Source organism: Electrophorus electricus, chromosome 18, assembly GCF_041902795.1.
Source record: "Electrophorus electricus isolate QZ-2024a chromosome 18, ASM4190279v1, whole genome shotgun sequence".
Classification (NCBI taxonomy): domain Eukaryota; kingdom Metazoa; phylum Chordata; class Actinopteri; order Gymnotiformes; family Gymnotidae; genus Electrophorus; species Electrophorus electricus.
In genome coordinates, this window is record NC_137514.1 from 14,863,250 (window position 1) to 14,985,145 (window position 121,896).

The 121,896-nt window shown below is 41.0% G+C and overlaps 5 protein-coding genes, 1 long non-coding RNA gene and 1 pseudogene across 16 annotated transcripts in view; 3 read left to right on the plus strand and 4 right to left on the minus strand.

Annotated features, from left to right (window-relative positions):
- Positions 1-16,504, minus strand: part of prkcba (protein kinase C, beta a) — a 29,193-nt gene extending 12,689 nt beyond the window's left edge. Inside the window, exons 1-12 of one of the 4 annotated variants that reach the window (XM_081700948.1) lie at positions 16,182-16,504; positions 15,460-15,491; positions 9,200-9,282; positions 7,815-7,926; positions 7,320-7,448; positions 4,064-4,220; positions 3,831-3,965; positions 3,623-3,719; positions 3,174-3,320; positions 2,610-2,783; positions 2,360-2,451; positions 2,088-2,150 (exon numbers count right to left, since the gene is read on the minus strand). In XM_081700948.1, the coding sequence (XP_081557074.1) occupies positions 2,088-2,150; positions 2,360-2,451; positions 2,610-2,783; positions 3,174-3,320; positions 3,623-3,719; positions 3,831-3,965; positions 4,064-4,220; positions 7,320-7,448; positions 7,815-7,926; positions 9,200-9,282; positions 15,460-15,491; positions 16,182-16,351 (1,391 nt within the window). In that variant the 5' untranslated portion in view covers positions 16,352-16,504. Of the gene's footprint in view, positions 1-2,087; positions 2,151-2,359; positions 2,452-2,609; positions 2,784-3,173; positions 3,321-3,622; positions 3,720-3,830; positions 3,966-4,063; positions 4,221-7,319; positions 7,449-7,814; positions 7,927-8,045; positions 8,176-9,199; positions 9,283-15,459; positions 15,492-16,181 lie in introns of those variants that run through there. The other 3 variants (XM_027015737.3, XM_081700949.1, XM_081700950.1) reach the window with 3 other exon arrangements.
- A 1,370-nt stretch (positions 16,505-17,874) lies between these two features.
- Positions 17,875-19,706, minus strand: LOC113580918 (toll-like receptor 2 type-2). Its single transcript, XM_035534996.2, is given in 1 exon segment — positions 17,875-19,706. A coding segment is annotated over 1 exon segment (624 nt). The 5' UTR covers positions 19,075-19,706; the 3' UTR covers positions 17,875-18,450.
- A 28-nt stretch (positions 19,707-19,734) lies between these two features.
- LOC145652133 (toll-like receptor 2 type-2) lies at positions 19,735-21,315 on the minus strand (annotated as a pseudogene).
- Positions 21,316-25,773: 4,458 nt separating this feature from the next.
- socs1b (suppressor of cytokine signaling 1b) lies at positions 25,774-44,756 on the plus strand. 6 transcript variants are annotated; one of them, XM_081701509.1, is made up of 4 exons: positions 42,098-42,765; positions 43,078-43,158; positions 43,329-43,386; positions 43,644-44,755. In XM_081701509.1, the coding sequence occupies exon 4, from the start codon at positions 43,713-43,715 to the stop codon at positions 44,280-44,282; it is 570 nt and encodes a 189-aa protein (XP_081557635.1). In that variant the 5' UTR covers positions 42,098-42,765; positions 43,078-43,158; positions 43,329-43,386; positions 43,644-43,712; the 3' UTR covers positions 44,283-44,755. The 6 variants fall into 6 exon arrangements, with proteins under 6 accessions (XP_081557639.1, XP_081557637.1, XP_026871576.3 ...); XM_081701510.1 differs by having other exon boundaries at positions 42,098-42,656; XM_081701511.1 differs by lacking the exons at positions 42,098-42,765; positions 43,078-43,158 and adding an exon at positions 25,840-25,871.
- A 160-nt stretch (positions 44,757-44,916) lies between these two features.
- LOC145652086 (uncharacterized) lies at positions 44,917-45,969 on the minus strand. The gene is made up of 3 exons (XR_014118291.1): positions 45,877-45,969; positions 45,756-45,788; positions 44,917-45,366 (listed from the first exon to the last, which is right to left on the minus strand). It is a non-coding gene; the product is annotated as an uncharacterized LOC145652086 (long non-coding RNA).
- LOC113580932 (Golgi apparatus membrane protein TVP23 homolog A) lies at positions 45,907-49,517 on the plus strand. The gene is made up of 7 exons (XM_027015771.3): positions 45,907-46,057; positions 46,199-46,278; positions 47,730-47,874; positions 48,262-48,351; positions 48,672-48,794; positions 48,988-49,119; positions 49,295-49,517. Exons 1-7 carry the CDS (start codon positions 46,049-46,051, stop codon positions 49,319-49,321), a joined length of 606 nt encoding a protein of 201 aa, XP_026871572.2. The 5' UTR covers positions 45,907-46,048; the 3' UTR covers positions 49,322-49,517.
- Positions 49,518-59,971: 10,454 nt separating this feature from the next.
- On the plus strand, positions 59,972-118,070 carry grin2ab (glutamate receptor, ionotropic, N-methyl D-aspartate 2A, b). 3 transcript variants are annotated; one of them, XM_081701688.1, is made up of 15 exons: positions 59,972-60,758; positions 61,356-61,538; positions 64,685-64,758; positions 65,277-65,675; positions 100,857-101,452; positions 109,518-109,632; positions 110,867-111,069; positions 111,376-111,541; positions 111,708-111,861; positions 111,998-112,123; positions 112,276-112,505; positions 112,756-112,916; positions 113,166-113,353; positions 113,592-113,830; positions 113,992-118,070. In XM_081701688.1, exons 4-15 carry the CDS (start codon positions 65,295-65,297, stop codon positions 115,798-115,800), a joined length of 4,368 nt encoding a protein of 1,455 aa, XP_081557814.1. In that variant the 5' UTR covers positions 59,972-60,758; positions 61,356-61,538; positions 64,685-64,758; positions 65,277-65,294; the 3' UTR covers positions 115,801-118,070. The 3 variants fall into 3 exon arrangements, with proteins under 3 accessions (XP_081557814.1, XP_026871566.2, XP_026871567.2); XM_027015765.3 differs by lacking the exon at positions 64,685-64,758; XM_027015766.3 differs by lacking the exons at positions 59,972-60,758; positions 61,356-61,538; positions 64,685-64,758 and adding an exon at positions 95,430-95,553 and having other exon boundaries at positions 65,537-65,675.
- The last annotated feature ends 3,826 nt before the right edge of the window (positions 118,071-121,896 follow it).

A 121,896-nucleotide genomic window follows, 5' to 3' on the forward strand; every position in this document is an offset into this window, starting at 1 on the left:
GTGCTCACTGTTGGGGACATTCACTGGCAGAGAGGGCGAAGCCAACATGGTTAGCGGCAGCCATGAGTATAGCGGGCCAATTTCAAAGAACAAAAAGGTACCGCTGCAAGTTTGCAGCTTTCTGGATTTGTTCCAAAGAAAGATAGAAACCCATCAAACCTTAATGAACAAGCAACATTTGCCTAAAACAGGCACAGCCAAAGATGGAAACGTGAAACATGCATTTAAAGGGTGCTTAATTTTTAGATGCAAATGCTTCACAAATGCCATTGACTTCAAAAAGGTATATGGTTATTGCTGGAAAAGCCACAACGCCATTGTCACAACAAATACCAACAGGTGCTTTCATCGAATCCACAAAATGCACAATGGATGAAGGCATTAGTGGTTGCAAAATATCTCGCTAAAGAAATGGTGTTGTTCTGCATGGTCGAAATACCTTCATTTAATTCCATGATCCAAACACTTGATTGCCAATATGAACTACATAGAAGGAAATAAATATTCTAAAACAGTCATTCCAGACTTGCTACTGTTGACTGCAGACGGATATTCATTGACGACGTCCATTTTATCATACCCAACCAGAAATTACAGTCAAAAGGTCTTGAAACAACCTCCCTGAATGCCACACAGCTGGCAACATTGCTGAGGCGCTAGATGATGTACGCCAAGAATGGCAACTTGTTGAGAATAAACTCTCGGCTATAACTACGGATAAAGGAGCCAACTCAGGAGGCACCATCAAGCTTCTGCATTGGCCATTGTTAAACTGTTTTGGTCTCAATTTGGCAGGATCAAGAGGACTGCAAGTCCAAAGCCAAAAAATAGATCATGCTTTTGGAGTTTCTCGTGCCATCACTGTGGCCTTCTCCCACAGCTGGCATCAGAAACGAGAATCAAAAGAGAAGCAAAAGGCCTTGGGGCTTTCTCAACACAGTCTGACCTTGGTAACCATCATCTTATTTTCCACAAGCCTAATCTGTGCTTTTGTAGTAGCCTACAGCGCTAATGTATATTCTATATTAATAAGAATAATAAGAATAATATTATTATTATTATTATTATTATAGGCCTATCTGCAAAGAAAAACATTTTACTAGGCTGTTTTTGATGATTGCTTTTGTGTTTCATATATTGTTGTAAGTAAATAAATGAAGAAATCAAACAATCAAGAAATAAACGGACAAACAATAAATAATTTAATAAACAAATGAACTAATTGGTGGAAAAGGAATGACATGCCCTTCTCAGTGATGTCTACATTAACTAGAACACCACCATCAGAGCAGTTGTTCAGCATAGTAGACAATATTGTTAGCCCTGTTAGCCCCTTTCAAGCCTGAGAGTAAATCTTAAAATCTTTTGTTTAGGGTATTTTACATTTGCTACTAAAACAGCATGTTTCTATTGAATTCTTGTGTTTATGCCATAAATGTTTTGTTTTATTCATTGTTAAAGCCTGTAGTTTCTGGGGGGTTCTTTGCTTCTGTTTTATGTAGACAGTGTTCACTGAGAGATTAAACCCATCGACACTAAAGACTAAATAGCTGTAAGGTTTGAATATATTTATTATTTTTGCCATATTTTGATGCGCAAGCAAAGAAAATGAGTAATATTCTGATACATTTTTCTAATAAAAATTGAAAATTCAGTTTCAAAAGGCAATACCACCTAACCCCAATTTACAACTTGTTGGATACTTCACCAGTATGACCTTCACTCCTGCCACACAATTCACTACTGACCCAAGTCTTTAAACAACGTTCTGCAAGCACATGTGACCACCTGAGGCAGGCATGAGGAGCTGAACCTAATATCTCACCATCACCTGAATAACTCTTCTTTGGCCCATTTAAGGGATGTACTGGTTCAAGAAGTTGACACACTTACACAACAGTATCTGTTATATCAGTCCCGCTGCCATTCTTCCCAAGTTGGGACTGGAATTCCACGCCGTATTTTACCAGCGGTGAATATAAGTTGGAACCTTGACTATAACCCATTCAACATGTCCCAAACATAAAAAAAAACCCAAAACAAAACAAAAAACACACATCTCTGCAAATACAGACTCACTCACTCACCTGTAGATAATGCCTTTTGAATGGAGAAAAAACAGACCAATAGCAATCTCTGCGGCATAAAATCTATATACACACACACACACACACACAAACAAACAAACAAACAAACAAAGATTGATTTGATACGCTTCCCCCTTTTAATAAAGCAGGGGACTGAGGTTCAACATAAGGGTTTACTTCATATGCTATATATGCTTTAAATGCCCTACATGTAAATCCATATTAAACATCCACAACACATTTCACGTGTCAAAATGTGTGAAATCACTTACACTGCGTGGGGTTCCTTAAATTTTCCCACTTGCTGTATTTGGTACATCAGGTCTCCACCATTAATATACTCCATGACAAAATAGAGACGGTCCTATACTCACACACCCACACACACGCACGCACACAAAGTCCAATGAACAAGGAGAAATACTGAAGAGAAATGAAACGCAGATGTGAATAAAGGAATGCATGTGCATTTGCAAAATGCAGCGTGATCTGAAAGAAAACAGTGTGGTGTGTGTGTGGTACCATAGTCTGAAAGCAGGAGTGCAGCTGGGTGAGGAATGGAGGCTTGCCAGAGAGAGCGAGCACTCTCTTCTCCACCATAGTACACTCAACATCGTCATCCTGGATCACCACGTCCTTTTTCAGGATCTTCACAGCATACAGCTCATCTGTTCCCTTCCTCTCTGCCAGCATCACCTAGATGGATGCCCACAGCACACATGTCAAGACATGACGACCAATCCATAACCCACCGTGCAGGGAAGTTACCGAATAACAAGTGCTGTGTTTTGTAAGTCGGTCTGTACAGAAACAGATAGCAATCGCTTGTAGTCAAAGGGAAGGCATTTAACTATGGGAGTGAATGAAACGTCCGTGTATCGTCTGAGTACGTGTATGCTATTAGTACAGCGTGTGTTTGCGGGGCGTGCGCTGTTGGTGTGGGAGCGTGTTCACGTGCTGTTGAGGTGTGTCAGTGTATTTTACTGGTGTGAGCAGTTGTGTGTGTGTTGATGCATGCGTGAGTGTGCACCGTTGGGGGCATGTGTCAGCAGGTGTGCATGCTGCTGGTGTGCGCATGCCTGTTACCTTGCCAAAACTGCCTTTGCCTAGCACCATGACAAAGTTGAAGTCGGAGAGTTTCACACGATCCTGGTTGCCATTGGCGTCATATTTGGAGATGTCATTGGATGACGAGCTGTCGGTATTCTTATTGCCAGGACCAATCCGAGCTCTCTGAAACGAGCAAGAGAGGAGAATCAAAAGGAAAGCAAACACTAGGATGGAGGAGTAAATCAATCACCACCACAATGGGACAAATGAAGTTGTGTCAGTAAAAGTTATAATATATGAAGACAAAAAGGAGTATTTACTGAATGTACTTTGACTACTGAGTCATTTACTGTCATTTATGTAACATGTAAATGTCTGCAATTGCTCAGACTCTCATCATACCTGGCAATTAAAATCGTTTCGAATAAAATGTGAGAAAAGTAATATAAAGGGTACGAAAAAACAAGCAGTGACTGAGTGCTGACCTCAAATTTCTGCCGCAGTTCTTCATTGCCTTCCTCGCAATCTGGGTGGACTGGAACATTGAAGTATTCTCCTTCTTCTTGGCCTAACAACTTATACCTATCTCACACACACATGCCACACAAAAGGTTGTATTCCATATGTCCTAAAAAAAAAAAAAAAACAAGCTTCTATGACTTCAGCATAACCGATACTAATTATGTCCCTCACCAACCACTGACTCCTTGTTTCTGAAGCTCAGAGATCCCAAAGGAGAGAGATCCCATGAAGTCATTCCTGCTGGTCAAATCCCAATCCCACACCTCTATGGACAGACGCCTGTCTTTGTCTGCCTCCCGCAGGTTGCTACACACACACACACACACACACACACACACAATCATTGCAGAGAATAGACAAACATATACATTTTTCAAAGACTTCAATCTTATTTTGTGACATACAAGGTGAAGGTTTCATTCCAGGTGGGGTTGAGGGAGCACTTGATTGTTTTGGTCTTCTGCTTGCTCTCGTTCTTGGGGTCTGGAATAAGTTTCAGCTTCACATATGGATCTGACAAGCCATTAGGGTCCATGGGCACTAGGTTACGAGCTTCCTTGACTGTTCCATGAAAGGTAATGTAGAAACAAACAGAAAGAGAAACTTCAGAAGCTATTTTTAGAAACAGAAGGTAGAATTAAAATGAGTGAAATGTGATAAAAAGGGACTTTTACTTTATAAATCTCTAACTTTTCCTCCCTAGACAAAATATTAGTGTCCACATAGAATTTCTTGCCAACTGAAATTCTTTGTGAAACTTCTGTACCTCCTAACTTGGAATCAGCAGCAACATTGCTGATATCATGCCAAGTAATGATAACAAGGTGCTGGATGCTGCAAAGTCTTAAACCACGTGCTGCTGTGATCCTCTAGGATCTCTCAAGACCTCAGTATTATTGAGAACAGCGTGCTCTAACGCGTTTATGACATGGTCCGTAGCGAAGGGCTGCTGACGCGCCATCACTGACATGGTCAAACTCAGTCCCGGCTCCGTGCAGGGTGTGGTCCTTGTCTCTGGAGAAGCACTCCACCGCAGCCAGTACAATTCCAGGAAAGAGGCTGAAGGAAAGGCTGTCGGCGGCATCGCACCCAGTTTGGCATCTGCGTAATAATCTGCTCTTCGGGGAAGCAAGGACACTGAGCCACGATAACGTCTTCCGATTTCATCGTGGCAAACAGGAAACCCCACCCGATAGGAATCAAGTTTAACTCCCCGCAACGCTCGATTTGAAGCAGGTAATTTGGTCCACACCCTTTCTCAAGCCATTGGCTCTCAAATATGTGCTTTCTAATAACTCAACATCTGTTTGATGTACTGCCCGAGCAGGACCGCATATTTAAGCATGGTTTTAGGAGAATGCCATGTATGCAGATGCATCACGCGATCATGCCAACACTTGAATCTGGCTGCTGTCGGGAACCTAATGGATGGAGAAGGGTCTTTCTTCAGACTACTGACTGGATGGCCATCTCCGAATGTAACTGATGGGCGGTGCTTGAGTCCAAATATGAAATCTGACCCTTACCCCAACTGTCTGTATATCAAGTAATAGATACACCTATGCCAATTTATGAACACAGACACGCCCGTGCACTCCAAGAACATGGCTTGCCTACAGTGGACTCAGACACGCCCACTTGTATTCAAAAGACATGTCCACAGGTCTGTAGACACACGTTTTTGACTGAATGTCTGGGGTAAATCCATCATCAAAACCCACAGGTCTAAGACTCGTTCAGCTCTCACCAGGAGTTTTGCGGCTTTTTAAGTCTGAAACTGTACAGAGTTCTAATTTTTATGAGGTAAAGGAACAGGCTTTATATTGGACACGTTCCTATTTAGTTGAAAATATTGTGGCTAAGTAATCACCGTGATCTCACAATTCTGCTGTGTTAGCTTTATTTTAAATTCAGCAGTGACCGAGTATGGTTTTGGTGTAGCTCTATTGCCAGTGAATATGTATGAAGAAACTAGCCTACGCTGACGTAAGTATAAAATGAGCAGCCGACTGCTTGGTGTGTGTGTGGGTGTGAGAGGGGGTTGGGAAAGAGGAAGATGAGAAGGAGAAAGAAGGATGTGAGCCAATTGTTGGCTAATTGATTTTCATGATATTATTTTAGAAGAGACCGTTTCTGCCTCAAGGCCTGTAGAGCACACACCCTCACACACAGCATTCACACTCCTATTACTTTCTGCATTTAAATGTTTTAAGCCATTTTTTATTTTATTTTATGGGTTTCATGTACCTTAATTCTTGCAGTTTCGAAAAAGAAAAGCAAAAACAGTGTATTGGAACATTGTATTAAATTAGAAAATCTGAATGAGGAAATCTGATTAGATTTCAGCTACTGTTCATATAAGTCCAATCACTTCGGATGACAAATGTTAAAATCTGCGATGAAAAGCCAAAATGGAGACTATTACTTCATACAGTAAGCAAGGACACCATTTAACAAAACACGTTTAACATGTAAAGATCAGTGTGGTACATAACTGTTATAATTATGTGTAATTTTGAACAGATCACATAGGCAAAGCGTGCCAGTGGCTAGGGTTTTGTATTTCGTCAGGAAAACGCTTCTGAGCTGGAGCGTTCCTAGTCTGACCTCAGCGTGGTGGCTGGGGACGACGACGACCCAATCACAGAGTGCGGTGAGCTTCCTGCTTCTAACCAATGCTAGTGTTATTAACAGCTACTATTGAGCAAAGCACTTAATCCCCGAGCTGTGTGAGCGCATTCCAGTATGGCACTGTCCCCTCTCAAGTTTGCTCTACTTTAGTATGCCAGCCATGGGAAGAGAAGAGAAAACGAAGGAAAAAAAAAAGGGGCCCCTACGAAAGACAAAGGAAATGTGGGGTTCCACGGGTAAGAGATGTGCTCGGGTGTGCTAGGGGGCAGTGGTAGCTCAGTGTTTAAGGTACTTGACTTGTTATCAGATGGTTGCTGGTTCAAGCCCCACCACTGCCAGGTTTCCACTGTTGGGCCCTTAACCCTCAAATTGTACTCAATCATAATTGTAAGTCGCTTTGGATAAAAGCGTCAGCTAAATTCCATAAATGTAAATGCTCGGGCACCAGAACTGGCCAGACCTGCTCAAGATCCATCACCTTCCCAGAAGCTAGGAACCATTTTTAAGGGTATCTGTGCTAGGGGAAAGCAAGACTAGTTTCACCCAATCGGCACAGAGGTCATGACTTTTCAGCACAAGTGTCAATGGATAAACAGGGTGAAGCCGAACACACTCTTAGAAAAACACCAAAAATCAAAAATAATCATCACTACATGGCCAATATAAGACAGCACACTGTAAAATGTCAGTGCCATCTTTCTACCCAAAACTAGTCCAGACTAGCTAACGTTAAAGAAGGCCAGTCATTGTGTGCCTATATCAGGCAACTCCAGTGTGTGGTTGGACAATACCAGCCATGTAGGGCAGGTCTCAGTGCTGCAGCATGGCCCATACCACAGCAAAAACTGTGACGTGGCATTATGCGGATTCATTGGCAATGCACCTTGCTTTGGAAAATAAACTAATAATCTGAGATTAAGGATCAACTACAAATTCAGAGCTTTGATGCCAACCATTAGCCAGCAAATAATCAACGTGAATGACATTGTAATATTACAAACGTGTGTGTAAGTAATGTGGGTCACTCACTGGTTACTGTAAGTGTGCTGTCTTTAATATCAGCGCTGATATGCAGTCGTCCTCGCCTTTCTGTATGATCCGTCCCACAGAGACTTGGAACGTTGGTCACACACCGCTTATGAATATTCATCATGCAGTCTGCATAAACACATACATATATTAAAATGCATAGTAATATATAACATTATTTTTTTTTAAATACCCTCTCTCTCTCCCTCGCTCTCTCGCTCTGATTTTGTGGTTAAACTGCAGTATGCCCTATTTATCTGTGAAGTACATACATTTTCATTCAAGTACATCAGTAAATGTAAAATATGACCTACTGTACTGGCAGTGCTTTTATTGAAAGAACAGGAAATCAGCCACTAGAGAGCACTGCATACAGACTTTGCAATTAGTGCTGTGTGTTTGCATATACATGTGTATGAAAAAGTACGGGACAGTGTGTGTGTGTGTGTGTGTGTGTGTGTGTGTGTGTGTGTGTGTGTGTGTGTGTATACTCACTGTCACATTTCATCCCTTGGTGTATAAGTCCATAAAGCAGAGATCCACAGTGGTCACAGAACGTGGGACTGGAGTATGTGTGCACCTTAAACCTGTGTTTACTACGGGGATCCTGTAACACATGCACACATGCTGATGTGCTGCAGTTTCAGATAGATCTTGCTGTACTACTCAAGCTCGGCGAATTAGTGTACACATACCCAAGTTCACCGTGCAAAACCTTTTACATACATGAATGATCATGCAGACTCAGGTCAGCAGTCAAAGTTCAGATGTTCTGCAGTCTCACTCAGCAACTTCATTAACCCCATTAATGGGGATTCTTTGTGCCTTTGAACCCACCGGTTCAGAAGGTCAAGGGCTGACGTGCCATGATCAGAAACAAAGTGAGAGAGTTCATATAGGCGTCAAAAGGAGAACGCTGTGGAAACCTGCTGCAATCGCACAGCCAATCAGAATCTCCTGCAGCGCTTCCCTGATGACCTGTTACCACGCAGGAACTGGTTATGCAAATGAAACACTGCAGCTGGTTTTAAGAACTACATGTTTGTAGACTCAGGAATTCAGACGCTGAGAATACCGTCATGAACACAAATGCATGGTAAAGATTGTACGTTTGTGTCGTGCATGTGCACGCTTAAACATGCATGTGCACGTTTAAACGACCGACTGCCTCGTAAAGATAGAGCCGAGCGCAGGAAGCATTTCTTTTCTTTTTTAATGCGAGTGTGTGTACACTTTCATGTTGGGAGGAAACCAAGTTATAAATAGACATTAGAGAAAAAAAAAAAAAGAAAGCTCCCCCCCCCCCCATGTGTGAGTGTGGGTGTGCATGCTGAATGTGTGTATCTATTGCAAGGATATATACAATATACACAATGAGACACTATAATGACAGCTTTAACAGAATATGTATTAGAAGGAACCTTTAACCAGCACTTAATCAGCAGACAGAGGATACATATTTAAACTGCTTACTAAGCAAGTCCTTGCATTTTTGTATGTATATAACATGATGTGCCCCTTTGTGGACACCAAGTGTCCTTGTACTAGTAAGCAGAACATTCAGATATTGCAGGAACATTTCTTTTGCACAAACTGCAACTTTTATTCTGAAAAAACTATTTGGGTCATTGTTCCCCTTTAACGGGTTTAGGCCGTATACACAAGCTTAGCTCTAGCAATACTTAGCTAAAGTAGTTTGACAGGAAAATGCTCGTGAAGTCATAAAAAAGGGGCAGAGAGAGAAAAAAAAAGTGTGTGTTTGTTGCTTGGTCAGGAGGAGATGACTTTCTTTTTAAATCTGCAGAGGAAGTGTGTTTGAAGAAGAAGAGAGAGAGAGAGAGAGAGAGAGGTAGCTGGGATTGTGGGGCTGGGAGACTTACATCTGATGCAGGGCCCTTGTCTGCTCCAGGACAGGAGAAAGTGACAAACTCATGGCAGCGTTTATGTACCACAAAGCAGCACACTAGAGAGAGAGAGAGAGAGAGAGAGAGAGAGATCCATCCATAAATAAACATGCGCAAAAGTTTCATGTCATTTGTGCCCTTCAGACTTTGTAGACACCAGTTACAAGCTGAGAATTGAGAACCATTCTGTCTAAAGGGTAAAGATATATGTATCTGCGGAGGACAGTTGACACAGAGTCAATCTGCAGAAGCTTAGCATGCAACAAACATCTAGACATTTCCACATAAATCCTGTCAGACACCGTGGGTGGTTAACTGTAAGCACTGATTGGCCTGTATTAGACATTTACTTTCTCTTTGTTCCTGACCTCCGAGTTAATTAAGGGGTGTTTACAGTTTCCTCTTTTCTCAGCCCTCAGAGTGGAATATTTATATGGAATATTTATATTACAAGACCGCCTAGGGGGATTCAAAAACAAACAAAGGTTTATAATAAGAACAGCTCAAATCTTTCAATGAGATCCTTTAAACATTACATTCAAAGCTGTAGAAGGAACAAAAACAAACAAACAAAAACAAAACCCAAATCATTAACACACAACACCTCTTCAGGTATTCATGCAATCAATATCTGCCATCGAGCCCATCGATGGCAGAACATTTGAAATGCCATTTCAGGGACAGCCCAACAGAAAACTGTAATATCAAAACTGGCTAAGTGCATCTCATACAAAAGGCAGCCTTGGACTCGCTGCGTGTTCTTAATATAAAATTCTTGTACAGAGACAAAGATACCTAAAGTTAATGCAGACCTCCATGAGGTGATTGTGAAATAAGCAGGAAATGAGCTCGTATCTCACAAAGACAGAAGGACAAATTATTGCATCATGGAGGGAACTTCTCTCTTATGAATAACTGGAGTGACACTGCAGTATTCCACCGAGAGAGCAGGACTCCCTTCATGATGAGATGCATAGGCAGAGTCAGAGAGTGTGTGTGTGTGGGGGGGACCAGACATAAAAATGGACCTCATGCCAGACATTTAGTGACTAGAGGCATGTGAATTACAGGGAAACTCCTGTACTAATAATTTCATCTAAATATGTATTGTTCAAGCAAATTACTCATGGCTTTGACAGCTCTGCAGCAAGTGAACAAATCTGTGAATTTATAGGGAAGTGCGTTTTGTGTTAACTCCAACACATGCGTGTGCAAACAAGTTGGGTTCTGCTGAAAACCTTGCAAAACCTGAGAGACCAGTAAAAAGAAGCACAGGAGACTGCTCACGATACACACAGCACTTGCCGCTTTTCACACACGCGCACACATTTAGTACCCATACCGAAATGCACTGCAACATATATGTAGGTTGATCCGGTAACAATTAGAAGCATTATTTGGGCAAACAATCTTTTTTGTGTACGAGTACCGCCCACCCCCTTCCCATCTTCCATTCCAAGAGATTTCCATAGCAATCTGTCAGTTGTTGCCTAGCAACAAAACCTAAGGGTTAAATAGGGTGTAACCACCCACTTCTCTAAATGACAAGTCTAACATCCAGTCTCAGACGCACATATGCGCTTCCATGCAGTGGTGGGCACATTATGGCTTTAAGCCGGGCAGCTCTGCCTCTGTGAGATCGTCAGTACACGAAGACAGAAGGGATCAACAGTCATTCTCAGACCAAAATCTGAAGCAGGCCTGCTTAGATTGGTCTGTCTACACTTACAAATATGTATTTATAGTCATTATTTATAGACATTCTGTACACACACCCCCACACATACATAGGACACAGCAAATAGATGTGTAGGTGCACGCACGCACACACACACACACACACACACACACACACACACCTCCTGACATTTATTAATTATAAATGAATTATAATGGGGATAAATGAATAGATTTATCCCCATTAATAGACATTTCTGACAAACAAACATGTTAAAAGAAATAAAATGTCTGCAAATTACTTGGTGACCATTGCTTAAATCACAAACATTAAAAGGTGTCCTAGTCAATGCAGGTGTACTCACTCCCTACAGCTTAGGACTGGTGGTAAATGTAAAGATGCTCCCCATGACCCTACCAACTAAGCACAATAAAAGTTCCTGACTCTGGGCAACCCGTTTAGCCGCCCTACATCCACATTTAGTCACCTGCACCTCTGAAACACAGTCCAGACTAATTAGAACCAAGACCTTAATTAAAAAGCTTACTGGCGCTGTTGGATTTTGATTACAGTTGCAAGATGGCATATGTGGGGAGAGAGGAAAGCCCCAATGGAGGGAAGTCCCAGACAGATCAGCCCCTGTCCCGCATGAGCTCATACAGCCTACGAGGGCACAGCCCATGAGGCACAGATGTGCCTGGAGAACAGGCCTCTGAAGGTACAGGACACCAAACCCCACAAGACACCCAACACCTACCACACACAGAGGCAGAAACCTAAACCTCTAAAGATTTGAGAAAATGAATAAGAGTAATGAATATGTCCTTCATTATATAAGAGACTAAGGAAGAGTAGGAAATCAAAAGTTCAAGTCAACATTTAACACATGTTAAAGAAATGGACAAAACTATATAGGTTTCTTGGTAGTGACAGTATCATAGCCATCAACCTCTAGAAATCTTTACATTTAAAGCTTCCAAACTGCATAAATTCACTGATGCCCTTTACCTTTCAAAATCATTGCCACATATTTATCCAGTTTTACATTCCTTCAGTGTAAACATCTCTAGTAATCACGATGACTTCATACAGAAATGGAAAATCTATTTCTAACATCAAAACAGATAAATGACCAAGGATTGCAGTGACCCATACTAGCATATGAATTCCCATATGCCAGTCTTACACAGAGGAGGGACTTTTATACAGACAAAACTGTATTAGTATTAATAACAGTGCTTATGTCTGAGCAGAGATGGGGTCCTGGAAATGTGTATATAGTAATGATTCAATCGTAACTCATGTGCTTTTCAAGAGATTTTTATATTCAAATGAGGAACTGGACAATCCCAGCAGACCAGAAGGAATTCTTCAAGTAGGAAACGTATTACAACAATCCTACAAATGCTAATGTGGCGCACATGCGGCTATACTTTATCCGTTTCAATGACAATGATGAACAATTAGACCGGTCGTCCGTGGTGATGCTGTCTAGTCCAAGTCTGAAAATAGACGCGCTATACAGATAATTGCTCCAAATACTACAGATGATGCAACAGGCTACAACGAACTGCCACTCAAACAAAGCCCGAACTGATTGGTTCAAAACTTCAACTGCCTACTCTCTACACCCAACGTGCAGCACGGCTGTCAGAATGGCACTGACATTCTCTCCCGATAAGAACACTGCTGCAATGATTATGCCACGTGGTCACTATGGTTTCTTCTGTAACCAGATTCATTGCAGCGGTCCTCCTGGCACCCTAAACCGGGCTGGGAGGTGGTCGCCGACACGACACCTAGGTGTCTTCTCTGAGACAATAGCAGAGTGTGAGTTTTTAGGCTGCCCAGTCCTATGGAGGTCAGCTTCTCTCTCAGTCCTTTGGCAAGTTGTCACGATTCTAAACACAGAATAGCAAACTATTTGGCTTACTTTGTAACACATATCTATCTTCTTGAGATCCACCACAATCTAACAATTTAAAATTCCTCGCTTGACAATATTCTAGCCTTCCCAACATCAGGATCAAAACACTGAGCTTTAAATCATTAGTTCAAGTACAAAATTATTACACATCTGATGCCCATTAAAAACCCTTTACTTCATATTATGGACAAAGAAATACAGAATAGAAGGTATTATAGAATTTTTGAAGCGCAATAAAACTAAAGACAAATAATAATAAATCATGACAAATAGTGCCAAGAGTGACAAAGACCCAGATCACAGTCCCATTGTTCTGTGGTTGTTTGGGTCATAAGTCCAGTTCTTACATGCACCTTGTTAGCATTACTGGAATTCCAATGTTCCCTCGGTGAAGCTAGAGGTGGTCACGCAATCAGGAATCTGGAACACATTCCAAGTATTCAAAAATAACCTGCTAAATAGGATCCATTGGATGTGCTCCTTCTTGCATAAAACAACACCCCCCCCCCCCAAAAAAAAACCCCTTAGAGGTATTACTAAAAAAACCAAATAACTGCTTTTTGGATGCGTTTTCACATTGCTGCGTGCAAGCATCCATGACGCTTCCCTACCCAAATCCCTGCACCTCACACTTCCTTTTCCCTCCACCCACTCTTTCTCCATGATTTAGGCCTGCGCCACGGTGCCACTCCACATGCAGGAGGGACGGAGCAGATTCCCTGATATAGCCGTGGGCTGGATTTATATCGTTAATATTGTAATCGGTTTTGGCATTGTTGACACTCAAAGTGCTTCAAGTATTATGTTGGAACAGAAGTAAGAGAGAAAAAACCTGGCAAGTTGCCCAGTGATGCAACCGATTCCCAAGCAGACCTTGCCTAGACATTTGCCAGTTAAATGAAATGGTAAAAAACTGTCATAGGTATACAAGCATGCCAAGTAACCTGACTGAGGCTAAAGTAGCCCTTATATCACACTGTCCCATTCACACAGGACTACCGCAGACACGCAGCTATGCAAGATGGCAGTTAGGCAGCTGCATACACATACGCACGTGTGCGCATGTGTATTCCCAGGCATAGTAAATGATCAACCTTGTGTTGTGTGTTAGCACAGTGTCCCCAAGAACGGCCCTGCTAATGAAGCATACTTGAGATTTAACACTTACACACCAAAACAGGACTGTCCTTAAGATTGACGATCAATATCACACACAAATATCCAGACAATTTTTGGAGGCCTCCAGTTGTAGCAGTGGTATCTCAGCTGGTTTACAAGGTTCACGTTTCAGTAGGCTCAAATGATACCCTTTTTTGATATTAACACTCCATACTACAAGTAATATTTCTTCTGCCAGACACCAACTGGCCAACATCAAAGCTGAGACATTCCGCCATATTTCATGCACAAAAAGGAACTTCAGTTTAGTGGTTTTATAAATGTACAGTCCCTCACTTGAGACACCAAAGATGATGGTACCTGCAAATTAAAGTCTCCAAGCCTGGTGCTTTAAGGCCTAGAGCAGGTCAGATCTCCCCTGGTTATCTAGGTGTGAGACAGATAACACAGAGTATTCAAACGTGTTGATTTGGTGACGGCCTGTTTGTGAGGAAACGACGAGATGACAAACAAAAATCCATCATTTTTGGAAGAATGCTCTGCATAATCTTGCCTTCAAACAAAAGCATTATGCAAAAGGAGAACAGCAGGTAGGCCTTAACAAGCAGCTCAAATTCTACTGCAACTGGAAGAGGTTTTAATATGGTTTTTCGTTTTAGTAATTATCTTACAGGATAAATTGTATTCCTGATCTGAAAGGTTGTCTGCTGCCAACTGCGGGTTTATGTTCTATTCTATACATCATCTGAAAACAAAATGCTTAAGTGAAAGCTATCGGTTTTAATTAAATTTAGCTAAAATGAATTAAACTGGACAGAGGTTAACCTGGGACAATTGTGATTTCGTCCATTCCTTATTAGGACTTGAAACACTAATCACGTGACTAATGTTTTCTAACAGGTTTGTGCAATACAGTTACATTAACCACAAGACAGCTGATTCTGCTATAGAATAAAACACCGAGATAATTCTAGACGCGAGTTGAAACGAAATGAAAGTAAACCGAAAGATGTTTGAAGAATACGATGTTAATCATTTAAACTCCTTGAGTAAAAGCATATGTTTAAAAGAGAGGGGATAAACAAACCAGGGGGAGGTTGTCCAACCTAAAGGCTTCATTTTTCGATTCATGCCCCTCGCTTGTTAACATGTGCAGATACAGGATGAGAGCTGTTTTTTTCAGATTGTGAAATAGTGTGTGTGTGTGTGTGTGTGTGTGTGCGCCTGCGCCGTCTCCGAATGTGCGCCTAGCAGCAAGACGACCCCGTTTTGGGTTTTTTCCCCAGCAAACACATAACCAGAAAACCCGCAGCCCCCCTTCACTTCTCATTCGCAAGCGTTTGGCGGACTGCGGAACTGCCCTCAAAGGAAAATCAGGGCGACAGGAGAGTTTTGCGCCATAAATATGGCCTCGCACCAAGACACGGGAACGCTCACATTCCACCCACATACGGTGATTCATTATTTTAATCGTCCGTGCGCTGTTATTGTCTGCCGGGGCCGAAGTCTTACCTTGGCACTGGAATCCTTGCTTGCCGAAACCCCTGCAAAAGAGGCGAGAGGCGATATGAGATTACGATAAGCAGGCACATTCCTCCACATTGGTCCTTCCGCAAGCATACACGCGCAAGCCATGTTTTTGTTTTGGGTTTTTTTTTTGCTGTTGTTGTTAAGGCTGTGCGCAAGATCACAGCAAAAAAAACCCCAAAAAACACACAAACATTCACCCTAGCTACAGGTCGCTCTGAACGGGAGATTTTGTGCAGCGAGTGAATAGAGACCTACAATGAACTTGTCCAATGTTAAAAATGCTAAACGCATAGGTCACATTTCAGTGCTTTCAGCGTCGCCCGTCATTTCACCATTAAGATGATTTTTTTATAGTGGCGTAGACCGCAATGCATCGCACGTGATCATACTGGCTGGACACGCGTCAGTTTCTCCATTATTTTACGTATGCGTGCGAGCTTTGGAGAAAAGACTGCAACTGCAGATGTGACCTTGTGCATCCGTGTGTTTGTGTGCTAGTGCGTTTGACCACAAGGTTTTACTATCAAGAGCATCAAGTGAGTCACCTGTGCCTCTAGCAAGAATGTAGTAGCCAATGCTACGGCATACCAGGTACCAAACCACGACCAGCCCGCCCACAACCCAACCCAACACAACACACACACACACACACACACACACACAGAGTGAGAGTGAGTGTGAGTGTGTGTCGCTAACACGCTCACCAAATGAAGTCGGTGCAGTGACTGCAGAACGTCGGCTGCTTGAAGAAGCGAGCGATGAACTTGTGGTCCTTCACTTCGTGCACGTTCTTCTGCCTCAGCGCGCCCTGCCTGGCGAAGCCTCGCGTTCCCCCTGCGCCCTCCGCACCGGCGGGCGCCGCTGGGTCAGCCATGTCGGAGGCTGAAGTGTTAAATCTGCGCGACGGTTCGATGTAGCTGGTAAAAAAAAATCTCCGGTATTTTGCCTTTCTGACGCGCAGCCTACTTCTCGATTTTGCGCTTCGCTTCCCGGTTGGTCCGCGCAAACGGCTGCCTCCTCCTCCTCCTCCTCCCTCAGCTGCCTGCGCTTGCGGCGCGCCGAGAAACGGGGGAACTCCGCCCCCTTCCATACGGCCGCCCTGTACACCAAACCCGCCTTAAAGCAATGCAGGGGAGGGCTGTTGTCATTTCTTTTTAAAGACAATAGACATTAATATGCATTCCAGACTTGTTGAAGTGATGGCGTATATCTCTTTCATTCTCTCTCTCTCTCTCTCTCTCTCTCTCTCTCTCTCTCTCTCTCTCTCTCTCTCTCTCTCTCACACACACACACACACACACATACACACACATACACACACACTTCAAAACAAATTATTTTGCTGCCTTTATCTGTAAAAACAAAACCTAACCCCTTAGCAAAACAGATGGTCAGTTTGGTCGGTATTTGAACTTTTGTAAGTGATTACACAACACAGTGATTTGACAGGGAACTATATGGCCTGCACAGATACATATACCATAATGATTTTCAGGAAAGGGTTTTTGGAAGTATGTTTTGAATACAAGTCAAATAACAGCAGAAACAAGATAAAGTATTTAGCCTTCCTCATAAGTAAGCAATTGGAAACATTCAATTTAGTTGCACAGTGAATCACTCTAGAAGCAGATTATGGAATGACTGTTACCTACAATGTGAAAAAAAACCAAATGTGATTTTATTGGCACCCCAAGTAAATCTGAAAAAAAATGTGTTCATCTAATTCCTTTGAAACTTCAAAACTATAAATGCCTCTATTGTCTAATTTTTAAAATTTCTTTTTACAGTTGTTTTGTAGTTGAACACAAATATGAATTCAATCAAACATAGAATAGTGTTTATCAATCTAGTAGATTTGATCATATAACTATAGGCCCATATTTATTCAATCAAATCTTAAATAATTGCCAGTGCACTCATACGATGGTCCCTTGTTATGTGAATATTCAAATCCATACAGTTCTATTCAAAGTACAGTTTACTTCTTACAGACAAAGTGACCAAGATAACCAAAATACAAGTGCACAGGACACACCACATACTCTCTCTCTCTCTCTCTCTCTCTCTCTCTCTCTCTCTCTCTCTCTCTCTCTCTCTCTCTCTCTCTCACACACACACTCAGTTTACATTTTATATGTATTTCAGTGAGTTCCAAAATAATAATTGATTAATGTAACTTCACTAACTTACTGAAATCTGTTATTTTTTAATAACAAATTGGATTTGCAGATCCATGTTGAGATAGAACATAATCAACAGCATTATTACGTGTTGGTGTATGAGTGTGTTGGTGTGTTTGTGTATGAGTGTGTTGGTATGTTTGTGTGTGTGTGATGGAGAGAAAAAAATAGGGAGAGAATAATATTGTTAGCAATTCTAGTAATATTATGCATTAATTATTTTTTTTATTAGATCAAAGGAAACAAAACACTGACTTACAATGACATTTACCAGTCATACAAACATTTCATGTGACATTTAAAACAAATGACAATTTCCTTTGTTAAAGCTAAGGTTCCATACTCTTAAAATTATTAGAATTTGATGTGTTAAAGATACAGATTAGATCTCAAAATATGATAAATTGGTAAGAAAGCAATTGTTTGGACCATAAACCTTAAAGCTTCATTAAAGAAATATCTTCTGTAACAAATTCTACAAGCATCAGGAAGAAAAGTCAAACTGCAAAGTAGATATATTAATATTTCCAAATATGTACATTTTGCCATGTATGTCAGAAATTACACATTTCAGTTAGTTTTATGGCCTGCCCATTCTGGATTTTATTAAAATTTTAAAATAATTTGTATAAAATATGATAGCCAAGAAAAATGTCAAATCTGGTTTGGACAGGAAGTGACACAAGGGGGCTCAGTATCACACTTTTGTCATGCAAAATGTCCCAAACATGCCAGACTCTTTCAATAATGTATTAACAGCGGGAGGCAGAAGGCAGGCCAGATGTTTTTGAGCTTAATAAATGCAATTGATGTAAAAAACAAAACAAAACACCTGAACACTATTCAGTATGATGGCAATAAATAAGAAATTAAAAGAGCTACGGCTCTTCTCGGTGGACTCAATGATACTGTCAGCATCCCACCAGCCAGGACAGAAGTCTCGTTTGTGTAGACAGAGGGCGAATGGAGGCAGACAATTCTCCGGTGCTGGAACAGGTATGTCCTCAACCCACTCAGCACCTCATTGACTATATGACACAAAAGCATCATAGCAAAAGTTCACACCTGCTCTGTGTATTGCAGGTTTTTGTTTCATGCGTAAACATGCAATGGTCATTTGTAGATACCATATAATATGCAGCTTGTGACAAGCTACACTAACAAGGACTAGGGAAAGTATGATTAGAGTGCAGAGGATAGAGATTGCACAGGTCATGTGACATTCAAAGACTGACAACTGAGCACCTTTGACTGTATGACCGCTTAAAGTAAATGGAGAGTCACACACATAGCTATGGTAACCATCCCCTAGGGTGACCAAGTGGTCAACTTTACTCCTAAAGAATCTTACAAGCTCACAGGTACATATGAAATTGTTTTGACCAGCTTCCAAATATTGCAGGTTTTTGAACCCCATTAGGTCACTCCTGTTGAGTATATTCAAGTTGGGTTTTTTTTTTGTATGAGCAATACCTCCAGGCTGGGAAACCTTCCCCCCACAGGGAATCGAATAAACCTGTTGCCTGAAAGGTGAAGATGCTTGAGATTGGGAAGGTCATGGTGGAAAAATGTCAAGTCATTTTTACTGAGATCAAGAACTGTGAGGCTGCCAGGTAGGCATGGTGTTACCCTTTGAAGCTTTGTGGCAGACAAATTTAAAAATATTAGATTTGCAGGCCAAGTCCATTTCTGCAGCATTGTCATAAAGTTATTGTAACTCATGTCTAGAAATGTCAGTCTTGCAAGAGGCACCACAAGAGGCAACCTGGGACCTCAAGAGATGTTAATGAGTTGTGGCTCATATTGAGTGTGATGAGATTATGAACTACACCTTGACCCTTACATAAGGTTTCCTGCACAGTTAGATCTGATAAAAGATTTTGGCTCAAATCCAAGAACAGAGGTGGTACATGGCATAACAAAAACTGTGCTATTGATTACGGACACCTCAAAGGGACACTTCAGAAGAAACCCTCAATTCAACATGCTACTGAAAGTAAAGAAGCCTTGGATTTGAGTATTACAAATAAAGATGGTGTGCAGGCTTTCATAATGTGTCTAGTTTGCTTTTTCCCCACTAGCCTGTACCTCTAAGCTTTATGTTCTCAAGCCCAACATAAGACAGTGGAGAACCATTCATAATTTCCAGTAAGCAGGTGATTGTCTCATCTGTTGTGCTCATATTATTCATAGTTAACCTTGTGGTGCCCCCTTTTCTAACATCTTTAAAAGGTTGCAAAGAATATTTAATGTCCAATATAACATCTCTGAGAGTAAGAGATGTCTCAGGGTGGAAAATGTCTCGAAGAATCTTTGAGACAAGGACTGAGTCTTCCTCAAATAGATCTTGGATGCTTAGGGAAACTGTTCTGATGGATGGGCTTTCTTGAAGCTACCTGTCTCATAAAACTTCAGGTTAGTGCCAACAAACATCATCTCATCCAGATGCATAAGGTTATTTACGACATTCTTTTTCACTTCCTTTAATGAAAGGTTACCAAATTTTAGAGATCCCATATTTTCTGCAAACTGGAAGAGGGGAACAGATCTTAATGTTGTGTATAGATTTCCCAAAAGGTTAAGGTGCTTTGGAGATTTAAAATGATGAAACCAGGATGAAGAAATGTTTTCCAGTTTATTGAAAGAGGTCAAGGATTTCCAGGTTGTGCCGTGAATCAAATGCTTCTGTGTGGATGATCCTAAGTTTGTTCTTTTGCAGATTTAACATTTTCAGTTCAGTGTATGTACTGAGATCATTCTGCTCAACCGACACAATGTCATTAAATGACAAATCAAGGGCAAGAACATTTGTAGGGACTACAGGGACTTGCATGAAATTTTTTGCAGCACAGTTACAGGAATGATTCTGGTCACATTCATAACAGTTTGGTCTTGAGCCGGTCAAAATGTAAACCCATGTGACACTAAACAATGTTTCCATCCTGTATATATATATTATATATATATAAACACACACACACACACACACACACACACACACACACACACACACACACACACACACACACACACACACACACATATCTCTAAAACAGAAAAAAAATCTGTGGCATGTTTTCTCTATCATGGGAAGTTACATAAGATGAAAACCCCTGATTCTCATTACCCAAGTCCTGCATTTCTGACAAACCACTCATTCCTTAAAAAATTAATTTCAGAACACAGGCTGATAATCCCACAGCATTCAACTGTAACACATTAACACTTTTCTTGGACTCAGATATCTGGTATTGGCTATTTCATTTATTTATTATTGCCAAGATCTTATTACTATGGAGCAGGACAGGATGGCATTTACTAGTATGAATTCAGACAGCCAACTGCATGCATCAGACAAGTGCGTCATCAAAACAGTGTTTATCAATAAAGAAAAACACAATTTCCTTCCCCATATTCTTATCAAAGGTATACCAATATCACAAGGATAGTTAATAAGTAAATATTCTGAGTCACTGTATTAATCACCCACCTGATGACTTGTTAACTATCATTTCAACATTTTTTATCTTGTGTGACAATATCCCTAACTAAAATGTAACCCTTTAAAGTCTACCTATATGCATGTTGTTATTATTTTTAAACATTATTATTTATTATTATTATTATTATTATTATTATTATTATTATTATTTTCAAAGAGTTCATTCAGTTACCTGTTTGCCGTTGTTGCTGTTCTAATAAATGAGCTGCAGTCTGGCAAAAAGTTGAAGCACAGGCAAATGTATGATTACGTTTCAGGAAATACCCCAAACCTCAGAACATTAAAAATACCATTTGTCATTATCCATACCTCACGATATCTCCTGAGGGAGCGCACATTGACTTTGTAATCAGTTCTTTAGAAATCTTTAGAAACTAACCAAATCTTAAGATGCACTAGTATTCTGCTACTAAAACACCCCCAAAAAAAGTCTGTTATTAGAATACTGATAGAAGTTGTCTGTAAATTATATCTTCTGCAGCATCATAAACAATAAATCTGGGAACTCTCAATTTCATTGACAATACATTTCACTGAAACAATGTTTTACATATCTAAAGTTATCTTTTACTGTAAATGTGATTTTCTTGTTTTTAAAAGTATGAAAAATGCTTTTATCTTGGGAAGTTTTGCTCCAATGATCTATGCTTTAAATTTGAGGATTTGAAAAGAGGAAGTTGGCCATATGCAAATCTTTGTACCTTGGCAGTAAAAAAAAATCAATTATTTTCTGTGACTATTCTAATATCATTTTAGTCAACATGCAGTGGTGACTAAAATATTAGAACCTAACATTTCAAAATGTTTTATTGAAAATTCATTATACCAGCTGAGGAAAGTGTTTGAATGTCACTATATATTTTTAAAGCTTTTTAAATGATACTAGTCTAACCTCTTTCATTAGGCATCTAAAGCATTCAGACAGACAACTACTATTTTCAATAAGGAACTCATGCTTAATACTTGGTTCCATAACTTTTGCATATACTCATGTCCAAATGTTGGTGATGGATAGAACTCAAGAGATGTTTGACAGCTCCAAGGGCTACCTTCAGTAGGGGTCTAGACCCCACTCTTGGGATTCATTTGAATCTGTTGAACATGGACACACACTCATTTAAGAGGTATTAATAGGTGCCCACCAGACAAATCCTAGTTTGCATCAGTTTTCAGGAAAAAATATCATTGTGGCATCACTCTCTTAAATTTGTCTTTTGGTTTTTGTGTTTTCCACACAAAGCTAATTTCTGCTTGGGTAAGCAAGTCAAACGTTTTAGAACTGTCCTTGCTGAAGCATCTGTATTCCTCTTCCATGAAATTCCCATATCGTTCCATAATTCCTCTCTGCTTTATTTCTGGCTTGTTTGTCATTACCAGGAAATCCTGCCACATACTGACCCGCAATCTGCCGTTGTACCAAAACAACAGATGAATAGATTCTTACCAAGAGCTTATAGAGATTCATCAGAAGAAGTCTGGACCATAAACTAAAGTCAAAGAGGACCCGAGCTTTGGTGTTCTGAGTAAAGATGGTGAGCCTTGGATGATCCTCTATGTTGTGTTCCCCTTCAATAGCATAATCTATTTATGTTTATTGATGTCTCAGGAAATTTAACTGAACTAAATTACAACGTTTTACATTCCATCCCCAGTACCGTACTATTGTGTTGCATGGCAAAGATGTGCTAAAGATGTGCTGTGTATTTGTTTTCTATAAAATGCACCTGTAGGATAGGGGTGCCTTTTAATGTGGCCAGCTAGTGTTGGTGAAAGATAGATGGGGGAGGGTGCATTGACAGAATTATATGAAGTCTCCCCACCCTCCATGCATGCCCCCTGAAGTGCACATTAAAAAAAAAAAAAATCCTACAGCTATTGTTATAACTAACAATTTCCAAGTGAAATACAGACTTATATTTTAGCACACTCTATGCAGGAGATTAGCTGGCTCTGGGAACCAAGGCATTTTTCTCAGCAGTAAGACACAGAATTCTGTTTCCTTCAGAGATTTTCAAGAGATTTAGATATACAGTTGACAACTGCATGAAAAATGCTATCCAGTTATTAACAGTGCACTCAATATGTTAATCACCACATTCCATAATTTCCCAGTAGTAGACATTTACAGTTTACAACTTACAATTTCTAGTATGTTACAGAGATAGGCAAATGTAGCATTAGGAGACTCACCCTTATTGGTATAACATAGAGCCTAGGTGGGGTTTAAACCCAAGTTCCCCAGAGGAGATGTAGTGTTTTACCTGCTACTTTATAACAACCACAGGATACTGTCACAACCTCCAGGAACCATGCTCTTCACACCCACATCTCTGATTTGGTTTGCCAGAGTACTAATTACACACCTGAAGGCACACACTCCTCATTATTATCCTCCTATTTAAGCTCCTCTCACTCGCACTCTTCTTGTGGAGTCCTGTTGCATACCGAGCCTTCCATGTATGTGCTTGTCATCCTGGTTTCTGAATCCTTCCTGTGTTACAGACCTCGTCTCCTGCCTGACCCTTGGATGCCTTTTGGACTCTGCCTCATGTTTTCTACCTTGGACTGACCTGACCACGATTACCCACCTAAATCCTTTTACCTAACTGGGAAAACTCCAAGTCCTACTAATCCTCCCTATGGTTCCTACCTGCCCCAAAACTTAATAAAACCTATAGCAGTTGTATCCTCTCCCCACGTGGGTGTGCCTTCATTACAAAGGCGATTCCCTTTCCCTTTAATCTATTTGCTCAGAATTCAGCCGCCTTTGACCAGTTCTGGGTGGAGCGAGGCAGCTGAAAGCTTCTGTTCCCATTCTGCTCTCCTCTCTTGTACTCCCGGAAACCGAGCCGCTTCTAATTCCTAGAGCTGAAAGGCAGGGTGGCCTGTGCCTCTTCTGTGGCGCTCCGAAGGGTGGCTCTAGTGGGTTCCTCGATAGCCTCCTGTTTAACACAATGCATCAGCAACACCAAGGTCATGGGTTTGATTCCCAGGGACATCACATGTTTTCATGCTGATAATTGTCTTCTCTGGGGTTTATATATCCTCTGCTTATGCTTGTAAATCATTACAAAATAGTAGTATGAAGCAATAGTGAGATACCGAGACAAACCACAGCTAAAACCTGATTTTGCAAAACTTAAACATAAAACTCCTCATGACCCAGTGGCCTATTCTCAACTGAATCAGGTCAGAACATTTTATACATGTTAACTGCCGTGTTTTGACTGAGTGAAAGTAAATAATGGGGAACATGATCATGACTAAGACTTTGAGTGTGCTCATAAAGGGAAAGGGAGAAATTTAATTAGCTCAGAAGTACTTTGAATATGTTCAGCTAGTATAACAAGTGGCACTCACAGCCTCGATAACTCGATACTCAGTGCTTTTACCTAAATAACAGCACCATTATTTGTTTACACCTTTGTCGTGTAAACCTGCTTTAAGATCCTTAGCATTATTGACAGCAAGTATAATTTTAAAGGGGCTGCATCAGAGGAAAAGTTGAACCAGTGAAAGTGAAAAACAGCAGACAACTCAAAGTTTCCCTATTTGTGGACAAGTCAGTACAAGCAATGGGTGCCTTAACTTTATGCCGGAGTCATTCTCATACAGCATGTTTACTAAAATACGCTGGTCTGTTTTCTAAAAGGTTAGAGGGCTTCCATTCTGTGATTGAACTAACTTTTTAACAGAAAAGATACATGTCAGGCAACATTGAGGGACCTCAGAAACAGGGACATTTTGTCTCAGTATTACTATTGCCAACTTACTACTATTTTGTAATGATTCACAGGTATAAGTATAGCATATGCAAGTCAAGACACTCTTTCAGATCAGCTCCTTCCCATTCGACAAATTGCCACAGCAGATCCAACGTGCCTGAATTCTAATTATTCACACCTGATCCTTATTCTGCCTGCAACTTCTTATACTGTACCTCTCTGCCCTCCCGCCTTGATGTGAAGTATTATCATTCTTGTGAAGCATACTGTGTGCACTCAGTTTCTCTTTGTTCTCCTAGTTTTTGATCGCTAACCCATTTGTACACTAAGATTGCCACCTGGCCCTCCTGTATCTTCTAGACTCTTCTTGTGTTGCCCCTGGACTGGATAGACATTAGTTTGGATTATGTTCTCCCAGGACCAAGAAGGGCTTGCTCAGCATTTAATGTTCTGGGCTCTTGTAGCCTGCTCTGTGCGATTATTAAAACATCTCGCAATTGGATTCTCTGCTTCCTGAGTGTTGACTATCATTACAAAAGGCTTACTCCTTCAGAGGTAGTGAGCTGTTCCTTTTGATACTTGTAACAACATAAACAGGTGCCTGCACCAACAATTCTATATTCACAAAAGCTTTGCTGGATCAGGTTACAGAAAATGAGCCAGAAATGCAGCTTTGAGCACTTTTAGAACACAAAGTTCCTGGACAAATTCAAAGGTTTGAACCAGAAAAAAACACCTGTTGAGTGTGAGATGACACGTGGCTCAGTCTTTAATGATATATTTTCAGTCCATAGTTAACTGCACAGCCTGCACTTTTGATGAACAATGATTGATTCAGGCACACACATGACACACTGTTAACTATATGTGATTTCACAGCAGGGAACCTCTCCTGTCTCCTGCTGTAAACCATCAGAGATGTTTTCACACATTTCAGCACTGGACTATTGATGAGTTGGGGGGAAAGGTTCCATTCATCGGTTAAGGGTGAGTTGCCTCTGTTGGGCCCCTGAGGAAGCCCTGTAACTCTCAGTTGTTCAAATTGTGCTTTGGATAAAAGCGTCTGCTCCAGCTGCAGTGCCTCAGATTAAGAATGTAGCATAAAAATGGATGCTTTATGGATCCCTTGTTCATAACTCCAGTAATAGGCTTATAGGGTTCTCAGTTGGCATACACTGGGTCCATTAATACCTGTATATCAACATTGTAATGCCATAATACCATCATGTGTTCATCCATTCATGGTCAGCATGTACCCTCAAGGGGTTGGATATTTTTGACGATGTAACACTTGCTGTCTAGTTGAATGAATCAGCTGGGATCAGTGAAGAATCAGTGGTTTGGGGAACATTCAGGTGAAATAATGTCAGTTTTCTGGCCATTGCAGTCCCCTGATATCAATCCCACTGAATATGTATTTCCAAGCACCTGTGAGTGTCAACCCCAGGACACACATTACATGTTTTCTCTTGGAATACATAAGTATAATGCAATACAAATGGTATTATAATTTATCTTTTCCTTCACCTGTGGCAAGTTATTGTGAATATTATTATCTACACCAGGAAATGCACGTTTTCTTTTTTCTAAGGAAAATGTCTTTGTAGTGATTCATATAAAAACATGATACTTGTTGTAAAAACTGGATTTGAAAAGAGGAAGCCTATCACTCATGTATGTTTTTGTGGTCATATAGTTGGATGAGAAAAACTGTCCCATAGCCTTCACTGATTCTTCTTCCATGCCAGCACAGGTCACATGACTTTTGAACACTTCACTGTCTGCCATGTTACTATTCTACAGAACCCTCAAATCTTTCTGTCAACCAATATGTGTGATGGACCATGTTGTTTCTTCTTTTATTTTACTCCCAAATATACAACTTAAGGAAACCTTTTCACTCTACCTTTGTCTTGTTTTGTATCTCGTCTGGAGTCTTGTCCTTCCGGTCCTTGTGTGATATATATGTCCTCCCTCTATATAGGTAAACCATACTAAATTGTTAAATTTGAAATATAACTAACAAAGTCTAAATAGTCCCCCAAAAAGGGAGTGGTGGCAAGCCAAAAAATTTTGATAATTATATTGAGTTATGATATGTAATGATGCATTAATACTCAGTACTTACATAATGTAAAATATGTACATAGAGAATGTTATAAACAAATTTCCATTCTGTAAGTACATGTATTATTAGTGCAATGTTACACATAGTTACCAAATATATTTTATTGTTACCTACCTTATTTCACTGTAATGATGATACAGTTTCACAGTAATAGTGCTGTAATGTAAAATCTTACCATAAGAATGAATGTATGCTAAAAAGTGCTATCAGTTGAACAAAACTTGTTTGTTATCTAAGGAACACCGCACAACACTTTAAGAAATATATGATGTTAGTTCCTGTTGGGTGGAAGTGATGGACAATCTGTAGATTGTGTACATATATACCCAACCATATACATTGTACATTGTGTATATAATCATAATATACATATATTGTACATACATTGTTAATATATTTTTGTACATACATAGAATATATATATTTATCTGTATATATATCTTTTTCTCTATGCACCCCTGGTTCTCTTCCTCAGTTTGGACAGAGCACTCTCCACCATTTCACTGCGTGTTGTACTGTGTATGACTATGTATGTGACGAATAAACCGAACTTGAACTTGAACTTGAAAATGTGGAGAATAAGTTGTAAAACTGAACAATGGCCATTAAGTGAGTATTAAAAGATTAGCTGCCTCTGTGAGCATCATTTCAGGAGTGCCACAGCAGCAGTTCAAACAGAGAGTGATCTTCACAGTCAGATGAAGTTGTTGTTTGGTCTTCACAGTCAGATGAAGGGTGTTGTTTGGTCTTCACAGTCAGATGAAGGGTGTTGTTTGGTCTTCACAATCAGATGAAGGTGTTGTTCGGTCTTCACAGTCAGATGAAGGTGTTTGGTCTTCACCCTCAGATGAAGGTGTTTGTTCTTCACCCTCAGTGAAATAGCTCATGCTATGTGCTGTGTTCATTTGGTGCATGTGTTCCACTGCCAGGATTTCCACCCTGTTTGAGACTCCACCCCGTTCCTTGCAGGGTTTTCAAGCCAACTGTGTCAGCTATTTAATGGCCCCTCCCAGAAGAGAGAGAGAGAGAGAGAGAGAGAGAGAGAGAGAGAGAGAGAGAAAGAAAGAAAGAAAGAAAAGAAAGGGAAAGGAGATTGTTAGTTTTGAGTTTGTTTGGCTGTGATTGAAAATGTGTATGACATTTTGTGTATGACCTTGTTTTTCCCCATATATACATATATATATATATACATATATAGATTTTTTAAAGCGCATAAAAATTGTTTGTTTGGTACTTTGGTCTTGGACACTGGTGGTAGGGAGTGACTGCCATTTTTGTTGGCTGTGGGTTTTGTCTCTGTTTATGTGTTAGGGAGTTAGGAAAATCTGTTGTACGTTTCTTGTGTTGTTGGGATTAGTTAGTGTGCAGTTGTATTCCATTAGTGTGGGTTTTGGTTATTATTTTGGTCTGGGTCACTCACGAAAGAATTTGCACTAGTACGATTATTTGTAAACCTTCCACTTGTGTTTCAGTTTATTTTGTTGCTGTCCTTTTTTCCAACTTACATTCCGTTAGCCGTTCACATTTTTCTTTTTCCTTGTTATGGCCTCACAGCCTAGACGGGATCGTAACACTCATCTCTCCTAAAACTGCAGGTTCTCCCTTCTGGCCTTTCTCAGGTTACGCTTGTCAACTCACAGCACAGAGACCACACACAGTCGTCACCCATAGATCACAGACAGACAAATGGACACACATATAGATATAGGGCTACAAAATGTATTGATTGATAACTGTTATCAAAATATTGGCTAAGTAACAGGAATATCACAAAAGATGGCAATATGCAAATGAACCCACTACTGTGACCAATTGCAGAAGTCTCTGCTGTGCCTTCTTTACCAGTGTTGTGGTGTTTACACTCCAGGTCAGGTCCTCCTCTATTTGCATGTCCAAGTACTGGAAGACCAAGACCCTCTACACACATTGCCCGCTAATTAGGAGCTGAATGTCTATTTTGTTCCTCTTCTTGTATATTATCAGCTCCTGGGTTTTGGTGGTGTTAAGGACTAGGATGTTGTCCATGCACTACACAGACAGCCGCTCCTCTTCGTCCCGATAAGCAGACTCATCCCCCCAGCGATGTGTCCGACTGCAGTGGTGTCATCTGCAAATGTAATGATGCTATTGCTGGTATAGGTGGGACTGGATGCACAGGGTGTGGGGTAGGGGGCTCAGCACACAGCCCTGTGGAGAGACAGTGATAAGGCTGAGGACTGATGAGATCTACTCTCACCCTCTGGAAGCGATTTGGCACGAAGCCCTTTTTTGAGAGGCAGATTGAGTAGGATAGCCGCAGATTTACCAGTTTGGTCACCAGTCTATGGGAGAGAATGGTACCGAATGCAGAGCTAAAGCCTACAAAAAGCTTCACAAGATGCTCAAGATTGGTCCGGGCAGCATGGAGAATGGTGTGCTCTGTAAGCTCTGCAAGTGAACTTATCTGCCACTGGTGGCTCCACCTAGAGGCGGGCAAGGAAGTCGTTCGGTTCCTCTGCCAGTGAAGCATCACCATCCATATCTTAGAGGTTGCTGGATTTGTAGCAGGTAATGTGCTCTATCCTGCAGCTGCCGAGAGGCACCATTGGGCCACATATTAACAGTCTTAGATATATTGAGAGAACGTTTCCTGAGGTGGGTGTATGCTGTGATTAAAAGCAGCGACGTATGATCACCCTGACTCAGGTGTTGTAGTTGTTTATCCCATGTACCCCTCTGTGGTGTAGACTTTATCCAATGTGTAGTAGCCCACCTTACATGCTGATGGAATTTAGAGAACAATGCTTTTATAATACATGCTCTGTTGACTGCTAAGGGTGTTTTACTTCTCTCAGGAAAAGTCCTAAGGGTGTTATCTAAATGACCATGAGCCAAGTTAGCGCTGTAATTGGAGGGAACAACCGTTTTACACTTCTTACAGGCAAAGGTACCACAATGCATAGCAGTTTTCTATGGCACATATTAGTGCTATGTTTAGTAGTATAACAGCAAGTACTGCATTTAGCCAGTAAAACAGACATGTTCACTGGTTCAGTAACTCTGTTCCAAGTGAGCCCATAAATAATTGTCACAGACTGTTGATGTAAGGTGAGCCAGAATAAATGAAGCTTGTTCTCAAGAAATAAACATTACAGTATTTCACTCAATAGTTTGTATTGTTAAAATGGGAACATGGGCATAGCTGTGAGGTTAATATAGTGTTATAGGGCATTCTGAATATTACAACACATTTGAAGCTGTAAAACATTGCTAAACTGTCTTACTTCAGTGTTTTGTAGTTGTACCACTAGTCTACTTATTGTGAATGTACTGGATAGTTGATGTGACAGAAGGTCACATATTTCCAGTGGTATTTTTTAAGACCTCACATACAGTACAAAGTGCAGACAATTAAATACAGCAGTTATACACCATAAGAAGATATACTAATATACGTACACGTATGTAAAACATAAAGGAAAAAACATTTAATGTTGTCCTTGTCTGTATTATTTCAGACCACAGCATGTCTCATCGGCCACTACCTTGTATGAAAATCAAGCGGTGTTCCAACCAAGTACATTTCCACGTTTAACTATCACAGCTCAGGCAGCAGCCAGCCAGAAGGAACCCCCCCCCCCCTCACTCTCAAACACACACACACACACACACACACACACACACACACACACACACACACACACACACACACAAAGCCAGTTCTCAACTACTCCCCCAGTCCTAATCACCTGCTTATTGATCATCACGCTCCCTTGTTCCTTGTTAGTTTTGTTTATCGACGCCACAGGTGCACCTTGCCAGTGCTTTGCGCTGAGCCTTTCAAGCTTCCTCGACACCGTGAGAAACTGCTCTTCTCCCAGTTTTACTAGTGTGGGTTTTTACTTCTTTTTTTTTGCGCATTCTGTGAGCTGTAGCAAAGTTGCTCTGTCGCACTTGAACTTTGCGCCCCTTTATTAAGTGTCTCATTACCATGCAAATGTGTCCTTTAGTTGCTGGTGTTGGATTATCTATGATATTATTGTACGTGTATTAGTATGATATCAATATTTCAATTTTTGAAATATTGCAGTTATCATCAGTACTAGTATATCGCAGCACCCCTATATCATGCCATACAATCTTAGCATAGAATTAATAAACATGAACTCTTCCAAACAGCATCCAGGAAATGTATTCCAATTTCATATCACTGTAATTGCATCAACTACAGTATGAGTCAAGATAACAGTACAATAAAACAGTACAACAGTCAAGATAACAATACAATAATTGTTTTAAAATATGCATATATAATAGCCTATAGGGAAAGTAACAATAGCAATGTATACAATAGCAAGGGGTGTGTGCAACATGCAGTGGTTATCCTCCGCTGATTAATGATAGTGTTCCTGTAGGGACAGTGTTGGGCAATCGCCCTTGTCATCACTACAGTTTTGCTCTTGACTGTGCACTTTTATAATGAGGTAAGCAGTGCTGCCTATTCTGTGTTATACTGCACAGATTTGTAGTCAATTAAAGGCAAAGGTAGAGTTTGTTGTATGAATTAATGTACAAAACGAACTGAGCTGAAAGCAAAAGTCAATGATTAGGTTTGCTTAAAGTAACTGGACCAAGTAATTGTTAATAACTGGGAATGTGGTTTTACACATTTTATACATTACAAAAAAATTCAAAAGGGCCGGATCCCTTAACACCAGTGGGAAAAAGGCCCCACTGAAGGGATTATACTCCACTCTCAGTGCAAGCTACTACTCAGAATCTGATGGCCGTACTGATGATTTCATGATGGCTACCACGCCATCGTTCAAAAACCGTATCATGCTGCCTCTCGGCTTTGCAGCTCCAGACTCCATTTCCCATCATCCCATATCCCGACAGGTTTAGAACACACCACCTGTCTGCACCAATTGGCTAAAACTGCCTATATCATCATTCCCAGACTTCTAAATGTTTCCACCTGTTGTCAGTAACACTAAGTGTATTTATTTCCTTCTTGCTCATGTATTCTTTGCAAAATATTGCCACAGTTTTCTCTGAGTATACAAACTGTTTTCCTGTACCTGTTATGACCCTGCCTTCTCTATACTGTGTTTTTGGCCTTGACCTTTTTACCTGCTTTTCTGGTTTTGACCTATCTCTGGACTCCTAGATCTTCGAGATGTTTTATAGATGTTTCTTATATGTTCTCCTACATGTTCGATCACTTTTTCCTGGTTTTGACCTCCACCTGTTTTTTTTTACTAGCTGTTTGGACTGCCCTTACACAAGTCAAGTGTTGTATTTCATCCACAAGTGTCTGCCTGATTTTGTCCCATTACATAAAGGAATTAAGATAAATCATCTTTCACCTGACATTTTACCCTTCACCAACCATTTGATAAATATACCCAATAGGTACATTTTATTAGTGTAAAACTACAAACCACCTTTTGGCATACCCCTTTGTCCAGAATCCTTGATGGTTGGTGAGTGTAGATAGTTGAGCCTTTGTTTGATTTTCTAGGGTACTCAAAGTAATCATAAGATATTCCAGGTCATCTAAAAAAATATTCACATAGTCCTGTGGAATAGGAAGGCTCTGTCCTCAGAAAATGGAAGAGGAAAAATTGTGAAATGTATCCTAACACCTAATGCATGATCCTTTCTTATGGTGAACTACATGCCTAAATACTTCAACCGATCTTCAGTTATGCTTTCATGTAGGCTGGGCATAAGTAATCATCAACAACACTGTCTTACATTAACTCTGTGTGCAGTCATTTCAGGATCACTGTTAGATGTATTTCTTTTTCGTGGTTTTGCCAGAGCACATTCAATTCAGCGTTAAGTAAAATATTTGTTGACAAACTTTGAACTTAAAGCTGCCCCACACGGTGTGTCCCTTCATAGTCTGGAGCTGAAAAATATTGATTGCAATATTGCAACATTTCATTGCAGCAGGACTATGTGTCTGCTTGGCTGTGGGTTATAGTCCTGCAGCTGAAAAGCAGCATAGGTGTCAAACTGGATTCTTAGAGGTAAACAAGACTCCCAACTTTTCGAGTCCCTCCCTGCCTTAACGCACGCACTTTATCTGAGCCTTGAAGCGTTTTTCCTCCCCTTTGTGAGTCTAACCAGGTGCGTTGAAGCCATGACATCGCAGAGACACTGCATGGATTGCGTCACCGGGACACACAGCTAGATCCAGTCGCAGCTTTGGTGCGATGAATGTTATACAAGAGTCCAGTGTCAAAAATAGCCTGGTACGCTGAAGCCGCAGAGTAGTAGCTAAAACAAGGCTGTTAAATCCAGGTCAGAAAATAAAACGGCAAACAGATATATTCAGGGTCTGGAAGATGTGTCAAAAACAAGGTCAGTCATATGCAGAATGTCAGAAATTGCAGTTCAGAAAAAAAATACAAACAAAAGGCAAGATTTGACAAGGAATGGATGGCAACTGTAAGTAGGATACGTCTTTAAGGAAAGGAAGCGTCAACTAGGAGTGACCTTTAAGTAGGAACTCTGGTGATGTTGCTTGGTTGAGGAATTAGCTGGTGTTTGATATACATCTGCAGTGCTGTTGGCTATGCAGGGGTCTAGATTACTGTAATCATGTTGAGCAGTTAACACAAACAAAAAAAGAAAAATTAGTATTTGGATAAAAAATAGTGGTTGTTGGTAATGGTATTGCCTGCAATGCAAATTAGTCCCAAATTATTTAGAAATGGTGGCACTTTTGAAATGCGTTCTCATTTCTACATTGATTTAGACTTTTATAAATGACTGCTCATCCTGTGTTACTCAGAATCAGACATGTAGTCTAATGAATTAAGGTGGACTCAGCAAGACACCAGGATGCAGTTGTGACTTGAACACCAGATGCTGGTCAAATAGCATAGACATTTATTTTTACACTGTAACAATGCAAAAAAATTAAAGGCATTTCACAGTGTGGCTGAATAAGCAAACATTAGTGCACAGATACATGGTATGTTACACCGCAGAAAATGGGCATTCTTATTTATTTGTTTAATTAGTTTTTGCAGTGACTGATAAGTCCCATTTGAAATTCACATTTATTTTTGGGCACTTTAAGTTTTGCATGTGTAGGAAATTTTCCCCAGTATGATGTTCATTGCCTCATCTCTGGCAGCACTGAATTCATATTCCTTGATGTGCCCTGTGTGGACTTTTTTTCTTCGTGACTGGAAGAATCATTCTGTCACACAGTCCAGCAGTCTTCTGTCAGCTCCGTGCGGTTGCTAAGCTCGCCTGTATCATGATACAATAGTAGTGGTTTGTCAGCATAATGCTGGCTTCTAGCATCACGTTGCCACGTACCACCGACAAAATCCTGAAACAGATCCCACCATTAAGGGCTTACACACAAGGCAGTGCTTTTACTCCAGTGGTCAATATAACATTTCACATCTTGCTGTAATAGAGAGGTAGAACAACCCACAGTGTCTGTCAGTGCATGTTTTTTTTATTCTAAAATGTTCTCTTTTGGTTCCCAGTAACCCCACCACCACTGCAGGACACCTACAATTTCTTGGCTTTATTTCATTGCAGCTGTCCATATAAATCAACAAATAACAAATGCCAGGCAACCTACTGCTCAAAACTATCCTTTTATCAAGCTGTTGTGTGTCCTTTCCATAAGTAAATTGCAGTAAATTATTAATGAGTTTATCTGTATGCTATGTAGCTCAGTTTTATTGGCGCGATGACAGACATAGCGACATTGTCCTGTCTTTCCATTATCCTCACAGAAACATGCATCTGCGTGTTAATCAGAAGAGAACAGCAGGTGACATTTGCTCTCTATTGAGGAATGAATCTGGTGAATCGCATAAATCTGCGCAAAAAAAATTGTGGATATTGCAGGGCAGTGAGTAGAGATATAAGAGCTATTTTTATTTTCAAATTTGATTGGTGCACTGATGAATTCTGAAGCAAATCAGATTCCCCATCCCCTTCCACTGCAAAACAATATTAAGAATAAAAATCACAAAGCATTGTGAGGTCCATACAGTATTGATGCTGTACCAGCAGGGGGCAGTGCAGCCAGCGATTTCAAGTCTTGTTTCAGAAAAGCGAAAAGAACGAAAAGTTCTTCCTAATTGCTGACTTTAGTTTGAACATCTAGGTTTAGAAAACACCACTTTATATGATAATAACAAGTCATTTTAATTAAACATCTAAATGAATCGTTCAACAACTCAGACTCCTATGAGAAAACCTATTAAAACATATGGCAGCATATTGCATCTTGAAAAACGATTCATGGTGTACAATGTACAACGTTGCACTGTTTAAATAAGACTGGATGATGTTTCGTTTCCTTTTCAACGTTGATCTAGGCGACTTTAAGTAAAGGCCATGTGAAATTTACAGTTGTTCGGTAAACATGCAGTTTTCTCTGTAGGAGTGAGGAAGTTGTGATGCCTCTCCCGCAGTTTCACAGGCGGCTGCTGCTGCAGCTTTCGCTGTAACGAATGGCCGCTCGTAGGAGAATTAATTGACGAAGTTGACAAAAACGAATGTCAGCGAAACGGCATCACCATGTATCCCGGTAGTGACGGGACAGGACGTTACTGTAATGTATATTGTTCCATTTTTTTCATGGTTTCAAAATGATACTTGGTACACGGGACATCATTTAGAAAGTGAAGCTATGCTTAGATTGTTCAATCTCATAGCTTTCTTGAAAGACTCCATTATTACAAAGGAATGGAGAAGTACTCCAGTACAAAGTAAATGGTATGTGGTGGGAAAGGTGGTTTTTTTTTTTGGTTTTTTTTTTTGGTTTTTTTAATATATACAAGATTGTTCATAGTTAGAAAACACACAGAGGTTCTAGAATTCCAGAAGTTCTTAAAGTACGAAGTTCAAAAGTAGGTTGGTGTTCTGAACAGTGGTGACATTCCCACAGGGAGATGCTGTCTGTACAGCTATCAGCAATCTGCAACAGGGAAGGAAAGTGATATTTTAATCACCATAACAGATGATAATTGCAGCGTTACATGCCCAGAACCACAAACGACTCACATCTATGCTCTACTTGGTCACTAAAAGTCGAAGCCAAACCTATCACCACAGAGCACAGAGACTGTAAGAAAGCCATTTCTAAAGCTTCTCACTTCGTGTCTGACCTCAACCAATCAAAGCCCACTTCACTTTCATTTTAGTACATTTGGATCATATTTATGAAATCTACTCTATAATATGCAATCTACACTAGATTTTGAGCATATTTATGTAATCTACATTATATTATGTAATATACACTAGATTTGGATCATATTTATGTAATCTACACTATATTATGTAATATACATTAGATTTGGATCATATTTATGTAATCTACATTAGATTTCTAACTCACAAGGACTGCTGATGTTTGGCAAGAAATTTTGATGACGTGTTAGTTTTGAGCACCATGTGCTCAAAAGTAAAAGTATTTCTAGTCTACCCTTTCACAAAGTAAATGTTAGAAAAGTAAAAAGAAAATTTTGTTTGAATAATAGTCAGTTTCTCCATATCTGTAAACTGGCAATAGGCTTCTCCACTGAGTTTATCATCAGTAATAAATGTGTTAAACTGCATTAAAAGAAAATTCTGTGATTATTTAATACTTGGGGTAAATTATATTGTTGGGAATATTATCTGGATATATTAATAAAGCAGATTTACAGATCAAATAGGATTGCAATTATGGGTCAGATTGCATCATGGCTTACAGAAGGCTGAAAGCAAGCATGCCATAAGAAGTCTGTTGCTTTAAGAAAACAAAGGACTCCTGAATCGGGTGTGTTTGTGGAAAAAAACCTGCAGGCTCACAATCACCCAGACTCTCCTACTCCTGACATCCTGTCATCTTGATGTCCTGACATAAGCAGGTTGTTTAGCATGCATATCTGCACTGTTTTGCCCAATCTCAGAGTAATTCTATAATTAATTCATAGCACTACTCATATTTGAAATCAACGTTATATCACTTGAGTTAATGTATTAAACACCAGCGACTTGTTGCTCTGAAAATATTTAACTGATGATGGCATGTTAGTTCACCACATTTTCACCAACAGTTCTCTGATCAGAACTCTGTGCTAGCAACTAAAAAATAAGCATGTGATTCACTTCAGAGAGAAAAATGTGCCAATGTTTATCTGATTCATTGCCTCATTTATCTGATTCATAAGCAAAGTTCATTTTAGCATAATTTTCCTGATTAGTGTTTACAGACATATTGGCTTATTTTGGGTCTGTGGGCTTAAATAAGAAGGAGAAAATCCAAAGAAACTGCAGTTACTCACTTGGAATTAATTCCAGTATTTCAGTATTCCAAGTGAGTAACTGCAGTAATTCCAGTACTCCAGTGTTCCAAGTGAATAACTGCAGTAATATGCAATAATAAAGCTGCAGAGATATATGTGGTCAAAATTCCAGTGAAGTACATTAGGTTTCAGAGAAACAGGATGATTCAGACAGAGGTCTTTCATCCGCTGTTCAAGCAAAGTGCTTCTGAACTAATAGTAGGAGGGGCCAGTTTATATGTGAAAAGGTAGATGTTTAAATCATAACATTCATTCCATGGGCTTCTAAAGTTCCAAGAGTGTAGATCAGTTCTTTTTCTTTGAGTTTCCTAATGTAACTGGCATTGCAAGCAGATATATCATTAGTGCAGTGTCCATTAGTATTAAAATGCCTTGCCACTGGAAACGACATATCCTTAATTCTGATGGTCTGAACATGTTCAAGAAACCGATCTTTTTGTGTCAGTTATTTTATTGTCTGTGTTAATAAATTTACACGTAGCACATCTAGAGCGATTGCAGGCTACAGTACCACAGCCATTATTTGAATGATCATTTATTTAATTCCTGACAACCATGTCTTTTTGTCTCATTGGTAGGAGATTAGTGGAGGATCCATGAAAAGGGATGCAGTTTCTGCAACATACTGGAGGATTCTGAGGTGTTTATCTATAATATCAGCCACTGTTTTATTTATAGGATGATAAGTCAGCACCAAAGGAATGATTGTTGCCTTAACATGTGATTGTTTATAGGTCAGTGCGTCCACTCTGAACAGGTGAAACACGAGCAAAGGCATCATCTAAGGCCTCATGCAGAGTTTTTGTACTTCACTACAATTTTGAATCTCTCTCTTTTGTTCAGTCTGGTGTTTTGAACTGTATTATATTGCACTGGAATTCATTATCATGCTGAAATATTCTGGCAAAGAGAGGATATTGCATGGCAAGAACCAAAACAAAAACAAGATATTGCAAGAACCACACCTTTGTTCTCCTAGCCATCACACAATATTTTGTGCAAAACACAAAAAATCTAAACGTTTTTATTGTTAACTTGTTAACATTAACATTGCTTTATTTGTAGCGGTTTTAACACTTTAATAAATTGTCAGTCACAGTTGATAAAGTTAACTGGAGCACCACCCTGATGAAACAGAGAAAATGTATTTATTTTAAGTAATTTATTAATGATTTAATAATTCAGTCTCAACTCATGAAAATCACCAATTCGATATGTGATTATTTCTCTTCTACACAGAATATCACTATTGACTCACAAATGTAATAACTTAAGTTTATTGAGTAAACGGAGATAGGAAAACATGTAAAAATCATTGACTAAGCTTCTACTAATGACCAGAGGTATGGAGATCACTAGAATAACTATAGTTAACAGGCATAACAATATAACCAACCACAATTACCCCAAATGGTTTGTGTTGGACCAAAGTAGCTAACTAGGCCAAAAACAGAAAGAGAAAAAAGATTAATGAAAACCTGCAGAATGACTAACTGGGCAGTCTAGGCTTGGCTTCAAGTCTCATGCAAGACAAACACTGAGTGTATTCTCTGTCCTGGCTCCTAGATGGTGGAATGAACTTAGGGCACTTATCATTGTCTACTTTTGTATTTTGTACTTCTAGGCATCAGCATTGATCCCTGTATTTCTACAGTAGTCTAGATCATTGGTATATTGGACTCTAACCTACTGTATTGGCTAGGATGTATTCTATTAGTAAATGACAAAGCACTTTTGTAAGTAGGTCTGGATAAGAGCGTCTGCTATATGCTGTAAATGTAAATGTAACTATCTACAGATCAACCAAACAAAGAAAACGTATTAAACAAACAAAATTTGTATGAAAAGCGTAGCTCGGGAAGACTTGGCAGGATGCGAGCCGTGTGGCACATAATGACGTTTAATGATTAACATGAAAGACAACGTAGCGCTTAGGCTATCGTTAAACACAGACACCTCCACAATTAAACGAGACACTTATATACACGCACATTGACAATGCAAAAGGAGACTGTGTGACACAAGGGGAGGGCGTGGCCATACGGACGAACGAACACACACACGCACACAAACACACACGCATGCGGGCACGCACACACACACACACACGCACGCACACGCACACACACACGCACACACACCCTGGGAGACATTTGGGGAGGAGGGGCCGTACCGTGACAGAAAGAACACGACTAAAGGTATAACATTAAGACTGGAGAAAAGGGGAAACTGTTTTGGGAGAACTAACTATAGAACTGAGGAGGCTGAATCACAAATGATCTAATTTTAATATATATAAACAGTAGTGCTGCTTTTTACACCAACTGGTAATGTAAAACTGAAAATGCCTGTTTTAGAACTCGCAGGCTCAACCATGTGAGACCATCTGGGTGGTACTGAGGGAGAGTGTCCGTTGTCCCCGGTGTTGTTGGCTCAAAAGTGCACAGTGAAGGCCAATGACAGTGAAATGACCAGACTTCCTGGGCCGAGGGATCAGATCTTCAGAGCCGGCTCAGTTTGAAAGTCATAGGCCTATGTGGGCAGGCCTTTCTGAAGCAGGGGTTTTGCATTAATGGCTGGCTGCACAATGGAACTTCAGCCTTAATCAACATACCCAGGTGAATTTGCTTGATATAAGCTGTGATGAGCAAATTCCCATGAACACAAAATAATAAGAAGTTACCAAACCAACAAAGTAAAAATGAAAAAATTAAATAAACTAAGATAACATGAGATTCGAGTCATTCTAATCTAATCACTTAGTGAGAGGCTATTGACTTAGATTTGAAAGAAAAGTTAAAGTCTGGATCTACCATCACAGACTTGGGGGGGGGGGGGACCCCTTCATCTGTGGGTCTTCCTCTGATTCACACCTCGTACTAGACTGTGAAGAGGTCGAACTTTCCAGGTATATGTTGGGGATAGGGCGTGGCTTGGTTTATGTTTATTCAAAAGCCTTTGTTTTCACAATGGGTGAAAATAATTCCTGTAGGACAATCTTGCAAAACAAAGCATCAAACCCTGCGATGGATCGAGCAATTGGATAATCGACTTTAATTACTTTCCTATTTCCTAGAAGTTACAAACTGCTGACTTTAATATAGTTTGTCTAATTGGTTCATATAAGATTTCAAGTAAACACAACTAGGAGTGCTTAACAGTTGTTTACAATAATCAAGATAAGCAACATCCAAATTAATTGATCAGGATTAATAATGCAAATTAATAAGGGGCAAGTAATGAAAAGAAAAATGGACACTTATCTAATAATAGAAGCAAATATCACAATTTAAAGAGTATATTAAAATAGCCATATGTTACTGGCTGACTACACTCCCAGGGGTTTTTGACCCCTGAGAGGAGCGCGAAGGGGCAGCGAGCCAGGCCAGCGTGTTACTCTCAGCTGGGCTGTTTATGGCTTTGTTGCTCAGCTTCACAGCCAGAGGGGTCCCGGGTCCTGGCCGTGGCCTGGGGTGAGCAAAAGCCCACCCTGATCAGCTTAAAGTTTCATAAGAGGGATCATTTGGAGTCTATCTTCACCACATACTGTAACAGCGTTTTATTATCTTACTGCTTATTTGTGGGCTACGTTATTTTAGACTCCAGAAGTAGTCTTACTGCAGAATCAAAAATCAGCTGTTTACACAGCAAACAGACGTCTGACTGAATGCGTGATGCAGCGTAAATTTTTGGACAGTGAGTGAAAATTTTGGGACAGTGAGTCAAGCTTTGAGTCAGTGAGTTAAAATCTTTCTCTCAAGAAAATCTTATTAAATGTGTCCCTGAGTGTATTTAAAGTGTCCAGTTTTTCTGGGAACATAATATATGGCACAGTGTCCTATGCTGCTTGGCCACAAGCCATGTCAGTATGACCATCTCGAGACAAACTAACAATAGACAGAAGAGACAGGAGACATTTGGACAGACTGGGACCTGAAGAGGAATATAAACTGCTAGACTGACAAGATACAAATGAATGCAATAGGCATTACACTGATTTGATAATAGCCTCACACACCTCGTTATAATACTAGGCCTACTCAATGCATGTTACAGGAAAAATTAAACAGAAGGAAAAATTATTTAGAAAAAATAACATTTTTATTTTAAAAAATGGCTCTACCATGATGCTGCAGTGGGCATGTTCTGGATTTTGAAAATGTTGTTTATTCATTCAGAAGCTGGTTCTGTTCACATCACGGTTTGGATGTTACACTTCAGTATGAGTTCAGTACAACAGGAAAAAAGCAACGAGACCCATTTTCTTTTTATTTATTTCATTTCATTTAACAGACAGTAGTGCAAATTGCAATTTGTTCCACATAGTGTCGTATAGTCGTGGTCCTCGTTTGATTCCACGTTACATTCATCAGTGTGTGTGTGTGTGTGTGTGTGTGTGTGTGTGTGTGTGTGTGTGTGTGTATATATATATATATATATATATATATATATATATATATATATATATATATATATATATTACACCATTACACGCCTTCTAGCTAATGTTCTCACAGCAGGTTCAGTTCTGTAGATTGTGTTGTTAAGACTGTTAAATTTGTTACATTTAAATGAAAGACAGTTTGAACTGATCTGTGCTATCACACACCTGTGTAATTTATACTGTAAATTTAACAGCCTCAACTACAGTATGCCTGTTTCATAGAGGCGTGTTTCCTTTTTGTTCCTAAATGTTTTGAGTGTGTGTGGTATATTGGCTTATTTATTTATTTGCTTATTTAGGAATCCGCTGCTCATTTATTTACACAGTGTGTGGTTGAGTGCCACTGATCTAAACTTTAACATCGCCTTGCTATTAACCGCTAGTTGAAGATCACGTGATTTAGAGTAACTCCGGTGGATGATAGTAAAAGCGTTGTGCATGCGCGCATGCGCGCGTGTTTCTGCGAGATTGAGCAGATAAGTATTTTGAAACACTTTGTTTCCTTTTTAACAGCTAGTTTCCAGTTGGACAGGGTTTTAATGCGTGTGTTCAAATGACGTAATATAGTTGATCTTACAATTCATAGCCTCCCGCTGATCACAACCCAACCCTCTTAAAGCCTGACCGCTTTATTATTCCATCTTTTAATGGCAAGACGCTGCCTTTGAAAATCGGACTGTATGGTCTTAAGACATTAGTGAAAATACCATAAAACTCTAATACGCTGCTTTCCAAGTAAGAACGCTGAAGAAATCGTGGACCCATTACTTGTATTTCTTTATCATTTTATTTCTTTTATTGTTTAAGATAGAGCTTATAGGTATTTTGTACTTTTAGGTATCAGCATTCATCCCTGTATTCTACAGTATTCTAGTTCATTGGTATGTTGGACTCTGACCTACTGCACTGTTCTAGGATATATTCTATGAGTAAACGACAAAACACTCTGTAAATCGCACTGGATAAGAGCGTCTGCTAAATACCGTAAATGTAAATTTCTTACTATTACATAACTTTGAAAAATTAAGTCCGCGAGCGCTTTAGCGTATGATGCACAGCATAAAATACTGCAGTATTTGCAAATCGAGTCAAGCTGTTATTTTTTAAGACATGCTGTCTTAAGTCTATTATCCGAGACATTAATACGGACTGGTTAGCCTACTATTTACCGCACGAAAACACAACGTTAAAAGAAAACCAGTCTATAGATTAATGAACTTCATCTGTAGGTCAAGTAACCGATCCAGGATTCCTTATAGGCGATTCAAATCGGTGGCTTTCACTTTCATTTTCTCTACAAAGATTTACAAAGGCGACATGCTCTGATGGATCTTTGCGAGATGTAATAACGCAGAGGGAATTCTTACATTTTAAAGGCTTCAGGTTTGTCAAAATTATATTACATTCGGAAACTAAGAGGAACAGCGATAAACCAGATAACAACGGGAGTTGCGCTGGTTCAGCACGGATCGCTCTGAAGTTGATGGCGAAGTTGATCACTCAATATCGTCTTGAATTTGAAAATTCTTATGTGACAACGTTTATGTTCACAGCAGTTCAAATATTACAGAACTCTTCTTAGGCGGCGTCCGACTGGCAGTGTGCGCCTGGGTAAGATACCCTATTTTTTATTGCTATAAAAAGGTATTATAATAATTGGTCCGTACTAACTGGTACATAAATGCCACTGACTGTCCAGTAGCTCTTTTATGCATGATTTATTATGCTATTTTTTCTTACAAATGAAGAAAAACATACAAAAAAGTGTATGTTGCCTTATACACAAAGTGATGTGTTTAGACATGAGCAAACCCCTCCTCCGCAGTAGACTGGGTTCATTTTCTTTGTCTTCTCTCTCTCTACTTTAGTCTTGCTGACCGCACTGCCTGCATGAGCTGGAGCTATGGGAGCGCTGCACAGCTGGGCCCCGCACTAGAATGGTCCAGCACAATGGCCCGGACCGCGCAGCTGTGCCACGGGACACTCTGAACCCAACCGACATTCCGGCCACGCAGCCCTCCCCGCCGACTCACTTTCGCCCCTTCCGCCGGCAGCAGGAGTGCTCGGTGGTGGCACAAGCCATGAAGTACCTGGAGAACAGTGGCTTCTACTATGGCCCACTGGAGGTGGACGAGGCACACACCCGCCTGGCCCACCTCCCCTTGGGCACCTTCCTCATCCGCGATAGCACACAGACCGATGTCTTCTTCACGTTGAGCTACCAGGCCCCCGAGGGCCCCACCAGTGTACGAGTGCTGCTTGGCGACGAGGGGTTCGCGTTGGACGGTAGCAAGCACGCCTTCCCCTGCCTTTTCGCCCTGCTGGAGTTCTACATTGCGTCACCTAAGAGAAGCCTCAGGAACCCGTACCGTGGGACGTCATCCCAGACGCTCCAGGAGATTGCGCGGCGGGCTGTGGTGCGCGTGTATGGGCGTGACGGCCTGGAAGCACTGCCCGTGAGCGCCACAGTCAGGAGCTATCTGCAGCTGTATCCTTTTGGCATATGAGAGGACCAGGAGTGGGCGGTGAGTTACGCGCCTCTCCTCGTGTGCCCACACATGGGTTAACTTAATAACATGCTGGTACTGAAAGCACTACCACAGGACTTGCTCCTGGCTTCATTCGCCTGCCATGCAGACAGAATATGTTTCATTTCAGTTAGTCGTCAGTACAAAACAGAAACAAATATTTTGTCTGGAACTTAGTAAATGTTGTTTATGCCACATTTGACAATTAGGCTGTAGCATATAATGGTTTCTTTTGAGAATGACAAAGTACTGTAAAAACTAGAACAACTGCTGTATTTTAAATATTTGTACTAATTTATATGTAGTGTTTCTTTATATTTACCAATAAAGCAATGTGGTAATAACAAATATTGTTCAAAGCACATCTTAGCAGATCTGATATGTATGTGTTTGGACATTCTTGCATAGATAAAAAAAAGCATTATTTGCTACCACTGTTATGTTTCAATCTTATTAAAGCAATTTTTGTAAAACTATAAAGCCTCGCTTTGATACACATGCCAATAAATCATATGATCATTGCCCCATTTAAGAGAAAAAGAAAGAGAAACTAGTTCTGCATTAAGACAACTTGCATGTAATATGATCATCCTGTTTTTATTGATTCAACAACCACCTCAGATTTATCTGACACTTTCATCCAAAGCAACTTACATTTATGACTGAGTACAATTTAAGCAATTTAGGGTTAAGGTTCTTGCACAGGGGCCCAGCAGTGGCAACTTAACAGTGGCTTGAACCAGCAACCTTCTGATTATAGGTCAAACACCTTAACCACTGAGCTACCAATGCCTATGGTATTGCTATTTTTATTAAAGTGAGCTCAGACTCAGTCTATTCAGCTTCAGTTAACTTCCTGGGTTAGCAGATGCATTAGTGATGTGAGGTCACCAAGCTCAGCCGGAGTCCAGTGCTAGTGGTTTGGGCCAATAGAAGCTTCCATCTGTAGATGAAAATTGTAATCTGCAGACAAAATGTTGTTGTGTGTTCTTTTCTGGCAAGTAAATGGCCCCATCTGGTGGACAGGAGTATTCCTACAGCAGCTCGAGCAGGTTTTTGTTTGCTGCAATAAAATAACGTATGTCACATCTATTGAATTCTAATTAATAATATTAGTTGGAGACAGCAACAGAGATTTTGCTGAGTGACATTCACAGGTAAAAATAGCAGTATAAATCACTTTAGGTGTGGAAAGAATAAAACGCTGAAAATAAAACCAGCACATACATTTATATTTACACTGATATTTGTGTGTATGTTTACATTTAATGATATTAATGGGTACGTCCGTAGCATACACAGATAGCTCCCATCCCACTTTGAAAAGCTTAAGTAGCCCAGAGCTTTGGTTCCTCAGTAGCAGAACTGAAACATAACGAGATAAATATGGAGGGCGGCATCAAAAAGGTTTGCCCGGGGTAGACAACAAAACCAGGCTTTGTGAAGACATACCCTATCGTCTCACTCCTATTAAACCGGCAATGCCTGTTGAAAAAAAAACCTCACAATAAATCTTTTGTATTTTCAGCGACATCATGTTCCTGAAAACAGTTAATAAAAACCTATTCATTACGTAGCCTAATTATGCAGAAGCGGGGTTCGTCGACGTTTCCACCTTGGAGCCATTTCTCTGTCCATGCTCTAAGCCTACTGTTAGCAGGGTGCTGGAAAAAAACAAACATTTTATTTTATTTTATTTTTGCAAGATACAATTTGAACAAGAACAGGTGGAAAACATACAAAGTATGACTGAGGTACGATGCAGCCTATACCGTGGGCGTATTTGGGATATTTTAACGGACGATGCGTTACACTCCTGTGCGTATTATCCGTGTACCATATGTGCTTATATGTTTGCATTTTTGAATGGATTTTGTTACCTCCCCCGTTCACAGTCACTCTCGGAGGAAATCGAGGATGTGTCGCTTGATTTCGGGACGGAAGAGGAACGTGCGCGGCAAACAGCCAAAATACGGTTAACGACCTTTGTCCTTTCTCTCCTGTCTTTGAGGTGACACCTATAACAGTCTAGTGAGATCAGACTGAGCTGCCCAGAGCTGCCTTTTCATTCCTTCTTTGATATGACTTTAGTGAGTTTTAGATGTTCGGGTAAAGCAGAATTGGTAAGCAGAATTGGCACCAGCAAGCCGAACTGGCAAGTATTTTAATAGTTCTGCTCGTGTGATTTCACTTCATCGTGGGGACACAGTCCTAAAAAAAATCGCAAACTGGAACCACCCGTATCTCGGTCAGTATTGTATTTATATAGTATTGTTTGTCAATTAGTCCTGATTTTATAGCTGTACTAGAGCCGAACAATCTTGAATATTTACTGACTATATTGCTACATATTACAATGTCAGTATGCTCTGCAGCATAAACACACTGGTGAACCCTTTATGTGGGTTCTGTGACATTGCACATCACTGGTATCCCCCAGAACCGTAAAGCAATCAATGCAGAGAATGGAGAATAGATGGATAAAAATCCCTGGGCTGGAAGCCTGTGGTTCCATTAGAGGGGCCTGTTCATTAATACCTTTCTGAGTGATTGTTCTACAATTAATCTGTATTAATGTTCTATATAATTTAACATTTTTATGTATTTATGATATGTTAGAATACATAGAATACATGTTAGAATAAAGCCCTATTGACACAAAGATTTTTTTCTAACAATAAAATGGATTTTTAACATATTGGAATGTTCACTCAAGTTTGATGCACTTTTAAAAACACGTTTATATTCTTTTATTCCACTTATTTTTCATAAATGTGTAGTGGATATTATGCCATGTGATTTTTAACACTGTGAACTAAACAAACCAAACATAGTCAGAGAAAAAGAACCATGCAGACATTTCATTAAGCATTGGAAGCTAAATTAATTAACAAACAAACAAACAAACAAAAACTATAAACAGTGGCTATGTGTAACAAAGGTGCTAGTCACCATGCTATGGTCTCCGTGTCTTTTTATTTAAATTTCTATATCTTTTTATAGCCTGTCTGCTTTAAATAGTACTGAATGCAGACACTGGAATGGTAGCGCTAGACTGTGGGCTAGAAAAAAAAGATTACAAACGTATATATCTAATCGAGGGGACAGTTCACTGTGTGTCATGAGTCAAAACATACTTTCCAGGCTGTGTGAATCTACAGCTTGGGCCTACATCAATCAGCCTATTTTAGCCAATTTAGATTTTTTCTTCTAAACCTTAGGCGGTGTTATTGTTCTTCGGTCTACGGAAGTCCAAAATAATCTGCTTCAAGCACAGCTGTGCGTCAGCCATTGTGAGAGACTGTGTCGAGTGTTTAAAGACATAGCGAAAGGACAGTATTTTGTGCTCTGTTTTGTATGGCTGGTGTGCTCTGTTGTTGGTCTGTCATATGCACTACTTTGAGTTACTCTGAGTAACTTCTCCAGACACCCTCTGGCCACTTTCCTTCATCTGTTCTTCCGCATCGGCGCCGTCATCGCCTACCTGTGCAGCGACTGGTTCAGCAGGAGTTTCGCCACTTGCTTCGTCCTGGTCTTGACCTTGCTCTCATGTGACTTCTGGTCTGTGAAGGTAAACAGAAAAAAAAGGTGTGGGATGGAAGAAAGAGAGAGTTACATTTACCTGATGCTTTTATCCAAAGCAGCTTGCAATTCTGACAGAGTACAACTTTAGGGTTAAGGGTCTTGCTCAGGGACCCAACAATGGAAACCTGACAGTGGTGAAGTTAGAACCAGCAACCTTCTGATTGCAACTCAAGTACTTTAACCAGTGAGCTATTGCTGCCACTGTTTTCAAATGTCAAATAGATCTATGGTGATCACGAGGGTGGTGCTGCTTCAAAAGAAGCAAGTGAGCTTAGTGAGTAGACAATGGAGCAGCGCATAGCCTTTCCTCTGCAGTTCTTTAAAGATGGTTTTTCCTCATATCACCCACCCTGTTCCTGTGGTTGGTTCTCAGAATGTGAGTGGCAGGCTGCTGGTTGGCCTACGCTGGTGGAATCAGATTGATGAAGATGGGCAGAGCCACTGGGTTTTTGAGGCTAAGAAGGTAAGCGAGGGAACCTTCAGAAGGTCCTCCTGTCTTGTCTTTTTCACCAAATGATCACACACTCATTGTCTTAATTATCTCTTAGTTATTATAAATAAAACTTAAGGACCTAAGCTGTTGGCCACTAGAAGTTGCTCCTGGATTCATATGCAAATTGACCCATTGCAAATTCTCATGTTTTTTTCTCAGTCTGATTATTGATGTGTGTGTGTGTGTGTGTGTGGTTGTGTGTGTGTGTGTGTGTGTGTGTGTGTGTGTGTGTGTGTGTGTGTGTGTGTGTGTGTGTGTGTGTGTGTGTGTGTGTGTGTGTGTGTGTACAGAACCATGACAATAGTGGTACGGAAGCTGAAATGCAGATTTTCTGGTTGGGGCTGATCATCTGCCCTCTCATTTGGACTGCTTTCTTCTTTACAACACTCTTCTCCCTCAAGATGAAATGGCTGGTAAAGCTGTCTTAGACACACACACACACACACACACACACACACACACACACACACACACACACACACACATACATACATACATGGATATAAGCATACATCTGACAAAAACATAAACAACAGACACACACACACACATACAGGCACACACAAATGCAAATCCAAAGATTCATGGATGTCCTTCTGTCTTCAGGTTCTGGTAGTGGTGGGTATCTCTCTCCAGGCCACTAATCTTTATGGTTACTTGCGCTGTAAGGCTGGGGAACAGGAGACCATGCCCAAAGTAGCATCCCAGTACCTGGGGCAGCAGTTCATTATTCAACGGGTACAATGCACGCACACACACAAGCACTCAAACCGCATCCACAGCTGAACATAATTCATCACTTGGAACCATTGTCTTTCACAGTTGAAAACTCATATACATTCAAACAGTTATGCTGGAGTTTCAATCATGCCTCAAATGAATTTTGTATTTTTGTATCTGTCATTTCTCTCAGCCTGATATCATATTTGGAATACTGTAACCGAAGAGGAATGCTGCAGCTTCAAGTGTGTGTGTGTGTGTGGGGGGGGGGGGGTGCTTATAGAAAAGCAGGAGACACATGTGTACTGCCCAACTAAGATATGTTGAATAAATGCAACCCTGATATCTTGTTTGTAGTCATGTCTTGTTAGACAGACAAACACTTGTATGTATAATCCATAAAGTAATTCTGTTAATTGCTCACGTGTGGATATTTAAGATGTTGCATGGTTTATAGGTTTTACAGGCATCGCTCGCTGAAAATTCTATTTTGCGAAGCATTTAGGCTGCAGAAGTATTTTTTAATGGTTATTCTCCTAAGATTCCACTAGATGTCACCATTTGCTGCAAGATCTCCGCACTGTTAAAAAAGAGGGTCCGTAGAAAGCTGAAAGCTGAGTGGACCTTTTCTGTTTAGGTTATGTCCTCTGCTTTCAGCCTTCTACTTCGGAATGTAACAGTATTTTGGAAAGGTAAAAGCTTTCCATGAATAATGTGCATCATGGGATATTTTGTTTGGTGATATTCTGGGTCATTTGGGCTGTGTAACTTAGCTTTGGGAGCCAAATATTACTTGGTTTTAGTAACATAACCAGAATGTTCAGCTTTATATCCATTTTTTTGGCCACTGGAAGGTTGGGGGTCTTGAATCATTCACATTTTGCTTTAGCAGGGCTTGGATTTTTTAAATCATATATGCTGGTTTGTAAAAGTATCTGCAATTGAACATTTCTTCCTCAACTTCAGTACCTGGAGCTGATAAAATGTCAGGTGCTTGATAATTCTGCAGATTTGATTGGAACACCCAGCCCAGGCAGGCTACATGCCTCAAACTTTTAAACCAATGACTGACTGCAAAGCCTTCTTCAGTGCAAAATTCTCATCAGGATGCATCACTGAGTCTTTGATTAAGGACAGAATTTAGTGTCAGCTTGTGTAAGCTACTGTGTTTTGGCGAGTAGGAGGGGTGTATCTGGCTCTCTGTCTTTCACACACACACACACACACACACACACACACACACACACACACTGTGGATGAGCTGTGTAGTCTGTGCAGCTCCGATTCTGAGACATTCTGGCTTTCGTGACGAGAGTCTACACAGCCTATAGCCTACGTGTTTCGAGTAGTCTCAGAGATCATTCAGCCAGGGGGTGAAATGGCTAGTGCGCTGTTTTCTGCAATGAATCATTTCCCAAAATGTAAACACTTTTTGCTGACCAAAAGTTCTGCCTTTTTTTTTTTTTTGTAAAAACAATACATCTTTCTCAACGCAAAGCTCCCAAGGTCGCACTTAAAGCGTACTAGCATATTACCCACTTTTAGTAGACTATATCATATTGGGCGTGGTCTTGAATCCGTTTCGTTAGGTTTAATAATTTTTTAAATAATCAATGAAGATGCTTGGTCAAAACATGCAGCGAACCGAATAATGCATGTACCGAAATACGTTATAACGTCGCCGACACAAGCCAAATCAAGCGCTATGATGTCTTACATCCCTGCAGGTGTTCACGCCTTGCCTCCGAGTGCACGAGCCACCGCGGGCGTCGCTCTGTCACGAGCTCCGACGTAGTAACGAAAAGTTAAAACCCAACAACCGTCGCAATTCCTATCTATCTATCTATCTATCTATCTATCTATCTATCTATCTATCTATCTATCTATCTATCTATCTATCTATCTATCTATCTATCTATCTATCTATCTCTCTCTCTCTCTCTCTCTCTCTCTCTCTCTCTCTCTCTCTCTCTCTCTCTCTCTATATATATATATATATATGTATGTTTAAAGACTTTTTCGTCGTCGTTTGGTCAGATGACCCTGGAGTGGGAAATATCCAGGTCAAAACGATGACCCGACGGTTTCCTGTTTCCAAGTCTCTCTCTCTCTCTCTCTCTCTCTCTCTCTCTCTCTCTCTCTCTTTTAACGTACCCTCTCCATCACTAACTGAAATGTATTTTTGTTTGTGCTGTCAGGTTTCAGTGACTAGAGTCAGAAACAAAGTCATATATAGTCAGAAACAAAGTCAGTTTCACACAGTAATCTTTATTAGAGATATTAAGATATATTTTGGTAAATCACTTTAAACATTTTCAGTTTATGCCACCATCTGAGGACTTTTATGCTGTTGTTTTATGCTGTTATTTTGAATAAAAGCTGCCTACAGGTAATTTGTTTTATGAGAGATTCCGAGCTGGAACTTTTTAAAAGCTGATTTGTAATCTGAACGTCATCAAAAAAAAAACCCCAAAAAAACAACAAAAAAAACAAAAACAAGGCAGAACTCTACTGCCATCTAGTGATGCGTCTATTCCCACTTGGTGATATACTACTCTTAAGAATATTTTTGCCACAATTTTTATAATCATGTAAGGCAAGATGGAAATTCTCATACAGAAAAAGGACATCTGTGTTTAGGTAACATCTGAAGGTATGAATGGTATACTGCTGTTGTAATGTTTTATTGATTCCCCCCTGTTTTTGTTTACATTTTGTTGAAGTATTGCATCCAGAGTTAGCTAATAAGAATTCAGTTTATGAGAGAAACATACTTGATGAGGTGGAAGGGCTTAATGGTTGTTTGCAAATAACCAGTGATTGATTCATGTGGTAAATTACTGTGATGATTGTAGTTATTTATATTAATTAGTATTCAAAACGCATACGTCACAGAGTCAGCAAGAGCCAGGAATATCTCTAAATTACAGATAATGATCATTTGATCATCTGTGATGAATGAGTTATGTGTGTGTGTGTGTATAAATGCATACTTTACATGTGTGAAACTATTGCAAAATCTTTTAGTCATCATTCCTTTTTTAACTGTGCTTGCGTGCGTGTGTGCGTGTGTGCGTGTGTGTGTCTTTTAACAGGAATAACAGGAGTGCAACTAACCTCTAAGCAGTAAACCTTCCAAATCGATGAGATTTGGAAGCCGAGTCTTTACAACACAAGCACCTGTCTCCTCTACTGTCCAGGCCGAGGTGGTCTTGTTTGTCAACAATCTGTATGTGTGTGTCTGATTGGGCACTAAGATTGAATGAAGAATAGAATAAAAGTAACTGCCAAGAGTCCCCCCCCCCCCCACCACCACATCCATCTTTTCGATTCGCCTGTCTGTCAGCCCTCTGAACGTTGAATACCCTCTGACTGCCAGCTAGTCTCCTCCCTCCTGCTCTGTCCTCACTGTGCCTTGGAACGCAGGAAAGGAGCTTCTACAGAGCAGTGTGCGTGCGCGTGTGCATGTGTATGCGAGCGAATGTGCATGTGTGTGTGTGTGCGTGTGCCAGAGGAGTAGGAGTTGTCTTTGGAGGAGGCCATAGGGCAAAAATGGGTGCAGTGCTGCTAGGAGTTCATCAACTGCATCTCTCAGACTACTCGCTCCAAAAACAGACTTCAGTCAAAGCTCTCTGGAGTGTGTGTGTGTGTGTGTGTGTGTGTGTGTGTGTGTGTGTGTGTATTGTAGGGATAATTTGCATCATGTCTGTTTGTGTCTACTATGCAGGGATGCACTTTGTGCATAGGGATTTTGTAGATGGGGCTCCTGCCCGTCAGCTCGTGAATGCGAGAATTCGATTTGTGTGTATGTGCTGCTGGTGGTCAAGCATGTCTCTGCTTGTCTTCGTCACTCAGACGTCGAGAAAAGCGCGAGACAGAGAAAGGGCTGTCGCTCAGCTGGAGTTGGCACTCCAGGAGCAGCAGACCCTGCTGTGTCAGTGTGTGTGTGTGTGTGTGTGTGTGTGTGTGTGTGTGTGTGTATGTTTGTGTGCGTGTGAATGAGCTGCCAGAGTGAGCCAAGAGACCCGCTACACACCGGGTAGAGAGCTCACATTCACTGCCCATATGCGTACTGGAACTCGTCTAGTTTTCCTTACACACAGATACGACCATCCATATGTATGTTGGGAGAGTGAGACCTGTGCAGTTTGTGTGTGTGTGTGTGTGCGTGTGCGTGTGCGTGTGTGTGTGTGTGTGTGTGTGTGTGTAAAAGTATAACCCTAACTGCTACACATACCACTGAGCCTGATTCAAATTGGGACATAAATGGGAACCGATGTCCTGGCAAAAATGAACACCCAAGATTTAAAAAAGGTTTAAAAAGCACATTATTAACTGAGGATCAACCTCATTTATTGGACTTTTCCACACAGCGACAGGCAAAAATATGCACACACACACACCAAATATGAAAGTGAAATGGCTTTGTAATTGTTAAGCTTTGTGTATGTGCTGATCTTTCTGTGTTTTTGTGTGCATAAATTATTTTCATCTGCAACTAGCCTGTGTGTATCCAGGACACTGTGTGTGTGTGTGTGTGTGTGTGTGTGTGTGCGCGCGTGTTGTGTCAGCGCATGTGTGAGGCCCACGCGGCAGCTCAGAGAGAGCTCACCCAGTGCCAGATCTGCACTGCTGAGCTCATGCGTTCCGCCCAGACCCGTAGTGCTGCGTAGACCTGTTGTGTAGACCTGCCCGAGGTGCCCCGCTGCTGTTCCCAGACCACGCTTTGCTTAACCTACACAGAGGCGGCGCGTGCTAACCACTTCGCATGTTTGTGTGCGTGACCGCACCGGACTCGCACACCTATCAGATAATAAATCACCGGCTGACAGAACATTGTCTGGGGCTAATCTTAATGAACGGACTGACTGTTACAAATGCCCCCACCCCAGCCTCCTTTTCATGGTGAATTTCGGAGGCTGTAAATCATTCAGGCCGACGTCCTCACACCTCGGTGGCTCAGTCTAAGGGGCCGATTTAACGAGCCTTTCGTGAGCCTTGTGAGTAGCCCAGAGCTGTCAGCCTCTTCCTTATTTATCAAGGGAGTAGTGCAGCTGAAGTGCACATGGTGAACTTCGGGAAGTGTGGCTTTTATTATGGCAGTCACAGGACCTCGGGCCATGGCAGAGAGTGTGTCGCTAGTGGCATATTTATTAAACGCTGACAAGCCAACGAGCATAACACACGCACGGTTCGCTCATTTTGTCTGACCGGCCATGGTCTAAGACAGTAGATCGCTTCCTCCCCAATCGCTCGATCAGACGAGCGTCTTTCACGCCTCGTTGTGGGTTTCCACGGCAGCGGACGCTCAAAGTCACCATCTGATTAATCCCATGTGCACCCTTGGAAATTTCTTATCCTGTTCATCTGTGTTTGGCTCTTGTGTTTTTGACTTGGAGCTCTTTAGCTTTTTAAGGTTGCAATGAGCAACTGTATTGAGGCGTCCTGCAGAAAGCTCTGCTTGTTTTTCAAGGCTCGCCCGCCACCGTGTTTTTGATTCAGAGCAGTTTCGCCCACATCTGTTGTCTGCGCTACTGAGATGAAGTATTTCACAGTCGAGATTCATTACACCCTGCTGAATGCTCCAAATAATTATTAAATAGTATTTGCTATGGTCCTGGCTTTGCCAACTGTGTGAGCTTGCTGTCCAACATTACTGTCTAATCGGTAGTAGAACTAAATCAGCAGGTAAACATTCATAAATTGGTTTTAGGCATGCCCAGAGTTCTTACTATTGGCCAGAAATTAAGGTCAGTGTAAGGTACTTTGAGTGTGGCGAACGGGTTGAGCCATTCTTATTGTATTCTTCAGCAGTTACCAATGACTACCAATGCAGGAGATGATAAAAGCTTAACCCTGTTGATTCATATGAAAATCAGCCCACAGTGCATTCTATCCTGGCTTTCAAGGTGTAAACTGTCTTAAGATGATAAATCTGAGCTGCTTTACTTGTCTACATGAGTAAATTTGTACCATGAAGTGATGGCTGTGATTTTGATATTTTAAGGTGATCATCTGGAGTGTCACGTTGAAACTAGTTAATCATTTTGGCCATACGTCTGTCCATATGTTCATAGTACATGGCATAATTGATTGGGACAGTTTGGTGAAGGTCGCCGTGAACTTGAATCAGAGTTTGGTTTTGAGTCTGCTTTAGAGACAACATACTATCACTGTAGTGAAAGGATTTGCTGTCTGTGTGCATTTCTGAAAGTGTGTTAATGCGCATTTGAGGTGTATGTGCACCTGTGTGTGTGTGTGAGTGTGTGAGTTCACACATGGGCATTATGAGGTGTCCACCCATTGGTGCGTTCCATTGTTATGGTAGGACGGGTGGGTAAGCATGGAACTGCTTTATGTAATGCACCAGGGCCTGTTTGATAACAAAAGTGGCGACACTCTGAAAAGTGGGTTTCCATGGAGACAGAAATTTCCAACATCATTTTTTGTTGGAATACTGAGGCAAGCCTCGCTTTCTTTCCTCATTCATCCATTCATTCATTGTTCATTTTTACACAGTTGTTTATTTGCTTTTTATTTTGTTGTTATTTTGTTGCCATACTGAAAACTTTGCTTAACATGTTTTGAAATAACGTTTAATATGTGTAAATACATGCGTAATATCAAATATTTAGTATGAGTGAATTGTCTGTGTGTTTGTTTGTGTGTGTGCGTGCGTGTGTGTGCGTATGTGTGTGTTTGTGTTTGTGCGCACTTTGTGTGATTACACCTGGGTAATATGTGTTTGCAGTTGTAAGAGGGGCTAGTCTGGGAGTCAGAGATTGTGTGCTTGTGTGTGTGGACAAGAGCTGTCGTTTTTTTTTTTGTTGTTCGTTTGTGTGTGTGTGTGTGTGTGTGTGTGTGTGTGTGTACGTGTGTATGAGCAGATTGTCCTCATTAAAAAAAAAGGAAGCAAAACTCACTTGCTTGTTTTTCGATCTCAGCAATGTTGCGTAATAGGTCTTTTGCTGATTCGTTACATAACGCAGGTCCTCCGAGTCGCACCCAGGCTGATGCTGGTGAGGCGTGCCCGGGTCAGCTTCCTGGCCTGGCCAGTACTGCTGCATACAGTGCAAGGCAGAGCGAGTCCATCCAGGGTCATACTCCATGCATGCCTGGGCCCTGAAAGGAAAACATGTGTTAGCTGTTTTTAAATGAGTGTTGCAATTTTATGGTATGTACATTGGCAAGCTATTAAGACTAGCATGCTAAACTGGGAGAGCAGGTCGCATACAGTGCTTGTGACACCGAAGTCATGGATGTATGCTCCTAGGGAGCATACACACTGTCATAGATGATAAGTTGTTCTGTGTAAGACTGTCTGCCCCATGCTGGAAATGTAATGTAAAAATAAAAGCGCTTATAACAACTGAAATGATTTGGAGAATTTGGACCAACATTTGATTTACAATTATAATGCTCACCATCTCTCTTTGCAAGCATGTGCACACACAAATGGTGCCCAGTCAATAATGATTTAAATGTTAAAAAATTGACACAGATCCAAAGCTCCAAAACTCTACACAATAATACCATATTCCTGCTTTTTTGGCAGGTCGCCAAACTCTAATTCCCATAGTGTTCCCTGAGCTGCCGTGATCCTATGAGTTGTAATAAGGTAGCTTCTGCAACTACTATATACATTATATGATTGAAAAAATAAAAGTTTTATTTGAGAAAAGGTTTTAACAGGAATTACTGCAGCTCTTGGTAAAATGTCACCTTTTAAAATGGAGTTTAATAGAATTGGGGCAACTGGGAAAATATAATATACCCCATATCTGCGCTGTGGATAATCAAATCATATTTTAAAAGATCTCCTTCCTCTATATAGTCAGTATTGGCCACAGAAACATCCATACAGCTTCCTTTTCAAACCCCATTTGGGTTGGTTTTGGTTGTTATGTTGTTTGTGCCATTGTTCTTGAAATTGTAAAAGAAGCAGATTTCCCTCCAGCATAAAGTGTAATGCTATATGTGATTAATGTTCAAAGTGTTAATGTATCTGTTGATGTAATGTTAGGTAGTAGGCTAGTGAGCGTATCAGTCATAGAGCAAGTCATAGAGCTGTACAGTTTGTAGAGTGAAAGGGCGAGGTTATGTAATGAATTGTCAGAGTTATGTATAACAGACACGCTGTGGGCAAATTGATACTTAGTTCATTTTCTGGATTTGCTGGGTTTGCTGGATTTGCTGGTAAGCCATATAGCAGAGCACCAGTGGAAGTTTTTTATCAGCAGATCCAGAGTAATCATGTGATGATTATGTAGTGTGAATGGATAGTTTTACATGTTATGTCTATAGAGATTTAAAACTACATATAACAGACATACATCTGTTCCATTGAAATCAGTGCAAAAACCTAGATGGAGTAGAACTGATTGCTGTGGATATCAGAGGGTTAACAATTAATCCTATAAAAATGAATATAGCTATGTAATATAACTATTTCCTATATAGGGAGTAGGGTTATGAGATTTTCTTACTAAGCTTTATGTTGTGATTAAATGTGGATTGGCAATGATAAACCTCCATAAATCTCCCAAATATGTATGTATAACAACTGTGTTAGCCAAAGCTGTGAATTTGGGCCTATAGAGGGTCAATAGGAAAAGGTATGAATGGAGCACTTTATTAGTACACACATCCGAATCAATCATTTGCTCATTGTGCTGTCAGCAGTATCGAATGTAGCAATACACTGCTGCCTGAATGTCCATGACCTTTCTATCAAATCTATGTTTTCGTACTCCACCGTAAATACATGCAGAAATGTACTGACCACCATTAGTCACAATCAGTAACTTCAACCATGCTCAAAATAAACGCAATGATCTTTGGCCACATCTTACAGCTGTAACACACAATGGTGTGCATTGATCTCTGTATTGTGAAGTGTTTGGAATTCTGGAGTACGGCTACAATGGTGTTATCCCATGAGGTCTTCTTCCTGGACGACGGTCCGGAGCTGTATTCCAATAAAGCCTTCAAATTCCCCTCTGCGTGCAACTCCCTTTGTGCCCTTATCCCAATATAACAGAAGATTTCTCATATATAAGACAGAACAAGAAGCTTAATATTACTAAGAATAATCAGGGTAAACAGGAACAGGTGTAGTTAAAACTTTGGGGATTAGGAATTCTAGGAAATGCGGTCCTTGGTGGGTACATCAGGACCAGAGGATAACAGATAAAATGTTTGTTACACTACTGCTGGAAACAAAATCAATAAAAAGTTAACATTATTGTGTGATCAAAAAAATGTTAATAAGCTCTCGATACATTCATCACAAATTAAGTTTGAGAACATGCTTCGTTAAGGGGGCTGTCAACTTGTCCTAAAAATAATGCAATGGGTTACAAGGTGCAGTTTCCCAGAGGGACTGGAAAAAGTATGTTTACGTTGGAAATTTTTCAGTTCAGCTACTGAATCAAGCAATCACAGAGTCATGAAGAGGTGATGGGTGGGTTTCAGTGGGTCCAGATGTGACTGTGGCTGGATCAATTGAGTTGACCCTCAGCGGACCTCTAGCATCATTGGCATGGCCATGAATTGGGGTCAAGGTGCGGTTCCTACAATGCATTTTACAGTTGTAGTCCTGACTCCTGTTCTCTGATCATTTCTGAGGTGCAGGTCTTCAAACAGGTAGACCTACTTTGTGTCTGGTGGTGGTTTTCCCAGTGTGGGCCATTCAGTACCATTCACAAGCAGCAGTAAGGCTAACAATCCAAATGTTCACATTTGTTCTGTATACTGCAGGTCACACTGGGCATTAATCAGGGGCAATCAGGTGCTTGCTATGTCATCATTAAATGAAGTTGTGTTTCCTGTGGTGCTCTCCTGCTAGGGACTTCCATTCTTTGGTTAGAATAATCTAGCACTCAGTTTGATTCTAATTTGAGAAGCCATTGCATCATGTTCCTGTTGTTCTGCCTCGCCTTGTTGTGCTTTTTGTTTTTGTTTATTGTGTCAATAACACAATATACGTATTGTATATACGTATATCCTATGGCATATATACTGTATGTATTTCCATGTTAGTTGTTAAGGACTAAACTGAATACACTGAATACCACACAATCACTCTACTGTGTTCATCCAATGGAGACACGGGATTTATACACGTTTGCTTTGTTGTATATTCCCAGTTGCAGGTCTATTATATGCATCTGTAATTTGACCTTGATAAATCATTCAGGTAGGTTACATTTCTGATGCCTCCAGTAGTGCTGTAAATATAAATACAGGTGTGTCCGCATAAAGTTATTTTTGCCCCGGAAGTGCTGATTGATCTCATGACATCTGATTAAGCCATTACAAATCAAAACTGGCCTAATTGTATTATTTGGGGGATCACTCTCAAGCAGATCTTGAGACTTGCATTACACAGCTGGCACCGTCTGACTCATGTCAGTAAACCACCAATTATCAACGCAAACTGAGTTGGCAAAATTCACTTTGATCAGTGAGACAGACGCGATACGGTTGAATATTGTGGAATATTGTGGATTGAACTATTTAGCTTCCTGGCAAGGGTTATTGCTTTTCATGTTGCTCCTCATGTTGCTGTCTTGCGAGGGTCATGGCTTGAAACATCGAGCGGGAAAAATTATTTATTTACAGAAGCGTCTAAATTATGATTTACTATGGCTCTGACGCTCTTGGCTTATACATTGCCATACTTTCCACAGTTTTGACGCGCTTATCGAGTGAGCGGGATGTTTATGGTTTTCGTCATTATTTCAGGCTGTAATGCAGAACTGTGCGGGGGTGAGAGAGAGAGAGAGAGAGAGAGAGAGAGAGAGAGAGAGAGAGAGAGAGAGAGAGAGAGAGAGAGAGAGAGAGAGACTGACTGACTGACTATAATCTAACCTTTACTTGAATCAGAGCGACGATGTGCATCCGAGACCTTAATGGGCTAGAAAGTTGAGGCGGTTACGATTCCTAACGCGATGTATAATGGAGGGATTTGAATATCCCCTCCCTAATTTAATGAATCTGACCCTCCTTACGTAGACAAATACAAACGTTCATCCGCCTTCTAGATCTCGTGTTTTATATTTTGAATGAAAAGGGAGTTCGTTTGAGAGAATCAAAGTCGCTATCTGGCGCGCAGCGCGTGGGAGGCACCGGCGGGTGCACTGGCATGTTCAGGAGGGAACGCGCTCGAGACAGTTTTTGCCCGCACCGGTTGTCTCGAGTTCAGTCGACGCCGTCGCAGAGGACCTGGACCCAGACGGGTCTCATCATCCGTACCGACGCGCAACTTCCCCGCGTCGTCTCCTGAAAGGCGCAGAGGGTGCACATTCGCCGTGCGTGCGTTTTTCCCTCGAAAGGATGTGATACTGACGGAATCCCCCCCAGAAGGGGCGCGCGGACCTGCTCCACTGCGGATCGCACTTAAAAACCATTTAAAAAAAATAATAAAATTCTGCCTTGACTCGTTATAGTTTCTCTGAGCCAAAATCACCAGACGTGTTTGGTTTTTTAAACCCCTTTCCCCCTTGAAATCCGAGTAGAAATGATCGCGGTAAACACAAGGACACTGGTGGATTTACGCCGCTGTAGACGTTCAACTTGACGGATTTAATCCAGAAGACACAGGAAACGGTGTAATTTCAGACTAGAATGTGGGAAATATTGAAAGAACACACGGGGTAAGTTCTGCTATTCTACAGTGAATAATATTTCTCACAGAATATATGTTTGCCCTTGCTCGCTGTCACTTAGCATTTAATACTACATGACGGAAGGAGACTCACAACTTCTTGTAAATGAAACTGTTGGCCTTATTTTGAAAGAAAGAGAAAAAACAACTGATATTTCTTAAGCCTTGATGCGCAACACCTGCTGCGCGAGCGCCCTACATACGGACAGAAACCCGCGCGTGAGGGGAATACCACGCATACCGGCGGTCATTTTAAACCACCAAGGCTTGCAGCTCACCTATTCAACCTTGATCTTTTTTATTCTTGTTTAAAGTCTTTCGGTTGTATGTTGCCGTTATTCAGACTCTGTTGATCAGTAGGCACACGAGTTGTTGTTGTTGTTGTTGTTGTTGTTTTTTAGTTGATACAAGACAACACCGGTGAGGTATTTTGTTGTGTGAGAGGGGCATAGCGATCTGTGAGCCTTCCAGACCTCTATATTTGCTGACAGGGGTGTTATCGGAAACGCCAGAATACGAGAAGCGTCGACTGTGTTTTGCAAATAACATATAACACAGTATAAGGATTGTGTTTGCTTCTTTTCAGACCAACTTCAAACAGTTACACTCTTGGCAAGGTGCTTTGAGAAGATCCGAAAATGCGCCGAGGAAAGCGTCTTTTTTGTCCGGAGATATTTGTGGATGAAATTAAGAAACTATTACCGATTTTTCAAAATGGCACATTTAAAGGACGGAGAGTTTTCTTCCCTGACACCTCGTGACACTCAAGGTAGGCTCCGCATTAAATATTTCAAGTAGGGTGTTCAGTGAGGCTGGTGGTGACACGATCCGACAGGGGGAGCCGTTGTTTCGCAGCTCCCACCATGATCGTAATAGGGGACATACAGTTTTTGGATGCAGTCACGTTGGCCAAACACATTTTCTGATATTTTCCTCTACCGTATAAGGCTAAGTATGAACGAAGTCTTTCCTGTATTGGAATATGGAGGCATACAGACATACACACACACACACACACACACACACACACACACACACACACACACAGACAGTTTGGTAAAGTAATTATTTTCAGGCTCGAATTACCGAGAGTATATTTTAGGCAGCAAGTAATAGCTAAATCTTTCTTTTGCGCTCGCTCTCTCACTCTCACTCAGTCTCATTCACTCTCACTCACTCACTCTCTCTCTCTCTCTCTCTCTCACTCACTCTCTCTCTCTCTCTCTCTCTCTCTCTCTCTCTGTGTGTGTGTGTGTACGTGCGCACACACATTTTTGTAGTGAGAGGAAGGTTTTGGATAGGTGACCCCTCGGCCTTCTACACAGTTAAATTCAATAGTCCGCCCACAAACTCCTCATTTGCTGTGAGACAGTCAAGCTCAGTGGTGATGCTCGCCAAACAGAACACAGTATCTTTAAGCCATGATTCTGAATTATGAAATGTAGAGTTTGAAAGGTCATCAGAACTGTTCTGGATACTTCTAGGCATATGTTAAGAGAGAAGGTCTAAATCTCTCCCACACAAGCACTCACGCAAACATTTACTCATGTTGGCAAAAAAAGGAACTTTACTGCGCATTGCTGAAATTTTGAGGTAGAAAAAGTGATGAAGTTGTGTATGTATGTGTGTGTGTGTGTGTGTGTGTGTGTGTGTGTGTGTGTGTGTGTGTGAGAGAGAGAGAGAGAGAGAAGCAGGCTTGACAATCATGCTTGATTTTTCAAGGGCAGACATGTCTCCAATCAGACAATTCAAAGCTAGGTCTAATCACAGTGAGACTTAAGGCAAATTAAGGTTTAGGCAATCCCCCTCACTAATGCATTTGAAGTAGCTGTGAAGTTACCTTAAAATCACCTTAGCTACACACTACCAGCACCACCTCCACCCCAACGTAGAAATAGAGTTGGAGAGCTCCATGTTGGGTTTCTCCATGCAAAGTGAAGGGTGTTTTACTTGATCACTCTCTGACTTTGCTAATTACAGATGTTAGTGAGTATAGGAAATGAGAAAGTTACAGGGGCAATGGAGCACAGTGCCTCTCTGTGAGTTCCTGCTGTGGGCATTGAGGCGTGCAGGGTTTTAAACCCCATAAACAAACACTGCACCATTAAATGAAAATAATTAAGCAATTAGTTTGACGTTAATGAGCCTACTTTGGATTAGGCCTGATTTTTGTTTCTTTGAAGGTACTGTATACCAGTGAGTATAAATAAATGAATGGCTAATGGCTTGACAAGTACATAATCATTTAGAATTTATCCTGTGAGGGGGAAAAAAATGAATGAAGTTAGGATACGCTTCATGATGACATTGTAGTTACTAAACTCTGGTTTGTTGCCATTATTATTAGGTTATATGAAGTGACAAGAATGCACTGGAAAAAAAGCAGGGCACATTCAAGCAGCATAAAGTTAAAAATAGCCCAGACCTGATATCTAAATGGGGAACTGTTTTGTAAAAGGTATGAGAATACATCACCCTGTGACCCAGTATAGTAACTCCATCTACTGAGCAGTTACACATTTCACACACAGCGGTTGCTCTATTCATAGTGGCCATGATTGAAAACTTCCAAAAACTTTCTGACTGAGCATGTTGAGGTTCCATAACATGAACTGTGACGTATTCGCATGTTCTTGTTACCTAACAGAAATGGTTCAGTTATCCAGTGGTTCAGATATCAGGTCCATTTCAAGTATTGTACTATTTAAAACATCACTCCCTGGCCCAGACTATAGTTATTCAGGTCAATAATATGTCAAATTTTAGTAACCAAGCTTAGGTTTCTTTAAGGACAAAAGACTTTTCTCCCAGTACAAAAAGTGTATTTGAAAAATACAGTCTAAAGTTTAAAGCTTTTTATTGACAAATGTTTCTGTGCTCAGCATTATGAGAAAATCACAATCTTAATCAGACCAAAAAAAACTAAAAGTACTTTGTGAATTACGCCTTTTCCACAGGCAACTGTGGAGGTCCTTCTCTAGATTGTTTAGTGAGGTGGTGGAAGTGAAGGAGCCCATTACTCCATACAGAATGTCTCCAAATCTCATCCACGTCTCCACCTTTGGCCCCTGCTTGCAATTCGCCTTCTCCGGCTATCAGTGGGGTTTAGGTGCTGAAGCCATGGTGGGAAAAGCTTGACTCCATCAGTGAGACTTTGTAAGGTTTTCTTATGGCCAAGGCCACTGACCACATATGTTGTCAACAAGCCAAGTTCAGTGGGTGGGGTTTTAGTGCTATATAGTAAGCTCCACCTCCTTAAATTTACAGATGAGGCTTGAAGCCTCCGCCTGCCAACAGCTGTTCACGCAGGGGTGTCTTGCCATAGTGTTTTAGACTTGTACATCCCAAGATGCAGTCAACACCTGCTGTCTTCCAATCAAACTTGTGCTGTTTTTTTTGGGGGGGGTTTGAACATTTTTAGTCACCCTTCTCTGTGTGTGTGGACAAAATATCTTTCCTAGGCAGTTTCACCACTGTTCCAGTTGTTCATTATTACTCAGAGAGGCAATAATGGTACTTCAAGTGTGTTGTCATTTTTATAGTGATTGCCTGGATTCATAAAATGTAGTCACCTTTTATCTAATCTCATTGATGTATCTTAGAATACTGATGGAGAAGTAGAGGGAGTTTGGCATCTGTGTCGCCTCTAAAGTTCTACTACAATTTATAAACTTTCTCTACACTTCCTATAAAATAGGAAGCAATTATTGATTTCCTGAGAGTTTATAAATACTTAAATGTATGCTAAAAAGTAAAATATGAACCAAAAGTAAAATATTAAAATGCGGAATATAGGCTAATCAGAACCAGGCAGATTTTGTTCATTCACACTTTCTAGGAGTGCCAGCAAATGTGAAGCACATTTACTTCTTGAAGGAAATTTTCTCGGCTGTTTTTCGCTTTATCTTCAACAAGGGTGTCAATCTCTGCTGAGCTGTCCATCAGTCAGCTGATTCTGCTAACAGCAGCACTTCTGCTCCGAGCCCTGCGTAAGCTGTTCTCTACTCATCATGTTGTAATGTTCCAGTTATTGCTTTGTGCCATTAATAATAACTGCGCTTTTAGACACAGCCACACTGGACATCTGGAATCAGCAAGCCATCAGATTCCCCCATATACCAAATTAACCATTTTAATACACTTATTAGCAAGCCGTTTAAATGCACTCACACTCTCCAGAAATAACTCAGTAATTAACAGTAAATGAACCATTGTCCCATTGAATCGTTTAAGGTAATTAAAATAAAATACAGGCTTTTTTAATTGATGGAAAGAGTAAAATACTGTTATGCATCTAAAGAAGCTCTTGTTCCATGTACAAACCTTCCACAGCTGAGCAGAGTAATTGGACATACATAATATGTGTCAGTTCTACTGAGTGTGAGTGGTCTAGACCACTGTGATTTGCCAGCACTCTTTAAGATGTCAAAAAGCAACAGTTGATTTTAACCTAATATAAAGCATTCATTCATTATAAAGCGTGCCTGCTGTCTGTCTGTCTTTGCAGGGGCTGAAGCCGAGAAACATGGCAGCTGTGGTCCATTCGGTGGTGATCCTCTGGGCTTTGATTGGTTGGTCTAAGGCAGCAGAGAAACCCCCCACCCTGAGTGTAGCGGTGATCCTGGGCCAGACGCGCGGCGTACCCGATTCTGCCCTGCGCCCGTCCCGGGGTGTCGCCGCACCCCTGGACATGAGCGTACTCAGCGTGCAGGTGAACCAGACGGACCCAGGCAGCATGCTCACGCACCTGTGTGAGCTCATGTCTCGGCAGAGACTGCACGGGCTGGCATACGGCGACGGCACAGACCAGGAGGCCATTGCACAGATGCTGGACTTCGTCTCATCTCAGACCTCCATGCCCATCCTGGGAATTCATGGTGGCTCTGCCATGACAATGGCTGAGAAGGTAAGACGTTTGAGTCCCTTGGGCCGTCTGACCTTGTCTCTGTCTGTCTGTCTGCTAAACTCGGTGCGTCGACCATGATGGGAAAATTGTTAAAGGCACAAAGGTCCTGATAAACATTTATAAGCAGGACAGGGGAGGCTTACTCCATACACCTCTGCTTGCAGGCTGCAAAACATGATGCATTATTATATACTAACACAACAAGATCAACAACAGTTAATAATAGGAGCACATAGCAGCAGTAACTATGTTAATTTCAATAAATAAAAAGCCAATGACACCTTTTGGCATTATGAAGAATAAAATGTTTGATTCATTCCTCAAACTGAAAAATAGCTTGCTTAATGGCTTAACCCTAATCCATGGCTGAAAAGGTAGAAGAGGAACTTCCACTGTCTGCTCAGTTTAGTTCTAGACTGGATTAGTGTCTGGATTTCTGTGTACCAGATGGCTCGAATTCTGTAAGGATCTCAGGTCATCAGAAACTTTTGCTGCGCAATTGTGCATAGCAGGAGCTGAGCGCTTGGAATGGCTCCCCTAGCTTATCTATTAACAGAAGGTCTGGCTTAACCTTTGTAACTGTTTTCCAAGCATACATGAATCCCTGTTTACATCCCTGCTCTGCGTTCTGATCATGCCTTACGTGAGGTCACTGAGGAAAAATGGCCAACGACCCTCACGAGGAAAGGCTCATTCCCTAGTCATGGTTCTATTAATCCAGGCAATTTTGTGTCCCCTGGTAATCGAGGCAAGTGTCTGGAAAACTGACCCAGAAAGCTGAGGATTGGGTGTGGTGCTTTTTCTGGGGCTGGGGGTACGTGCCATACCAGCGTCTGTCTGGCCTAGTTCTACAAGTTTTTAGGTGCCCAGATTCAGATATTTCCTCATATGTGATACAATTCAGATATTCTCAACACTGCGTAAGCAGAAAAAAGAAGAAGATTTCACCGGATATTTTTCAGCCATGTTCGTTTAGATGCCTGACAGATAGCCTGTATCAGTTATGCCATCTGCACCAAATACAGACTGTCAGTTGGCCAGTCCTCCTGCCCATCACTGGCCCTCCGTCTGTTTCTTAGTCGATTTGTTTCCAGCTAGGTTGGCAACAAGTTTTCCGAGTAAATTCAGTTGTTCTGTGTGGATATGGCAGAGTCCCTTTATAAAGAAACTGATCGTTTTAGCTGCAGACATGTCTGTAAAAGTTGAATGGTAAACCCAAGAATATGACCAGCCTGTTGGTAAAGGAATGTTCTTATCTTGTCATTATACGTTACACATCATACAGTAACCTTAATTTCACTGTCATTGTAACAGCATTATATAGTGCATGTCCCTTTCCAGCTTCCATGTCAGCTCGTTGCATCATCTGTTTCAGCTAACTTCAAACGACTCACCCGTGCACTGATCTGATCATTTTAGTTTATTTTATTCTCCTAAACACTGATGAAATAACCTCAAAGCGAATCGAACTCTTGAAGACTTTGCACCGTGCCTTTTAAGCACTCTCACACTGGCACAAGCTTCAGCGAGTTCGCTTCATACCACTGAGTGTGCTGGCCACAAAATCGTTCTCATGCTTTGTGCACTCGCCTTTGAGATCATTAATCGGCCCCCCTTTTAATGGATGCTGGGTGTGACTACAATTTCGGAAGGGATGCTTGGTGATGCCGAAAATTCGGGAGAGAATTGTCTAATTTATGAGATCCCCCCACCCCCCGCCTCCCCCTGTCGCAAAACTACGCCCTCCATCTTGGTGGAGGCCCATCTGGCTCTCAGTCAGTTCAGAAGAGATGCGAGCGTAATAATCAGAAAAAGCGATGCCCCGAGCCACTTCTGCACTGGAGTTCAGCAAGGCGGGCGAAGCACAATCTCTGCCCCCACCCCTCGCCCCCGATCCATGCCTTCCCATGTGATCGGACTTCCCCTCTTCTCATTTTGAAGCCAAGACACTTTAGGCACGAAAGCGACATCTGTGCATGCAAAGCTTCGTTTTAGCCATTTTGTTTGTCAGTGATTAAGTAGCCGTCAGTATTAGTCTCTCTCATTGAGTGCTCCCAAAATGATATCTTTAAGACCTTAAGTCTTAAATCCACATTACATTTAGCTCTTACGAATCCATACTTAGCATGCATGTAGTTTTTTTTTTTTTTCTCTCTGTGAAGTTCCTATACAAGCCAAACCGATCTAGAATGTTGAAGATGTGGTTTGTTGTTCACTTTTTTTTTTGAAAGGTCAGTAGTCATCTAGTCTTTTCTCCGTTAAATACCAGATACGCTGTCTAAAATGCATTTTCCGTTGAATTTCCCATTGCCTGATTTCATTAATAAAATCTTGTCTCACAAACCAGAGCTTCTTTTTTAAAATACCAAAATCTCTATCACTGATAGTAGCGGTGCAGTGATTGTAACAAATGGTAGCTGATAAATTGTAATTAGCACTGGGTAGCGTGCCCGTCTGCTACAGCACGTACAGGCCAGCGAGCACAAACACACACACTCTCGTTTTGCACTGACAAATGCAACACCCTCTCTGTCCATATCTAGTGAACATTTTGCTTCTTCCACATTAATTCGAAATAGGCATACACATGAAATAATAATTCAATTAAATAACAATGAACTAGCTTTAAAATACATCCAGCTGTGACCACAACCAAATAACTGCCACGGACCCCAACATGGTCATCAGCTGGGACAATCTAATGGTATCAGTAGCGATAATACAATGGCATTAGAAGCAATAACACACTGGTACCTGGGAATGTGTGTTGATGCACTGGAGACGCAAAAGGTAGCATGAATTTCACGGCGCAGGCCGCCGATGGAGAGCTGGTAATTATCATAATTATTTATGAATGCCTTCCATGTCTTATGCATGTGTTTTAATTGCGGCAAGTATGAATGTGGTGTCTTTTTAAAGGGTCATTCTAGTATTAGAACATAAATAAGTCCACTCTTCACATATGTGAAGAGCCTTAGTGTTAGAAGCCTTAGTGTTCTTTATGGATATCTTAATGCTGAGTGTTCCTTTAACTTAATATAGCAATTTTGTACCAGCTTATATGTCTTTAATTTGGCAGACCATTCAGGATGTTAAAAATGAAATGATGGATGTCCCGCTGGCTGTGGTTAATACTGGTGGCTTCAGTTAACATGGTCATGCAATGATGTACATTCCAAACACCTATTCCGTTCCGTTTGCCCAGCCCACACAATGGAACAAAGCCAGTTGTTCACATTTTATAAGCCATGTTGTGAAATTTTGATGACCAGCCTTGGAGAACTCAGTTTAACCATTTGAAAATGGCCTCCCCGCCTCTCGCTGGTGCTGCGTTTTTGTTTTTTTTTCTTCCCCCTTGCTCGTGTGCCCCCTGACTATTTGCCCTGTCCTTTTTTTGACCCAAGTGCCTTTGCTCTGTGCTTTGGCAGTGTGAGCACACTAGCATCCTAGAGGATGCTCAGTTCCACAGTAAACTCCGAACACCCTTCCCATGTTATGAAAAACGAAGCAGCCGAGACCCGCTCCCACCATCATATTGGAGCAGAAGTCAGAGAGCGCACATACATACACACAGGATTAAATATTATATTATATGGAGCTGGGTGATATATAAGGTCTGCTTCTGGAGTTGTTTGGGTTTGAGGTGTGTGTGAGAGAGAGAGAGAGAGAGAGAGAGAGAGAGAGAGAGAGAGAGAGAGAGAGAGAGAGAGAGAGAGAGAGAGAGACGAGAGAGAGAAGGTGAGAGGGCAGAAGAAAGAGATCATGAAAGAGAAGGAGGGAGAGTGAAATGTGGAGTTAAACAGTAATAAAGCTGTTTTCTGCCCTGTTGAATCTGCTTTTAGGCCATCAGTGTTAGAGAGGTGTATTATGGGAGAACAAAGCAAAATGGAAGCACTGACAAGAATTAAATATTTAACACCATTATACATTTGCACTGTGCACACACTTTATTCTTTCTTTATTTCGTCACTGGTCCATGCACATTTCCAATTTCAGATTTTTGTGTCAAAACTCTTCCTGTAAAGTTAGAAAACATCACTTTTCATCCTCTGTTTTAAAGAATAAGTTTAGTATTTTTCAACCCTTGCCTTGTACATTCCAGCAGAATGACCATTTAAGCCTTCAAAAAGCCCGGTAGAGCCCCATTTTAAAAAAAGGCAAACTCACAGCACTGACACACATGCGTCTTCCTGCGTATTCAGAATGACGGTTGGCAACAGCATGTTTGGAACTGCTTTCAATTGCCACAAAACATCCTGCGCAAATAAAGGCCATTACACCTGCTAGAAAGTGTGGTTGGTAAAGCTTGTTTTTTTTTTTCTTTCGGGTAGGACATCTAAAGACACTCTGGACTATACTATTATGTTTTCAAAAGAGATTTATCCAGGTTTTTGAAGGCTTCAACAATTGCCCCATTGGAGCGTATTTAAACCTTCGGAGAAAGTGCAGAGGAGCAGCAGTTTTTCCAATACTAGAACCATGGGAGCGATTGTGCTATGAATAATTATAAATGATAGGAAACACCATTTATAAGAAGCAAGGGTCTTTAAATGCACTGCAGCAGTGTACACAATCTTGAATAACAGCTTAATAAGACACTGCTAATAATGCAGATCCTCGCTGGCCTGATTTCAGTTTATATGTTTTTGTGGTGTCTTTTGTTTTTTGCAGTTTATTTTTATTACAAATTTGCAGCTCAAACCGTCATCACACGTCATCACCACAGTTGTCGTTACATTTTCTTCCTGTTCGTCATCGCTGAGTCAAAACAAGATCATTTTAATTTGTATTTTATTATTCTTTGGCAACAACACAATGCCTGCACACGTGTGCACAGACAGCACGCAGCACGCCTTATAGCGTTGTAATTGAAGCGTAGAGCTATAGGCCAACTATTAACATACACAAGAATCATCCACGGAAGTGTGATGCAGGCGGTCGCTGCCTGTCGATTCCGGGTCCATGTTATATTTGGAAGTCTGGCGTGAATGCAGCAGGATCGGATAATCCTCCGCCGCAGTGCTAGATGCGAATCCTACAGGCTGGGATTCTGGTCCCATCCCAGCCTTCTGACACTCCTGTCCTGCTCTTCATCACAGTGACACACGCCACCACTGGGACGCTTTCAGTGACATGGGGCGAGCGTGGCGCGCAGTAGCTTGAAAGGTGCTCTTCTCAGCAAGTTATGTCGTTGCTCGTTACATATAACCTTGGAAATATGAAACAGAAATATTTGCTTCCACATCACTTTAGCCTCAATGCAGCATAACTAAGGCTAAGAGTCTGCGGACCTGTGGTATCGGTCGACGTGCGGCGCACATGGTAAAACTTTACAGCTGTTTAACAAGGATACAGGTTTGACTATCAACTGTGTCATGTGGTGTTTAATGGCCAGAGGGGCCCCGAGAATGTATTCGGCACAATGGTGGCTCATAAAGATAAAGGTTAATAGGCAGCTTTATACACGTTATAGAAAATATGGGCAGCCTTGCTGGGAGGTGCTGATGTGAGATATAGACAAGACTTAATGCATACAGAAATGAACTATGACTGAATTGGGAGATTACATGGCTTGAAAAAAAGTTCTGAAGTCTATGTTTAGTTAAAGTGGGTTTGGATAAGAATATAATTCATCAGGAGTTGATCTGCAATGCCATTTTTGAATTTCGTAGCTAGCCTTTGTAAGGGGCAGGAGGGCATCCCTGGTTGGGTGGAAGCCCCTTCGGGTTGCATCACAGGAGACGGCACATGCATGTGCGCGTCTCTGGATCAGGTGGCACTGTGTAGGTCTACTCTTAGAAGACAAAGCTTTCAGGCTGCACGTCTCCCTCTCTCCAGGTCACCTCCGTCTCTGTCCGCTACCTCCTTCAGGGCTTACCCACCACAGTGGGCTTACACAAAGGGTCCTTCTGCCTGGCAGACCGCCCGCTTGACTCGCTCTCTCTGACTCTCCCATCTCCCCCACCCTCCGTCCAGCCGGCCTCCTTCTCTGGTAGTGGAGGACACTGTTCGAGAGAAGGCCGAGAGAGGTCTGGACCGTCTTAAAAAAACGCCGAAAGAAGCTTTTTGAGGACTGTGTCGAGTCCCTAAACATTTCCGTTCCTTGGCTTTTTGTGTTTATTTGCGCAACGTAAATATTGCATAAGCAAACAAACGCAGTGACTGATTCATTTGGAGCGGTAAGCTAACTTCCTAAGATGGTTTTTATTTGTTCAAGTATGGGGTCTGTTTTTGTGTGTGTGTGTGTGTGTGTGTGTGTGTGTGTGTGTGTGTGTGTGTGTGTGTGTGTGTGTGTAAGAGAGAAAGAGAGAGAAGGTGTGGGAATAAGAGAATGAGAAAGGGAGATAGGAAGAATGTGAGATTATGTTATTATGGTGCATAGGATCCTCTGTAAGATGTGGCTTGTTGTCATTAGTTTGAGTTTTCATTTCACTATAAAACTAAATTTGGAGTGTGTGCTCTGGTATTGGTGTCACTGAGTGAACTTCTGCATAACTAATTTCTATAAACATTTACACATATACACAAACACATACTTTGCTGTAGCGGACAACATACTTATTAGATTTGATATACCGTTGGTGCCATCTGTGATATATTAGACTTTAGATGCTGTCCAGGGTTTATAGCTGGTTTCATTAACTCAGAATTAGACGATGGATATTAGGTTAGGCTCTGCCAGCTCTGGGCTCTCTTTTTAATCGCTTCTGATAACCTCACTGAAGCCAAAGGTCCTGCATGCTTAGTTCTGATTCTGTTTATTTGCCAGTCCTTTGAACATTGCTGGAAGCTTTCTTTTGTTGCTTTAGCTTTGTGGTTTTGCCCTCTAACAGTTTCAGAAAACTGCCATATTTGGTCATAATGATCTAGCAGTCATACGGTGATCAAAGACTGTGTTTAGCGTGGGATTAGATGTTAAAGTGTGCTGCTGCTGTTGTTATAGATAGGCCAGGCTATCTTGTTATGTGGGACTCACTGTATCTTATGACTCACAATGAGATTCCATGTGCACCAAAGGCTGACACTCACATCACTCACATAAACTCACATCACATTGCTCACAGTTTGTTACCTAACTGCATAGTTCATAAAAAAGATATTAATCATCTGAACAAGTCATCATAACTATATGTACTATATGTAATACAAAACTGAGTTAATAACAACAACAATAATAATAATAATCATAATGAGAATAATAACCAAATACTTTTAAGATGGGAGGCGCCGTTCATAAATGCCTGTGTGTATTCATAAAACGTACATTATGAGTGACCTATAAACTTGAATAAGTAAAAGTGTATCATAAACATTTGTCATTTATGGCCCTTGAGGTCTATGCAGTGCCACATATTAGTCAAAACAGCAAACATTAACCACAGAGAGAGCCTCAGTGAAAGTATCTGTGGCTGTGGCGCTGAAGTGTGACTCGTGTGTTCAGCCATCAAACAAAAGAGAGGCAGGTTGTGCAGGGGGGCGTGTGCAGGAGCTGGTACCACGGCTGGGGGGAGGTCCTGCTGACCACCAATGCGTGGAGGCCGCAGGTTGTCAAGCAGTGGAGATGAGGCCAGATGACTCGCCTTGACCGGCAGGCGACAGGTAGCGGCCGGACATTTGCCCCACTGAACCGGGGAGCGTGGCTCAAACACATGAAGGTCACCTCCGTCTAATGAAGCCAACGCCTGGTGAGCGTAATGTGGTGAATGTTTACCACAGGCCTGGCCAATCAGGTATGTGTGATGCATGCGGGGGTGAATTTATCAGACCTGTAACAGCTGCTTTTGGAGTTCACTTACTTCAACGAAGACGAACAGAAAACTGGCAACTAAAGATTAGATGTTAGTGTGGGATTAGATGTTAGTGTGGGATTAGATGTTGGAGTGGGATTAGATGTTGGAGTGGGATTAGATGTTAGAGTGGGATTAGATGTCAGTGTGCTGCTGCTGCTGATAGGTGTAGTACTGATGTCAACAATCGAGATACTTACTTACATTGAATTATTTTAGCTTGTGTTATATTAATTAATAATATATGTTATCAGTATATTAGTGTTATCCAACTTGAGACTTGTGATTTTAGATGAAGAAACATAAAAAGAAAAACCCGTCCACACGGAGGGTTTGTATCGAAATACACAGTGACGACAGCAGAAAAGATGGCATCAAAATTAGTATTCAGCACGAGCAAAGAAAATATTCTATTGGCACATCTTTTCTCTTAGCGTCTGTGTGCAATTTTTAGTACACACTGTTATCAGCGTATGCATATTTCCTGAGTATAATAAGTGGCCTAAATAATATGGTAGAATATTGAATTAGATGTCTTCCCACATGATGCTGCTGGACTTGATGTGTAATGTCCTTATAGGTGAACGGATATTAATATGCTGAACCGTTTTTTATGGGCAAAGGTCAAGACTGCAGAATGTTCCTGATGTCCCACGTCAGAAATCATTGGCGGTCTGAGCCGACAGATTAGACTGACCAGCTGACTCAGACTCTTGAGCTCCAGAAGGTTTTTTAATCATCTGTCCAGTTGAAGAATGTGTCTGAGTAACGTCTTAAAGAGCAGAGCGGGAGAAGCCATGAGAAAGAAGGTGGTTGCATATGACTCTCTACAGACAGCCTCGGGCTGCAATTCGGGTGTTTATCGGAGAACATGAACGATTCACCACCTAGCCGTAAAGGCATTTTAAAGGGGAAAAACAGGATTGTCATGAAACCATCCTGAGATTATAAAGGAGGAAAACTATGGAATGATTCTGATTAACTGTGAATACAGATGAACTGAATAGTTATGTTTTTACAAATTATTAAACTCGGTGTCGAGCTGGGCAATATATCGCAGTATTAACCTTCCTCATACTGATATCGTGGAAGGATGTAATATGCAAGCAAACCCTCTAACAAATCACAATGTTTATTTAATTATGTGCTGTGTCTTGACCAGTCTCAGATGTTTTAGATGAGTGTTCTCTAGGTGTTTAAATGAATCATTTAAACAACATTCACATTAATCATATGAATCATTTAAACAACATTCACATAACCCAGCAGATGTAAATAATTTTGATCAAAATAATGTTGGCCAGTTTTTAACAATGAGACATCAAGGGTTCATAAATATATGAATATATTCCATATATTCCATTCTCAGTCACAATATGTATATATGCGGCTGTATTATTTTCCTGCTCTTAATGTATACTTTCCATTGCTAGAGTAATCGCAAGATTAATTTGGGATTAGTTTATCCTAGTTAATTAAAATATTGAAATTGGGCTTTTCCTCAGTATCGTTCAACGCTCAGTCAGTTTCTCAAGGCACCGTTTAAGCACCAAGCTAAAGTCTTAGGCTAAAAAAAATCTTTAGCAAAGAATGCTCACTGACAATGTGCAGGAAGCTGAGACTAAGTTTAATCGTTGTCTGGAATGCCAGCCATGAACGTTGTAAAGTGCCAGCCTCTGCCCTGCTAATGAACTGTGTGAAAACAATCCTGTCTTCTAAAAGAGCCCAAAGAACACGATCAGCCAGTTTATCCATTGTGTCTAGATATCTTCTTTAGACACATGAAGTTCAAATGGCATATTTGACTGCTAAATGTTTCTTAGTGCAAAATGACTGCTGTTATCAAATGTCCACCATTTTGAATACTTCACAGTTTTATCTTGTTCAGGACTCATGAGTTAAAGAGAGGAGAAGTGGGTTTTTTGTGTTTCTTTTGTGTGTGCGGGAGAGGTGAGGCCCTCTTATGCAAGTTGTAGTCCAAGTGAGCGTGGGAAGCGTGCAATATAAAACATGCGCGCACACACACACACACACACACACTGACATACTTACAAAAGGATCAAGAATAAGAGAGAGAGAGAAAGCTGTGTTTCATTTCAGAGGAAAATGACTCATGTGTGTGTGTGTGTGTGTGTGTGTGTTTGAGAGTGAGAGGTGCCATTGCCACCATTCTGTTTTAGCCCCAGAAGTGGTGAAGAGCTTCAGCTGTCTCCACTATGTGACAAGACTCAGAACAGGGCCACGAAGGGAAAATGAACAAGAAAGTTAAGATGGTTAGAATGGACGTTTAACAGGATATAAGGGCTTTTGCTTAATTGGAGGCTATTCTGTGTTTGCCTTGGGGCCGTTGTCTTGCTGATGCTGTTAAAGGTAGGATTAATTGCTGGCAGCCTACATTTCATTGGGATTCCATTAACAGAACTGGCCTAGCCCCCAAAGGAACGCCATGCAAAGCCGTGGTGAGCCCTACTGTTGAGATTCAGGTTTGATTCCCACCCTGAGCACTTTCTGTCATTGGCCACGGAGACCTAACTGGGGTGTCAGGGAGACTGAAGAACAGCAGAATGCTTTCTCTTCCCATCTGTGCTGGCCCGTGGGTTACCCAAAAGCTCCCATCACAGAACTGAGTATTAAAAGCATTCTCCTCTACTGTGTGAACTCATTCGCTTCATCTCCCTTGAACAAAAGTGACATTTGATTACTTTTCCCCCCACAATCCTCAGAATAAAAAAGATACCTTGACAGTGTTAAAAAAAGGACCGTCAGAAATTAATTGTGAATCCCCCAGTAAAGCTGGGGACTGAGAATCGAAACTAATGCTGTCGAGCATTATTTTGAGCACATGTTCATTACAAGGAACCTGGATGTGTAGCTAATCTGTACTCGCCACCATCGACATGGATGGTTTAAAAATCTGAATCCAAAAGTAACCCAATCGTGAACCTGGTGTGCCCTTTAATATTTTGTAAGTGCCTCTTGGGTAACGTTATGAAGTTTGAAACCACGGTCATTTGTCTCCCCACTTAATTCCTTTCGATTGATGTCTCTTTGCTGGAAAGTCCTTCTTATTGCATGTACAGCAGAAAAGAAGCCCCACGCTACCCGTCTGAAACGAGTGGAAACACTCTTGTAATATTGCACTGATGTCGCCTGTAAGATCTCAGGCCAGAGTTTCTGAAAGTAGCAGCCAAGCCATTTGTAGCACACATATCAGTGCAGCATGCGTTTCTGCATGCCACAAAGAAAAAGAGTCCTGGGGTAAAACTCTTCCAAGCCTCTTGTTTTCACGGTGACTGCTTTCTTTCATTTCCCTGTCCAAGTGATCTTGCACAGCTTCACTTACGTTAAAGTGTGCTGCACTCTGTTCCTGGTAGTGATCCGTGTGTAGGATTTAATTGTGCGTAAATGTGTTTGAAGTCATTATCATGCTGAAGGTTTTTTTTTTTTTGCAAGTCAAACCTTGAGGAGAGGCTTAGGAACAAAAGCAGTTTTCTTCTATATCAAAAGACTTTTTGGGAAATGCAAATAAGAAGTGTGATGCTTTCTATTGTATCCACTCAATGTTTCTGCAATGACTATGCAATAATATTTAATATGATTCTTTTATTTATGTGGGTTTATATTTTTGCTTTCCATTAAACAATTATTGACAGGATAAATATCTTAGCATTTTTCTTACACTTTTGCTCAGTAATGTATTAATTTTAAATATGTTTCTGGTATATTGCCATGATGTATTGTATTGCATGTGGTGATTGCACCAGGAAAGAACCCAAAGAATGGTACCAGAATGCTGAAAGTTATAAAAAGTTTCTGGGGAGAAAATTCATGAACCTGTAAAGAATTAAGATCATAATAACATTTCATGCAGAAAATATGGCACAGTTGTGACATTTGCAGAACCTACTGAAAAAAGTGTGATTCTATGTCTCAAAAGCCAGGCTTGCTAGCTGGGATGTTATTTGGTGAAATTCCAAAAAGGTCTATATTTTCTAGAAAGGGTGCAAATGCTGCAGTACTGCTAAGTGAATGGAACCAAGCAGAGGTCAATAGTGGGAAACATTTATCAATCACAGTGCTATTTTGTCTACTAATCTGTGTCTACAGCTTATACATATTAAGCACAGTGAGAGGCCATAGTAAGAAAATTCCCAAATGGGACCCACATCTAAACACTATAGAATAGACCCTATACAATACATTCTGTAGTACAGCCTAGACTCCACACACTGAACTGTAGTCTAGACCCTACATCCTACACTATAGGCTAGATTCTAATTGCCACTCTACAGCCTAAATCCAAGATGCTACACTATAGCCTAGACTCAACATACTACACTATAGCCTAGACCCCACCAACACTATATCCTAGACCCTACACACTAAACTATAGCCTAGACCTTACATCCTACACTACACCCAAGACTCGTGTAGTGTTTGTGGGGTCCACTGGGGAGATCTAAGGACTGCATTGCCGCAGATGTCTAGTGTAGATCTAGTTACTATGTACTTCAGTTTGATTTGAGAGATTCACCTTAATAGCCATTGAAATCATAGCATTTTAAGACCCAGAAAGAAAATTCAATGTAAAACCATGTAATAAAAAACAAGTATCCTAACTTTATAACTGTAACCATGTGCATGATGTGCCTTACCCAAGCCTGCATTGAAAATATGTTTTATAGTCTAAAAGGAAACAACTTCATTAATCATGTTACTGTACCCCAACTTGCTTAGCATGTTACAGATTGCTTTGCTTTCAGAATAAAACCAGAGCCTTCTGTACCTGTGAATTTGATGCAGATGCATTGATATGTATATACAACCTGTAACTGTATCAGTACATAAATGTGGATGACTCACTTAGAGTATATAAATAGCACCCTCTCAGTCTTTTTTTATAGTCTCAATTGGACTGAGTTGATCTCTAACAGGTATGTTACACACAGACAAGAAAAAGGCCAGAGAGAACCTCTTATGTAAATGCTTGATTATATAGATTTTCTGTTGGTCCACCACAGTAAAGGATTCTGTCAGTGTTTTTTTTCCCCTGATGTTATTGAAGCTACTGTGCTGTAATCTAATCTAATTTAACATTTTTTCTAAGACATCTCAATTAACATCACTTTTCCACATTTCCTTATGAGTAATACAATGAGTTATTTCCTAAACTGATTAAGAAACTTCTTCACGCACTTAAACAAAAATAAGGGAAGACTGAGGTTGGCAATAACTACTCAAAAGGCCAAGTGCAGAACCTCATCTTTCAAGGATGGCCAAATCAACAATTTTACACAGTATGTTAATGACCAAGTTATAGTTCACGTAATACATTTGATGTAGGCCAAAGTAGGACTCAGACAGAAGCTATTAAGGCAACTGATTTACTGTAATGACTGACCACTAGCATAATTGCTGACACTAGCAATTGAGTATAGAGAGTCTGCTGACTCTTCATACTCAGTTGCCTGACTCTTCAGACTCAGTCTCCTGACTCTTCATACTCAGTCTCCTGACTCTTCATTCTCAATCTTTTTACTCGTCACGCGTTGGCTCGTGACACCACCAACAAGGCCCAAATTTGGTTCTGCTCAGCATTGCCCTTCAGCACAGGAAACGGATTGGAAAGGAGCTGTTCTGGATGTGTAGCCAGTCTGTACTGTTAGTAGCACTCAAGTTGCACGGCTACAAAATCTGGAGCCCAAAATAAATCTTTGCTCAGACAACGAAAGAAAGCACTAACAAATTAGCACTTGCCCGAAGAACATTCCGTCGAAATTGCCCACTTAACATCCAGAATCAACTGACCTACTGTATACCAAGAAGCGAGATGCTGCAGGTACAGAGAAGCAGAGCTGCAAATCAGGCTTTACAGGAACAAACACAACACACAAGAAGTGCAAACTGGGAGTGAAGGAATTAATGAAGACCACAGGGAGTGGCGAGACAGGAAGAAGAGGAAGCAGCCACACACACGTGGTGAAAGGTAGCACAAGGAAGGGAAAGAGGAGCCCATACAGGAAGAATGCAGGGTTTGGTTTTCAGAAAAGAAGATTCCTTCTCACGTCCTATCAGGAGTGAAAAATCTCTCTCCTCATCCATGCTTGAGTAACATAAGTCACAGCGGTAGATAAACAAAAGAAGTGGCTTTGTATCACAAACCAATTACTGGGAGAGTCGGAATGTTCCAGTGAAACAAGCCATCCTGAGAGGGAGACAAACAGAGAGGCATGGCAGTCCTGTGTAGACTGAGTAAGATGTCATGAATATGAAAAGGGTTAAAAATGTGAGCGTTGAGAAAGTAACAATGGCAGAATGTTCCACTTTACAACATTATCTCTTACGTATATTGGTTCTCTGAGGACATTATTAGGTTAGACCAAATTTTGTGACAGCAAAGCACTGAAATGGAATTGAAATAAATTGATGGAAGAGGATAAGGAAGGCAGAGAGAGAGAGAGAGAGAGACAGAGCAAAGAAGGTGATGAATTTAAATGTTCTATGTCTGCAGCACTAACCACCCCTCTTATCTCTGTCAAACAGCTCCGTTGCCATGGTGTCACTATGGTGTTGCCACGGCTACTGGAGTGTTAGCACAACATTAATGGGGTGTTGTCACGGTAACCCCAGCTGTTGCTGTGTGGACTGTGGAGGAATCTTGGCCAAGACAGAGATTACACACAAGATGCACACCCTCCCAAACATGCAAACACAGAGACATGTCTTGTCTTCAAGGGGACCTTGAAAGGCAGTGTGATGTGAACACGAGGGTGTGTGAAGAGGGGAAAGTCACAGTGACTGGAGATCAAACGCACCGAGCCCCAACAATACTGAAGTTTCCATGGCAATGACTGTAAAAATGAACTGTACGTTATCCCCTACATATTCATCCAATCATACCACAGGGACCATCTTTACTGCAGAGCTGTTGAACATGAGGGAGAGAGAGAGAGAGAGAGAGAGAGAGAGAGAGAGAGAGATTGCAAAAATGAACTCAGAGTGAAATGGAAATATGGTAATTTTTTAGGTTTTTATTTTTTGTAATGAAGTCACCAGAGTCACAGAGTCCATTGCACAGCATCGTATTTAGCACTATCAGTCATCCCCATATGACCCGGAGTGCTCCACTGATTATATTGCTTGCTACATAACACAACCATTTTCTGCATGAACAAGCTTTTATGTGCTAAAAGGTCATTAATGATGCAGACTATAAAATTTTTAAGGTGCTAATTTCCTATGACCTATATATCTCATTTGTATAAAACAATTTTTCAAATTCATTTTTTGTTTTGGTTCACATATCTCTGTCACTGTTAAAAGACAGATCACGCAGCCTGCTTTCTCACTGTGCTAAATGCTCTATACCATCATTTATTTCAGAAACATTACTCTAATGCAAAGGTCAGTGTTGCTTTCTCCTGTTTGAACTGGAAGAAAAATGTGCCAAGACTGATTTTAAAAAGAACCTGACAAATCCATGTTCATACTTTTGGCAAAACTATCCAGACATTTGAATAGTTAAGCATTTTGAGTCATTATTCATTAACAAACATAAACTTCTAACCACTGTTAACAGTCATAATAAACAAAAATAACAAAGCACAAAATGCTTAGAAATCCATTTCCCTGCCGATAATTTATTCATGGAATAGCTCAATCTTAGAAGCAGAGCCACACTGGAAGCTCCTCCCTCTGGGCTGGTGTCGACTCATGCACTGACTCTTCCGAGTACCGGCACTGGCGTGCCGTCTCCAGCCTCTTCTCTTTCATCCCAGCCCGGTGCCTCTAGCTCAGACCAGGCCTGCTGGCTATGAAGGTTTTGCACCTAAACATCCTCCCAGGACCCCCAAAAGGGTCCCGTTTTCCTCCCTTTACCACCCTCTGTTCTGCCACTACAGAAAGTTCGAGCGTTCAGAGAGCAACTGGACCTAATGTGTGCTGCCGCAAGAACAGGGCTGGGTTTTGCCAGTACTCCCTGCCAGCTGCTCCAGTTAATGGAAGAAACAAGCGGGAAAAGAGAACGAAACCATTAGTGATGTTATTAATTGCTCTTTTGTTGTGCTAATAAATTAAAGAGGTCTAATATCTGCTGTCAGTTTAAACTGAGGGCCTGATGGTGAAGTACACTCAGAATATGCCCGTGTGCACACAACCACGCACACGCACGCAGACACATTCATCAGATACGTCTCAATAAATGGCACGTGTACTAATTGTCACATCCTAACAATGTTTGTGTAATTCTCTGGCTCCCTTCTGTGTGTGTTCAGAAAATATGCAGCAGCCAGCAGAGTAGTAATGACATGGCAGTGCATATGTGGGTGTGCACACACACGTGTGTGTCTGTGTGTGTGGTATGTGTGTGTGTGTGTGTGTGTGTGTGTGAGAGACAGAGAGTTACGAATGTGTGTTTTAGCAGCAGCAGGGCTTTATTCTAATGGCTAGGCACACACTGTGACACACTGCAAGCCAGCTTCATTGTGATGGTGCGATATGCTTACTGTCACCGTGTCTGAGACAAGTGGAATATGACACTGATCATATTTTAGCTCGAATATATCACAGATGCAGACACACACACACACACACACACACACACACACAACACATACACAAAGCAGTCAGATTTTGATATTCTGTGTGCACAGACTTGCCAATGCGTTATGTGATTTTAAAGGAGAATATTTTATCATGCTGCCTGCCTGTAGCCTAGAAAGTGTCAAATTAATCCATAGTACATATCACAATCACTTTAGAATGTGATTTTAATACAAAAATGTAAATGGCAAGCTTATTTTAAGTCAAAAATACAGTTCAAAGTTTTAAAAAGTGCACAAGCTTAATGTTATTCGTTGGCTCATAACGTTTGTGTTCACTTTCAGTAACCTCAGTGAAGGTTGTGCAGCCTGGTGCGGAGGAGAGTTACTGAGGAAGTGTATGGCAGTCTTTATTTTGCGCTTGACACTGATTACATTTTCAGATGCCTTATGATGATTATATGTACTCTGGCAGCTGAATAATGGATTTAATGTCTAATCCATTCAGAGTATACCCAGTGGGAAAGATCCTTATACAACCCTGAGAAACTTCTGATAATCTGGATAAACTAAATTATTTTCCTCCCATCTCATTTCCAGTCCGTAAGTCTGTTATGAGACACTGGGGTGCTACAGTTCCTGCCCTGGAGGGTGACAATATTTCATATCATAGGGCTTTCCCTCTCTGACAAACCTGGTTCAACATATCAAGAAGTCACCAAGAAGACCTCTGTTAACTACATAAGGTGTGCTGGAACATATAAAACACATGCAATGATGTGGTCCTCCAGGCTGTAGTGGATTCTAGTATTGCCTGCTGTAAAATAAATTGGACATGTAATGAATGAATACGTCTGTTTCACCAGCAGCTCTTTGTAGAACAATTGCTGACATGCTGCCAGCGAATGCCAAATTATCGGTCTTATTTTACTTATAAGATTAGTACCTGTACCGATTTCTGGCATGTCTCTTATATTCCCCAGTGTAGTCTATTAACCTGGTTGACACACTGCCATTACCTGTCAGCGTATGGTAGTGGCTGTCTCCACATGCATTCATACTGATCTCTGTACAGTACTGTGTGTTGCAGTAGCATCATAACATCATAAAAAGCTAGGGTAGTAAAGCATGGTTGCTGACCCCAGAGCTGAGTCACACCAGGGCACTATAATTTTTCAACCACCACTTTCTATAGTCTGTCACTCTGCACTTGAAAAAGAAAAGAAAAAAAAAAAAAAAAACTCACGGGTTGCAAAAAAATCCAGCACACCCAGCAGAGTGCGCTAAATAATATATGATGCCAAGTTTGAATGGAAGGCGAAATTTAGTGAGGACTATTCTCCCAGACCACACTTTGTTATTCCAGTGGTGAATACACACGTGTTTTCACGCAGCACAGATCCGGGTTCTTTAATAAAGCATGTTTAGATCAGACTGCCTTAGTTGGAGCATTGATTTAAGATGCTCATACACTCCAACACACAAAGCCACAAACACACATTTTGATTTTCACCCCTTGAACTTAAATCAGTTTCATTTGACATCATTTCACCAGCTGCGACTGATCTGTGAGGCAGTGCTGACCATGCCATGGTGTGGCAGTAAAACAGATTTTTGATTATGCAGTTCTCAGGTCATCAAAGTCCTCCATCAAACTTTGTAGAGCAGACTTTAGGCATTAACCACATGAGCGTGAGCATGCAAGAGACAGAGTGCAAAGGCACCAAGCCATCCATAGAGAGCGTGTGTTAAAGCAGAGAGCCATCCAGTTTCCATTAGTCTCGCTGTCAGAAGTGTGTGTTTGTGTGTACATGTGGGCGTGTGTGTGTATGTGTGTGTGTGTGTGTGTAAGTTTAGTGTTTTATTCATGAGTTACCTCTAGCAGCTATGCTCTCCATCAACATTTGTATGATGCAGTCAGGATAAAACACACACACACACACACACAAAGTTGAAGTTAACCAAAAAGTTAAAGTTAGCCAATATGATGATGCATAATTAGGTTCTGGATGAGCAGTTCATACTTCACAGTTTTTCTTCTCACTTGTTAACTTCATGCAATTCTAAGAGAAGACTTCCATCTTCCATGATAGCTACCAAGAGGTAGGTAAGAACCAAGAGGTAGAGATTTTCGCAGTAAATATGAATTGCAGTGTATGAAAAATCACACAGCACCAAAAGTTAAGAACTAGAACGAATTTTACATTTTCTTTGCTTAGCATTCAGGGAAGGTGCCAAAGACGAACATTGTATGCAAAAGTCCTGATATTAGGTCTGATGCAACAGTACGGATTCTATGGCATTTGAGCAAGATCAAAGAGAAGTGTTGCTGAGTCTGTTACTCTGGTTACCGAGGCTGTCATGCTAAAGCATATAGTGCTTAACCCTCAGTAGCAGACGGTACAGAGCATGAAGCTACTATAGATATAAGCGTTGAAAGGTTTGCCGCTTCTAAGTAGTTATAGGTTTTAGTGTACATGCCAAACATTAGTGATTCATTAATATGTCACAACGTCCATACAAAATCGGTAGAAATACCATTTCATATTGATGTTTCACATTGTAAGACTGACACGGCATAATCCAAGCAGATAAGGAGATTTCTAAAGAGGAATTACATGAGGATATTGTGCTGGAGGTAAAGTAAAGCTGATCTTTTTTTTTTGCACAGTTTAGTAATCACTTGGGTTGACCTTGGCAGAATGTGGGTGTGTATATTAAAACATCTGAAAAAGAACAGTACAGCATGAGAGAGAGAGAGAGAGAAAGAGAGAAAGAGAGAAAGAGAGAGAGAGAGAGAGAGAGAGAGAGAGCTCGAGAGCTCAATGCAGAAACAGAGAGAAAGAGCACATCACTTTGATGATGAAGGACTTTAAAAGATTTTAGCTCACAGGACACTGGGCGACCGCTAGTCAAAGAAAGTCACTTGGCCAGAGTCCAGGTTTAAAAGATCAAACAAAAAAGAGGGAAGTGAAAGGGAGAGAGTGGAGTGAGAAGGCAAACAAGGGAGGAAGGGAAGACGCAGGATGGAGAGAGAGAGAGAGAGAACATGGATCCCGTGGCTGCTCTAGCCTATTATCTAGCTCCTGTTTCTTTGATTTGAAAACAGACGGGGGATCCACACACCCCTTTCCTTCATCCCCTCTTGTCTCTCTGACTGAGTGTCATCTTCTCCAACATGTGCGAGGGAGTCACATTATGAGCTTATTTTCTCTCTCTCTCTCTCTCTCTCTCTCTCTCTCTCTCTCTCTCTCCGTGCGCATACGCATGCCGCTTTTTTTTTTCTTCTCCCTGTGGCGTGGCACAAACACCTGCAGCCGGACTTCAAACCCAATGATATTCAGCAGAGACAGTGACAGAAAGATGGGAACAGGGACCAGAACAAGCCCCGGCCTGATTAGCCGGGCTCTGTGCTTTGGAGGCGTTCCGCTCACGTGGCAGCGATGGGTTTGCATATCTCTGTGGGCCTGTGGGCATTATCCATCGACCACAGCATCATCTTCATGCAGGCATAAATTCGCAGGTCGGCAAGGCATTTGCAATCACTTAGCCACACCCTGGTTCATGCAAGCAAAAGGCCCGAGCGTACTGGATGTGCTCTGAAAGCAAATTAAGACGTTAATCTCTAATGCGCCAGCACGGCAGGGTTAATTTATGAAGCACGTATGATGTTTTTTTTTTTTCCAAAATGTATCATCTTGATTGCAAATCTAGAGCACAGAAGATCTGAACCTCCATGTATGTTCTACACATGCTGTGTAGAATCAGTGTAGAGAAAACCAAGAGAACACTCTGATGGGAGGTTTTAATGAGGCCACGTTAATAGTAATCCTAAACTGCACTGCAAACCACCAAACAGACATAGTATTCGGCCTGTCTTCAAAAAGAACATACTGACTTTTATGTGGGTTGAAGGCTTCCATTTGGCTTTCTCAAAAGGAAAATCTTGTCCATATGAAGGAAGACACTCAAAGCCAACTCCTACAACCATATACGTTCTTCATTACTGTCACCACAACATTACATTGCAAGAAACTGAATCATACTGGCATCAGGTCATGCAGGCAAAATCTCAATGGATGAAGTTTAAAAAAAAAAGTTAGGCTGCATGGCCTGGCGAGCAAGCAGTTAGGATTGCCGTTGAGAAGAGTAAGTTTAATATGGATCAGTAGTTTCATCTTCCATCACTGTTCTTGTTTACTGTGCTTCTTGTATGTGATATGTAGGGGAGTAAAAGGTGAGCAGTTTCATTGAATATTTCAAGTGATTCCTCAGTACTCTATAACCATGGTCATTACACCGTGAAGGTTTTCCAGCTTGTGGCAATGAAAAATTCATAGAATTGTAATGAGTGAGAAGGACATCTGTGGAATCCATATGAATGAAGTTGCAGGAACAGGCATTGTTAAACCTGACCTTTGCCCTAACCTTAACCATTGTAACTTTCCATACTTCACGACAGCGGGGTTTGTTTTTCATAAGCACAGCCTCGGCAAAGAAATTAGGAGCAGTCTTGAAAATGTCAGCAGCAGTAAGACAGATGACGTATGAGTCCTTCGGACGTACAGCTTCCTGGTTAACTGGTACTTTTTTCTGTTCTTTTTTTAGAAAACTAGAAACCAGCCTGATAGCAAACAAAGAACTAGTTATTGATGTTTTAGCTGGGCTATGTAAAGCTGGTCTCTAGGCAACAGAAAACATTCCTTCTGTCATGTTACTATTAAGATGCAGAGATGTTTATTCCTGGCACATACACTTTGCTGATATATTTGAATTTTGCATGTTGATTTTTGCATGTCAACTTAAGTAGTTTGCGTGTCTTCTATGTATATATGCATGTATCTCTCAGGGTCAAATGAATATTACACAACACAACTGTGTTTCCAAGCTTACACTCTCGCTGTCTCGGATCGGCACCATTTTGACAGTAGCTGGTGGATGATACATTGGCCTAAGGGGGTAACACAAGGCAAAATCGCAAAAAAAAATAAGTCCACAGTGGTTCTCACAGGATAAAAGTATTAAAAACTAACAGCGCCTTCTCTCAGTGAACATGCTACTTTTCTCACCCACCCCGCAGTGCTCCTGTTCTCTGTTCTGAACCCAGTTTAGACTGGATCTGCATTGGGCTACCTGGCACGTCAAACATTCACAGGCACAGTGTTATTTTCTGGTTCATTTCCTGGTTCGTAGCTACAGGAGACCCACCACCAGCTGTCCTCCAAACCACCCAAAGGTGTAGCAGCTGTGATACTTGAAGGCTGAAATTTGAAGCTACCTTAACATTCCTTTATCTGCACAGGTGGGAGACACAAACCTTGGAACAATGTACATACAAACAGTTTTCCATGGAATGTGTCTATAAGGGAAAAACATTCTTTTTTGGAATGCACCACTAAGCTGGTGGCCCCTGGCTGGGCTGCTGGCTGTCTGCTAATTGGCTCAGAACCTAGTTAAACGAATCGACCAAAATGCAGAGCAATTATCAGTGGTAAAGTGCCACTGGGCTGAAAAGAGTCTTTATAACCAGCTGAAGGAAATGTTTGTGTATATATAGTGACAAACATATAAATAAAGTAATATAAAAAGTAAACTGAAAATGATTTAGTAGTATCTTTGCAATATTACAAAATTGCTTTTAACCCATGGGTATGACGCTATTCATTTATTCAAGTAAAATATGTAAAATCTAAAAATATTTAGAATGTATATAGCCAGTAATTAGCATGTCCTAATTATCAAAAGTGAGCAGAGGTGTCATGTCATGATTTGGATGACCTGGATGATTTCACTATTTCTACTTGCTGGCTTGAGCAAATGAACAAATCCAGCAGAAAGCCAGAGGAGGACTTTTACTTTCTCATCTTGAACTCTCTGCTCCTGACACCTGAACGATGACTAATACTCCTTCAATACAGCACAAACAATACAACAGGCTTGACACTAAAGTCAAAGCAATTCCTTGACAGTACCCTGGCATTTGTCTGTATAATAACATTGGTTTTCTTCCCTTCAGCATTTCTGATCGTGGCCCCTTGCATAGCCAGCAGTCGTCAGTCACCTCCAGCGAGCCCACTTCTTCAAAACAGGGAGATATTGCTGATACCTTTATTTCAAACAAAACAGTTGATATGCTTGGTCCAGCCCAAAGCAGAAAATGATACACTGTTGGTTTTTAATCCTGGTTCGCTTAGTGTTAACACTGACATATTTACCACCAAAGCAAAAGATGAAAACCGAAGTCATATGGATATGTCACATCCTGATTGAACAGCTTTTATGATGCATGTTTTGCAACAATAACAACGATAATGCCAACTGAACTAGAACGCTGCTCAATGCTGGGCCAAATGTGCTTGTTGGGTTTGTAGTTATGAAAACTCAGGAACAGCTGGCAAAACAATGCAAGGAATCCCTCCACAGAAGGAAGTGCATTTTTGAATACTTGGGCATTTTTTTCATTTGCTCTAACAAACCATGCTAACAGACCAAGCAGCATGTTTGCCTCTCAGCACTAGGGTCTTGGGTTTGTGTCCCTATGTGGGTGGAGATTCCATGTTAATCCCTGTGCCTGCATGGATTTCCTTTGGGGTCTTGAGTTTCCTCCCACTGTCCAAAAACATGGAGGTTATGTAAAAAATGGCTACCCTAAAGTGTGTGTGTCCATGTGTATGTCCAGTGATGCATGAGTGGTGCACTGGGCGTTATCTTCTCTCCCCATTGTGTGCCCAATACTGTCCCGCAGGGGGCCGTGGTTTCTGCTTTGCTGTGTGCACTTGCTTTCTGATTCTCACTGGTGTGTTGATTGAAGTGTCCATGGGTTCTGAGAACAACGCAATATACTGTGGTCTGAAAAAGTGTTTGCCCCCTTCCTGATTTTTTTTTTGCATGTTTGTCACACTTAAATGTTTCAGATCAAACAAATTTAAATATTAGACAAAGATAACAAGTAAACACAAAATGCAGTTTAAATGAAAGTTTATTATTAAGGGGAAAAAAAAATCCAAACCTACATGGCCCTGTGTGAAAAAGTGATTGCCCCTTAAACCAAATAACTGGTTGGGCCACCCTTAACAGCAACAACTGCAATCAAGCATTTGCGATAATTGACAGTGTTTGTGGAGGAATTATGGCCCACTCATCTTTGCAGAAGTGTTGTAATTTTGCCACATTGGAGGGTTTGCAAGCATGAACTGCCTTTTTAAGGTCATGCCACAGCATCTCACTCGGATTCAGGTCAGGACTTTGACTAGGCCACTCAAGTCTACATTTTGTTTCTTACGCCATGCAGAGGTGGACTTTCTGGTGTTTTGGATTATTGTCCTGCTGCAGAACCCAAGTGCGCTTCAGCTTGAGGTCACGAAGAGATGGCTAGACATTCTCCTTCAGGATTTTTTTGGTAGACAGCAGGATTCATGGTTCTATTTACCACAGCAAGTCTTCCAGGTCCTGAAGCAGCAAAACAGCCCATTACACTACCACCACCATATTTTATTGTTGGTATGATGTTCTGTTTCTGAAATGCTGTGTTACTTTTACACCAGATGTAATGGAACATACACCTTCCAAAAAGTTGAACTTTTGTCTCATCAGTCCACAGAGTATTTTCCCAAAAGTCTTGGGGATCATCAAGATTTTTTCTGGCAAAACTGAGACGAGTCTTTATGTTCTTTTTGCTCAGCAGTGGCTTTCGTCTTGGAACTCTGCCATGCATGCCATTTTTGCCCAGTCTCTTTCTTATGGTGGAGTCATGAACACCCACCTTAACTGAGGCAAGTGAGGCCTGCAGTTATTTGGATGTTGTTGTTTCGTGACCTCTTGGATGAGTCACCACTGTGCTCTTGGGGTAATTTTGGCTGGCCAGCCACTCCTAGGAAGGTTCACCACTGATCCTTGTTTTCATCATTTGTGGATAAGGGCTCTTACTGTGGTTCGCTGGAGTCCCAAAGCTTTAAGAAATGGCTTTATAACCTTTTCCAGCATAATGTCTGGCTTTTGAAGATCTTTTGGTCTACTTCACTTTGTCACGCAGGTCCTATTTAAGTGATTTCTTGATTGAGAACAGGTGTGGCAGTAATCAGGCCTGGGTATGGCTAGAGAAAATGAACTCAGCTTTCCAAAGATGCGATAAACCACAGATTATTTCTGTTTTAACAGGGGGACAAGTACTTTTTCATACAGGGCCATGTAGCTTTGGATTTTTTCCCCCTAAATAATAAAAACCTTCATTTAAAAACTGCATTTTGTGTTTACGTGTGTTATCTTTGTCTAATATTTAAATTTGTTTGATGATCTGAAACATTTAGGTGTGACACATGCAAAAAATAAGATATCAGAAGGGGGGCAAACACTTTTTCACACCATGGTAAGTGTAATTTCATTCATCAATCACATCAGGGTTTGTTTTAATTGCCCCAAAGCTACCAGTTCTGAACATACCCTTATTGAGACTCAGGAGGAACAGGAAAATGAAAAAAGTTGCTGCTTCAGAAATGATGTTGGAAGAGGGCAGCTATCCTGCGTAACTCTTAGAAGTAGCCAAATGCAAACAGTTGCAACCAGGAGGTTGTGTCACAAATAGTCGGCAAAGCGAATTGAATAAATACTTTGTTGCCTACAAACAAATCTGTTTCCATTATAGAGCTTTTGCAAACCAGTCCCCACTGCACACATGCCATTTCCACTGCACACATGCCACTTCCATTGATTTTATGTAGAAGCTAAACTCAAACAAAGGAGAATAGAGAGAGCATATTGCATGAATACACACATCATGTACATATTCGCTTGTGCACCTACTCTGTGATAGTAACACATACAATAGCTATGAAAAGCCAGCTGAAAATCATATCAGACTGCATGTTCTTTTTCTGGTGATTTCACATCGACTTCTTGGATCAAACCTATTTCAGTAAAGGGCATGACGGAACGTAACTTCAAGTGCTGACTGAGCTATGCTTCCTGGTATCCAGCAACAGACAGTGCTTTGAGCTCAGCAGGGAATCAGCCATAGTTACATTTACATTTACAGAATTTAGCACTCTTGTTCAGAGCAACTTAAAATAGAGCTTTGTTGTCTCTGTGGAGGAAAGCCTTATTCTAGTATATATGGCCAAAGCCAAAGGGTTCCATGAAGCTAGCGCACTGTCAGAAAAAAATATGTTAAAAGACAATATACACAACATTGTTTTTTAATGTATATATGTAAAACAGTATGTGAAGATTGGGTGATTTATTAAGTGCCTTGAAGTGACTAGGGATCATTTAATTGCTATTCAGTGGTATTTAAGAGGTATTCATCACCAGACCTTGAATCCAAAATCCAGTCATGTGTTTTGTAATTGCTGGTAGTTAATTTATGTCACAGTGCACAGATATTCCTATCATAGCCCTCGAGGTCCTGCGGTATACTACAGTTAGAGTCACCCTACATTTCCAACAAAATGGTCAATCGGTGATATGAACTGTTCAGTAAACTACCAGTGAATATAAAATCCAGGATCAGGAAGTGAATTTAAGGTACATAATAATAATAATAATAATAGCAAGAAATTAAATTTATATTGTATTTTTTTTTAACTCAAAGCACTACAAACTGAGAACAGAAAGAAAACAACAAAATATCAAACATTGACAAAGGCCAAACTAAAAAAATGAGTTTTTAGTAACTTTTCCAAACAATCCAAAGGAATATCATTTTTAATAGGGTTAGGCAGAGCATGCCATAATCGAAGTGCTCTACATGAAAAAGCTCTCTTGCCCGTGGATTTACGTTTATAAGGAGGCTGCTATAGACTGAGAGAACTAACAGAGTGTAAAGATCGAGAAGGAGTATAAGGTTATCAGGTCACAGAGATAAACAGGGCCTAAACCATGAAGAGCTTTATATGTTAAAATAAATGTTTAAAAATCAATACAAGCATGCACAGGGAGCCAGCGTAGCAGTACAGGAGTAATGTGAGCACAAGATGAAGTGTGAGGGAGAACTTTGGCAGCACAATTTTGCACATACTGAAGCCTCTGGAGAGATTTAGTAGGTAGTCCAGCAAAAGGAACCTTACAATAGTCTTACAACCAGCAAGAAACAAATTTCTGAGCATCAAAAGGTGAAAGACAAGGCCTATGCTTGGAAGTATTTATAAGAGATTTTGGTAGTTATCGATGTGAGTGTCAAATGTCGGCTATTAAATATGACACTTAGGTTACAGACTCCTGTATAATTTCAAACCTGAGTAAAATTGCTAGATTTAAAGATAGATGACAAAGAAAGAATCTGTCTTAAAATAATTTAGCTGAAGAAAATTCAGGTTGCATCCAGGTTTTTATTTGATGTCAGAAATTAGAACACAAGCAAAGGCCAAGTTGCTCTTAGAACTGGAATATGTTTGGGTGTCATCAGCATAAAGATGAAAGCTCACGCCAAATTTCCTAATTATCTGCCCCAAAGTTAACATATAAATATTAAACAGTAACGGCCCTAGGATAGATCCTTGAGGGATGCCTTGGCAAACCAGTACAGTATGAGATTTATTACTACCTAACATTATCCCATTATTCCATACAGTATAACAGAAGCGTGTGACAAACTGTGTCAAAGGCAGCACCGAAGTCCATCAGAATACGTTGTTAAGAAACCCTTAGTCTGTTGACACAAGAGGGTTATTCACAACCCTCTGCATGGCAGCATGGTAGTGTTGTGCCCAATTCAGAAACCAGATTCAAGAAATACTGTATACCGTGTCCGATGTTTTAAAGTAGGCCTGAAACACCACAAGAATGAATAAAAGTATTCATTACAAGACAAAGAGCCGGCAGACATTTTTTGTAGAAATGAGAGGGTCAAGTGTGTGAGTAGTAGACTTTATGTTACTAATCAGCTTGGAGACATGCCGCACAGTTACTGAAGTAAAACATGTAAAAGACACTGATGAACATGCAAGACTGATGTCAACTGGGTCAGAAAGAGGAGCAGCGTGAAGAGAAGCTACACTGTTCAGTAGTCGCGTAGTCAGAGACATTAATAGAAGTACGTCATTCATTAATCATGCTGAATAACTTCAGGATGTAGGATTACCCAAACCATCATTAGCTGAATGAGAAGATGAAGATGCCTTTGCGGATGGCAAGGCTTATTGTAGTCCGGATGCTGGTCATATTGTTTATGTACACTGAGGCCAGATGTCCTATAGTCACTTGAGTTTCCTGCCCTTTGCTTTAAGTGAGAGGAGTTCTGCACAATACCAGAAAGAGGACTTTTTAAAAGAGACAGTACAGTTTTTAAGGGGGCAAACTGGTCTAGCAAACATGTATTATATTTATTTACTGAGACAGTGATTAGTCCAGTAACATATTAAGAAAGCTTTCATAATCTATATATTTAAGATTTTTGTAATTAATCTCTCACTGTAAAGATTCTGCTGGCCCGAGTGCCGAAGGGCGTGGAGCAGGACGCACAGACTCCCTCGATAATGTGATACATTTATTAACATAACATACGAATAACGGTGGCACTCACAACATTAACGACAGGCATGGTGAACATATTTAACTAAACACAGACTACAATAACATTTAACAATGACTACATACGTGTGTAAACATACAGTAGCAGACTAACAATAACCAACACAATACACACACTAACAGAGGTTTAGACAAAGAAACACAAGACGTTAAACCCCGTGCAGGTGCATGCAATCATGATGGGCATGGCTACACATGGGGTGAAACCCCCTGCACACGGCAGGCCGTACCACGTGGCTTGTGGGGGAGAGAGCGTCCCGTAACACTCACTAAGAACAGAGGAGATAAATGTATTTAAATGAAATGTGAGGAGATTATGATAAGAAAAACACATGTAGTTACCTTCTAGATTTTCATTACAAATCTCAGACGTGCAGACCAAATCCAAAACTATGACCTCATTTATGAGTAGTAAATGTAACCTGTTAAGTAAAGTTTCGAAAGACGATCCACTTAACATGCTGCAAAATGACATGGGGGATCATTAACAATGATCTTACTGCTCCTTAGTACTAACAATGAGCTTTCTTACTGAAAACATATGTAATTTCATCATTCTGCACTAAATCTACATAAAACAAGCAAATTAAGTTCAAAAATACTGATTTGAGCTATTGTGTTTCAGCACAAGTATCCAAAATATGATAAGCTTTTGTCCTCAGATTTTCTTTGGTTGCCTACAGTTGGGAATTAAAGCTATTCAGGTTTAACAGTCTGAGCAATAGGAGGGAGCAGGTGTGGCAATGTGCAGTTACTGCTCACCAGTGCATTCACAGCAAAAGGTCTGGAGTCATATATGTATAAGAGTTTCTGTTTAGTTTCTTTTTAAAATGCATTATGGTCCTCCTACCGGTTCACCTTAATTTGATATATACACATCTTACACTAAATAACTGAATTTGTAATATCAACCACAGTGAGGAGCTAATATAATTTCAGGAAGAAGTACACATAATGGTCCTTCCCACATTTTTGTAATTTTGTTTAGGCATTGTGTGTGGTGTAAGGTGTTTGACTCTGACAGGGTTTTTACGTTGCTGTAGTACAGCAGCACTCCTGCGTATGGGCAGACTTCTGCTCCAGTGAGACAGAGGAAGTATGTTCCACATAGCAGCTCCCTGCCGCGCGGCCAGCGGTGCAGGCAGGGCACCTTGTCAGGAGTCAGAGTTGAGTCAGAGTTGAGATTCCTATCACCAGCAGTGAAGCCAGAGATTGAGTCAAAGGAATCTACGGCAGAGGGCTGAAGTTGATTGGACAGTGATGTTGTTTTTGTCAATTTAGGCTCACTTCAGGACATTGGATTTGAAGTGAGGCACTGACAATGAATGTCAGTTTTAATTTGAATGCATTTGCATCTGTGTAGGGTGAGTCATATGGAATTCACCCATATGCAAAACGTCTATGAAAGCTATATATGAATCACATATGTTAATACCTCAAAAATAAACATGTTTGCATTTACGTGTCGTTATCAAAATTATAACAGTTGTTTAACATAATTAGTGCACCATGTAAAAATTATATATATATATATATATATATATATATATATATATATATATATATATATATATATATATATATATATATATATATATATTCTAGGTTTATATAAAATAAGTCAAATACAATGTTGAGGGTGTGTGAAATTATGTGCATATTAAACATGTTAATGTATAAGAAAGGGACCATTATCATGTAAAGCCTAACAGGTTTTTAATAATCAACAGATGTCATGATCATATATGATTTTTACAGAGCTTCTGCATTTGTTCACAGCCCTTTTTATGCACATCTATACCCCCTCCACCTCCTAACCCCCCTCCCCTACAATCTCAGGAAGCCAAAGGTAATTGAACAAATTAACATAATTAAAAATTGACATGTTTTGTACTTGGTTGCAGCTCCCTTGAAGCTGATGACCGCCTGAAGTCTGTGACCCATAGTCATCACCAGATGTTGTGTATTTTCTCTGGTAACACTCTCAGGCCTCTTGCACAGGCATTTTCCCTGGTAACATTTTCCCTGGTAAGAGTGGGCCTTGTCGATCAGACATGTTGTGTGTGCGCGCGTGCGTACGTGCGTGTGCGTGCGTGCGTGCGTGTGCGTGCGTGTGCGTGCGTGTGCGTGTGTGTGTGTGTGTGTGCACGCATGCATGCGAGTGAGTGTATGCATGTGTGTTTACAGTGTGTGCATGACAGTATGAGAGTGTTGTAAGCATGTCCTCTAATCCAGTTCACTGTGCAGCCTCTCAAAATCTGAAATGCAGCGTGCACGATACACAACGGGACCAGTGGCAGAAACCATGGAGCCCAATTAGCGTGTCCCACCGATTTATTAACTACCTGCTGCAGTGGCTGGATTCCGTCTCAGCTCTTGCGATGATCGCCTGCTGGGGACATGCGCAGATGTCAGGCCTGTAGCACAGGCATTTAAATGGTCAGCTAAATGAGGTTGTGGTTGAATGACTGACGTAGCCAGGCAAGATCAGTCTGCTGTTTATCCCTGAAAATCTCCATAGACACCTTTATTAAGCATTATGCTTTGGACCGTTGTGATTGTGCAAGGATACCTGCCGTCTTTTGGTCTTTGAAACATTTGATAAGCATTTCAGATAAAGTGCATCATCAAAACAGACAATGATACTGTGTATCAGGTAATGTGGTCACAAGCTGTTTATTTATTTCTCTCTACAATGTTACACTGCATTGACGTATGCAGACATTTTTGTTTTCACTGTTAATTTTTGCAAACTGTAACCTGGCTTTTAAAAAGGTGGTAATTCCTATATGGTTCAATTGAATTATAGCTTCTGAATGTCTACTTATACATCCCTTGTTTCATTTCAAATCCAATGTGCTAGAATACAGTACCAAAACAGCAAGATGCATACAGATGTAAAACAAAAGGCAAAAATTGTAAGGTTCTGTGAATACAACATTGTGTAAAATTTGTTGCTGTTTGAAGAGGATTGAGACATAACAGATACAGCATCTCTGTATGGACATCTCTGTATGTGCTATACACCTAAAGATTTCACATATTTCTGTCAGGGGCCAAATGTCACGTCCTGGTGGCAATGTAATGGTGGCAGGGGGAATAAACACAGGTTCAGTTCAGACAACAGAGCTGATATTAAACTACTGGATAAGCTCTAAACTAGCTCCAAATATTTTGTGGAAATCTGTAGTTTTATCTTGTACATATAAACATCTATAGTTATCTAGACTGTGGCTTCATTGGGTCACAACTTTCCCAAACTTATGAAGATTTTTTTTCTCATAGGTGTTTTCATAAAGATGAAATGAACAATATGAAGCTGTTATGGAACACATTTCCTGAGCTGCGACAGTGCTCTTTGTAGTCAGTAGATATGGAATTCGGTTTCAGTACCAAAATATGCATTTTCAGCTGTAGCTAGAAAAAACAAAGGCAAAAAGCAAGCAAGCATAGAATTTCCACACTCCAAAAATGCATGGGAATGCATCACAAGTGCAGTGTACAAACCAATGACTACTGACAGCCGTTGGGATAGAGAGTGGCGTTGCTTATTAAGCTGGTTTATTACGTCTCACATAATCAAGTCCGAGCCTGAGTCGGGAGCTCGCCAAGTGCAAGGCACATAAATGTTGACTTGAGTTAGACTCAAGTCCTAAGCCTGGACTCAAGTGTTACCACCCTGCTTGCAAGTCATAAATTTAGGAAAATGTACAACTACTTGCCAAGCAGTGAGTGCAGAAAGCCATCAGAAAATTAGAATGACAGATATCTTTTTTTAAAACCTTGAACCATTCAGGGGAACTCTTGATTAAATATTAAATACCTTTTTGAAAGTCAGTCCTCTGCTAATGTCTTAATTTTTTATAAAAGTTTGCACGTCCAGTTGTCCACCAAACATTTGTTTTACTTATCATTGGCACATGAGTATGTTACAGTTATTGTGTGTAATTAATTAATGTGCCTGTCATATGTATGATGATAAAGTCAGAATGATTCTGGGTTTAGTAGATGTATGAGAATAATTAAACCTCTGTGTGTGTAATTATAATTCAGTCTGCTCTGAGCAAAGGCGCGAATGTGTGTGCGTCATCTCTGAACCAGACAGAGCACTGATTTGATGTTGAATTCATAACACTGACAGAACTTAGTTAAACATATGTTAAAAATATGACTAACATGATCTGGCCACAGCGTGTTCTGTGAAAGAGCTGGGGCTATGATGATCTGCTCCCCAAAGTGGGTGCACATGTACATTTTGGCTGTAGACATGTATATTTCTCTAGCAAGTCTCCCTAAATATTAAAGAATTAGGGTTAGTCAGCTGCAAAGTGTGAATCTGCCATCTCAAAAACCTTAACATAACAAATGGTAATAGGCGGGAGAAAATCGTAGCTGCAGTCAAATGAAAAACGAATCCTGCCATTATCTGTCCTGAAGGAAAGGATCAGGATATGGTTGAATATTGCCTTGCAGTATGAGTGCAGTTTTGCTTAAGCCGCATGAATTTCATGCACTAACTGGTTTCTGGGACTTGGACTTTTCTGATTTAGTTCCCCTTAAGATAAACTGTAATGAAGGCCTAATGAATTCATAGAGTTTGAGGTTTTTTTTTTTCCCGGAGTGCCCCGAAGGGCACATTAATGGAGACATTACGAGAGTGTCATCTTTGCATGCACCAGACAATAATGTGTTTCAATTCATGAAGGAAGAATCACAATGGAACACTTACACACACTTGCATGTCCGCTCACACGCACACACGTGCAGGTCACACAACATGTACACCTAAAAAGAGGACATACAGTACGTATGTGTACACGTACACAGTCAAGAGAAATGTTTGATGGATGAGTGTTTTTGGAGGTGTAATGCAAGGCTGGAAGAATGCCAGGGTGGAGGGTCTTTTTTCACAGTTGGATGAAACCGTGGTAGATGAGTGGATGTTTGGTATGAAGAAGTGCAGGAGTCTGAGAACAGCAGACGTCATGTGGAACTGTTTCGTGGGCTGAGGTTCGGATAGGGAGATCCAGAATCAAGGCCTTATTCTGAGTATTTGAGAGGTTTAATAGAATCGTTGGGACCAAAATGGTGTAGAATAGAACGAAGAAAGTAATTAAATGTGCTTTGATGAACAAAAATTGGGGTGAAGTGAATGAGGGAGTGCTTTGATGAAGGGAGTAGCGCTGGGATAAAACGGAGCACATTTGGGGGCAGAGTTTGATAAAATAATATTTTTTTAGGGTAAATGTTTGGCCAGAGGAGGGAGAGATAATACAGTCCAGTAATGGAAGAATATTCAGATATGGTAGTGTTGGAAGGGGAGTGATGTATGCTGGGGTACCACGGTAACGACGGTTTAAGTGTATTAAAAATTAGTAGAGAAACAATGGATTGGAAAAAACATTTTGGCAATTCCCAGAAATAGCAAATATTAAAAATGTTGTATACATGGGTCCCATTTAATGAGGAGGCCATTATTAAAACTGTAATGAATATTAAATATTTTGTATATTTGGTCCATTATGTTCCCATTTAATGGCCAAGCCATTATTAAAACTGAAATGGATATGCCTTGCATATTAAATGTACTGCATAAATGAAAAATCAAATACCTTCTAAAAAATGAAAGGGCATTTTAGACTTGTACTGGGATTCCTTCAATCACACCTCAAACTGAACGTTCCATTTAGATTTATTTAGATCTATTGAATCCTGCTAAAAAGGACCCCTAATAGCCCATAGAGTAAACTGTCCTGAGAGGTAATTTTGGCTTTGCATTCATTGTTTTCTGTGACACACACTTAGCACTGGGCAGGCAGGTGTCTAAGAAGATATAGCTGGGAAAAAGAACATACATATAGGGACTCATTTTAGATCCACACTACCCACAAAAAGACTTTGTGGCTAAAAGGTTATAATGCAGCAGGCCACAACAGCCAGAAGGTTTGATAACACAAATTACAGTTTATCACGCTTCTCACCTGGCGTAATGCGTTTGGAGCAATTAATGTTTTTTGACATTCACTTTAATCTTTGAATACGGAAATTTGTTCTGCCTGGCCTAATGGAGAAAGAGTGACACATGACATAAGAACGCTCTATTGGATATAGAGTGAAAGATGGAATACTTTTACTGAGGAATGTTTGGACAGAGCACAGGAGGGGAGGAATGGGGATATTGGATAGCGCTTTCAGAGCTCTTCCGATTAAAGCAATTTCCTGGTGAATCTTTCTTTTGTGTGTGTGTGCGCGTGTGTGGGTTGGAGTGTGTGTGTGAGTGAGTGTGTGCTCGCCTCCTGCTCTGCAGTTAAATCCAGGCCCTCTTCACATTCTTATCAACCCCCCTGCCAAACTGGTGAACCTCTCATCACCTCAAGTACCAAATATCGTGTTTGTGCGTGTGAACCTGTGTGATTAACTCCTGACACCCGATGCAAGAGTGGGCCTTGTCGATCAGAAATGCTGTGTGTACGTGTGCGTGCGTGTGCGTGCGTGTGTGTGTGTGTGTGTGTGTGTGTGTGTGTGCACGCATGCATGCGAGTGAGCGTATGCATGTGTGTTTACAGTGTGTGCATGACAGTATGAGTGTTGTAAGCATGTCCTCTAATCCAGTTCACTGTGCAGCCTCTCAAAATCTGAAATGCAGCGTGCACGATACACAACGGGACCAGTGGCAGAAACCATGGAGCCCAATTAGCGTGTCCCACCGATTTATTAACTACCTGCTGCAGTGGCTGGATTCCGTCTCAGCTCTGCGATGATCGCCTGCTTGGGACATGCGCTGATGTAAAGTTGGTTATCACACGCACGAAGGTTATGATGCTTATGGTGATGCTACTCGGTTCTCTTTTCTCTTCGCGGTTCAGTTTAACACTCTTACAGCCTTTTTCTTTCTGAAATGGAACGCCGCTCTGCTATTCGTGGCACGGCACACCACTAATCCCCTTTGTATATTGACACTTCTTTCTTAGCCTGTTTACGAGTGTAGCGCAGTGTGTATAAGCTCTGGGTTTTTAATCTGACCCCTCACATCAGCGACTGTGTCGGGGCTGCCGTTTAAGAAGACTCGTGACGGGTTTTGGAGAATATGTGCATGAATAACTGCGTGTTCTAAGATATCATGCTGTCACCTCTTGAAGAAGTAGGCATGATTCTAAACTGGGCTGGTGACTGCAGCAGGACTGTGTGGTGGCATTTTTCTTCTCCTCTCCATCTCTCTGCTCTGGTCTACCTTCTGACTGTCTACTTCTATTTCTCCTTCTCCCTCTCCACCTTTCTCTTGTCCCAGCCAACGTGCCTCTTTTATTCTCTCATCCCACCTCCCCCCTCAGGACTCCGGCTCATCCTTCTTCCAGTTCGGCGCCTCCCTCCAGCAGGAGGCGCTGCTGATGCTGGCCGTGATGGAGGAGTACGACTGGCACGTCTTCTCGGTGGTCACCACCAAGTTCCCGGGCTACCAGGAGTTCGTCTCCACCATCCGCGTGACGGTGGACCACAGCTTTGTGCGCTGGGACCTCCAGAGTGTGGTGACGCTGGAGGGCGTGGGTGAGCCGGAGGACCGGGCGCACGTCCAGCTCAAGCGCATCCAGTCGCCTGTCATCCTGCTCTACTGCTCCAAGGACGAGGCCGAGCTGGTGCTGTCCGAGGCGCGCTCGCTGGGCCTGGTGGGAGCCAGCTACGTGTGGATGGTGCCCAGCCTGACCACTGGCGACCCCGAGCGCACAGCTGACGCCTTCCCACCGGGGACCATCTCGGTGGCATACGACAAGTGGGACTACCCGCTGGAGGCGCGCGTGCGTGACGCCGTGGGCATCTTTGGCTCGGCTGCCGCCGCCATGTTCCGGGAGCAGGGACGCATCCCCGATGGGACGGTCAGCTGTTCCGGGCAGCAGGAGAAGCCGGAGGTGCCCGCCAGTACTCTGAGGAGGTAAGACAGCCTCGCTTCCTCTGGCCTGTGTAGAGAGCTGCTCACGCATGCTGTAAAATGGTGTATCATTACTGTGTGTGAACAGATGCTATAAACACTATGTTTTACAGTTGTTCCCGAATACCAGTATTGTGATTGAAATATGATTTGAAATGTTTGAACTAGGTGCACCCAGCTCGGAGATCTGGGTGCACCCATTCCCGGAGATCTACTACCGTGCAAAGTTTAATTCCAGGGAATACATCTATGGGCACTTTGAACAGATAAAACCATTCATGAGTATCGGCCTGTATTTTTGAGTCTAGACTGAAATGTATATATATTTTTTTGTGTTAGGGCAATTCAGCAGTAGTTATTTTTCAAGGATGAGCTGCAAAACAATGTTGGCGTAGAAGTAAGGTTGCCTCGTACACTTTGTTCACCTTCCCTCAATTGCTCTGCACCTCCCTATCGCCCAGGAACGTTTCTCACGTTAAGGGTTGTCCCAGCTGCCAGGGAGAAGAGTGAAGGATACTAAAGCTTCCCTCAGAATTTCTCCTTCCGTGGAGGTGTATGACAGAATACTCCAGAGTATCTAGTGTAGAAGAGTTTCATGGCTTTGGGTGGCAACATGGGAATGTGCACAGCATCCATATACATATACATTCCATCTTTTTAAAAAATGAGCATTTTCATCAACCATGTGCCAAATGGCAATGACAACCTACCAGTCTGAATTATTATGAAATAATGTCATCTGGATTGCACCATGCATCTAAGTTCACTAGACTTTTTATGTTAACTATATGATTATGATGTCATGTTGAAAATAACAGTAACAATTTTTTTTTTTTTGCCATTGTACTATAGTGGTATTTCAGGAAGAGAGGCAGTGATCGTCTCGTAATGGTGAGCGTTCTCTTGACTGTAATAATAATTTATCTCCTTAATGTATTATAGACTAATCAGATGATCAGTCTAAATCAAGCTATCAAGATGAAATTCTTTGCTTGGCTTACAGATGTTTGCCTGGTGAAAATAACTGTAAATCTTGTCAGTTTGACGCTAACCCAACTGCCAGATATTCTCAGTCTGGCCAGTTCTTGCGTTCTTTGTGACTTGTCCAGTGATACAGGTCAGTTCTCACCAAACAATACAATTGCTTGGAAAGTGCTCCACAGTGTTGTTATCCATTATTTCATCATACCTGTATCACTGCACTGACCAACAGTTGCTAAGTAACAACAATGGATGCTGGTCTACTCTAAGCTTACTCTAAGCTGCTCCTTTTTTGGGCAGACAAAAATGCCAATATTAAAGACTTATATTGCTTGAATTATTGCTTTGCTGCTTTGTTGCCTTACTTTTGCCCATTTGCTTAACAAAACCAGGTGTAAAAGCAATAAAACACATCAAGGTCATGTGCTATTGCCAACGTCATGGTTGTGACGGTCTGGCCGGCACTCACCTTCAGCCCGCCAACAAATCACAGCCGCAATTCCGTTCCTGATAAGTCGCTTCCTCTCCTGTTCCATTGCTTTAATAATGGCCAAAGTTTGTGTGATAAGCGCTGACACCTGAATGGCTTGCTGTTGGGGAATGCCTCCCTGTATGTGTGGAACAGCCTGCAGCTACAGAAAATGTACTACATCAACCACACATGGCTGTCTTCTTCTGGAAATCCAAGTGTTGTCGATCCTACTGTGCTTACAGGTTGAGGATTGACTATTGCCAGTGAAGTGTATGTGTTTTTCACAGTTATGGTAAGCGAATCCAGTCACGTAAGGGACATCCTGTACATCAGTGGATTAGACCTAAACAAATTGTCCTGGTTGGAGGGCGTCGTTTATGAACTGAAACATGCCTCTGCTCACAAGTAATTGTAGCCAGCTAATTGTAGCTAGCTAATTGTTTCTGGCATTTAGCAAGTTATGTGTGTTTTAGTAACAGCCTGTCCAAGGTCATATGCAGGGTTGTGGCAAATGATCCCAGGAATATTAATGTCACAGCCAAGGATCCTTTGCAAAAGTGAAAAGCTGTAGAAGGGGTGGGGTTGGGGGATGGAGGGCACATATAAGAGTGCCATGGCACCTGTTCTCTACCAAAACAAAAAATGCGAGGAGGCTTTTTACTTGGCAGCGGTTTACAAGATGTTCACCTGCTTCAGTCTGCGAATTCCGCGTGGTGCCGGATATAGAAACAGGGACATTCCCAGTTCTACAGTAAACGGACCTCCCCTCTCCCTGCCTCCTTTCCAGTTCCCGAAACAGCATTTGTAATTGAATGATATTCAAATACCTCAATGAAATGAATATTGGGGTCAAGCACCAGTGGCACATCAATGCAGTCAGAGAAAGATGTGGCTATCAAAGTTGCTTTTCAAGCATTGTATATTTTTTTATTATTATACATTTTTCTTGATGAAAGCGCAGCTATACGGAGTTGCCATGGGTTACCATCAGCCACTGCTTTCACAGCACTGGTAACCGTCTGCTCCGAGTAGGTGTTTCTTTTGATCCTTCCCCACTCCCCTGGTTGCTAAGACTGTCTGTATCTGGGACACCGCCGACACGCTACATCGTGGGAACATTTTACATGACGCCACTATTCCACCCTGCCTGTATTAACCTTTAAAAGGCACCCAGGACATATTTGTAAGATCTTATATCGCAGAGTTATAAGTGCAGGTGCATGGTGGAGCTACATATCTCTGCTCTATGTGGAGGATTTCGTATCATGCCGCAGAAACCCCCAGAAAGCTATTGGAGTTTCAGAATCAGGGAAATGTGTTTCATGATGAGGAATGGCACCGCACGGTCAGCAAAGTTTCGTTATGTGGGTCAGAAACTGCTCATTAATGCTGGACAGAGACTTCGCTCATTATTACACCAGCGCTGGCCTCTGTGTTGGTCTGCAGTGACTCGAGGCAATCAAACACAGCATGTAGCAACACAATACAGAGTCACTTGACTTGAGGCAGCCACACATAGAATGACTCGAGGCAGTCACACACAGAATGACTTGAGGCAGTTAAACATAGAAGTGACTCGAGGCAGTCACACACAGAATGACTTGATGCAGTCACACACAAGGATTTGAGGACGTCACACACAGAAGGCAGTAGCTGTATCTGTGCAGTAGGTATACATCTGACCATGTCCATCTTCAGCATCTGTCAGTAGACGAAACCCCATTTCTCTGCCTAAGTCTGTTGCTTAATTAAGCTTCTTTTCATGCACTAAACATTTTTTTCTCTGCCTATCTGTCTGTCTCTCTGCCTGTCTGCCTATGTCTTGGCAGCCAGTAAAGGATTTCTGTATCATGAACGCTTCGACAGAGCACCGTGCTCTTCTGTGCGCCTCGGCCGAAAGTTGCCGCAGCGATGCTGGGTATCTGCGTATGTGTTTGATGTGTCACAGTTCACTGCGTCCTATCAGCCTCAGCCAGACCTGCACTATCTACACCCGCACACCCACTGACTCGACACCTCCCAGACGGATTCTCACTCAGGGGATGTGTGTCTGTGTTCGCCTGCGTTTCAGTGTGCGAGAAGCTGAGGAAGGTCTCTTCATGAGCTTTCCTGCAGGAAACACTTTCAGAGAATTTGCAAATGACAGTCCCATTGTTTTACACTGTTTACAGGTGTTTAGAGCTGGAGACACATAATATGTTTCACAACATTTGTGAAAACTCTTCTGATAGAAATTTATTTGCTGACTGATGGACTTGACTGATGGTTTACATCTGTGTGTGTCCATCATTTTAGATGCAAAGCACTTCATGTAACTGGATTGTAACTCACTCACTCATGGTTAGCAAGCAGTATGTTCTCCACTAGGTGGCGTTACTGGGAAAATACATCAGGGGTAATATGTCAGAGTGTTGCTTCGTAACAATGAAACTGTGTCCTTAATTATTTATTTGCCTTCAGTTTGACTCCCAGACAGTCATTTACATTTTTCGGCATGTTTTGCATTTTTAACATGGGCAAACAAATTATTTTGTTTTTATGCCTTGTCATATTTGTTGTAATAAGAATGTTAAAAAAGCATTATAATTAAACAAAAATAATTTGTTTGTTCTTTCAGTTCAAAAAAGAAACATTTGGCTTTAACAAGTAGTTAATCTTTGTCTGGTTTACTTTGGTTACCTCTGTTTTCTCTTCATAGTCAGGAGATTTTTCACCTAAAAACATACAAAAACCCACACATTCACACAAACACCCACACACAGCCAATTTGTGGAAGTTCATTTGTCCCAGACTCTTGTGATGCTTTTATATCTGTGGCATGACCATAAATGCCCTCTCTCTCTAAAGAGCCTCTAGCCTTTCGAGGACTTCTGTGCTTAACTCCACTCTGAATCTGGAAAAAAAATCATTTTGCTTGAGGTACTGCTGCAGACATGCTTTTATTAGCCTAAATGGTCAGTGCTTCCAGAATACCATTAGTAAGACGGATTCAGTTATGGGTCAGGAAATCCTTATGTTTATTTATAACTCATCCATTTCATAAGGGCAGAAAGATTGCCTACTTGAAGGTAGCTCAACCTGTTTTGACGGGTTAAGTTATTGACCTTGTCTGTTGCCAACGTAATCAATCAGTGATGTAAAAAAATGGCTAATTTGATCTATTTATAATTACCTTCATCTTGGCCAATAATCTGGGTGGTTTTCCTCTTGTTTTTACTGGGAGCTTTCTGTATTGTGTTGCTACATATCACAAGAAGACATCTCAGCCATCTTGGGGTCATTCCAGGGAAGTACACTACTCAACACATACTGACATATCTCAGACACATCTAATAAAATTGTCTATCTTGAAAAATATTTTTCCAGGTGAGCCACTGTCTTTTGTGATCCACTCCTTTTACAAGCAAGGTTTGCACGTTAACGGTACAGTCGACAGCAGGGCTAGTATGAAATCAGCAAATGGGATCGTATAGCCAGACACAGTCGGAGTCGATAAACGGGAGAAATGGATTGGACAGCGGAGCAGGCCCTGCAGAAGGAGCGGCCTAGACATGGGCAATCAGTCGCCTGAAGACTGATATAACACGTGGAATCAATTATACTCATGCTTGGTTCATTTTGTATGACTTTCTTTGTTTATATGGCATACAAAATCTTTAACCATCCTCCCTAGACCTGAATATTCATGTGAGTCAGCCCTATTATGTAAACATTGTTTAGTCCTTGTTTTTATTATCAAACTCACAGTTGTGTCCACCACTTAAAACACTTAGATTCCTTTCCTTCCTTATGCATCCTTTAACCTAGATACTGATCTGAATTAGTCATACATACCAATGTTCAGCGTTATAATACTGTTCTGTAATAATACATTTTGTGATGATTTATGGCAAAAATATGCAAGTATTTGGTCAGACTCTTGTTTTGACCTCTATTTTAAATAAGCTTTTCTCATGTTTGCTTATAGAGTGAAGCACATACGCGCGCTCACACACACACACACACACACACACACACACACACACACACACACACACAGAATGACATGTTTATTTAAGAGAACACTCTGGCACAGCTGTGGGAAAAGTCAGTGCTCATTTTTCTGCAGTGGTGAACTCTGATATATACACTATGCCCATGCCTCCTCCTCACACACACAGACACAAACGTTCACGCAGACACACACACACACATGCACACACGCCCACACGGCTGTGTCTATGCAGCAGGTGTGGTTTTGATACAGTTCTCTCTCCAATTGTGCCTGAAGCTAAACCCCATTTTCAACTCATGTTTCTGTCTCTTAATTAAGTCTGTGTGTGTGTGTGTGTGTGTGTGTGTGTGTGTGTGTGTGTGTTTCTGTGCTTTTTGAATTGTACACAGCTGAGCTGTTCTGTTTCATATGGGGGAGGGTATTTATTATCTGGCATGTGTTTTTATGTGAATGGTATTATTATTTTTGTTGTGCATTTGTAGCATTTTCGTTCTTTTTAACCATTTTAGTATTTAGTATTTGGTTTTAAAATTTTGTACTTGCTTCTAAATGGGAAGCCATAATGGAAGGCATGATTATAACAGCAAGCCCTTAGTCCATATACTGCTCCTCACTGGTCTGAAAATGTGCAATGACATTGAAGCATTTGCACAACAAATTCCCAAAACACCACCAGGTGCGTCTGCTTGAGCTGACAACAGAAGTCACAATGGCAGCCAGACAACCTTTCATTGCTGAGTGACGCCTGCCTGGCTGAAACAGTCCTGCTTGCAAGAAAAACGAGAACTGGAGTTAAAGGGCATCTGCGGTACCAGGTCTCAAAAAGCGACATTTTACCTCCTATAGGCCATATTGCACAGGTCTGGCTTGGAATGGAAATGACCCTCTTGCCTGCCAAGGCTGGCCACACAGGACCTCTGTGCTCTCTGTGTGAACCAGGCCCACTCAGGCCATTGGGGAGGAATGGAGAGCAGACTTTCCTCTCTGACCTCTGAGAAGGGTGTGAAGGATGAGCATAATTACTCTAACTCATACAGGATTGCATCCAGACCCGAGATGGGGCATCCTTCCCCAGAGGCATGACTGGATCCAATGCATAGCACCTGGCCACAAGCATTTTCCTGGAAATTGATTTACTGAGGTGTCCCTGAATCAGGACCATAAAATAAGGACCTGGTTATGTTGTAGTGGGAAGTATGGTGTGGGGGCTACCTAGTAGCTGGAGCAAATCCTGAATAGGAACATGTTTCAGTAGAAGGTTTTTGGTTGATTTAGATGTGGTGGTTGTTTCCTCCTGTCTGCTCTATTAGAAGGAATGTGAGCCCTTGCTCCAGATATAGAGCATCTAAGATGCTCCAGGAATTGCCTTTATTGGAATATGACGCATTGCATAATGGGAGCTGTGATTCTAAAAATACAAGAAAACTTGTTTTCTGCCTTGGGTAAAGAGAACACTCGATCTCTGACTTGACGTGGGTTGGGAATGCGTTAGATCTGGCCCAGACCGTAGGTGGGGCTAAACTTAGATGCTGGGGGAAGGAGCCAGCTTATGGACGCATCTGTATGGTGATTCGGGCCACGGGGATAGGGGCTGCAATTCTTGACGCTACCGTCGATGCTCTGTCATCTAAAGGCGGCCTGGTCTTCGAGGATCTCTGCGAGGGAAACTGAGCCTGTGGTTAGTCTTCTAGCCTCTACCACTGAAACACACCCAAAGAGTTAGCTTTGTTACTTTACACAGCAGTGTTTGCATAAAAGTACAAATATAGATGCTTACACACTCACTGCTCAGACAAAAAAAAAAAAAAAAAAAAAGCCCAAATGGAAATATAGAAAGAGTAACTAACAAACAGTTATAGAAACTGAACAAATAACCTAACCTAATGACATAAAAATAGCTTAGGTAAGCAAAAGAGGTTAACAGGTGGCTACACAATCATGTCAATATATCTGTGTTCTTGAGTCCTGGAGGCTTAAATATGCATTAGCTGGACACTCCACAGCCAGCCAGAAGCTAATGTCTTCAGGTATCACTGAAAAGCTCTGCTTAATTAAAAATAAATCTAATGTTTTTCTTGGTGATTGAATCTGTTTCTAGGTGTGTGTGTGGGTGTGTGTGTGTGTGTGTGTATGTATGTGTGTGTGTGTGTGTATGTGTGTGTGTGCGCGCGCGTGTGTACGTGAGTAATGTGTAAGTGTGTGGGTGTTTTGATCTAAATACAGAATTTTAATTTTAAAGTAGTATATAATGGCAACTATGTTTACATTTACAGCATTTGGCAGACATTCTTATTCAGAGCAACTTATAGAAGTGCTTTATTGTCTACTCAGAATCATTTATGCTAAAAGAAGGTAAAGACTACATCAATGAAACGGCTATAAAAAGACACATAGCTGAACATCTACACACATTATGATAGCTAAACCATATACAGTTTACTTACCTTGTCAAGTTCAGATTTGTCATTACCAGTCACGTGAATGGTGGCCTTTTAACAAATAACTTTTTGTGCCGGTTTCAAAACACCAGAGCCGTCGTATGCTAGTTTTACACCTCTTCTGTTATGTGAGGTAATTAAGTCGCATATTGTGTCTATGTGTTTATTTATTTGCGTTTCCAGGTATATGATGGGTGTTGATCTGGACGGCAGGGATCTGTCTTTCATGGACGATGGTTACCAGGTAAACCCTAAACTGGTGGTCATCGTGCTCAACACAGAGAAGGAATGGGAGAAGGTGAGGTCAGATGTTTGTTCTCGAATGCAGCTGCTACAATACTGACTGTAGAATAGTATTCCACGATGTATAAAAAAGAGGTCGTTTGGTAAATAAAGAAGCAAACTGAGGGTAATATTCCGTTGTGCGAGGAATGCTTCAATATTAGAAATACATTTGACAAAATCTTTAGCTTGTGATTTGCTTAAATGTCCACTGAACCATTTATCTTTATTCTTCAAGCCAAACAGCTGTCTGAAACATTGTATAGAGCTCAGCTCCGGCGTTCCCTCTTCAGCCTCCAATCATGGCGCATGCCGTATCGACTCATTAGACTGTGAGGGCGATTTGTGTCTTTAGTGGATTTTTGGAGCACTGTAGTGCTCTCAGTTTGCTCTTTCTCTGCTTTTTCAATTTTGTTAATTGACTAAATAATGTGTTCATTTTCTTTATAATAATTGAAGAGTCTCACCCTCCTGTTCTCTATTCCCGTTGGTTTTAGATACTCTCTCTCTCTCTCTCTCTCTCTCTCTCTCTCTCTCTCTCTCTCTCTCTCTCTCTCTCTCTCTCTCTCTCTCTATTTCTCTGTGTGTGTCTCCCTGCTTCTTAATCACTTGCTCACTCACATGTTCTTTTAATGAGTTGTTGTTTTTCTGAGGTGCATTGGATGCTGTGTGTTTTGACAGCACCCTGTAGTGTGTGAAGTCTCTTTCTTTCATTGTCTCTCTCTGTCTCTGTCTCTCTCTCACTCTTTCTGTCACCCACTCCCTCTCTCTCTGTCTCTCTTCCTCCCTCCTTCTCCTGATCTCTCTCTCTCTCTCACACACACACACACACACACACACACACACACACACACACACACACACACAAACAATCAACACAGACACATTAAAACCCTGCAGTGAGTGTGTGAAGAGTGTGGCACTAATCATTTCTCACTGCATTGGGCTGGAACAGGGGTGTGAGTAGATGGTGCTAACAGAGCTTACACACTCTCACACACATACAAACACACACACAAACAGGCACATACACACACAGACATACATAATAACACAAACATTCATTGGACAATTACAACACATCAGTGTTAAACATACTCCCATTAGACTGTCCACACACAATCACACAGTAACGCAGAGGCCATTAAGACAAAGAAGGAGGAGGTGAATGTAAGAACAGTGTGTGTTTGTATACATCTGTTTCAAAGAGCCACTATTGAATTTGTGTGTGTGTGTGTGTGTTGCTGTAGATGGGGCGTTGGGAGAATCACTCACTGATTCTGAGGTTCCCTGTGTGGCCTCGCTACAACTCATTTGGAGACACAGATGCAGACGAGAACCATCTAAGCATTGTGACTTTGGAGGAGAAACCATTCGTTATTGTAGACGACGTGGACATTCTGACAGGAACCTGCATGCGTAACTCAGTGCCCTGCAGGAAACACCTCAAAGAGTGAGTCTCAGCTCAGCCACAGCAGAAAAGGATATGTGCAAACTGTTAACGAAATGCACCTGCAATCCAAAGGGTGGTATATTTTTCATCACTCAAACTTCAAATATTGTTTGTCTTAGTAAATAAAGAGTATATTTTGGTTTAGTATCAAATATTTGACGTGTGTAATAATGGTGTGTTGAAAATAACAATTTCCAATCCAGGGTTTGTTTTTTATTGTAGATCATCATAATAAAACAGGAGGTCCATTCTGTTAAAAATGTTGCCACTGTATATATTGTGCATGTCTGTGTGTCTGTATTACAGTAACAGTACTGGGGGCACCTATATCAAGCAGTGTTGTAAGGGCTTCTGTATAGATATCCTGAAGAAGATAGCCAGGAATGTAAAGTTTACTTATGACCTTTATTTGGTCACCAATGGCAAACATGGGAAGAAGATCAATAACGTGTGGAACGGCATGGTGGGAGAGGTCAGTCTATAATAAATGAATAATTATTATTTTCTTGAATTCATTATTCATTATTATGAATTATTAATTCATGAATTCATTATTTCATAATTCTGTCTATTTTCTTGTCATTCCCTTCACCCATTCATATGACGCATCTGTTGTTTTTTGCTCTCTCCTCCTGTAGGTTGTATACAAGAAGGCTGTTATGGCTGTCGGTTCGTTGACCATAAATGAAGAGAGGTCAGAGGTCATTGACTTCTCTGTCCCATTTGTCGAGACAGGCATTAGTGTGATGGTCTCCCGCAGCAACGGAACAGTCTCCCCCTCTGCATTTTTGGGTAATCGAGCACTTGGAAAACATCTCAACCTCCAGCAACATTTCCCTCTGAGATCTCCTTTTTTTTTCGCCGTTTTTTCTTGGTTTGGTGCTCTCTAAGATTCACAACCGTCTCACTCCTCTTATTCTGCCCTCAGAACCTTTCAGTGCTTCGGTGTGGGTAATGATGTTTGTGATGTTGCTCATCGTCACGGCGATTGCTGTCTTCCTGTTTGAGTTCATCAGTCCACTGGGCTTCAACAGAAATCTAGCCCAGGGCAAAGGTATGAAAACTAGGATGAAACTTGCATTTGTGGTGTACAAACTGCTAGATACACATCATATTAAATGGCACCTGAACAACAATAAACATCAGATCGTTAATGTAAGATGCCCGATCTTCTCACTCAAAGGTCCTCTCTCTCCCTCTCACTAGACCCTCATGGTCCATCCTTTACAATTGGCAAGGCCATATGGCTATTGTGGGGTCTGGTCTTCAATAACTCTGTGCCAGTGCAGAACCCTAAAGGGACCACCAGTAAGTTCATAGTGTCTGTGTGGGCTTTCTTCGCTGTGATCTTCTTGGCCAGTTACACTGCAAACCTGGCTGCCTTCATGATCCAGGAAGAGTTTGTGGACCAGGTCACTGGCCTCAGTGACAGAAAAGTAAATATATTTTTTATGTTCTTGCCATTTTATTGCCATTTCTTCTCAATACATAAAGCCAAACACTGTTTATTTAGGCACTTAAACAATTTCACTCATCCATAACTTGTATCTTACTGTTTACTGTAAAGATTTATGTTCAAAATATTGCTTTACAATAAAACCTAATCCTGTATTTAGGTTTTTGTGCTGCTAGTACTGCTTAGTGACCCTTTAAATAGTCCTAATAAATTTTGCTTGTTCCTTACAGTTCCAGAGTCCATATTCCTTCTCACCACCATTTCGGTTTGGCACAGTCCCAAATGGTAGCACGGAGAGGAACATCAGGAAGAACTACCCAGACATGCACCAATACATGGTCAGATACCACCAGACTGGAGTCCAGGACGCACTCATTAGCCTTAAGACTGGGTATGGTCACATTAGGCTAATTTACTGGATGTGAACCCTTGAAGCAACACTTTAGTGAGATAAAATATTTATAGCAGCATACTTGAATTCCTATCTGAGCCATGCGATAGTATGTTTTGGCTGACTGATATTAAGTGTGAATTCTCTAATTTCATTCAGTTCCTCAGTTGTAACCTGTCACATCCTCCAGCTATTGCAGTGGTACTTCCCTCATGGGGCAAGTGAATTATTCATTATTGGTTTGTACAGCAAACTGGATGCATTCATATACGATGCAGCCGTGTTGAACTACATGGCAGGGCGAGATGATGGCTGTAAGCTGGTGACCATCGGCAGTGGCTACATTTTTGCCACCACTGGTTATGGCATTGCCCTTCAGAAAGGATCCTACTGGAAGCGTCTGGTGGACCTTGCCATCCTTGGGATCATCGGAGATGGTAAGACTATGCATTTATGTTTTTATGTTTCTTTATCTACCTTTCATTCCAAACATCAAATATACTGGTGGCTACATGTCAGAATGTCAAAAAAAAACAAAACAAAAAAAAACGGTGTCCATTCTTTTCAACATTTATCACCTTTGTAGGGATTTCAGTGTATGAGAATGTGATAGTCATTGTCTTTCTGTAATGTGCGATTCAGGGTTGAAGGTTTATACGTTTACTTTTTCACTAGGAGAGATGGAGGAGCTCGAGGCCCAGTGGCTGACGGGTATCTGCCATAATGAGAAAAACGAAGTGATGAGCAGTCAGCTGGATGTGGACAACATGGCTGGTGTGTTCTACATGCTGGCAGCTGCCATGGCCCTCTCCCTAATCACCTTCGTCTGGGAGCACCTTTTCTACTGGCGACTCCGTTACTGTTTCACTGGCCTGTGCTCTGGACGACCTGGACTCCTCTTTACCATAAGCAGGGTAAGGAATACAATGGAACTCAAGCTGTGACAGAAACAAACCCAGTATAACTTAGCTGATGACAGTTTAAATCTTGTTACATAAAATCAGGTTACATAAAATCATTGTTCCTTTGCCTGTCTGTTTCTGCCTTTGCAATGTTGGTCTATACTTCTCCTTAGGGTATCTGGAGCTGTATTCATGGTGTTCACATTGAGATGAAGAAGCCTCCTGAGTTGGATTTCAGTCCTCAGGCCAACATGTTGCACCTACTGAAATCCGCCAAAGAGATTACCACCCTGGGGGTAACATCACCTAAAAGGCCAGTCTCTAGCCTCCTCCCTCATAACTCAGGATTGCTGGAACTTATGACTGGGAACAAAGGCAACAGCCTCGCACCAAAAGACATTGGCTACAGCAACTCCAACACCATACTTGCCAATCGCCACAAAGAGACTCTCAACAATGCCCTTTTACCTGGCCAGCGTGCTTTTAGTCTTGCAGATGCCCAGCCTGGGCCTGGCATGCCGGGTGACAACAGCACAGGAGGCAGTGACACATCACGCGCTCCAGCCTCTAAGTCTCGTGCACTCTGGAAGAAGTCAGTGGAGACACTGCGGCAGAACCAAGGACCTAGCGACGATTCCCCGCCTTCCGTAGCCCCGCCGATGGAGCCTCGTGCCGCTATGAAGAGCCAGCGGTACTTGCCTGAAGATGCGCCTGCGCGCTCGGACATGTCGGACTGCTCTGGGCGTGTGGACCTGCAGAAACAGCACAAGGTCAAAGAGACATTGCGAAAGCGCAACCGTCTGCCGCGGGACCTAAGCGACGTGGAGCTGTCAACGCTGCGCAGCCAAGCCAGCCAACAGAGCAACCACAGTGGCCAGATCTACTCTCAAAGCAGTCAGGGGAGCCAGATCTACACCATCGACTCTGTTGACCAGGAGCATGGAATGCACTACCCAGACATATTCAGCGAGCACAGGGACAACAAACATCGTCCTCCCTCTTCCTCTGAGCAACAGCCAATTCTGCAGCTGAACAGCAGTCTGCTCACTCAGGCTCATGAGCCAGACGTCATGCAGACCACCACTGCAGCAAAGGAGAAGAAATACAACACGTTAAGCAAGCCCGGCGGCGGATCTGGACTCAGTCCTGGCGGGACTGGTTCTGCCCAGGACCACCGACAAACACACTGCCGTAGCTGCCTGTCAAAGGTGTCCAGCTACTCTGGGCTTTACACGGTACGGTCTCCTCAGTACCGCTGTGATGCCTGTCTACACTCTGGCCATCTGTATGACATCAGTGAGGATCAGTTTCTGCACCCTAATGCAGGTGTCTGTGGCATACGGGTTGGGAGTGTGGACAGGAATTTCCCTGCCTTTCTGGCACAGCCTGATGCTTCCTTTACAGCTTATCTTCCCCAGAGTGACCAAGAGGGCGAAGGGCTTATCAGTCACTATCAGAACGAGGGTGTCATCATCCATCGTCAGCACTCTTATGAGAACCTGCCCCAAAGGAATTCCTCACGTCGTGTCAGCCTGCAGGACAACGCCCCTTATGCCAACCTGCCTGCTTCCACCTTGATACTGGACAAGCCCCCAAAGAGCCAGCAGACCACGCACCTTAACCACACGCTTGCTGGAGTGGGCGTCAGTGGGCTCGGCATCGGCCAGCGCAGCAAATCGATGTATCCGGGCCGTCCGACGGAGAACCCTTTCTTGCAGACGCTCCGTGACGACCAGCGCCTGGCTCATGGCCGCAGCTCCACAGACATTTATAAACAGCTGGTGCCGCTCACATTAGGTCAGGTTGCTGATGGCAAGGGGCTCAGCATAGGGGTAGCGACCCCCGACGTCTTCTACCCTGAGCATATCATGCCTTATGTAGCCCCTCCCATAATCGGCACATACCCAACCCCTAGGGCAATGAGTGCTGGTGGTGCCCGACGTGTCTACAAGAGGATGCCTAGTATCGAGTCCGATGTCTGAAAGAAAGAGAAAAAGAGGCAGAGAGACAGAGAGACCAAGACAGAAAGAGGCACAAAAGCACCAGTGTTTCCACATGGATATGAATTAACATTAAGACAGCTTTTTGGACTGTGAAGCTTTACAACCAGGAGGGAAAAAAAACACATACATTTGGAATATATTTTGTTTTATCACTCTTGGGCGAATCTGTCAAAGTTCAACATTGAATCAGGTCCTCCCCTCTGGTTGAGCTGCAGCTCTGTCTTCCACATGAACATGCAGACAGGACGCGCAACAAAAGCTGCTGGACACTGTGGGGCAGCTCCAAAGAGTTCCCTCTCCCCAATGACAAATGAGTAACCGTGAGCAACATACGTACCATCTTGCACAAATGAACAAGTGTGCACTATGAATGAAGTAATGCATTTGTGCACATAATAGATGAAGACAAGCAACAGAACAGAACAACAGAAGTCCTTATTACAATGCAGGTCTATTTACACACATATACAAACACACAAAAACTCAATACAAAGTTATAATATGCACAAAAAACCTTTGCTTGGTTCAAAGCCTAAGAGCCCTCAAGCTAAAAAGGTAATGATTAAAAATTAAATACATATATAAAAAAATTAAATACATAAATAAAAATGTAATATAACAGATAAACAGAGGGTGGAACCGCACCCAGTCTACAGTGAAAAGAATTGGTTGAAAATAATTTCTTTCATGCAAAGCAAACTACCTAACTGAGACACTTTTAAATTACTCCATATATTTTGGATACAATAATATGAAAAACACCTGGTCATCATTGGCCTTAGACCATATTAGTTTAGAATGATATGTTTCTGGAAATGCCCCTAATGGTCAAAGACCCAATTGTCCTCCCCACTTATCTTACCCTGCCTGTATGCCAAACACATGAGCTGGAAGACACTGATCTTCTATTGGCCACCAGTGTTTGGCACCTAACGCACACTACTAAATTTTATTACATTGAGGTTATTTCTATAGTTATCTAGAAAATAAGGAGACAGTCATTTTTACACAGGTTTATGCACTGCCAAGTATTTGACTAAGTGGTGTGCAAAGCATATGATTGTTATAGTGTAATATATAAATAAGAAGTTAGAAATATTTCTCTCAAATCGACCTCTTGTTCCATATGTGAAAAACTGTGAATTCAGCCATCTTCTAGGGTGTTTCATTGTGAAAATTATGCTAGGGCACCGGAACATTTGTCCACTAATGAGAACTCATACGGCTACTCAAAATATAGGGAGTGAATATATCTAGATTCAAGTTTGTGACTCCTCTAACATAAATTCTACATGTTAATCTTTGAAATACTGAAATGTACAATATTCTTTGTAGGCAGCCAGACACTTAGCAGATGGTCTGTTATAGCACTGAAGGTAAGCGTGTAGTGTGTTTATTTGTGACATCACAAAAAGCTTACATTTTCTGTGTCCAAGTAAATCTGCTCCACTTTATGACTAAATCAGGCCACTGAGTCATATGTTAAGTATAGAACTAGGGGTCGATTTGAGACACACCCTTAGAAGTGGAAACCCAGGGATCTATGTTTTATGGTTTCCGAAAAGACTTCGGAACGATATTGTACTGTGAGGGCCCACGCCAACAAATGATGTCACGTATTGCACTGCAGGACCACGGAACTACAAAGAACTTCCTGATTGCCTCCAATGCACAAAACACATCAATTCCTGCAGAATTAAACCACATGCCCATACTTCACTAAAATTTTTGGTTGTTTCTAAATATAACGGTTGTTCCAACAATATGCACATTATCAGGTTGCAATATAATATTTATGTATGAAATTTCCTAGTTTTAATATGTTTTATTATTAGTTCACTTAATTTATGAATTGTAATACATGTGGAATTAATTTATTATGTGATTTAATTGCGTATGTATAAAAAGATATCAGCATGTTAATCTTCTCTATGGTCAGACTTTCAGAATTGTTCTTTTTAATTTTTGATGTGAATGGGAGTAAATGTTTACAGTGAATATGGAAATATGGATTCATCTCAAATGTGATTTTGATTCTCATTTGAATACAAGCATAAAAGTATTGTATGGAAAAAAATGTCAAATTGGACCACATGTTTCTGTTTTCAGTTAATTGTATCTGAAATCAAACGATAATAGCATTTCAGGGTGTATACTGGTTGAGAAGCTCAATAATAATTATGATATTACAAAAACTATACAGAATTAGAAGTACCACTGCAATTTGTTTTTCTTAAATCATGTTTAAGTTCTTATTATGTCAGTTTGCCTCTCTAAAAACCTGATTGCAGTCCTAATTTTGGTTTCTTGCAAATGGGTAAAATTGTGTGACAATTAAAGCCTCAGTCAATAACTGATGAAGTGGTATCATGGCAACCCCAATATTAGATTTTTACTACTGCTGAGCTTACTAACAAAAGCACTTCTATTGTATTTTAATGTTTAATGTTTGAAAAAAAATGTCTTTTTGTTCAAAACTAAAACCTATGGGTGGTTCCTGACTGGCACTTACTTCCAGTTTGAGTTAATCTGGTTTTGATTAATTTGATTAATTTTATCTTATACACTGCTACAGCATACCTGTTCATCATTTTCACCATATGGAATACCATATGGAATGTATGGCATTCACCATTAGAATAATTAATTCTAAATTTGACTTTAATACAAGATGCATATACAATTAACCCTCACTGCCTTGCAGTTATCTTAAAAATCTATTCAGACAGACCTAAATTCACAACCTTTGTGGACACTCTCCTTAACATAGATTTTAGTTCATTAATTGACTAGACTAAATATATGAATATGGAACCCACCATATTCTGACATTCCTCTAAAGGGTTGTGGTGGAATATTTTCCATCACAGGGTCTCTCTCATAAACATGCTCTGACATTAGATTTTAGTCAGATTAGTGACAGATCTTTAACAAATTAACAACAGATCTATCTCACAAAGATTTGATGTGCCTACTTTTTCTGTGATGCAGGATGAAGTGTAGTCCTCTACATTTTCAGCAAGGACACTTTTTATGGCCAAACACTAAATATTGGCCTTTAAATGATTTCAATCAAGTCATCATAACATTTTAATGAACTTAGAATATTCTAAACTTTACTCAAATGAAGTATAAATGAGGAAAACAAGAGCATATTTAGAACATACAGTGTGAGACAGGATATGTGTAAAATGTCAGTGTTTGTTAAAACATTTCACTCTGATCACAGATACAACTTGATAAACGTTATACTGTGTATTGTACAGCTGAAGAAACTAATGCATTGCAAAGTGTGTGTTATGAATAAAAAGGCATTTTTGATAGGTACCTCTATAGTATATTAACATAATAGATCTGTCTATCCATGGGAGTTCTCAGGCTGGAACAATGAAGTTCATGAATGAGTGAATGAATGAATGAATGTGACATTGTGTGTGTGTGTGTGTGTGTGTGTGTGTGTGTGTGTGTGTGTGTGTGTGTGTATGTGTTTATCTATGAAACATTTCCATAATAATATGAAACCGGTTATTATATGGGTAATATACAGTCCATAAAGAAATCAGCCTCCACCTGATTAGGTGTTCACAGGCCACAACACAAAGGATCATTTAACAAGTGATAACAGTTGAAGTCCTCCTTAATGTTGCTTTAAATTGCTAGAATGTAACATTGTCATCATGAAACGTTAATTTAACGTTCTTGAAAGGATATACATTTTGGCACAACACCTAAGGAGGACTGTTGAGGTTCTCCATGAACATGAATGAACAGGGGAGACAAAATAGGGACATCTAACACACAACCACACATACAGAATCACATCGTTGTTCCACAGCTTGGATCTCTTTGTGCCATCACCTCTTTGAATGAACACTCAGACGTTTCACACATGTAGTCTTTATTTGACTCTACTGATATCTGAAAATTCACCCGCCTGCTCATGTAGCTGCTTTATGACACTTTTATTGTTCAGAAAGGCACATTCAGAAGATACAAATGATTTTTTTTTAGGTTCCTCTTTTCCCTTTTGCTGACTTAATGAAATCCTTTCCATGTCCTAGGCTTGTTGGGTGAGGATTAGGTGCATCACTATTTTGTAAATTCAACTTGTTAATATTTAGATTATAGTAAATGTCTATTTGCCATCGTTCAGTACACTTAGATCGTATTGCTATTTTGAATCTCAGGATACACAGGCCTCCCAATTCACACCTGCGTTTGCAAATAAATATTTATCAGCTTGAGTAAAATTGGCAAATGGTCCAATTCAAGCACATTTTGACATTATTACTAACAATTTCTCCAACAGAACCCCATTAACCCCAACTCGCATTTTCCTGATGTCATCTGTAGCTAAAGGCTAGAATTAAAGTTTTTGTCCATTTGCAGTGACACCATCTGTATTGTATTTTATTGTCAGTATTGTGCATTGTACAGATGAATCCTTTAATTCTTATGTAACGTTGTAAATAAGTAAAAGTCATTTTTCTTTTATGGCCTCCAGCTCTCCTCTGTCCTATTCATATTCTAATTTTTGCTCTTTCGCCCTCTTTCATTTTCACCTCCCTCTCTCCCTTCTTCCTTTGATTCATATTTAGTATTATGTATGCTGCATTTCTGTATATGTCAAGGGCCAAACACCTTCGAGCAGACTTAGACCAGCCTGAGACTGTCTTGAGACGATGTGTGCAGTGTTTGTGTGTGTTTATTCGTAATTCTACTCATATCTGTTAAGAGATATACAGGAAATGGAGAGGTAAAAGACTTAGACTGGGGCACAGTGCATTTCTGACACACATTCACTCAGTTTCCATCGAATCAGCTTGGAATACCTAAATTGTTTTTAAGATGATTCATATTTGCAACATTAATGAGCAAAGGAAGGCACGCACAAGCACAAACAGATACGCAATTTGGAGAACATAACAATACACAAAGGAGACAGCTGTTATGCATCTTTAAGTAAGTTAAATTAGTAAACTATAAATACTTAATAAAACAATATTAATGCTTAAGTATTAAATACATAAATAAGAGTTGGGCAATAAAAAAAACTCATATGAAAAAGAGTGATGTGGTGTGTAAGCATCCAAAATTCTTTATAACTAATGTGAGAAAGCAAAGTGGACATATGCAGTGTTCTTCCAAGCAGCAGACACAAATGTTTTTACAGAGACCCACTGTCTTTAGGAACTATACCTACCTGATAAAAATTGTCAGATAAAAAGGTCATGGCGACAGTTGCCATTTTATCATATGGCTCATGAACTAGTGAAATTTCTGTGCACACGTGTATGTATGTGTGTGTGTGTGTGTGTGTGTGTGTGTGTGTGTGTGTGTGTGTGAAGGGAGAAATACTGAGACACAGTGAGTTGTCAGTATTTAGTTGCCCAGTGTTGTGATATTTGTGCATGTGTGTGTCAGCGCATTCATTTGTCAGCACACCTGAGCTATTTTGTGTTTTTGTGTGAGAGAGTGTGTAGAGTTTATCTAAGCTTTTTATGTTTGTTTGTGTGTTTGAGAGCATACATTAGTGAGTTTATCTGAGCCTTAGTATGTATGCGTATGTGTAAATGTGTATGAGTATATCTGAGCGGTTGGGTGTGTGTCTGTGCGCAAGCGTACATTAGTGAGTATATCTGAGCTTCTGTGTGTATGTGTCTGTGTGCAAGCGTACATTAGTGAGTATATCTGAGCTTTTGTGTGTATGTGTCTGTGCAAGCGTACATTAGTGAGTATATCTGAGCGTTTGTGTATGTGTCTGTGTGTAAGCGTACATTAGTGAGTATATCTGAGCGTTTGTGTATGTGTCTGTGTGTAAGTGTACATTAGTGAGTATATCTGAGCTTTTGTGTGTATGTGTCTGTGTGCAAGCGTACTTTAGCGAGTATATCTGAGCGTTTGTGTGTATGTGTCTGTGTGCAAGCGTACATTAGTGAGTATATCTGAGCGTTTGTGTGTATGTGTCTGTGTGCAAGCGTACATTAGTGAGTATATCTGAGCGTTTGTGTGTATGTGTCTGTGTGCAAGCGTATATTAGTGAGTATATCTGAGCTTTTGTGTGTATGTGTCTGT

Coding starts and splice junctions, on each gene's coding strand:
- grin2ab (XM_081701688.1), top strand. CDS start 65,295: ATGGCAGCTGTGGTCCATTCGGTGGTGATCCTCTGGGCTTTGATTGGT. Junction 65,676..100,856: donor CCATGACAATGGCTGAGAAG/GTAAGACGTTTG, acceptor CTCCCCCCTCAG/GACTCCGGCTCATCCTTCTT. Junction 111,862..111,997: donor CTCCCCCTCTGCATTTTTGG/GTAATCGAGCAC, acceptor TTCTGCCCTCAG/AACCTTTCAGTGCTTCGGTG.
- socs1b (XM_081701513.1), top strand. CDS start 43,713: ATGGTCCAGCACAATGGCCCGGACCGCGCAGCTGTGCCACGGGACACT.
- LOC113580932 (XM_027015771.3), top strand. Junction 47,875..48,261: donor GTGACTTCTGGTCTGTGAAG/GTAAACAGAAAA, acceptor GTTGGTTCTCAG/AATGTGAGTGGCAGGCTGCT. Junction 48,352..48,671: donor GGGTTTTTGAGGCTAAGAAG/GTAAGCGAGGGA, acceptor GTGTGTGTACAG/AACCATGACAATAGTGGTAC.